This window comes from Arachis stenosperma, chromosome 10, assembly GCF_014773155.1.
Source record: "Arachis stenosperma cultivar V10309 chromosome 10, arast.V10309.gnm1.PFL2, whole genome shotgun sequence".
Taxonomy (NCBI): domain Eukaryota; kingdom Viridiplantae; phylum Streptophyta; class Magnoliopsida; order Fabales; family Fabaceae; genus Arachis; species Arachis stenosperma.
In genome coordinates this window covers 91,014,205-91,158,383 of record NC_080386.1, presented here as the reverse complement: position 1 = coordinate 91,158,383, position 144,179 = coordinate 91,014,205, and the positions used below count along the sequence as shown (strand labels likewise).

At 39.8% G+C, this 144,179-nt stretch overlaps 1 protein-coding gene and 3 non-coding genes across 4 annotated transcripts; 2 read left to right on the top strand and 2 right to left on the bottom strand.

Moving 5' to 3' along the window:
* Positions 1 to 9,616: 9,616 nt before the first annotated feature.
* LOC130959780 (small nucleolar RNA R71) lies at positions 9,617 to 9,724 on the bottom strand. Its single transcript, XR_009078846.1, has one exon. It is a non-coding gene; the product is annotated as a small nucleolar RNA R71 (small nucleolar RNA).
* A 39,430-nt stretch (positions 9,725 to 49,154) lies between these two features.
* On the top strand, positions 49,155 to 49,262 carry LOC130959014 (small nucleolar RNA R71). The gene has a single exon (XR_009078112.1). It is a non-coding gene; the product is annotated as a small nucleolar RNA R71 (small nucleolar RNA).
* Positions 49,263 to 70,983: 21,721 nt separating this feature from the next.
* LOC130957332 (uncharacterized) lies at positions 70,984 to 108,136 on the top strand. The gene is made up of 4 exons (XM_057884201.1): positions 70,984 to 71,487; positions 71,581 to 72,033; positions 72,218 to 72,742; positions 107,798 to 108,136. The coding sequence occupies exons 1-4, from the start codon at positions 70,984 to 70,986 to the stop codon at positions 108,134 to 108,136; spliced, it is 1,821 nt and encodes a 606-aa protein (XP_057740184.1).
* Positions 108,137 to 140,228: 32,092 nt separating this feature from the next.
* On the bottom strand, positions 140,229 to 140,336 carry LOC130958489 (small nucleolar RNA R71). Its single transcript, XR_009077608.1, has one exon. It is a non-coding gene; the product is annotated as a small nucleolar RNA R71 (small nucleolar RNA).
* Between the last annotated feature and the right edge of the window lie 3,843 nt (positions 140,337 to 144,179).

The following is a 144,179-nucleotide window of genomic DNA, read 5'->3' as shown; positions in this document are numbered from 1 at the left end:
GTGCTCGTTTGATTGTGACCCAAGAGGCATTTCCAGTAAGAAGGATAGATCTCCTCACTATTTCATACCATCCCTTGGCCACAGGAGTAAGATTTATCCTCCTCAAGTGACTTGGAACTCCCTTTGAATCTCTTTCCCAATCTGTATTCTCCACACATAACCCTTGCAAGATCTCATCAGGATTGTTTTCCATCTGCAATCTGGTTTCATAACTGGGCTCTGCATAAGTTATGGTTCTCAACTTTAGAGCCTTTGTGATGGCAGCTGGGCTAAAACTCACTTTAACTCCTCTGACATAACTTGTGTAAGGGGCACTATCTTTGTTTTCTTTTACAGTATTTGCATAGAACTCCCTGATCATGACTGCACTGATGTCAACAAGAGGAGCACATAAAAGTTCCCACCTTCTTTCTTTAGTGATTTACCTCATGATGGGGTATTCCCCGTCTCTCAACTCAAGGCCTTTCTCATAGATTACATTCTTTGTCTCCATGAACCTATGATATCTCCCTTCATGGAATTGGGATCTAAATTTGTTTGCATCAAATGATGGAGGTTCGGCTACCATAGGTTCCTTTCCTGGCCTTCTTTTTGAACTTGAGGATGCCATTGGATTTGAGGTGAGAAAAAGGGAAAAGTGAGAATAGAAGAAGTATGTGTTGTGTTTGGGATGATTCTCGGTTCTGTTGTGTGAGATAAGAGAATTATTTTGGTTTTGGGAGTAGAGGGGATTATGGTTTTCATGTGAAGGTAGCTTGAATGAGTGTGTGAACCGTTTAGTGCTACGGCTATTAATAGGCAGATTCTTCAAGCTTTCCAACAAAACCACAATGAATGAAGAAGGAGCTCGTTGGTGCTCATGAAGGGTTGAGATTGAGTTGTTCATCTAAGGGGTTCATGGAATGGACGGTCTACATGCATTGTTGAGGCTTTGACGAGGATCCTCTTCCCATTGGCTGCATGCATTTAGGTGTTCGATGATGCATGCATGCAAATTCTGCTTCCCCATGAGCGCATTCTTCTAGGCACATGTGACCATCCTCTCATAGCTTATCCTAGCCGTGACCCCTCCTTGCTTTTGTCTCAATCTTTTTCTCCTGCATGAACCAAAACAGCTAGCCTTAGAACATTAATATAGTCGTTGGCAATTAATTTGCAATAAAAAAATTGTTTTGTTTTGTTTAATTGTTATTTATTATATTTTTTTTTCGTGGTCAATTGTGTCCCTTAATTAAAGATGCTAAAAGTTGGTGAACACCAAACTTATCTTTTATTGAGGGGATGACTTAACAATGCAAACCATTCTTCACAATTGATGTATTTTATATTAAAAAAAAAATTTGATGCATGATCCCTTTCTGTATGGTTTTGAGTCCATGATTGGGAAATGATCTTCTGAATATTGTTACACATGCAGACACCAAACTTAGTGTTTGGTCATATGCTTCATCAAAAGAATTATGCATATGTTCTAAGAATAATCCCCTTTTTTGAAAAATGAACTTGGGTGTGCCTTAAGGTACACCAAACTTAGAAGTTTGACATGTGCTTCAAAACAATGTATGCATTTTTTTTATGGACGTTCAAAAATCATGCTCAGGTAATCATGGCTTATTGAATAAAAAAGAAGACAGAAATCTTAAATCATGGGTTGCCTCCCATGAAGCGCTCTTTTATTGTCACTAGCTTGACATTGAACTCCCTTTAGGGTGGTTGATGTTGGTGATGTCTCAACTTGTCACCTCTCACTGTAAGCTTTCTCTGTGTGCCTTGATGCTCAATTTCCATATGCTCAAGAGAAAGTACTTGGTTGACAGTGTAATAATCTTCTGTTCCCAGCTGTTGATATACTAATTGTACTTTGTCACCTTTGGAAAATCCCTCAGTTGGAGTTTTCTTGTTCTTCCACCCTTTGTAAGCCTTCTTCCTGTTTTTCTTCTTTTTCTTCCTTGTTGATCTGTCTCCTTTGACAGTGACTTGAGTTATGATTCCCCCCTTTTTGTTTATCATCCCGGCCTCCTTTTGAATTCCTTCCCCTCCTTGTACAAGCTCACTCTTCTGTTCTATTGTTTTGTCGATTGCTTGCCCTGGAAGATAGTCACTTATCTTGCTTGTTTCTTCCTTACTTTGTGATTCTTGAAAGACTTTCAAGGTGATGCTCTCCTCATGCATCCTGAGGGTTAGCTCTCCCTGCTCTATATCCACAATGGCTCTAGCAGTGGCCAAAAATGGTCGACCAAGTATTATGGAGTCATTTCCATTTTCTGAAGAATCCAGGATCACAAAATCTGCCGGATAGATGAACTTGTCAACCTTAACTAAAAGGTTCTCAATCAGCCTTTTAGGATATACTACTGATTGGTCCACCAACTTCAAGGACATCTGTATTGGTTTCACCTCCTCTATGCCAGGCTTTTTCACTAAAGAAGATGGGATTAGATTTATGCTTGCTCCTAAGTCACACATCCCCTTGTTGATGAATAGGCTTCCAATAGTGCAGGGTAGGAAGAAACCTCCAGGATCTTCAAGCTTGGGAGGGAGTCCCTTTTTGATGAGTGCACTGCATTCTTCACTAAGCATTACAGTCTCCTTCTTATTCCAACTTCTCTTCTTGTTGATGAGCTCCTTTAAGAACTTGGCATACAGAGGCATTTGCTCCAATGCCTCAGCCAAAGGTATGTTGATTTCCAGCTTCTTGAAAGTCTCAAGAAATTTGTGGAAATGCTGATCCTTTGTCTCTTTGTGGAATCTCTGTGGATAAGGTATTGGGGGTGTCAAGCTTTTCTCCCCTTGAAGTTGTCTTGGAATTGGTTTTTCCATGATCTGCTTTCCCTTCTTCAGATTCTGTGGTTAGTTATTTTCCTCTGTGAGTTTTTCTGGGACATTGTTGCTTATCATGTTCTTGTTGATGGCTTCATCATTCTTTGTTGGCTCATTGTCATTATTCTTGGTTGCTCCTTGGTTACCATCCACTAACATCTTTCCACTTCTTAGTTGCACGACCTTGCATTCTTCCTTTGGGTTAGGAATGGTGTCACTTGGTAGTGAGCTTGATGGTTTTTCAACAGAAATCTGTTTGGAGATTTGCCCAATCTGCCTCTCTAGGTTCTTCATGGAAGCTTCTTGGTTCTTTGTTGTCAATTATTGGTTCTTCATCATTTTCTCCATGAGCAGCTCTAGATTAGTGATCCTCTGAGATTCTTGTGAGATGGGTTGGTTTTGGGGTGTTGTTGGATGATGGTAAGTGCTTTGGTTAGTTGGGTGGTTATTGGGTAGGTGATGGTTAGAGTTGGGGTAATTATTTTGTGGTTTTCTGTATGTATTTTGGTTAGTGTTTGGCTGGGGGTTGTGGTTTGTGCTTTTCCAATTGTTCTGACTTGAGTTTCTTTGCCATGGTTGTTGGCTTTGATTGTGGTTTTCTCCCCATCTGAGGTTAGGATGATTCTTCCAAGATGGATTGTAAGTGTCACCATAGACTTCATTTGTTCCAGGATTTTGGTTGTGCATATACTGGACTTGCTCTTGCTGTTGCTCCTCTTGGGTTTCTTCACTTTGCACCCATGTGGTTGATGGTTGGCTTGTGGTGCTCACTGCTGCTACTTGCAGGCCATCAATTCTTTTGGCCATTTGCTCAAACTGTTGTTGAATCTGCTGCTGCATCATCTTGTTCTGAGCTAGAATTGAATCCACTCCTTCTAACTCCATTACTCCTCTTTTCTGTGATGGTTGGCGTTGTCTTTGATGAGCAAAGAAATATTGGTTGTTGGCCACCATATCAATGAGGTTTTGAGCTTCCTTTGTAGTTTTCATGAGTTGTAATGAGCCTCCAGCTGAGTGATCAAGTGCTTCTTGGGCTTTCAGAGTAAGTCCTTCATAGAAGTTTTGCAACTTATCCCATTCAGTAAACATCTCTGGTGGACACTTCCTCAATAATACCTTATATCTTTCCCATGCTTCATATAAATTCTCAGCCTCTATTTGAGTGAATGTCTGCACCTCAGTCTTCAATCTTATGATTCTTTGAGGGGGATAAAATTTTGCTAGAAACTTGCTCACCAAGTCATCCCAAGTGTTGATGCTTTCCTTTGGAAATGTTTCTAGCCATTGAGTGGCTTTGTCTCTGAGAGAGAATGGAAAGAGCAACAACTTGTAACTGTCAGGAGGCACACCATTGGTTTTGACAGTGTCACAAATCCTCAAGAAGGTAGATAAATGTTGATTCGGATCCTCCAATGGCCCTCCTCCAAAAGAACAGTTGTTTTGGACCAGTGTGATGAGCTGTGGCTTTAGTTCGAAGTTGTTTGCATTGACATTGGGGGGGAAGAATGCTACTCCCACAATGTCTAGCGTTTGCAAATGTGTAGGAAGCCAGTACTCTTCTTTGTTGTTGGTTATTATTGGCTCCTCCTTCTGGTTGATTGGGATTTGATGGATCTCCTTCCATTTCTTGGAATTCCTCCTCAGATTCTTCCTCTCCAATAACGTTCTTTCCTCTTTCAGCTCTTCTTATTCTTCGAAGAGTTCTTTGGTCAATTTCAGAGAGGATAGGGGAAGACCTTCCTGTACCTGACATACAAACACACAACAATAAACACACAGATCCAGAAAACCAATGAGACTTCAATCTATAGCTAGAATGAAGTTTTAGTTAGTTTAAGCAAAAATTCAAACAGTTAGTGTGTTAGCCAAAATTAAAACAACAAAAAAGAAAAAGTGCTTGATCTAGACCTCCACTTCACTTAATCATTGTCAATCCATTTCAATCCCCGGCAACGGCGCCAAAAACTTGATGTGCGGAAAACGATCTGACACAAAACTCACCGGCAAGTGTACCGGGTCGCATCAAGTAATAATAACTCACATGAGTGAGATCGATCCCACAGGGATTGAAGGATTGAGCAATTTTAGTTTAGTGGTTGATTTAGTCAAGCGAATTAAGTTTTGGTTGAGTGGTTTGTATTTAACAGAAGCTAAATTGCTTGGAATGTAAAGTGAGAGGGGAGAATTGCAGTAAATTAAAGAGCAGGAAAGTAAACTTGCTGAATCTTAAAGAACAAGAAAGTAAATGACTGAAACTTAAAGTGTAAGAAATGTAAATTGCAGTAACTTAAAATGCAAGGAATATAAATTGCTTGAATGTAAAAGGGATTTGAGGACTGGGATTTCAGAATCTAAGCAAAGAGAAATTGAATTGCAACAATTAATAGAGCAGAAATTGAATTAGAAGCAATTAGAACTCAAACAGTAAGGAAATTAAGTGCAGCAAAGGTTCACAGAAGAACCAAAAGGAAATTGGGATCTCAGGACTCCAGAGACTAGGTAGCAAAGCCTAGATCTCAATTGCCTTCCCAGATCCAAGTTCTCAAAGCAATTGACAAGAAATTGAAGAAGAAGCAGTAAAGGAAATGTGTTTGAATTCAATTATGCAGAAATGAAATCAAAGAGATCTTGAGTGGAGATTGAGACAGAATTTCCCCAATTCTTAACACCCAAGACTCAAACAAGAAAAGTAGAAATGCCCAAGCAAGAACCAGGAAGAAGAGAGATCAATTCTCCTCCCCAATTCTCAGAAATCTCGGTGAAGTCTCTCAAAGAAAAATTGCAAAATTCAAAGCTCTAAGCCAAAAGTGCAAAATTCAAAAGTCAAGTAAAAGGTTTTTTTTTTTTAATTACATCAAACTAGCTCCTATTTATACACTTTCTATTCTTGGATCTTGGGGTTTGGATGGGATTTTGAGTTGGTGAAGAAATGAATTAAATTGGATTTTTAATCCAATTTTCAGCCCAAGAACAATTGCTTCCAGGAGGCTGCCCTGCCCTTGTGGGGGGCAGGGCAGAAAATGGTGCGTGCGGCCTTGGTGCGTGCGATGCGTGCTTGCAGGATGCTGCCCTGCCCTTGCGGAGGGCAGGGCAGAAATTTCTGGTGCACCAATTTGGTGCCTGTGCGTGCTGCTGGTGCTGCCGAACTGTCCCTTGGTGCGCCAGTTTGGTGCGTCTATGCGTGTCACAACAAAATGCTGCTGATGAGCGGATAATTTATACGCTTTTTGGCATTGTTTTTAGTATGTTTTTAGTATGATTTAGTTAGTTTTTAGTATATTTTTATTAGTTTTTAGTTAAAATTCACTTTTCTGGACTTTACTATGAGTTTGTGTGTTTTTCTGTGATTTCAGGTATTTTCTGGCTGAAATTGAGGGACCTGAGCAAAAATCTGATTCAGAGACTGAAAAGGACTGCAGATGCTGTTGGATTCTGACCTCCCTGCACTTGAAGTGGATTTTCTGGAGCTACAGAAGCCCAATTGGCGCGCTCTCAACGGCGTTGGAAAGTAGACATCCTGGGCTTTCCAGCAATATATGATAGTCCATACTTTACCCAAGATTTGATGGCCCAAACCGGCGTTCAAAGTCACCTTCAGCTTTCCCAGCGTTAAACGCCGGAACTGGCACCAAAATGGGAGTTAAACGCCCAAACTGGCACAAAAGCTGGCGTTTAACTCCAAGAAGAGTCTCTACACAAAAATGCTTCATTGCTCAGCCCAAGCACACACCAAGTGGGCCCAGAAGTGGATTTTTATGTCTTTTACTCATCTTTGTAATTCTTAAGCTACTAGTTCCCTATAAGTAGGACCTTTCACTATTGTATTTTTCATCTTTTGATCACTTTAGATCTCTAGATCATCTTGGTAGCTATCTTTGTTCTTATGCTATCTTAGATCATTGGGAGGCTGGCCTCACGGCCATGCCTAGACCTTGTTCTTATGTATTTTCAACGGTGGAGTTTCTACACAACATAGATTAAGGTGTGGAGCTCTGCTGTACCTCGAGTATTAATGCAATTACTATTGTTCTTCTATTCAATTCAGCTTGTTCTTATTCCAAGATATTCATTCGTACCCAAGAACATGATGAATGTGATGATTATGTGACGCTCATCATCATTCTCACTTATGAACAAGTGACTGACAACCACTTCTGTTCTACAAGCAAACAAGGCTCCAATGTTTATCTCTTGGGTTCCTGATACACGATGCATGGTTGATCGCCTGACAACCGAGCGCTCGCCTGACAACCGAGCCAGCCATTCCGTGAGATCAGAGTCTTCGTGGTATAGGCAAGAACTGATGGCGGCATTCAAGAGAATCCGGAAGGTCTAACCTTGTCTGTGGTATTCTGAGTAGGATTCAATGATTGAATGACTGTGACGTGCTTCAAACTCCTGAGGGCGGGGCGTTAGTGACAGACGCAAAAGAATCACTGGATTCTATTCCGGCCTGATTGAGAACCGACAGATGGATAGCCGTGCCGTGACAGGGTGCGTTGAACATTTCCAATGAGAGGATGGGAGGTAGCCACTGACAACGGTGAAACCCTTGCATAAGATTGCCATGGAAAGGAGTAAGAAGGATTGGATGAAGACAGTAGGAAAGCAGAGAGACGGAAGGGACCAAGCATCTTCATACGCTTATCTGAAGCTCTCACCAATGATATACATAAGTATCTCTATCTTTATCTTTATGTTTTATTCATCATCTATACCCATTTGAGTCTGCCTGACTAAGATTTACAAGGTGACCATAGCTTGCTTCATACCAACAATCTCCGTGGGATCGACCCTTACTCGCGTAAGGTTTATTACTTGGAAGACCCAGTGCACTTGCTGGTTAGTTGTGCGAAGTTTTAGTGATCACAATTTCGCGCACCAAGTTTTTGGCGCCGTTGCCGGGGATTGTTTCGAGTATGGACAACTGACGGTTCATCTTGTTGCTTAGATTAGGTATTTTTTTTTTCAGAGTTCTTAAGAATGAATTCTAGAGTTTCATGATGATCTATTGAAGTCTGGCTGGCTGAGAAGCCATGTCTAATCTTATTGGACCGAGGTTTCAACTTATCATCACAAGAGCTTGTTGATTTCTATCAATCTTGCTGTTGGAGCAATGATCTGCTGAGGCTTGGCTGGCAATTGGCCATGTCTAGCATTGCAATGATTCCTGGAATTCAAATTAAGAATTCTGAAACCTTTATTTTCTATTTTCATATAATTTTCGAAAAAGCACAAAAAAATTACAAAATCATAAAAACCAAAAAAAAAGATTTTATGTTTCTTGTTGAGTCTAGTGTCTGATTTTAAGTTTGGTGTCTTGCATGCATTGTTTATTTGATCTTGGTTCTATTTTCAAGTCAATAGTACAGGGAACTGAAGATTCAGAACATGCAGTAGAGGAATTACACAGAAAAAGCTGGGCGTTCAAAACGCCCAGTGAAGAAGGACAGACTGGCGTTTAAACACCAGCCAGGGTGCCTGGTTGGGCGTTTAACGCCCAAAAAGGTAGTGCATTGGGCGTTAAACGCCAGAATGTGCACCATTCTGGGCGTTTAACGCCAGGATGGCACAAGGGGGAGGATTTTGTTTTCAAAATCAATTTTTTTCAAGTTTTCAAAGTTTTTCAAAATCAAATCATATCTTTTCAATCAAATGTTTTCAAAATCAATTTCTTTCCTTTTTCAAAGATACTTGCTATCAATTAATGATTTGATTCAACATTTCAAGTATGTTGCCTTTTCTGTTGAGAAAGGTTTAATGTCTGAATCATATCTTTTCTTGTTAGCCAAGTCATTAACTTTTAAAATCAAATCTTTTTTTTTTAAAAAATTGTTTTCAAATCATATCTTTTCAATCATATCTTTTTAAAACCATAACTTCTCAATCAAATCTTTTTAATCACATCTTTTTCAAAATAGTTTTCAAATCATATCTTTTTGATTTCTAATTTCAAAATCTTTTTCAAAAATTACTTGATTTCTTTCCCACTCCTGATTTTCGAAAATTAATTAAAGTTTTTCAAAATGTTTTTAAAATCTTTTTAATTTAATTTTTGAAAATTTCTTCCCCTCTTCCCACATCCTTCTATTTATGGAGTACCACTCCTTCTCAATGCATAATTCGAACTCTATCTAATTAAGTTCGAATTCTTCTACCTCTTCCTTCTATTTTTCTTTTCCTCTGACACCTCAAGGAATCTCTATACTGTGACATAGAGGATTCCATATTTTCTTGTTCTCTTCTCTTTCATATGAGCAGGAACAAAGACAAAGGCATTCTTGTTGAAGCTGACCCTGAACCTGAAAGGACCTTGAAGCGAAAGCTAAGAGAAGCTAAGGCACAACTCTCTGTAGAGGACCTAACAGAAATCTTCAAGGAAGAAGAAACCATGGCAGCCGAAAACAACAACAATGCCAACAATGCAAGGAAGGTGCTGGGTGACTTTACTGCACCTACTCCCGACTTCTATGGGAGAAGCATCTCTATCCCTGCCATTGGAGCAAACAACTTTAAGCTTAAGCCTCAATTAGTTTCTCTAATGCAACAGAATTGCAAGTTCCATGGACTTCCATTTGAAGATCCTCATCAGTTCTTAGCTGAATTCTTGCAAATCTGTGACACTGTCAAGACTAATGGGGTTGACCCTGAGGTCTACAGACTTATGCTATTCCCTTTTGCTGTAAGAGACAGAGCTAGAATATGGTTGGACTTACAACCTAAAGACAGCCTAAACTCTTGGGAAAAGCTAGTCAATGCCTTCTTGGCAAAGTTCTTTCCACCTCAAAAATTGAGTAAGCTTAGAGTGGAAGTCCAAACCTTCAGACAGAAGGATGGAGAATCCCTCTATGAAGCTTGGGAAAGATACAAACAATTGATCAGAAAATGTCCATTTGACATGCTTTCTGAATGGAGCATCATAAGTATTTTCTATGATGGTCTCTCTGAACTATCCAAGATGTCTTTGGATAGCTCTGCTGGAGGATCTCTTCATCTGAAGAAGACGCCTGCAGAAGCTCAAGAACTAATTGAAATGGTTGCAAATAACCAATTCATGTACACTTCTGAAAGGAATCCTGTGAACAATGGGACAAATCAGAAGAAAGGAGTTCTTGAGATTGATACTCTGAATGCCATATTGGCTCAGAATAAAATATTGACTCAGCACGTCAATTTGATTTCTCAAAGTCTGTCTGGAATGCAAAATGCACCAAACAGTACTAAGGATGCTTCATCTGAAGAAGAAGCTTATGATCCTGAGAACCCTTCAATGGAAGAGGTGAATTACCTAGGAAAACCCTATGGAAACACCTATAATTCTTCATGGAGAAATCACCCAAATTTCTCAAGGAAGGATCAACAGAGACCTCAACAAGGTTTCAACAACAATAATGGTGGAAGAAACAGGTTTAGCAATGGCAAGCCTTTTCCATCATCTTCTCAGCAACAGACAGAGAATTCTAAGCAGAACCAATCTGACTTAGCAACCATGGTCTCTGATCTAATCAAAACCACTCAAAGTTTCATGACTGAAACAAGGTCCTCCATTAGGAATTTGGAGGCACAAGTGGGACAGCTGAGCAAGAAAGTTACTGAACTCCCTCCTAGTACTCTTCCAAGCAATACAGAAGAAAATCCAAAAGGAGAGTGCAAGGCCATCAACATGGCCGAATTGGGAGAGGAAGGAGAGGAAGTGAACGCCACTGAGGAAGACCTCAATGGGCGTGCACTAACCTCCACTGAGTTCCCCAATGAGGAACCATGGGAATCTGAGGCTCAAAATGAGACCATAGAGATCCCATTGGACTTACTTCTGCCTTTCATGAGCTCTGATAAGTATTCTTCCTCTGAAGAGGATGAGTATGTCACTGAAGAGCAAGTTTCTAAATACCTTGGAGCAATCATGAAGCTAAATGACAAGTTATTTGGTAATGAGACTTGGGAGAATGAACCTCCTTTGCTCACCAAAGAACTGGATGACTTGTCTAGGCAGAAATTACCTCAAAAGAGACAAGATCCTGGGAAGTTTTCCATACCTTGTACCATAGGCACCATGACCTTCAAGAAGGCTCTGTGTGACTTAGGGTCAAGTGTAAACCTCATGCCTCTCTCTGTAATGGAGAAGCTAGGGATCTTTGAGGTACAAGCTGCAAGAATCTCACTAGAGATGGTAGACAATTCAAGAAAACAAGCTTATGGACTTGTACAGGATGTTTTGGTGAAGATTGAAGACCATTACATCCCTGCTGATTTCATAGTCCTAGAGACTGGGAAGTGCATGGATGAATCCATCATCCTTGGCAGACCCTTCCTAGCCACAGCAAAGGCTGTGATTGATGTTGATGGAGGTGAACTGATCATTCAAGTGAATGAAGAATCCTTTGTGTTTAAGGCTCAAGGATATCCCTCTGTCACCATGGAGAGGAAGCATGAAGAGCTTCTCTCAAATCAGAGCCAAACAGAGCCCCCACAGTCAAACTCTAAGTTTGGTGTTGGGAGGCCACAACCAAACTCTAAGTTTGGTGTTGAACCCCCACATTCAAACTCTAAGTTTGGTGTTGGGAGGTTCCAACATTGCTCTGAGCATTTGTGAGGCTCCATGAGAGCCCTCTGTCAAGCTACTGACATTAAAGAAGCGCTTGTTAGGAGGCAACCCAATGTTATATTTATCTATTTTCCTTTGTCATTTTATGTTTTCTGTAGGTTGATGATCATGAGAAGTCACAAAATCAATTGAAAAAGCAAAAACAGAATGAAAAACAGGAAGAAAAACAGCACACCCTGGAGGAAGGCCTTGCTGGCGTTTAAACGCCAGTAAGAGTAGCAGTTAGGCGTTTAACGCCCAGTCTGGCACCATTCTGGGCGTTTAACGCCAGAAAGGGGCACCAGACTGGCATTAAACGCCAGGAAAGGGCAAGAACCTGGCGTTAAACGCCAGAAATGGGCACCAGCCCGGCGTTTAACGCCAGAATTGGCTCAAAACGCATTTTTGCATGCCATTTGGTGCAGGGATGACTTTTCCTTGACACCTCAGGATCTGTGGACCCCACAGGATCCCCACCAACCCCACCTACCTTACCATTCAAATTCAAACCACTTTCCCTCCCAAACCCATCTTCACTCCTTCATTTTCACACACCCTAAACACTACTTCTTCCCCCTTTTGGCCGAACCACACAACCTCCTCCATCTCCTCCATTTTCTTCTTCTTCTCCTCTATTCTTTCTTCTTTTGCTCGAGGACGAGCAAACCTTTTAAGTTTGGTGTGGTAAAAGCGTTGCTTTTCGTTTTTCCATAACCATTTATGGCATCCAAGGCCGGAGAAACCTCTAGAAAGAGGAAAGGGAAGGCAAAAGCTTCCACCTCCGAGTCATGGGAGATGGAGAGATTCATCTCAAGGGTGCATCAAGACCACTTCTATGGAGTTGTGGCCTTGAAGAGGGTGATCCCCAAGGTCCCTTTCAAACTCAAAAAGGGTCAACTTTGATCAAAGGTTGGACCAAGTCCTCACAGACATTTGTGAAGAGGGCGTTCAATGACAGAGAGATTCAAGAGGGAAGCCGGTTCAACTAAGAAGGCATGACCTCAAGCCCATCACCAAGAAAAGGATGGAGCAAACAAGAGACCCCTCTCATCATGAAATCCCTGAGATACCTCAAGCGATGCACTTTCCTCCACAAAACTATTGGGAGCAATTTAACACCTCCCTAGGAGAATTGAGTTCCAACATGGGACAACTAAGGGTGGAGCACCAAGAACACTCCATTCTCCTCCATGAAATTAGAGAAGATCAAAGAATCATGAGAGAGGAGCAACAAAGACAAGGAAGAGACATTGAGGAGCTCAAGCACTCCATGGGGTCTTCAAGAGGAAGAACAAGCCGCCATCACTAAGGTGGACACGTTCTTTAATCTCCTTGTTCTTTATTTTCCTGTTTTTTTTCGAATTTTAGTGCTTATGTTTATCTATGTTTGTGTCTTGTGATCATTAGTGTCTATGCCTAAAAGTTATGAATGTCCTATGAATCCATCACCTCTCTTAAATGAAAAATATTCTTAATTGAAAAAGATAAGAATTGCATGAATTTTGAATTTTATAACAGTTTAATTATTTTGATGTGGTGGCAACACTTTTGTTTTCTGAATGTATGCTTAAACAGTGCATATGTCTTTTGAATTTGTGGTTCATGAATGTTGGCTCTTGAAAGAATGATGAAAAAGGAGACATGTTACTGAGGATCTGAAAAATCATTAGAATGATTCTTGAAGCAAGAAAAAGCAGTGAATACAAAAAAAAAAAGAGAGAAAAAGCGAAAAAAAAGGGGAAGGAGAAAAACGAAAAAAAAAAAAGAAAGAAAAAAAAAAGAAAGAAATAAAGTTATGATCCAAGGCAAAAAGAGTGTGCTTAAGAACCCTGGACACCTCTAATTGGGGACTTTAGCAAAGCTGAGTCACAATCTGAAAAGGTTCACCCAATTATGTGTCTGTGGCATGTATGTATCCGGTGGTAATACTGGAAGACAGAGTGCTTTGGGCCACAGCCAAGACTCAATAAGTAGCTGTGTTCAAGAATCATCATACTTAACTAGGAGAATCAATAATACTATCTGGATTCTGAGTTCCTAAAGAAGCCAATCATTCTGAATTTCAAAGGATAAAGTGAGATGCCAAAACTATTCAGAGGCAAAAAGCTAAAGGCCCCGCTCATCTAATTAATACTGATCTTCATAGATGTTTTTGGAATTCATTGCATATTCTCTTCTTTTTATCTTATTTGATTTTCAGTTGCTTGGGGACAAGCAACAATTTAAGTTTGGTGTTGTGATGAGCGGATAATTTATACGCTTTTTGGCATTGTTTTTAGTATGTTTTTAGTATGATTTAGTTAGTTTTTAGTTAAAATTCACTTTTCTGGACTTTACTATGAGTTTGTGTGTTTTTCTGTGATTTCAGGTATTTTCTGGCTGAAATTGAGAGACCTGAGCAAAAATCTGATTCAGAGACTGAAAAGGACTGCAGATGCTGTTGGATTCTGACCTCCCTGCACTCGAAGTGGATTTTCTGGAGCTACAGAAGCCCAATGGTGCGCTCTCAACGGCGTTGGAAAGTAGACATCCTGGGCTTTCCAGCAATATATGATAGTCCATACTTTACCCAAGATTTGATGGCCCAAACCGGCGTTCAAAGTCACCTTCAGCTTTCCCAGCGTTAAACGCCGGAACTGGCACCAAAATGGGAGTTAAACGCCCAAACTGGCACAAAAGCTGGCGTTTAACTCCAAGAAGAGTCTCTACACGAAAATGCTTCATTGCTCAGCCCAAGCACACACCAAGTGGGCCCAGAAGTGGATTTTTATGTCTTTTACTCATCTTTGTAATTCTTAAGCTACTAGTTCCCTATAAGTAGGACCTTTCACTATTGTATTTTTCATCTTTTGATCACTTTAGATCTCTAGATCATCTTGGTAGCTATCTTTGTCTTTATGCTATCTTAGATCATTGGGAGGCTGGCCTCACGGCCATGCTTAGACCTTGTTCTTATGTATTTTCAACGGTGGAGTTTCTACACACCATAGATTAAGGTGTGGAGCTCTGCTGTACCTCAAGTATTAATGCAATTACTATTGTTCTTCTATTCAATTCAGCTTGTTCTTATTCCAAGATATTCATTCGTACCCAAGAACATGATGAATGTGATGATTATGTGACGCTCATCATCATTCTCACTTATGAACAAGTGACTGACAACCACTTCTGTTCTACAAGCAAACAAGGCTCCAATGTTTATCTCTTGGGTTCCTGATACACGATGCATGGTTGATCGCCTGACAACCGAGCGCTCGCCTGACAACCGAGCCAGCCATTCCGTGAGATCAGAGTCTTCGTGGTATAGGCAAGAACTGATGGCGGCATTCAAGAGAATCCGGAAGGTCTAACCTTGTCTGTGGTATTCTGAGTAGGATTCAATGATTGAATGACTGTGACGTGCTTCAAACTCCTGAGGGCGGGGCGTTAGTGACAGACGCAAAAGAATCACTGGATTCTATTCCGGCCTGATTGAGAACCGACAGATGGATAGCCGTGCCGTGACAGGGTGCGTTGAACATTTCCAATGAGAGGATGCGAGGTAGCCACTGACAACGGTGAAACCCTTGCATAAGCTTGCCATGGAAAGGAGTAAGAAGGATTGGATGAAGACAGTAGGAAAGCAGAGAGACGGAAGGGACCAAGCATCTTCATACGCTTATCTGAAGCTCTCACCAATGATATACATAAGTATCTCTATCTTTATCTTTATGTTTTATTCATCATCTATACCCATTTGAGTCTGCCTGACTAAGATTTACAAGGTGACCATAGCTTGCTTCATACCAACAATCTCCGTGGGATCGACCCTTACTCGGGTAAGGTTTATTACTTGGACGACCCAGTGCACTTGCTGGTTAGTTGTGCGAAGTTGTAGTGATCACAATTTCGCGCACCAGCTGCCCTGCCCTCGCGGAGGGCAGGGCAGTGTTTTCAAATTGAAGCCCCGTGTTCGAAACTTGGATGACACACACGCTACCTATTTTCCTTGGTTCTCTTGGTACCAAAGTGAGGCTTAAATCCTTGCTTCCTCATGGTGCCGTGTTCGATTCTTGTGGCAAGCATTGGTAGGCTTTTTCTTTGATTTATTTTCCATGAAGGCCCGATACTGCCCTTGTGGAGGGCAGGGCAAGGTTTTTCTCTTCTTTGATCCAAGGCACAATTTTGTGCTCTGCCCTTGTCGTGGGCAGGGCAGAGTTGCCTTTCAAGCCTTGTTTCCTTATGTTGCCCTCCTAGAGGGCAGTCTGCCCTTGTGGAGGGCAATGCTTGCTTCCTCCCTTCCATGCGGCACACTTCTCCTTCCTTTGACCATGTTTTCTTCTCCTTGGGCCACGCTTTCTTAGGCCACGTTTTTCCTTTTTTTTTTCTTTCTTCACCTACAATAAACCACAACAACCACTCCAAGTATCACTAAATTCACAAGGCTTATAAATCAATTAAAAATCAATTAAATTTAGCTTAAACCTCATGAGTTAACATTAATTTCATGGTGATTGTTTGATTTAAAGAAGTTATGCATTTTCACTCCAAACCACTTACTTAGGATGCAAGAAAGTGCATAAAGACTAACAAAACAAGTGAAATTAGCTTGAAAAATGGGTATATGATGACCAGTCATCAATGAGCGGATAATTTATACGCTTTTTGGCATTGTTTTTAGATAGATTTTAGTATAATCTAGCTACTTTTAGGGATGTTTTCATTTGTTTTTATGCTAAATTCACATTTCTGGACTTTACTATGAGTTTGTTTGTTTTTCTATGATTTCAGGTATTCTCTGGCTGAAATTAAGGGACCTGAGCAAAACTCCGATAAGGAGGCTGACAAAGGACTGCTGATGCTATTGGAATCTGACCTCCCTGCACTCGAAATAGATTTTCTGGATCTACAGAACTCCAAATGGCGCGCTCTCAACGGCGTTGAAAAGTAGACACCCAGAGCTTTCCAGAAATATATAATAGTCCAGACTTTGTTCGTGATTAGACGACGTAAACTGGCGCTCAACGCCAGTTCTATGCTGCATTCTGGCGTCAAACGCTAGAAACACGTCACGAACCAGAGTTGAACGCCAAAAACACATTACAACTTGGCGTTCAACTCCAAAAGAAGCCTCAGCTCATGTAAAGTTCAAGATCAGCCCAACCACACACCAAAGTGGGCCCCGGAAGTGGATTTATGCACTTAGACTTATTTCTATAAACTCTAGTAACTAGTTTAGTATAAATAGAACTTTTTACTAGTGTATTAGTCGTCTTTTGACCACGTTACATCTTTGGTCTCGGTTTTATTCTATTATTCATCTTAGGAGACTATTGATCACGTTTGGGAGCTGGCCATTTGGCCATGCCTGGACCTTCATCACTTATGTATTTTCAACAATGGAGTTTCTGCACACCATAGATTAAGGGTGTGGAGCTCTGCTGTACCTCGAGTTTCAATACAATTACTACTATTTTCTATTCAATTTGACTTATTCTTATTCTAAGATATTCTTTGCACTTCAACATGATGAATGTGATGATCCGTGACACTCATCATCATTCTCACCTATGAACGCGTGACTGACAACCACTTCCATTCTACCTTAGATCGGGCGCATATCTCTTGGATTCCTTAAGCAGAATGTTCATGGTATAAGCTAGAATTGATGGCAGCATTCATGGGAATCCGGAAAGTCTAACCTTGTGTGTGGTATTCAGAGTAGGATTCCGGGATTGAATGACTGTGACGAGCTTCAAACTCGCGATTGCTGGGCATGATGACAAACGCAAAAGAATCAAGGGATTCTATTCCAACATGATCGAGAACCGACAGATGATTAGCCGTGCTGTGACAGAGCATTTGGACCATTTTCACTGAGAGGATGGGATGTAGCCATTGACAACGGTGATGCCCTACATACAGCTTGCCATGGAAAGGAGTAAGAAGGATTGGATGAAAGCAGTAGGAAAGCAGAGATTCAGAAGGAACACAACACCTCTATGCACTTATCTGAAATTCCCACCATTGAATTACATGAGTAACTCTATCTTTATTTTCTGTTTATTATTTATTATTATTCGAAAGCCCAATAATCAATTATTATCCTCCTGACTGAGATTTACAAGGTGACCATAGCGTGCTTCATACCAACAATCTCTGTGGGATCGACCTTACTCACGTAAGGTTTATTACTTGGACGACCCAGTACACTTGCTAGTTAGTTGTGCGGAGTTGTGACTAAGTGTGATTCACGTTTGAGAGCACCAAGTCTTTGGAGCCATTATTGATGATCACAATTCCGTGCACTAGGCACTATTGCTGTGTGAAATTTTGGCATAGATTAGTGATTTCGTTATGTTTGATTTTGTACTTGTTATGATAATCCGAATTGTTAATACAGTAGTAGTATTACTAGTGCTGCATCATTTTCCCCCTTATTTATTGGAAGTTATGCAAAAATTTATGCTGGTGTACTTGGTGGTTTTAACTATGTTTTCCATTTTCAACCAAATGCTTTTGGTTGTAATAGTTCATGTAGAATTGGCTATGACATTATCCTTTTATAGATTTGAGATAGCATAGCATTAGCATCTTGGCATAGTTGTAAGACATACTAAGGGACTTATTCTTGGTGCGGAAATAGTTGCCATTGGCCAAAGTGGTACAATTTGCTTGCAGTTGTTATGATATAACTTATTCCTTGACTTATGAATAAATTAATAATACAAAGCATGATTTAGAAGTTGTTACAGCAGGAGTAATATAAAAGAAGCTTCTTTTAAGAGGAGTTGAGTGTTACTAGTAGGTGAAAGGCATTACTATTGGCAATGGACTAAAATGTCCTTATTTAGGAATCTTCGAGAAATGAATGTTTCTATAATAATTACTGAGTTCATCCATGTGCTTTTATTAAACCTTCAATAGAAGAAGAGCTGACCAATTTGTAAACTTTTAGTCTTTAAACTAAAATTAAGTTAGAGCAACTTAATGGTGTTGTTTTAGTGAAATATGAGATTTTTATTTTATTGTAAAGACTCTTTTGTTTGCTCGTTTCCCATTCACAATATGGTTTAGCTTTGATTTGACAGAAAGCCTGCCGAGAGTGATCCTTTTGTTTCTGATGCTGCGACTAAAGCTGAAAATTTTGCTCAAAGGTGATCTATTTATGCTATTTTATCGTAACTATAGAAATTTTGAAGGCTTGTGTTCGATTTCCGCAGTTTAGGCAATATGTAGAGATGTGTGATATGTTGTGGCTTTCAATCCTATAACTTGTTTAGCTGCCTTGATCATATATTTAGATTTTCATCCTTAAGGAAAATGAAATTTGTTAGTATTGTATATTCTAAATGCAATTCATACATTTGATTTAGTTTGCAGTGATCTCTGTAGCTGGAAATAATGAAAGGGTCTGCTCTACTACGAATTTGATTTCTTCGTTTTAACAGTTAAAACTATCTTTAGTTTTCTGTTATGCCAAACATGTCAGGTATGCTATCCTGTCTCTGCTGCTGTCTAATTTTTTATGATTGTAAAGTGTCAAGTCATGATATCTAATTTCTAATTAGTCACTCTTGCTTTTAAGTTCTTTTGTGAAAGTCATGATGAAATCAGAGAGAGAAGATCAGATGTTGAGTACTTTGAAGATAAAAGGCAGTGGTTTAAAAGTGGGGATCTTTACCTCCCAGACATGATGATTACCATACATTGTTTAGGTATTTCCTCACTTCATTATCCTTATGGAGTCAAATACTTAATCTTCTTGTGTTTTATACTGTCATGTAAATGATGTTGTTGTGGCTGATGGTATGGAAAGCATGTCAAATGCGCCTAAGTACATTATAGAAGCAAGGTTTTCTTTTCATTCATGAATTGCCAAAATTATACACTTCTGCCATCTTCAAATGATTTTCTTATGATGTTTCAATAGATACTTTATCCCACCTAGTTTCACCTACTAAGTTGCTTGCATTTTTTGCTGGATTTTTCTTGTATATATTGCACTTGTAAAACAGGAAGGGATTTCGATATGGACATGATACGATCATTGATGGTATGATCAAAGATGGCCTTTGGAATGTCTATAATGACTTTGGCATGGGAGTTTGTGCAGATCAGCATGTCATAACAAGAGATGAGCAGGTTGTGTAATATATTTCATGCTATGGTTATATATTTTTTATTATATCGATTTGAGAAGGTTTACCTTGCCAAATGACATTACTCTATCCCTTGGAATATATTATTTCAACTCATTGAAAACCTTAGTTGAATCAAGTATTCATCTTGCTATTCTTTTTTTCTATGTATATCTGTTAGGACTCGTCTGCCATTCAAAGCTTTGAGAGAGGAATAGCTGCTCAAAATGTTGGTTATTTTTCTTGGGAGATAGTTCTAGTGTGATTTCTAACTGCACTGAACTGTTGATAGGTTTAACTGATATCACTGACTAGTGTTTCAGCATGTCTTAATGTTCTAAAATCTCACTAATTTTGTTTTGTTGTCAGATACTTAGTTTAGCATGCCTTAATGTTCTGACTAGTGATTCCTTGATGATTTCACATACTTCTGTTAATGATATATGGTTATTATTGCAGTAGAAGTAGCTATTCTGTTGAACCAAGATCTTGTCTTTGGCACCACACCAATAAAAGGCTTGGTCATGCAAATAGAGTACACATTTTGGCATTTTGGTGTAAATATGTTAGGACAAAGTCCACTTTGTTTTCTAAATATATAATGTAGATTTATTTTTAGACTTTTTTTTTTGTAGTATTTGTGTTGTTTAAATTTGTATTACGCTTTATTACTTTTCAAGAGAAATTTGTATATAAATATTTTGAATTTAATAAAATATTTTATTTTGTATTAATTAATTTTAGTATATTTATATTATGTACAATAATAATAATTGTTGGTAAAAATAATTTGAAATTTTAGAAAAATGATAGGTTGTCATTTCTAAAAGAGTGAGCATAATTAAAGTTTTAAGAATTTAGCGGCAATAGTAATGCCAATTAAAAGTGAATAATATTACAATTTTAAAATTATTTTTAGTGGCCATATAAATTGTCGGTAAAATGGGTTTTGGCGGCAATAGTAATGGCCACTAAAATTGAATAACATTGTAATATTAGAATACTTTTGGTGGCCATATGAATTGCCAAAAAAAATAGCTGCTAAAAGTTATATACTTTTTACGACCATTAAAAAGATCTTTACCGGCAAATGTTATAATCGTCGTTAAAACATTTTAGCGACAAAACATAAGACGACTAATGTCTAATTTTCGGTAAATGTATTAATGGCTATTTTTATTACCACTAAAAAAAAATAAATGACCACTAAAAATAATTATTTTTATAGTGAAAACAAATAGCTGAATATGTATGATTTTATTATCCAAGAATAATTATCTATAATAAATATTTATTATTTATTGAATTTTTAAATGTTATATGCTCTATATATCACAAATGAAATCTAGCAATGCTAATCTATTTTATGTCGTTATTAAAAATAACATATAATTTATTCATTTTAGTACTTATAAATTTATCAAAAATATTTATAACGTTCTTATTCATTTAAATTTAAATGTTATGTTGGAGAGGAGACTATTTCTTTAACGCTTATGATTTTTTCTATGTTGCAGAGGTGTGTATCACAAAACTATGTGAAGAGATATGTGATTTACTTTGTTATGAGTATAACAAATTAGTGCTTTTGATTTCTTTATATTTAGCTTTTTTAACAAATTATGTGATTTACTTTGTTATGAGTATAACAAATTAGTGCTTTTGATTTCTTTATATTTAGCTTTTTTAACAAATAATCACATATTGAACCGTTTAATTTATTTTAAAAATTTAAAATTTTTTAATATTAAAATCAGATTGTCTAATTTATATTTTTAAAATAAAAAATTACATTAAAATCAAAATTTTTAATTTTTGTTTTTAAAAATAAAAAAAATTTAAAAGTACAAATCGAATATTTTGATTTATAGTTTATTTTTTTTAAACAAATCGAAATTTCGATTTAATTAATATCAATTTAAAAAAAATACTATATAAAAAGATATCTAAATTTTCAATGACAACATATTACACGTATTTAATCGATATAAAAAAAAATGAGCCTATTTCCTTGAGCCTGTCGTGACTTATTTTTGGGCTGTGATAGGAAATTTATATTATTTAACATATTATGAGATAAGAAAGGCGGTTGTTGAATTTGTTTTCACTTATTATTATTTGGTGCAACGTGCAAGATAGATTTGAATTTTATAGACACGGAATGCACTTGTCGTTCTTTGCCGTTATCCGTCACGCACTACTTTGACTGGAACTCTGGAAGTGTCGAGCGTCTGACGTGTGTGGTCACGGCCCACGGTTCTGTCTTTTTCCATTGTCTGTGCAAGAAACCTGTCCCACTACAATTTTGGTCAGTATCCACCTTTTCATATCAGTTTGCTACAACTTTTTCCCCTGTTCACTGTCTTTTATTTGGATTTTTATTCCTTTACATATACGAACCATCAAATCTTGTTTTTTATTTTATTTTTATTTATTCAAAATTTATTTGTTATTATCATCAGAATAAAAGATAAATAGATCTTTAATTTTTTTATTTATAAATATTTATATTCTTAAAAATTTAAAAATATATTTAAATTTTTTATTTTTTTAAAATTTAGACATATCGATCTTTGGGTTTAATTTGTTCTATTTTAAAAGTTCTCCCACATGTGTATTTGTATATCGGGTATGTATAAAACGAGTACAACAATGATGTGCTTATTGGATGCGCCACATTTATATAGATCATTAAATTTGATTAGATAAAAATTAAAGGCTAATATAAAAGAAGAGCATTGATATCCTAGTACATAAATAAATTCTTTAAATGGCAATACTTTAATATACAATACTTTAAAAAGTAACAGAATTTTTTATTCTTAAATAATTAAATATAAAACATATAAATACAAAAATATGAGTATTCTTTATTCAATAAAATTAATTATTATGCAAGAAATTTTTATAATATTAAAAAATTGTATAAAAATAAAATTTTAAATTGTAACATAAAAATATAAAATAATTAAAATTTTATTTTATATTACTTGATAAATAATTAAATTATTTTATTCAAAATTTATTAACTAACTAATTTTATTAAAGATATTATTATATAATATAATTTTTCATCAAAATATTTTGAAAATATAATTTATTTAAAATATTATATATAATACATGAAAATATTAACCTTTTTTATTTTTTTATTTTTTTAAAAAATGAAATAAAAATAATATAATTCTAAATACATGCCTATCACATTATATATTTACTTATATTAGTAAGATCTAAACTAATCAAACTTACGTAATTAAAAATATAAAACATATAAATACAAAAAAATAAATTTGACAGTGTCAAAAACATTTCTTGTGGAATCATTTTCCTAATAAGGTTTATTACAACAACCTCAATCCAATAGACAAGGAATGTGCTGGATATGAGTGTAGAAGGGGAGGATAACCGAAAAAAATTTCAAGATGACTTTTGTTATCTTCATACAAAAGTGCTTCTTACTCCCCACAACGGTAAGTATGGCCTCCTCAATCCATAAGCTACCGATCTTTCATGTGGACAACATTCGGGAATGGGATTGGACAAAATATGTGTAACATCCCAATTTTTTGGATCAAGTCATTATTTAATAACTAATTAATTAATTAAAATGGTAATGATTTAAGATTTGAATTTAAAATTTAAACATATGAAAGAACTAGTGGTAGTAAATCTCTAACCGATAGTAAACAACCTTTTAAAACATAGTCATAACTAATTTTACATTTATCAAATTTGAATGATATTTTGTTATATGAAAAGATAAGAATACTAGCTCTATTCTTTAAGTTCAGTATAAAATCAAATTCAAATTAAATTAGGTAGATAAATCGATTACAAGTTCATAGTAGAAAATCGCGCTCTTATCAGCCAGCCTGATATACTAACATTATTTCGGGAATATCACAAGCTGTAGTTATTCGATTGACTTCGTTTAAGATTCTTTTTAAAGCTAATTCAATTCTCTATAAATTTGTCTCTAATAGATATTTCCAAATTCCAAACGTAGAAAAAGTTATAGGGCTCACAAAGTGACAATTCAGATTGAAGATTTCACCAATGCCTCCTAACATAATCTGCACATACTTGAGAGCTATTTGATCCTTCCTTTCTCATTCTATTCCTTTTTTCTATACAAAATATTCTAGTATACACAAAGTATAGCTATGGAACAAGTCACTCTACACTAACAAACCGCATCTATTTGCATCGGAATACCTATCGGAACTTTACTCGAGGTAGGGGGTTCTTGTGCTAATTTTTATATGTCATATCTTAAATGTTTTTGAATATATATGTTAGCATTGCACGTCATGATATAATGTCTCTTTTCTTCATACACGTTATGCATTATAATAACAATCTTATGTGCATTAAAGAACTGAGAGAATGATCTTTCGGTAAGGGAAGGTGACCCCAAAGACAAGATAATCGAGATGATCCTTCGATAAGGGAAGATGATCGGCAAACTTTTGGGAACCGTCGGTAAGGGAAGGGGACTCCCATCAATTTTATATAATAAGATATCTTTATTGATATAACTCTTTTCTTGTGTATGTCTAAATAACCTTGATTGTAAATTGAACTGAGGGAATGATCCTTCGGTAAGGAAAGGTGACTGATAAACCCCGATTTATGAGTCATCTTGTGCTTGAATTGAGTGTTTTTATCGAATTTTCACCCACTTATTCATGTAAATTGCATGATTTTACTATTCCTTTCTCATTTTATAATATATGTGAAAATATGTTTCCTATGCTTTAAAAAAATATTAAATTTAATTATCCCTTATTACCATTCGATGCCGTGATTTGTGGTTAAGTATTTTCAGGTTTCACAGGGCAGGAATGACTTAGAGGACAATAAGGAGACATACAAAACTGGAAGGAAAGCACAAAAATGGAGTTTTGAAGAAAAAGCAGCGACGCAAACGCGTGGACGACGCAGACGTGTGCTTAGCGCAAAACATAAACGACGCGCACGCGTGAACGACGCGAACGCGTGACTCGCGCAAAACACAACTGACGCGGACGCGTGACTGACGCAAATGCGCGGAAGAGCAGAACTCCAAATGACGCGAACGCGTGACAGACACCATGTGCAGAAATTGCAGAAAACACTCCTAGCGATTTCTGAACCCTCTTTTGGCCCAGATCCAAGTCCAGAAGCACAGATTAGAGGCTATAAAATGGGGAATCCATCCATTCATCAAGAGGAATTCACACAACTTTTATATTCATCATTTTAGGTTTTAGATGTAGTTTGTAGAGAGAGAGGTTCTCTCCTCTCTCTTAGGATTAAGATTTAGGATTTCTATTATGGTTAGGTTACTTCTTTTCAAATTACTGGTTCAATGTTTCTTTAATTTATTTTCTACTTTTATTTGTTCTATTAGTTTAATTGTTATTTATCTTTTCAATTTGGCTTATGAACCATTCATGTTAGGATTTTCTTAATTAATATAATTTGAGGTATTTCAGATTGATGATTGTCTTATTCTATTTATGATGCTTTTAATTTAATTTAAGATATTTTCCCCTTTTGGCTTTGGTTGAGTAATTAGAGACTCTTGAATTATCAAACTCTCTTGTTGATTGATAATTGGAACTTGCTAATTGACTTGAATTTTACTAACTCTAGTCTTTCTTTGGGAATTGACTAGGACTTGAGGATTCATATTGATTTATCCACTTGACCTACCTTCATAGTTAGAGGTTGACTAAGTGGGAGCAATGAGCAATTCTCATCACAATTGATAAGGATAACTAGGATAGGACTTCTAATTCTCATACCTTGCCAAGAGCTTTATTAGTTATTAATTTAATTTCTTGTAGTTTACTTTTCTTGTTCAACCTATTTAAAAACCCCAAAAAGATACTTTTTCCATAATCAATAATAAAACACACCTCCCTGCAATTTCTTGAGAAGACGACCCGAGGTTTGAATACTTCAGTTTATAAATTTATTGGGTTTTGTTACTTGTGACAACCAAACTTTTGTACGAAAGGATTCTCTGTTGGTTTAAAAACTATACTTACAACGCGATTATTTTTACAAAATTCTTTCCCGATAGAAAATCAGATCGTCAGTGACCCCCAAAGACAAGATATCGATATGATCTTTCGGTAAGGGAAGGTGATCGATCGAGATGATTCTTCGATAATGGAAGGTGATCGCCAAAACGTTTAGGATAAGAACCTTCGATAAGGGAAGGGGACTCCCACTTTTTATACCAGTTTGAGCTCAATACCTTCCATAAAAGCTACGAGAAAAAGTAATGAAAAGTACAATGAAAAGTGTGATCATGATTGTTCTTCTTTTATCCCTTTTTAATTTATGATTATGTTTATTATTGCATTTAAAGATCCTCCCTTTATCCAAAGTTCCTTTTAGTGTGATGTATGATGATATTGTTTAAGATCTATTTTATTCAGATCTATTCTGTTTGACTTATCTATTGCAATGTTATTATTCTTCTCTTATTTATTATTTATTTTGCCTTGCTTTATGGCCTATGAGAACATCATACCAAGGTTTATGAGTTTACATTTATATGTTTTAACGCTATAGGCATTTTGTATGCATTACACATGTCATAACATAAGTAAATGAGAAGCATCTAAAAGTCACACCACTCCGACTAACAAAAACTTTTGAAAATAATAATTGAACAACATTGCATCATCACTGTTTTTATTTTAAAACTCAGAGTGGCTGGGGATGGATACGATGACACCATATAGATAAACTACTGAGAAACTTTTGTTTCTCACCCCTCTCTCCGTATCATCTTCAGGAAGGATGCGGCACAAAGCAATACCCTGTTCAGTTGAGGTGAAAAGGCAAGTGCACTATTAGGAGCGAGCTATCAAGAACGTAGATACGAAACATTAAGCGTTTATCTTAAGAAGGAAGAATAGGCGATTGCTTCAGTCATATTTAAACAAATTAAAAGAATTAGGATTTCCTATGTGTCTTGGTTTATTTTTATTGAGTGCTTGTAATTGCAACTATGATGTTTCTTTTTGATTATTTGGTATGAGTAAAGCTTGTCATTGTTGTGCCTTCATAGTTTAGCACGACCATTTTTTTTGTAGTATTTTCAGATCCACTTATATTTTTCAACTAGTAAATATTCTAATAGAAACTAGTTATTTAATATTTTTATATATAAATTATTTTATATTTGTTTTAAATTAAAAATTTTGCAAGGTTTTAAATATCCGCTACTAAATATAATCTAGATAAAGCTTAACTCAGTTTAAAAGCATTAGGGTGTTACAACATGTGCTCAATGATGAGCGGATATTTTATACGCCTTTTGGGGGTAATTTCATGTAGATTTTAGTATGTTTTAATTAGTTTTTAGTTAAATTTTATTAGTTTTTAGGCAAAAATCATATTTCTAGACTTTACTATGAGTTTGTGTATTTTTCTGTGATTTCACGTATTTTCTGGCTGAAATTGAGGAAGCTGAGCAAAAATCTGAGTTAGGCTGAAAAAGGACTGCTGATGTTGTTGGATCCTGACCTCCTTGCACTCGAAATGAATTTTCTGGATCTGTAGGAGTCCAATTGGCGCGCTCTCAACGGCGTTGGAAAGTAGACATCCAGGGCTTTCCAGCAATATATAATAGTCTATACTTTGCGCGAAGAAAGACGACGTAACTTGGCGTTGAACGCCAAGTACATGCTGCTGTCTGGAGTTAAACGCCAGAAACACGTCATGATCTGGAGTTGAACGCCCAAAACACGTTATAACTTGGAGTTCAACTCCAAGAAAAGCCTCAACTCGTGGATAGCTTTAGTCTCAACCCCAGCACACACCAAGTGGGCCCCAGAAGTGGATTTCTGCACCAATTATCTTAGTCTACTCATATTCTATAAACCTAGGTTACTAGTTTACTATTTAAACAACTTTTAGAGACTTATCTTGTACCTCATGACATTTTCAGATCTGAATTACATACTTTTTGACGGCATGAGTCTCTAAACTCCATTGTTGGGGGTGAGGAGCTCTGCAGCGTCTCGATGAATTAATACAATTACTTTGTTTTCCATTCAAACACGCTTGTTCTTATCTAAGATGTTCATTCGCGCTTAATTATGGAGAAGGTGATGATCCGTGATACTCATCACCTTCCTCAATCCATGAACGTGTGCCTGACAACCACCTCCGTTCTACATCAGATTGAATGAGTATCTCTAAGATTCTTTAATCAGAATCTTCGTGGTATAAGCCGGATTGATGGCAGCATTCATGAGAATCCGGAAAGTCTAAACCTTGTCTGTGGATTTCAAGTAGGATTCTGGGATTGAATGACTGTGACGAGCTTCAAACTCCTGAAGGTTGGGCATTAGTGACAGATGCAAAAGAATCAATGGATTCTATTCCAACCTGATTGAGAACCGACAGATAATTAGCCGTGTTGTGACAGAGCATAGAAACGTTTTCACTGAGAGGATGAGAGGTAGCCATTGACAACGGTGACACCCTACATAGAGCTTGCCATGGAAGGGACCTTGCGTGTGGGAAGAGGACTTCAAGGAAAAGTAGAAATTCAAAGGACAAAGCATCTCCAAAACTCCAACATATTTCTCATTACTGCACACCAAGTAACGATTTGATTCTCTTTTATTTTTCTAATAATTCCAAACACTTTTACTTCTTACAATTAAATCAAAATAATCTTATTGGCTTCCTGACTAAGATTAATAAAATAAATATAGCTTGCTTCAAACCAATAATCTCCGTGGGATCGACCCTTACTCACGTAAGGTATTACTTGGACGACCCAGTGCACTTGCTGGTTAGTTGTGCGAATTGCCAAAGAGTTAGATTGCATTTCGTACACCAAGTTTTTGGCGCCGTTGCCGGGGATTATTCGAGTTTGAACAACTAAAGGTTTATTTTGTTGCTTAGATTAGGAAGAATTTATCCTCTCTTTTTACTAGAATTGCATCTTTTATTATCCCTTTTTTTTTTAAATTTTTTCAAAAAAAATATTATTTTTCTTTATCAATTTTTAAGTTTTTCGTGAGTTTAGTGTCTTGTTCTAAGTTTGGTGTCAATTACATATTTGATATTTTTCTTTAAAATTTTCGAACTTGTGTTCTTTGTTCTTCATTGATCTTCAAGTTGTTCTTGTTTATTTTTCTTGTTTGATCTTGAGTTTTTCTTGTTCTGTGTCTTTTCTTGTTTTTTTTGTACTAATCCAAAGCATTAGTCTTCCAAAAAGAAATATACCTGCCCAGAACAATTGTTACCTTTTCTCCCAATTGGCTAGAGTATTGGTTTATATTCTTGATGATTGGGCACCAGTTCTTTTGAAAATCTTTTTCAAAAATAATTTTTCTTGATTTAATCTTGTGCCAAACTTTAAGTTTGGTGTTTTCTTGTTAATTTTGATATAATTTTCGAAAATTTATTTGGGTTTTCTAAAAAAAATTTAAGTTTGGTGTTCTTTCTTTTGTTCTTGGTGTTCTTGTGAATCTTCAAGGTGTTCTTGAGTCTTTCTTGTGTTTTGATCTTAAAATTTTTAAGTTTGGTGTTCCTTGGTGTTTTCCCTCCAAAATTTTCGAAAACAAGGAGCATTAGATCTAAAAATTTTAAGTCTTGTGTCTTTTATGTGTTTTTCTCTTTCATCATAAAATTCAAAATTCAAAAAAATATCTTTTTTAACTAATTTTAAAACTACATTTTCGAATCTTTTTATATAAAAATTCAGATTTCAATTTCAAAATTTTTCAATTCTTATTTTTTTTAATATATATTTTATTATCTTTTTCAAAAATTTTATCCTAACCACTTTCTCCTTTTCCCCAAATTTTTCGAAAATCTTCAAAAAAAAAATATTTTTTTTATTTATTTTATTTCGTTTTTATTTGTTTTATTTTTACTTTATTTTATAAAATAAATTTTTATAAAATAAATAATATCAACATACATACCATCTCCCTTGCTCCATCATGGAACTAAGTGGAAATGCACAGTCCAAGAGGACTTTGGGGTCATATGCTAGCCCCACTACTGCTTCATATGGGAGTAGTATCTGTATACCCTTCATTGGAGTTAGTAGCTTTGAGTTGAATCCTCAACTCATTATCATGGTGCAGCAAAACTGCCAGTATTCCAGTCTTCCACAGGAAGAACCTACAGAGTTTCTGGCACAATTTTTGTAAATTGCTGACACAGTATATGATGAGGAAGTAGATCAGGATGTCTACAGATTATTACTGTTTCCATTTGCTGTAAAAGATCAAGCTAAGAGGTGGTTAAATAACCAACCTAAGAACAGCATAAAAACATGGAAGCAGCTGTCAGAAAAATTCCTGAATCACTATTTCCCTCCAAAATGAATGACACAGCTAAGGCTAAGCATCCAAGGCTTCAAACAAGGAGATAATGAATCCCTTTATGATGCCTGGGAAAGATACAGAAAGATGCTAAGAAAATGCCCCTCTGAAATGTTTCCAGAATGGGTGCAATTAGACATCTTCTACTATGGGCTTACAGAAAAAGCTCAGATTTCTCTAGACCACTCAGCTGGTGGATCTATACATATGAGAAAAATAATTGAAGAAGCTCAAGAGCTTATTGATACAGTTGCCAGAAATCAGCATCTGTACCTAAACAGTGAATCTTCCATAAAAGATGAAGCTAAAACAGTAACTGCTGAACTCAGTCCGGTGGATCAGGCTAATGAATTTAATCAGCAATTAGACTTTCTAACTCAGCAGCTAGCCGAATTCAAGGAAATATTACAGGAAACAAGAACGGCTAACAGGAATATGGAAGTACAATTAAAGCAGACAGAAAAGCAACTGTCAAAACAAATAGCAGAAGAATGCCAAGCAGTTCAATTAAGAAGTGGGAAAACATTAAATACCTCACTTCAAAGCAGCAGGAAGCCAAGAAATGAACAAATGGCTACTCAAAATCCCTCTGAGGACAATCAGAGCCCAGAGAGGAATAATGCTGGCGTTGAACGCCCAGCCCATGCTCATTCCTGGCGTTCAACGCCAGAAACAAGCATGAATCCGGCGTTGAACGCCCAAAGGGAGCATGGTTCTGGCGTTCAGACGCTAGTAACAAATAAGGAGGTGGTGTCTAACGCCACTCCAGCTTCCACCCCTGGCATTCAAATGCCAGTGGGGGATCAGTCACATACAAGTGCTGATAACAGCCCTTCTAAAAAGGCTTCCCAACCCACTTCTGTAGGTAATAAACCTGCAGCAACTAAGGTTGAGGAATACAAAGCCAAAATGCCTTATCCTCAAAAACTCCGCCATGCGGAACAGGATAAGCAATTTGCCCGCTTTGCAGACTATCTCAGGACTCTTGAAATAAAGATTCCGTTTGCAGAAGCACTTGAGCAAATACCCTCTTATGCTAAGTTCATGAAAGAGATCTTAAGTCATAAGAAGGATTGGAGGGAAACTGAAAAAGTTTACCTCACTGAAGAATGCAGTGCAGTCATTCTGAAAAGCTTACCTGAGAAGCTTAAAGATCCTGGGAGCTTTATGATACCATGTACATTAGAGGGTACGTGTACCAAGCAAGCTTTATGTGATCTTGGGGCAAGTATCAACCTAATACCTGCATCTACTATCAGAAAGCTTGGTTTAACTGAAGAAATCAAACCAACCAGGATATGTCTTCAACTTGCTGATGGTTCCATTAAATACCCATCAGGCGTGATTGAAGACATGATTGTCAAGGTTGGGCCATTCGCCTTTCCTACTGACTTTATGGTGCTGGAAATGGAGGAGCACAAGAGTGCAACTCTCATTCTAGGAAGACCCTTCCTAGCAACTGGCCGAACCCTCATTGACGTCCAAAAAGGGGAAGTAACTCTGAGAGTCAATGAGGAGGAGTTCAAGTTGAATGTTGTTAAAGCCATGCAACATCCAGACACCCCAAATGACTGCATGAGTGTTGATATTATTGACTCCGTAGTAAGAGAGGTCAATATGGCTGAGAGTCTCGAATCAGAGCTAGAGGACATCTTTAAAGATGTTCAGCCTGATCTGGAGGAATCAGAGAGAATAATAGAACCTCTGAAAATCCCTCAGGAAGAGGAGAAACCTCCAAAACCCGAGCTCAAACCATTACCACCATCCCTGAAATATGCATTTCTGGGAGAAGGTGATACCTTTCCTGTAATCATACCACAGGAAGAGGAAGCACTAATTCAAGTGCTAAGGACACACAAGACAGCTCTTGGGTGGTCCATCAGTGATCTTAAGGGCATTAGCCCAGCCAGATGCATGCACAAGATACTATTGGAGGGTGACGCCAAGCCAGTGGTCCAACCACAAAGGCGGCTGAACCCAGCCATGAAGGAAGTGGTGCAGAAGGAAGTCACTAAATTACTAGAGGCTGGGATTATTTATCCTATTTCTGACAGCCCCTGGGTAAGCCCTGTCCAAGTCGTCCCTAAGAAGGGAGGCATGACAGTGGTTCACAATGAAAAAAATGAACTGGTTCCTACAAGAACAGTTACAGGGTGGCGTATGTGTATTGATTATAGAAGGCTCAATACAGCCACCAGAAAGGATCATTTTCCTTTACCATTCATAGACCAAATGCTAGAAAGACTAGCAGGTCATGAATACTACTGCTTCCTGGATGGATATTCAGGTTATAATCAAATTGCAGTAGATCCCCAGGATCAGGAGAAAACGGCATTCACATGTCCATCTGGAGTATTTGCATACAGAAGGATGCCATTTGGCCTGTGCAATGCACCTGTAACCTTTCAGAGGTGCATGCTCTCAATTTTCTCTGATATGGTGGAAAAATTCCTGGAAGTCTTCATGGATGAATTTTCAGTGTTTGGAGACTCATTCAGCTCCTGCCTTAACCATTTAGCACTTGTTCTAAAGAGATGCCAAGAGACTAACCTGGTTTTAAACTGGGAGAAGTGTCACTTTATGGTGACTGAAGGAATTGTCCTTGGGCACAAAATCTCGAACAAGGGGATAGAGGTGGATCAAGCTAAGGTAGAGGTAATTGAAAAATTACCACCACCTGCCAATGTTAAGGCGATCAGAAGCTTTCTGGGGCATGCAGGATTCTATAGGAGGTTTATAAAGGATTTTTCAAAAATCGCCAAACCTCTGAGCAACCTGCTAGCTGCTGACACGCCATTTATCTTTGATAAAGAGTGTCTGCAGGCATTTGAGACTCTGAAAGCTAAATTGGTTACAGCACCAATCATCTCTGCACCAGACTGGACATTACCATTTGAATTGATGTGTGATGCCAGTGACCATGCCATTGGTGCAGTGTTGGGACAAAGGCATGACAAGCTTCTGCACGTCATTTACTATGCCAGCCGTGTTTTAAATGACGCACAGAAGAATTACCCAACCACAGAAAAAGAGCTACTTGCAGTGGTTTACGCCATTGACAAATTCAGATCCTATTTAGTAGGATCAAAAGTGATTGTGTATACTGATCATGCTGCTCTTAAATATCTACTCACAAAGCAGGATTCAAAACCCAGACTTATAAGATGGGTGTTGCTTCTGCAAGAGTTTGATATAGAAATAAGAGACAGAAAAGGGACAGAGAATCAAGTAGCAGATCACCTGTCCCGAATAGAACCAGTAGAAGGGGCGTCCCTCCCTCTCACTGAGATCTCTGAAACCTTTCCGGATGAACAACTCTTTGCCATCCAGGAAGTGCCATGGTTTGCAGATATCGCAAACTACACGGCAGTAAGATTCATACCCAAAGAGTACAGTAGGCTGCAATCAAAGAAATTGATCACAGATGCAAAGTACTATCTTTGGGATGAACCATATCTCTTCAAGAGATGTGCAGACAGAGTAATCCGTAGATGTGTGCCTAAGAAAGAAGCACAGAAGATTCTATGGCACTGCCATGGATCACAGTATGGAGGACATTTTGGAGGTGAGCGAACAGCCACAAGAGTCCTCCAATGTGGCTTCTACTGGCCTACTCTCTATAAAGATTCCCGAGCATTTGTACTTAATTGTGATAGTTGCCAAAGATCTGGCAATCTGCCTCACAGTTATGCCATGCCTCAGCAAAGGATCTTGGAGATTGAGTTGTTTGATGTATGGGGTATTGACTTTATGGGACCCTTTCCACCATCATACTCAAACACTTATATTCTGGTGGCAGTGGATTATGTATCCAAATGGGTGGAAGCTATTGCAACACCCACCAATGACACTAAAACAGTGTTAAAATTCCTCCAGAAACACATCTTCAGCAGATTTGGTACCCCTAGAGTATTAATCAGTGATGGGGGCACTCATTTCTGCAATAAACAGCTTTACTCTGCTTTGGTTCGCTATGGAGTTAGCCACAGGGTGGCCACTCCATATCATCCACAGACTAATGGGCAAGCTGAAGTCTTAAATAGAGAACTCAAAAGAATCCTGGAACGGACTGTAATTAACCGTAGAAGGGATTGGGCAAGAAGCTTGGATGATGCTCTGTGGGCATACAGAACAGCATTCAAGACCCCTATAGGGACCTCTCCATACCAGCTTGTGTATGGAAAGGCATGTCACTTGCCAGTGGAACTGGAACATAAGGCCTACTGGGCAACCAGATTCCTAAACCTTGATGCCAAGTTAGCTGGAGAAAAACGATTGCTTCAGTTAAATGAGCTAGAGGAATTTAGACTCAATGCTTTCGAGAATGCAAAAATTTACAAGGAGAAAGCGAAAAGATGGCATGATAAGAAATTGTCATCCAGAGTCTTTGAGCCGGGGCAAAAAGTTCTGCTATTTAATTCTAGGCTCAAATTATTCCCCGGGAAATTAAAATCTCGGTGGAGAGGTCCATATGTAATTACAAGTGTATCACCATATGGATACGTAGAGCTTCAGGATAATGACTCTAACAAAAAATTCATTGTTAATGGACAGAGAATTAAACATTATCTTGAAAGCAACTTCGAGAAAGAATGCTCAAAACTGAGACTTGATTAGAGCTCAGTGGTAGTCCAGCTAAAGACAATAAAGAAGCGCTTGCTGGGAGGCAACCCAGCCATTTACAAAGTTTATTTACTAATTAAATAAATTTTCTTTTTTTACAGGTATGTGTCCAAGTATCTTCAAAGGGTAAAAATAGCAATTGATTGAATTCACAGAGTTACAGGGAAATTTGGAAGATCACTGGCGTGAAAAAGCCAGTAAGAAACATTTTGGGCGTTGAACGCCCAAAAGAAGCACCCACTGGGCGTTCAACGCCAGTAAGGGTAGCCATCTGGGCGTTAAACGCCAGAAAGGAGCATCTTCTGGGCGTTGAACGCCAGAAAGAAGCACCTTCTGGGCGTTTAACGCCAGATTGTTAGCATCCTGGGCATTCAGAAAAACGCCCAGTGACAAAGGACTTCCTGGCATTCAATGCCAGAAAGAAGCATCAGCTGGGCGTTGAACGCCCAGGAGAAGCAGCATTTGGGCGTTAAACGCCCAAAATATGCAGCGTTTGGGCGTTTAACGCCAGGATGGTGGGAGGAGGTAAAATTCATTTTTCTTCACAAATTTTCTAATTTTTATGTCTCAATTCATGATTTCTTGCATAAACATGTTTCAATTCCAAAAATTTTAATCCTAATTTCTAAAAACCCTAATTTCTAAAATCCTTTTTTTCAAAAATATCAAATGTATCTTAATTCATAAACACAAATCTTTTTCCAATCCAATTCTTTTTCAAATCTTTTTAATTTCTTCTCATATCTTTTTCAACTCATCTTATCTTTTTTTTTCGAAACTGCCTCTCCTTCTACTCATCTCCTTTCCTTTCTTTTGCTTGAGGACAAGCAAACCTCTAAGTTTGGTGTGATTTGCCATGATCACTGAGCTAAAACTCATTAAGATCATGGCACCTAAGGGAACAGGAAGAGCAAGGATGTGAACTTAAGGGAGCTGAAGCGTCAGAAATTAATTCTTAAAGGCACCCCACAGACTAGAGGAACATCCACTTCCCAAAATACAGGTTGTTAAGTTCTAATTCTAGCTTTAACTCAGTGATAGTATTATTATAGGATTTTACCTTAGAAGTTATATAGGAGTAGTAGTAATTAGCATATCTACTTTGGCTTTATTTCCAATTAAGTTATAACTTATTTTTCTCATCATCATCAAACATGAATAAAATAGTAGATTTGTAGAATAAAGAGGCAATTTAATTTTTTCGAGTTCTTAATAAGGAAAATTCTAATTATTTATATGTGGTGGCAATACTTTTTGTCTTCTGAATGAATGCTTGAACAGTGCATATTTTTTATATTGAATTTTATGAATGTTAAAATTGTTGGCTCCTGAAAGAATGATGAACAAGAAAAATGTTATTGATGATCTGAAAAATCATGAAATTGATTCTTGAAGCAAGAAAAAGCAGTGAAAAAAAAAATTTCTTGCGAAAAAAAAATGCCAAAAAGAGAGAAAGAAAAGGCAAGCAGAAAAAGCCAATAGCCCTTAAAACCAAAAGGCAAGGGTAAAAAGGATCCAAGGCTTTGAGCATTAATGGATAGGAGGGCCCAATGAAATAAATCCAGGCCTAAGCGGCTAAATCAAGCTGTCCCTAACCATGTGCTTGTGGCATGCAGGTCCAAGTGAAAAGCTTGAGACTGAGTGGTTAAAGTCGTGATCCAAAGCAAAAGAGTGTGCTTAAGAACTCTGGACACCTCTAATTGGGGACTCTAGCAAAGCTGAGTCACAATCTGAAAAGGTTCACCCAATTATGTGTCTGCGGCATTTATGTATCCGGTGGTAATACTGGAAAACAAAGTGCTTAGGGCCACGGCCAAGACTCATAAAGTAGCTGTGTTCAAGAATCAACATACTAAACTAGGAGAATCAATAATACTATCTGAATTCTGAGTTCCTATGGATGCCAACCATTCTGAATTTCAAAGGATAAAGTGAGATGCCAAAACTATTCTGAAGCAAAAAGCTACTAGCCCCGCTCATCTAATTAGAATCTGAGCTTCACTTGAAACTCTGAGATATTATTGTTTTTTAATTTCTTTTCATCCTATTTTATTTATCTAGTTGCTTGAGGACAAGCAACAGTTTAAGTTTGGTGTTGTGATGAGCGGATATTTTATACGCTTTTTGGGGGTAATTTCATGTAGATTTTAGTATGTTTTAATTAGTTTTTAGTTAAATTTTATTAGTTTTTAGGCAAAAATCATATTTCTAGACTTTACTATGAGTTTGTGTATTTTTCTGTGATTTCAGGTATTTTCTGGCTGAAATTGAGGGAGCTGAGCAAAAATCTGAGTTAGGCTGAAAAAGGACTGCTGATGCTATTGGATCCTGACCTTCTTGCACTCGAAATGGATTTTCTGGAGCTACAGGAGTCCAATTGGCGTGCTCTCAACGGCGTTGGAAAGTAGACATCCAGCCCTTTCCAGCAATATATAATAATCCATACTTTGCGCGAAGAAAGATGACGTAACTTGGCGTTGAACGCCAAGTACATGCTGCTGTCTGGAGTTAAACGCCAGAAACACGTCATGATCTGGAGTTGAACGCCCAAAACACGTTATAACTTGGAGTTAAACTCCAAGAAAAGCCTCAACTCGTGGATAGTTTTAGTCTCAACCCCAGCACATACCAAGTGGGCCCCAGAAGTGGATTTCTGCACTAATTATCTTAGTCTACTCATATTCTGTAAACCTAGGTTACTAGTTTACTATTTAAACAACTTTTAGAGACTTATCTTGTACCTCATGACATTTTCAGATCTGAATTACATACTTTTTGATGGCATGAGTCTCTAAACTCCATTGTTGGGGGTGAGGAGCTCTGTAGCGTCTCGATGAATTAATACAATTACTTTGTTTTCCATTCAAACACGCTTGTTCTTATCTAAGATGTTCATTCGCGCTTAATTATGGAGAAGGTGATGATCCATGACACTCATCACCTTCCTCAATCCATGAACGTGTGCCTGACAACCACCTCCGTTCTACATCAGATTGAATGAGTATCTCTAAGATTCTTTAATCAGAATCTTCGTGGTATAAGCCGGATTGATGGCGGCATTCATGAGAATCCGGAAAGTCTAAACCTTGTCTGTGGTATTCCAAGTAGGATTCTGGGATTGAATGACTGTGACGAGCTTCAAACTCCTGAAGGCTGGGCGTTAGTGACAGACGCAAAAGAATCAATGGATTCTATTCCAACCTGATTGAGAACCGACAGATGATTAGCCGTGTTGTGACAGAGCATAGGAACGTTTTCACTGAGAGGATAGGAGGTAGCCATTGACAACGGTGACACCCTACATAGAGCTTGCCATGGAAGGGACCTTGCGTGTGGGAAGAGGACTTCAAGGAAAAGTAGAAATTCAAAGGACAAAGCATCTCCAAAACTCCAACATATTTCTCATTACTGCACACCAAGTAACGATTTGATTCTCTTTTATTTTTCTAATAATGCCAAACACTTTTACTTCTTACAATTAAATCCAAATAATCTTATTGGCTTCCTGACTAAGATTAATAAAATAAATATAGCTTGCTTCAAACCAATAATCTCCGTGGGATCGACCCTTACTCACGTAAGGTATTACTTGGACGACCCAGTGCACTTGCTGGTTAGTTGTGCGAATTGCCAAAGAGTTAGATTGCATTTCGTACACCACTCAACTTCTTGATGAAAGGAGTTGAAAACAAGAGAAAAAGGGAAGAAACAGCCTATTCATGGCTGTGTTTTTGTATTAATGTTGATATACTTCCACAAAACCAAGTTTTCCTGCCCATTTGCACCTAATGCTCCCCCTGCACCGTGGGTGGCCCATTGAACAAGGGAAATGATGCTTGAACGGATTTCATCCAAAGAAACAGAATCATTGGTAAATACTCTACTCAAATTCCCCCAAAAATTTGCTTTCAAATGCTTTTAAAATACTCTACTAACAAAATAAACTTCTGTTTTAGGTTATAATTAATTTATTTGTCCTACTTGCAATTGTTAGTTTGTTCATTTGAATGTTTCTGCATAAAGAAACATTTTACTTGATGATTAAATAGTTGTCATGTACTATTCACCATATGAATATTTTTCGGTTCGGTGGGATTGCTTTATTTGGTTCACCGAATTGTTAATGTGTTTTCTTGATGATTAAATAATTAAGTCCTTGTTTCTGTTGTAAGGACTTCTATACAGAAAGGAAAAAAAGAAAGAAAAAACAAAAACATATAACTTGGACAAGAAAGAAAAAGGAAAGAAAATAAAAAAGAAAATTGTTGAAATGGATTCTTCTTCGGAAAAGGAAAGATTTTCCGAATCTGAATCCGAAAGCCAGTAAGTTTAATTTTCATATTGATTTCATTTAATTTGTATTTGCTTAAATTTTTTCTTATGCACTTGTTCTTATGTATTGTAGAGAAGAAGAAATAAAAAAACTGGAACAAAGAAAAGAAAAGAACTATCGAAGGTGGTTAAAAAACAAACAAAAAAAACAAAGACTGTGCCGATAGATTCAGAGAGCACAAGTGAATCTGAAAGCCAGTAAGTATTGTATAATTTCTGTGACACGTTTTGTTGATTTCATATGTATCAATTTTTGTTCAGCAAATGAATTAATTTCGGTTCGGTGAGCTTCTAATTTTCGTTTTAGCACTTTAATTTAGTTCAGTTCGGTGGTGTCTATTAGTTTGGTTGACTTCATTATTAGTGTCTTATCTCTGGTATCAATTCGATGTGTTTGTCTATATTCTAGAGAAAATAAAATTGAGAAAACACCCGTAAAAAAAGAAAACAACCGCAAAGGGTGGCAAAAACACAAGCCCAATCTGATAAGGAGTAAGTTTCCTGAATCATATTTTCTTTTATTGATACTTACGTATTAGGTTCCTTGATACTTATTTTATGAACTTTCAGAACTAAGCAAGTGGTATGCGAAATTGTGATTCACACTTTTCACAACTCCGCATAGCTGACCAGCAAGTGCACTGGGTCGTCCAAGTAATACCTTACGTGAGTAAGGGTCGATCCCACGGAGATTGTCGGCTTGAAGTAAGCTATTGTTATCTTGTAAATCTCAGTCAGGCGGATTCAAATGGTTATAAGGTTTGATAATAAAAAAGAAGAACAAAACATAAAATAGAATAAAGTTACTTATGTAGTTCCTTGGTGGGAATTTCAGATAAGCGTTTGGAGATGCTTTATTTCCTCTGAACCTCTGCTTTCCTATTGTCCTCATCCAATCATGCATACCATCCGTCCTCTCAGTGAAAACATGTCCTCTATAGTTTCCCACATGGCTAATCAGCTATCGGTTCTCGCTTGTGTCGGAATAGAATACATTTATTCTTTTGCACACTGTCACTGCGCCCAACAGTCACGAGTTTGAAGCTCGTCACAGTCATCACATCCCAGATCCTACTCAGAATACCACAGACAAGGTTTAGACTTTTCGGATCTCAAGAATGCTACCAATTGATTCTAGCTTATACCAAGAAGGTTCTAACTTCACAGATTCAAATGCTCCATTTTTATGAGAGGTGATTCAGATCCTTGGGTCAGAGACCAAAGAGAGTATACTCCAGCTGTCATCCAATGACTACATTGAACATCATGTAGACCGCTTTGTGGTTGTCAGGCATGCGGATCTTGGTTAAGCGAGTAACGAAGATTGGGTGATTGTCACGAGTCACCCCTTCATTCTGACTTAACTAAATTAAGTACGAGAGTATATCTTGGAGGAGAAGTAGGCGTGAATTGAATAGAGAAATAATAATACTTGCATTAATACTCGAGAAACAGCAGAGCTCCTCACCTTAATCTGTGAGGTGTAGAAACTCCACCGTTAGAAAATACATAAGAACAAGGTCTAGCCATGGCCGAATGGCCAGCCTCGCCAAATAGCATAATACATTCAAAATAGGGTTCCAAGACCTGATCTAAGGATTGAAGAATGGTCCAAAGATGTGAATACAACGGAAAAAAGTGCTATTTATACTAAACTAGTGAACTAGGTTTACAGAAAATGAGTAAATAGTGAAGAAATCCACTTCCGAGGCCCACTTGGTGTGTGTTTGGGCTGAGCATTGAAGCTTTCACGTGCATAGGCTCTTCTTGGAGTTTAAATGCCAGTTTTGGTGCCAGTTTGGGCGTTTAACTCCAGCTTTGGTGCAAGTTCTGGCGTTTTACGCCAGAAAAAGGTCTCTGGTGGGCTTTTGGACGCCAGTTTGGGCCATCAAATCTCGGGCAAAGTATGGACTATTATACATTGATGGAAAGCCCATGATGTCTACTTTCCAACGCAATTAAAAGCGCGTCAATTGGGTTTCTGTAGCTCCAGAAAATCCCTTTTAAAGGCAGGGATGTCAGAATCCAACAGCATCTGCAGTCCTTTCTTAGCCTCTGAATCAGATTTTTGCTCAGGTCCCTCAATTTCAGCCAGAAAATACCTGAAATCACAGAAAAATACACAAACTCGTAGTAAAGTCTAGAAATGTGATTTTTGCATAAAAACTAATAAAAATATACTAACAAGTAACTAAAACATACTAGAAACTACCTAAAAATAATGCCAAAAACGTATAAATTATCCGCTCATCACAACACCAAACTTAAATTGTTGCTTGTCCCCAAGCAACTGAAAACAAATTAGGATAAAAAGAAGAGCATATACAATAAATTCCAAAATATCCATGAAGCTTAGTTCCAATTAGATGAGCGAGACTAGTAGCTTTTTGCTTCTGAACAATTTTGGCTTTTCACTTTATCCTTTGAAGTTCAAAATGATTGGTGATGCACGAAATTTTCATCCCAATATCAAAATCAAGATTTCTTATGATCTCGTACCACTAACCAGCAAGTGCACTGGGTCGTCCAAGTAATACCTTACGTGAGTAAGGGTCGATTCCACGGAGATTATTGGTTTGAAGCAAGCTATGTTTATTTTATTATTCTTAGTCAGGATATCAATTAAAATTATCAGTTTGAATTATTAGAAAAATAAAAGAGCGTGAAATAATTACTTTTTGTGCATTAATAGAGAATATGTTGGGGTTTTGGAGATGCTTTGTCTTCTGAATTCCTGTAACGTAATATTCAACTCAATACCATAATGCAAGGTTCCTTCCATGGCAAGCTCTATGTAGGGTGTCACCATTGTCAATGGCTACTTCCCATCCTCTCAGTGAAAATGGTCCAAATGCTCTGTCACAGCACGACTAATCATCTGTCGGTTCTCAATCGGGTTGGAATAGAATCCAATGATTCTTTTGCGTCTGTTACTAATGCCCAGTCTTCAGGAGTTTGAAGCTCGTCACAGTCATTCAATCCCGAAATCCTACTCGGAATACCACAGACAAGGTTAGACTTTCCAGATTCTCATAAATGCCGCCATCAATCTGGCTTACACCATGAAGATTCTAATTAAGGAATCTAAGAGATATTCATTCAATCTGATGTAGAACGGAGGTGGTTGTCAGACACACGTTCATGGGTTGAGGAAGGTGATGAGTGTCACGGATCATCACCTTCTCCATAATTAAGCGCGAATGAACATCTTAGATAAGAACACGCATATTTGAATGGAAAAATATAAGTGATTGCATTAATTCATCGAGACGCTGCAGAGCTCCTCACCCCCAACAATGGAGTTTAGAGACTCATGCCGTCAAAGAGTATAAATTTCAGATCTAAAAATGTCATGAGGTACAAAATAAGCCTCTAAAAGTTGTTTAAATACTAAACTGGTAACCTAGGTTTACAGAAAATGAGTAGACTAAGATAATTGGTGCAGAAATCCACTACTGGGGCCCACTTGGTGTGTGCTGGGGCTGAGACTTAAGCCTCTCACGTGCTTGGGCTGTTTCTGGAGTTGAACACCAGGTTGTAACGTGTTTTGGGCGTTGAAATCTAACTTGTAACCTGTTTCTGACGCTGGACGCCAGACTGCAACATGGAACTGGCGTTGAACGCCAGTTTACGTCGTCTATCTTCGTGCAAAGTATGGACCATTATATATTGCTGAAAAGCCCTGGATGTCTAGTTTCCAACCCAATTGAGAGCGCACCAATTGGACTCCTGTAGCTCCAAAAAATCCATTCCGAGTGCAAGGAGGTCAGGATCCAACAACATCAGCAGTCCTTTTTCAGCCTAACTCAGATTTTTGCTCAGCTCCCTCAATTTCAGCCAGAAAGTACCTGAAATCACAGAAAAACACACAAAGTCATAGTAAAGTCCAGAAATATGATTTTTGCCTAAAAAACTAATTAAATTATATTAAAAACTAATTAAAACATGCTAAAATCTACATGAAAATACCCCCCAAAAAGCGTATAAAATATCCGCTCATCACAACACCAAACTTAAACTGTTGCTTGTCCTCAAGCAACTAGATAAATAAAATAGGATGAAAAGAAATTAAGAAGCAATAATATCTCAGAGTTTCAAGTGAAGCTCAGATTTTAGTTAGATGAGCGGGGCTGGTAGCTTTTTGCTTCTGAACAGTTTTGGCATCTCACTTTATCCTCTGAAATTCAGAATGATTGGCATCTATAGGAACTTAGAATTCAGATAGTATTATTGATTCTTCTAGTGTAGTATGTTGATTCTTGAACACAGTTACTTTATGAGTCTTGGCCGTGGCCCTAAGCACTTTGTTTTCCAGTATTAGCACCAGACACATAAATGCCACAGACACATAACTGGGTGAACCTTTTCAGATTGTGACTTAGCTTTGCTAAAGTCCCCAATTAGAGATGTCCAGAGTTCTTAAGCACACTCTTTTTGCTTTGGATCACAACTTTAACCACTCAGTCTCAAGCTTTTCACCTGGACCTGCATGCCACAAGCACATGGTTAGGGACAGCTTGGTTTAGCCGCTTAGGCCTGGATTTACTTCCTTGGGCCCTCCTATCCACTGATGCTCAAAGCCTTGGATCCTTTTTACCCTTGCCTTTTGGTTTTAAGGGCTATTGGCTTTTTTCTTTTTCTTGATCTAATGAAATATTGTAATTTTTAAAATATTTTTTTTCACTGCTTTTTCTTGCTTCAAGAATCAAATTCATGATTTTTCAGATCATCAATAATATTTTTCGTGTTCCTCATTCTTTCAAGAGCCAATATTCATAAAATTCAAGATAAAAAATATGCACTGTTCAAGCATTCATTCAGAGAACAAAAAGTATTGCCACCACATATAATTAATTATAATTTTTCTTATTAAGAACTTAAAAAATATAAATTACTTCTTTATTCTAAAAATCTACTATTTTATTCATGTTTGATGATGATGAGAAAAATAAATTATAACTTAATTGGAAATAAAACCAAAATAGATATGCTAATTACTACTACTCCTATTTAACTTCTAAGGTAAATTTCTATAATAACACTATCACAGAGTTAAAGATAAAATTAGAACTCAACAACCTGTATTTTGGAAAGTGGATGTTCCTCTAATCTGTGGGGTGCTTGGTCCTTCAAGAATTAATTTCTGACACTTCAGCTCCCTCAAGTCACGCCCTTGCTCCTCTTGTTCCCTAAGCAATTTGCAAAGCATGCTACTTTGATTATTCTGTTCTTCCTTTATTTGGTTCATAGCTTCTTGCAACTTGGAAATAGATGCCTCAAGATGCTCCCAATATTCGAATTGAGGGAGTTCTGGGAGGAATTCTTGTGCTCTCCTCTTGATTGGGTCATCCTGCAACTGTTGTCTTTCCATTGATATTTTAGTGATTGGCCGCTCAACTGAGATATACTCAGTTATTGGCATCCTCACTCCAGCATCTCTGCAGAGCATAGAAATTAAGCTTGGATAGGCCAATTTGGCATCTTTGGAGTTCTTGTTTGCTATTTTGTAGAGTTCACACGAGATTAGTTGATGAACTTCTACTTCTCTTCCCAACATGATGCAGTGAATCATCATTGCTCTTTTAACAGTGACTTCAGAACGGTTGCTGGTGGGCAATATAGAACGCCCAATGAAGTCCGGCCAGCCTCTAGCAACTGGTTTGAGATCTTCTCTCTTGAGTTGATTTGGGATGCCAGTGGTGCTGGTGGTCTACCTGGCTCCAAGGATGCATATATCCTCTAAAATCTTGTCCAGGCCTTTGTTTACCCTCATCATTCTCCTATTAAAGGAGTCTGGGTCATCTTTCAGTTGAGGAAGCTTAAAGATCTCCCTGATTTTGTCAGGGTGGATGTGAACAATCTTTCCTCTGACCAAGGTTCGATAGTCATAGAGGGCAGTTTCAGTTATTCTTTGCCTGTCTGTCTGCCACAGATTAGCATAGAACTCCTGAACCATATTCTTTCCCACTTTTGTTTCAGGATTAGCTAGGATTTCCCAGTTCCTGTTTCGAATTTGCTCTTGGATCTCTGGATATTCATCTTCTTTTAGATCGAACTTGACTTCTGGGATCACTGATCTTAGACCCATTATTTTGTAGTAATGGTCTGAATGTTCTTTGTTTAAGAAATTCCCTTGATTCCAAAGTGGTTTTGGAATACTCTCTTTCTTGCCTCTTGGTGTGGGTTATTTTCCTTTAGGAGCCATGATCTTAGTGAGTATGTTTTTGTGATCACGGATAAACACACCAAACTTAGAGGTTTGCTTGTCTTCAAGCAAAAGAAAAGAAAGAATAGGGATAGGAGGAGAGCAAGTGTTGAATGGTGGATGATGGGAGGGGCGCCGAATGTGGATATAAAGGGGGGGGGGAAGGGTGGGTTTCGAAAATAAGAAAAAAAAGATAAGATAGAAGATATGATTTATAAAAGATAAATATGATAAGAAAAAGATATAATTTAAAAATAAAAGATGTTAATTATATTTAGAAAAGATAAATTTGAATTTTTATTTTCAAAGAAGATTTTAAAAGATAATTGAGTTTTGAAAAACTTAAAAAAAAGAGTTAGATTAGATTGGAAAAAGATTTATCTTTATGGATTAAGATACATTTGATATTTTTGAAAAAAAGGGATTTTAGAAATTAGGGTTTTTAGAAATTAGGATTAAAATTTTTGGAATTGAAGGATGATATTTTGAAACATGTTTATGCAAGAAATCATGAATTGAAAAACGAATTTTACCTCCTCCCCACCATTCTGGCATTAAACGCCCAAACGCTGCATGTTTTGGGCATTTAACGCCCAATTGCTGCTTCTCCTGGGCATTCAACGCCGAGCTATTGCTTCTTTCTGGCATTGAACACCAGGAAGTCCTTTGTCACTGGGCGTTTTTCTGAACGCCCAGGATGCTGTAATTCTGGCGTAATTACATAGGTGACAGATGAGATGAGGAAAGGCTAACCTTGCCAAAGTGGAGGGCTTGTTAGCCACCTTGTATAGTTCTAGAGGTATGATCTCATGAACTTTCACTTCCTCTCCAATCATGATGTTATGGATCATGATAGCCCGATCCACAATTACTTTGGATCGGTTGCTAGTAGGAATGATAGAGCATTGGATGAACTCTAACCATCCTCTAGCCATGGGTTTGAGGTCAAGCCTTCTCAATTGAACCGACTTGCCTTTGGAGTCTCTCTTCTATTGGGCTCCTTCTACACAAATGTCCATGAGGACTTGGTCTAACTTTTTATCAAAGTTGACCCTTCTTGTGAAAGGATGAAAATCTCCCCGCATCATTGGCAAGTTGAATGCCAACCTCACATTTTCTGGACTGAAATATAAGTATTTCCCCCGAACCATTGTGAGCGAATTCTTTGGGTTTGGGTTCATACTTTGATCATGGTTCTTAGTGATCCATACATTAGGATAGAACTCTTGAACCATTATGATTCTGACTTGTTGGATGGGTTTGGTGAGAGCTTTCCAACCTCTTCCCTGAATCTCTTGTCGGATCTCCGGATATTCACTCTTTTTGAGCTTGAAGGGGACCTCGGGGATCACCTTCTTCTTGGCCACAACTTCATAAAAGTGGTCTTGATGGACCTTTGAGATGAATCTCTCAATCTCCCATGACTCAGAGGTGGAAGTAATTGCCTTCCCTTTCCTCTTTCTAGAGGTTTTTCCGGCCTTAGGTGCCATTAATGGTTATCGAAAAAAATAAAAAGCAACGCTTTTTCCACACCAAACTTAAAAGGTTTGCTCGTTCTAGAGCAAAAGAAGAAAGAAAGGAGTAGAAGAAGAAGAAATGGAGGAGATGGAGGTGGAGGAGTGGTTCGGCCAAGGGGGGTTTGGACTGTTTCTGATGTGTAAAAATGTAGGAGTAAGGAGGGGTATATATAGGGTAAGGGGGAGAGGGAATCCGTGTGATAGGGGTTGGGTTTGGGAGAGAAATGGTTTGAATTTGAGTGGGTGGGGGTAGGTGGGTTGTATGATGGGAAATAGTGGATGGATGTAAGTGGTGAATAGGTTATGGGGAAGAGGGTAGGATTTGATAGGTGAATGGTGTTTGGGGAAGGGTGTTATGGAAAGGTGTGAAGAGGAGTGAGAATGAGTTGGGGTAGGTAGGGATCCTGTGGGGTCCACAAATCCTGAGGTGTCAAGGATTTCTCATCTCTGCACCTTTATGGCGTTTAAACGCCCTCTATGTAGCATTTTTGGCATTGAACGCTAGGCTGCTGCCCATTTCTGGAGTTAAACGCCAGTCTGGCTGCCAGTTCTGGCGTTTAACATCCAGAATGCTGCCAGACTGGGCGTTAAACGCCCATTCTGCTACCCTTACTAGCGTTTAACGCCAGCCAGACACCAGACACCAAACACTGTGTTAAACGCCAGTCTGTGTGCCATTTCTGGCGTTTAATGCCCAGAATGGTGCCAGCCTGGGCGTTAAACGCCCACTTTGCTAGCCTTACTGGCGTTTGAACGCCAGTAAGCTCATCCTCCAAGGTGTTCTATTTTTTATGCTATTTTTGATTCTTGCCTTAATTCTATAGCTGTTTTGTGACTTCACATGATCATCAACCTAAAGAAGACATAGATTAACACTAGAAAATAGAATGAAAAAGTAATTAATATAGATAAATAAAATTGGGTTGCCTTCCGATAAGTGCTTCTTTAATGTCAATAACTTGACAGGAAGCTCTTACAGAGCTTCACAGATGCTCAGAGCATGGTTGTGGCCTTACAACACCAAACTTAGAAGTTGAGTGTGGGGCTTTGTCTGACTCTGTATTGAGAAAAGATTTTCATACTTCTTCTCCCTATTTATTGAAGAAGATCCTTGAGTCTTGAACACAAGGTAGTCCTCATTCAATTGAAGGACTAACTCTCCTCTGTCCACATCAATCACAGCCCTTGCTGTGGCTAGGAAGGGTCTTCCAAGGATGATGGATTCATCCTCATCCTTCCAGTGTCTACGATTATGAAGTTAGCAGGGACGTAAAGGCCTTTAACCTTCACTAAGACATCCTCTACAAGTCCATAAGCCTGTTTCATTGATTTGTCTGCCATCTCTAGTGAGATTCTTGCAGCTTGTACTTCAAAGATCCCTAGTTTCTCCATTACAGAGAGTGGCATGAGGTTGATACCTGACCCCAGGTCACACAGAGCCTTTTCAAAGGTCATGGTGCCTATGGTGCAAGGTATTAAGAACTTTTCGGAATCCAGTTTCATTTGAGGTAATGTCTGCTGAATCCAGGTATTCAGTTCATTGATGAGCAATGGAGGTGCATCCTCCCAATTCTCATTACCAAATAACTTGGCATTCAGCTTCATGATTGCTTCTAGATACTGAGAAACTTGCTCTTCAACAGTGTCTTCGTCCTCTTCAGAGGAAGAATACTTATCAGAGCTCATGAATGGCAAAAGTAAGTTCAGCGGAATCTCTATGGTCTCTGTATGAGCCTCAGATTCCTTTGGTTCCTCAATCTGGAACTCCTTATTGGTCAGTGGATGTCCCTTGAGGTCTTCCTCACTGGGAATCACTACCTTTTCAATCTCTCCATGTTCGGCCAATGTGGTTATAGTTATGGCCTTGCACTCTCTTTTGGGATTCTCTTCTGTATTGCTTAGGAGAGTACTAGGAGGAGTTTCAGTAACTCTTTTACTCAGCTGACCCACTTGTGCCTCCAAATTTCTGATGGATGACCTTATTCCATTCATGAAACTGAGAGTGGTTTTAGATAGATCAGAGACTATGTTTGCTAACCCAGAGAGGCTCTGCTCAGAATTCTCTGTCTGTTGCTGAGAATATGATGGAAAAGGCTTGCTATTGCCAAACCTATTTCTCCCACCATTATTGTTGTTGAAGCCTTGTTGAGGCTTCTGTTGATCCTTCCATGAGAAATTTGGATGATTCCTCCATGAAGGATTATAGGTGTTTCCATAGGATTCTCCCATGTAATTCACCTCTTCCATTGTAGGATACTCAGTATCATAAGCTTCTCCTTCAGAGGAGGCCTCTTTAGTACTATCAGATGCAGCTTGCAATCCAGTCAGATTCTGAGAAATCTGAGTCAATATCTTGTTCTGAGCTAATATGGCATTCAGAGTATTAATCCTAAGAACTCCTTTCTTCTGAGTCATCCCATCATTCACAGGATTTCTTTCAGAAGTGTACATGAACTGGTTATTTGCAACCATCTCAATGAGTTTCTGGGCTTCTGTAGGGGTTTTCAGATGAAGAGATCCACCAGCAGAATGGTCCAATGACATCTTAGATAGTTCAGACAGACCATCATAGAATATGCATATGATGCTCCATTCTGGAAGCATGTCAGAAGGACACCTTTTGGTTAATTGCTTGTATCTTTCCCAAGCTTCATAGAGGGATTCACCTTTCTTCTGTTTGAAAGTTTGGACTTCCACTCTAAGCTTGCTCATCTTTTGAGGTGGAAAGAATTTGGTCAAGAAAGCATTGACCAACTTGTCCCAAGAGTTCAGGCTTTCTCTAGGTTGTGAGTCCAACCATGTTATAGCTCTGTCTCTTACAACAACGGGGAAAAGCATAAATCTGTAGACCTCGAGATCAATCCCATTGGTCTTAACAGTATCACAGATTTGCAAGAATTCAGCTAAGAACTGATGAGGATCTTCCAATGGAAATCCATGAAACTTGCAATTCTGCTGCATTAGAGAAACTAATTGAGGCTTAAGCTCAAAGTTGTTTGTTCCAATGGCAGGAATTGATATGCTTCTTCCATAGAAGTTGGAAGTTGGTACAGTATAGTCACCAAGCATCTTCCTTGCATCTCTTGCATTGTTGTTGGGTTCGGCTAACATGTTTACTTCTTTTTCGAAATTTTCTGAAAGGTCCTCTCTGGAGTGCTGTGCTTTAGCTTCTTGATGAGCGGATAATTTGTACGCTTTTTGGCATTGTTTTTAGTATGTTTTTAGTATGTTTTAGTTAGTTTTTATTATATTTTTATTAGTTTTTAGTTAAAATTCACTTTTCTGGACTTTACTATGAGTTTGTGTGTTTTTCTATGATTTCAGGTATTTTCTGGCTGAAATTGAGGGACCTGAGCAAAAATCTGATTCAGAGGCTGAAAAGGACTGTAGATGCTGTTGGATTTTGACCTCCCTGCACTCGAAGTGGATTTTCTAGAGCTACAGAAGCCCAATTGGCCCGCTCTCAATGGCGTTGGAAAGTCGACATCCTGGGCTTTCCAGCAATATATAATAGTCCATACTTTGCCCGAGATTTGACAGCCTAAACCGGTGTTCCAAATCAGCTCAAGAATGCCCGGCGTTAAACGCCGGAACTGGCAAAGAATGGGAGTTAAACGCCCAAACTGGCACAAAAGCTGGCATTTAACTCCAAGAAAAGTCTCTACACATGAAAGCTTCAATGCTCAGCCCAAGCACACACCAAGTGGGCCCGGAAGTGGATTTTTATGTCATTTACTCATTTTTGTAAACCCTAGACTACTAGTTCTCTACAAATAGGACCTTTTGCTATTGTATTTTCATCTTTAGATCTTTGGATCTTTGATCATCTTTAGATCTTTGAATCTTTTGATCACGTTTTGGGGGGCTGGCCTCACGGCCATGCCTAGACCTTGTTCTTATGTATTTTCAACGGTGGAGTTTCTACACACCATAGATTAAGGTGTGGAGCTCTGCTGTACCTCGAGTATTAATGCAATTACTATTGTTCTTCTATTCAATTCATCCTATTCTTGTTCTAAGATATTCATTTGCACCCAAGAACATGATGAATGTGATGATTATGTGACGCTCATCATCATTCTCACTTATGAACGAGTGCCTGACAACCACCTCCGTTCTACAAGCAAACAAGGCTTGAATGTTTATCTCTTGGATCCCTTAATCGGAATCTTCGTGGTATAAGCTAGAATTGATGGCGGCATTCAAGAGAATCCGGAAGGTCTAAACCTTGTCTGTGGTATTCTGAGTAGGATTCAATGATTGAATGACTGTGACGAGCTTCAAACTCCTGAAGGCTGGGCGTTAGTGACAGACGCAAAAGAATCAATGGATTCTATTCCAACCTGATTGAGAACCGACAGATGATTAGCCGTGCCGTGACAGGGTGCGTTGAACATTTTCACTGAGAGGACGGGATTGTAGCCACTGACAACGGTGATGCCCAACATACAGCTTGCCATGGAAAGGAGTAAGAAGGATTGGATGAAGATAGTAGGAAAGCAGAGAGACGGAAGGGACAAAGCATCTCCATTCGCTTATCTGAAATTCTCACCAATGAATTACATAAGTATCTCTATCTTTATGCTTTATTCATATATCATTCATAACCATTTGAATCTGCCTGACTAAGATTTACAAGGTGACCATAGCTTGCTTCATAGCAATAATCTCCGTGGGATCGACCCTTACTCGCGTAAGGTTTATTACTTGGACGACCCAGTGCACTTGCTGGTTAGTTGTACGAAGTTGTGATAAAGAGTTGAGATTGCAATTGAGCGTACCATGTTGATGGCGCCATTGATGATCACAATTTCGTGCACCAAGTTTTTGGCGCCGTTGCCGGGGATTGTTCGAGTTTGAACAACTGACGGTTCATCTTGTTGCTTAGATTAGGTATTTTTCTTCAGAGTTCTTAAGAATGAATTCTAGTGTTTCAAGGTGATGTTCTTATCATCACCAAAGCTGATTGATCCTCATCAATTTAGCTCTTGAATGCAATGTCCTGCTGAAGCTTGGCTAGCCATGTCTAATTCCTTTAGACTGAAGCTTTAGACTAACATTGCATGATTCCTGGAATTCTCATTAAGAATTTTGATATCTTTATTTTCTTTTCCACTTAATTTTTGAAAAATCCAAAAAAATTTACAAAATCATAAAAACCAAAAATATTTTATGTTTCTTGTTGAGTCTAGTGTCTCATGTTAAGTTTGGTGTCAATTGCATGTTTCTGTTCTTCTTGCATTCATTCATGTGTCTTAAGAGATCTTCAAGATGTTCTTGATTATTTCCTTGCTTTGATCTTTAAATTCTCTTGACTTGAGTGTTTTGTTATATGCATTCTCATTTTGTTAGTGTCAGTAGTATACAAACTGCTAAGTTTGGTGTCTTGCATGCATTGTTATTTGATTTTAGTTGTATTTTGATTATTCCTTATTATTAAAAATCCAAAAAATATTTTTAATTTGTGTCTTTTCAAGTCAATAATACAGAGAATTGAAGATTCAGAACATACAGCAGAGGAATTACACAGAAAAAGCTGGGCGTTCAAAACGCCCAGTGAGGAAGGCAAACTGGGGTTTAAACGCCAACCAGGGTGCCTGGCTGGGCGTTTAACGCCCAAAAGGGTAGTGCTTTGGGCGTTAAACGCCAGAATGTGCACCATTCTGGGCGTTTAACGCCAGGATGGCACAAGAGGGAAGATTCTGTTTTCAATTCAAATTTTTTTTCAAGTTTTCAAAATCTTTTCAAAATCAAATCTTTTTCAAATCAAATCTTTTCAATCAAATCTTTTTCAAAATCAATTTCTTTCCAATTTCAAAGATACTTGCTAACAATTAATGATTTGATTCAACATTTCAAGTATGTTGCCTTTTCTGTTGAGAAAGGTTTAATGTCTGAATCATATCTTTTCCTGTTAGCCAAGTCATTAATTTTTAAAAATCAAATCTTTTTAAATTGTTTTTCAAATCATATCTTTTCAATCACATCTTTTTAAAACCATAACTTTTCAATCATATCTTTTTAATCACATCTTTTTCAAAATAGTTTTCAATCATATCTTTTTGATTTCTAATTTCAAAATCTTTTTCAAAAATCACTTGATTTCTTTCCCACTTTTAGTTTTCGAAAATCATCAATCAATTTTTCAAAATGTTTTTAAAATTTTTTTAATTTATTTTCAAAAATTTCTTCCCCTCTTCTCACATCCTTCTATTTATGGACTAACACTACTCCTCAATGCACAATTCGAACTCCATATTTCCTTGATAAGTTCGAATTTTCTACCTCTTCCTTCTATTTTTCTTTTCCTCTGACACCTCAAGGAATCTCTATACTGTGACATAGAGGATTCCATATTTTCTTGTTCTCTTCTCTTTTATATGAGCAGGAGCAAAGACAAAAGCATTCTTGTTGAGGCTGATCCTGAACCTGAAAGGACCTTGAAGCGAAAGCTAAGAGAAGCTAAGGCACAACTCTCTGTAGAGGATCTAACAGAAATCCTCAAAGAAGAAGAACCCATGGCAGCCGAAAACAACAACAATGCCAACAATGCAAGGAAGGTGCTGGGTGACTTTACTGCACCTACTCCCGACTTCTTTGGGAGAAGCATCTCTATCCCTGCCATTGGAGCAAACAACTTTGAGCTTAAGCCTCAATTAGTTTCTCTAATGCAATAGAATTGCAAGTTCCATGGACTTCCATTGGAAGATCCTTATCAGTTTTTGGCTGAGTTCTTGCAAATCTGTGACACTGTCAAGACTAATGGGGTTGACCCTGAAGTCTACAGACTTATGCTATTCCCTTTTGCTGTAAGAGACAGAGCTAGGATATGGTTGGACTCACAACCTAAAGAAAGCCTGAACTCTTGGGAAAAGCTAGTCAATGCCTTCTTGGCAAAGTTCTTTCCACCTCAAAAATTGAGTAAGCTTAGAGTGAAAGTCCAAACCTTCAGACAGAAGGAAGGAGAATCCCTTTATGAAGCTTGGGAAAGATACAAACAATTGATCAGAAAGTGTCCCTCTGACATGCTTTCTGAATGGAGCATCATAGATATTTTCTATGATGGTCTGTCTGAACTGTCCAAGATGTCTTTGGATAGCTCTGCTGGAGGATCTCTTCATCTGAAGAAGACGCCTACAGAAGCTCAAGAACTAATTGAAATGGTTGCAAATAACCAATTCATGTACACTTCTGAAAGGAATCCTATGAACAATGGGACGAATAAGAAGAAAGGAGTTCTTGAGATTGATACTCTGAATGCCATATTGGCTCAGAACAAAATATTGACTCAGCAAGTCAATATGATTTTTCAAAGTCTATCTGGAATGCAAGTTGCACCAGGCAGTACTAAGGACGCTTCATCTGAAGAAGAAGCTTATGATCCTGAGAACCCTTCAATGGAAGAGGTGAATTACATGGGAGAACCCTATGGAAACACCTATAATTCTTCATGGAGAAATCATCCAAATCTCTCATGGAAGGATCAACAGAGACCTCAATAAAGTTTCAACAACAATAATGGTGGAAGAAACAGGTTTAGCAATGGCAAGCCTTTTCCATCATCTTCTCAGCAACAGACAGAGAATTCTAAGCAGAACCACTCTGACTTAGCAACCATGGTCTCTGATCTAATCAAAACCACTCAAAGTTTCATGACTGAAACAAGGTCCTCCATTAGGAATTTGGAGGCACAAGTGGGTCAGCTGAGCAAGAAAATTACTGAACTCCCTCCTAGTACTCTTCCAAGCAATACAGAAGAGAATCCAAAAGGAGAATGCAAGGCCATTAACGTGACCGAATTTGGAGAGGAGAAAGAGGCAGTGAACACCACTGAGGAAGACCTCAATGGACGCCCACTGACCTCCAATGAGTTCCCTAATGAGGAACCATGAGAATCTGAGGCTCAGAATGAGACCATAGAGATTCCATTGGATTTATTTCTGCCATTCATGAGCTCTGATGAGTATTCTTCCTCTGAAGAGGATGAGTATGTCACTGAAGAGCAAGTTGCTAAATACCTTGGAGCAATCATGAAGCTAAATGACAAGTTATTTGGTAATGAGACTTGGGAGGATGAACCCCCTTTGCTCACCAAAGAACTGGATGACTTGTCTAGGTAGAGATTACCTCAAAAGAGACAGGATCCTGGGAAGTTTTCAATACCTTGTACCATAGGCACCATGACCTTTAAGAAGGCTCTGTGTGACCTAGGGTCAAGCATAAACCTCATGCCTCTCTCTGTAATGGAGAAGCTAGGGATCTTTGAGGTATAAGCTGCAAGAATCTCTCTAGAGATGGCAGACAATTCAAGAAAACAAGCTTATGGGCTTGTAGAGGATGTTCTGGTAAAGATTGAAGACCATTACATCCCTGCTGATTTTATAGTCCTAGAGACTGGGAAGTGCATGGATGAATCTATCATCCTTGGCAGACCCTTCCTAGCCACAGCAAAGGCTGTGATTGATGTGGACAGAGGAGAATTGATCATTCAAGTGAATGAAGAATCCTTTGTGTTTAAGGCTCAAGGATATCCCTCTGTCACCATGGAGAGGAAGCATGAAGAGCTTCTCTCAAAACAGAGTCAAACAGAGCCCCCACGGCCAAACTCTAAGTTTGGCGTTGGGAGGCTACAACCAACTTCTAAGTTTGGTGTTGAACCCCCACATTCAAACTCTAAGTTTGGTGTTGGGAGGTTCCAACATTGCTTTGAGTATCTGTGAGGCTCAATGAGAGCCCTCTGTCAAGCTACTGACATTAAAGAAGCGCTTGTTGGGAGGCAACCCAATGTTATATTTAATCCATTTTCCTTTGTTATTTCATGTTTTCTGTAGGTTGATGATCATGGGAAGGCACAAAATCAATTGAAAAAGCAAAAACAGAATGAAAAACAGAAAGAAAAATAGCACACCCTGGAGGAAGATCTTGCTGGCGTTTAAACGCCAGTAAGGGCAGCAAATGGGCGTTTAACGCCCAGTCTGGCACCATTCTGGGCGTTTAACGCCAGAAAGGGGCACTAGACTGGCGTTAAACGCCAGAAAAGGGTAAGAAGCTGGCGTTAAATGCTAGAAATGGGCACCAGCCCGGCGTTTAACGCCAGAATTGGCACAGAGAGCATTTTTTGCTCACCACTTAGTGCAGGGATGACTTTTCCTTGACACCTCAGGATCTGTGGACCCCACAGGATCCCCACCTACCCTACCACCCTCTCTCTTCTTCACCCATTCACCAATCACCTCAACCACTCTTCCCCAAAAACCCCTCACCTATCAAATCCCATCTTTCTCTTCACCACTCACATACATCCTTCATAAAACCCCACCTACCTCACCATTCAAATTCAAACCACTTTCCCTCCCAAACCCACCCTCCCATAGCCGAACCCTACCCTCTCTCCACCCCTATATAAACCCATCTTCACTCCTTCATTTTCACACACCCTAAACACTACTTCTCCCCCTTTGGCCGAACCACAAAGCCATCTCCATCTCCTCTATTTCTTCTTCTTCTACTCTCTTCTTTCTTCTTTTGCTCGAGGACGAGCAAACCTTCTAAGTTTGGTGTGGTAAAAGCATTGCTTTTTGTTTTTCCATAACCATTTATGGCATCCAAGGCCGGAGAAACCTCTAGAAAGAGGAAAGGGGAGGCAAAAGCTTCCACCTCTGAGTCATGGGAGATGGAGAGATTCATCTCAAGGGTGCATCAAGACCACTTCTATGAAGTTGTCGCCAAGAAGAAGGTGATCCTCAAGGTCCCTTTTCAAACTCAAAAAGGTCAACTTTAATCAAAGGTTGGACCAAGTCCTCATGGATATCTGTGTGGAAGGAGCTCAATGCAAACAAGAGATCCCACTCTTCATGAAATCCCTGAGATACCTTAAGGGATGCACTTTCCTCCACAAAACTATTGGGAGCAAATCAACACCTCCCTAGGAGAATTGAGTTCCAACATGGGACAACTAAGGGTGGAGCACCAAGAACATTCCATCCTCCTCCATGAAATCAGAGAAGATCAAAGAATCATGAGAGATGAGCAACAAAGGCAAGGAAGAGACATTGAGGAGCTCAAGCACTCCATAAGATCTTCAAGAGGAAGAACAAGCCGCCATCACTAAGGTGGACCCATTCTTTAATCTCCTTGTTCTTTATTTTTCTGTTTTTCGAAAATTATGCTTATGTTTACCTATGTTTGTGTCTTATGGTCATTAGTGTCTTAGTGTCTATGCCTTAAAGTTATGAATGTCCTATGAATCCATCACCTTTCTTGAATGAAAAATGTTCTTAATTGAAAAAGAGAAGAATTGCATGAATTTTGAATTTTATAACAGACTAATTATTTTGATGTGGTGGCAATACTTTTGTTTTCTGAATGTATGCTTAAATAGTGCATATGTCTTTTGAATTTGTTGTTCATGAATGGTTGGCTCTTGAAAGAATGATGAAAAAGGAGACATGTTACTGAGGATCTGAAAAATCATAAAAATGATTCTTGAAGCAAGAAAAAGCAGTGAATATTCAAAAAAAAAAGAAAAAAAAAACGAAAAAAAGAGAGAAAAAGAAAAAGAAAGAAATAAAGTTGTGATCGAAGGCAAAAAGAGTGTGCTTAAGAACCATGGACACCTCTAATTGGGGACTCTAGCAAAGCTGAGTCACAATCTGAAAAGGTTCACCCAATTATGTGTCTGTGGCATGTATGTATCCGGTGGTAATACTAGAAGACAGAGTGCTTTGGGCCACGGCCAAGACTCATAAAGTAGCTGTGTTTAAGAATCATCATACTTAACTAGGAGAAGCAATAACACTATCTGGATTCTGAGTTCCTATAGAAGCCAATCATTCTGAATTTCAAAGGATAGAGTGAGATGCCAAAACTGTTCAGAGACAAAAAGCTAAAAGCCCCGCTCATCTAATTAATACTGATCTTCATAGATGTTTTTGGAATTCATTGCATATTCTCTCCTCTTTATCTTATTTGATTTTTAGTTGCTTGGGGACAAGCAACAATTTAAGTTGGTGTTGTGATGAGCGGATAATTTGTACGCTTTTTGGCATTGTTTTTAGTATGTTTTAGTTAGTTTTTATTATATTTTTATTAGTTTTTAGTTAAAATTCACTTTTCTGGACTTTACTATGAGTTTGTGTGTTTTTCTGTGATTTCAGGTATTTTCTGGCTGAAATTGAGGGACCTGAGCAAAAATCTGATTCAGAGGCTGAAAAGGACTGTAGATGCTGTTGGATTCTGACCTTCCTGCACTCAAAGTGGATTTTCTGGAGCTACAGAAGCCCATACTTTGGAAAGTAGACATCCTGGGCTTTCCAGCAATGTATAATAGTCCATACTTTGCCCGAGATTTGATGGCTCAAACCGGCATTCAAAATCAGCTCAAGAATGCCCGGCGTTAAACGCCGGAACTAGCACAAGAATGGGAGTTAAACGCCCGAACTGGCACAAAAGCTGGCATTTAACTCCAAGAAAAGTCTCTACACATGAAAGCTTCAATGCTCAGCCCAAGCACACACCAAGTGGGCCCGGAAGTGGATTTTTATGTCATTTACTCATTTCTGTAAACCCTAGACTACTAGTTCTCTACAAATAGGACCTTTTCCTATTGTATTTTCATCTTTAGATCTTTGGATCATTGATCATCTTTAGATCTTTGAATCTTTTGATCACGTTTTGGGGGGCTGGCCTCACGGCCATGCCTAGACCTTGTTCTTATGTATTTTCAACGGTGGAGTTTCTACACACCATAGATTAAGGTGTGGAGCTCTGCTGTACCTCGAGTATTAATGCAATTACTATTGTTCTTCTATTCAATTCATCCTATTCTTGTTCTAAGATATTCATTTGCACCCAAGAACATGATGAATGTGATGATTATGTGACGCTCATCATCATTCTCACTTATGAACGAGTGCCTGACAACCACCTCCGTTCTACAAGCAAACAAGGCTTGAATGTTTATCTCTTGGATCCCTTAATCGGAATCTTCGTGGTATAAGCTCGAATTGATGGTGGAATTCAAGAGAATCCGGAAGGTCTAAACCTTGTATGTGGTATTTTGAGTAGGATTCAATGATTGAATGACTGTGACGAGCTTCAAACTCCTGAAGCCTGGGCGTTAGTGACAGACGCAAAAGAATCAATGGATTCTATTCCAACCTGATTGAGAACCGATAGATGATTAGCCGTGCCATGACAGGGTGCGTTAAACATTTTCACTGAGAGGACGGGATTGTAGCCACTGACAACGGTGATGCCCAACATACAGCTTGCCATGGAAAGGAGTAAGAAGGATTAGATGAAGATAGTAGGAAAGCAGAGAGACGGAAGGGACAAAGCATCTCCATTCGCTTATCTGAAATTCTCACCAATGAATTACATAAATATCTCTATCTTTATGCTTTATTCATATATCATTCATAACCATTTGAATCTGCCTGACTAAGATTTACAAGGTGACCATAGCTTGCTTCATACCAACAATCTCTGTGGGATCGACCCTTACTCGCGTAAGGTTTATTACTTGGACGACCCAGTGCACTTGCTGGTTAGTTGTGCGAAGTTGTGATAAAGAGTTGAGATTGCAATTGAGCGTACCATGTTGATGGCGCCATTGATGATCACAATTTCATGCACCACTTCTCTTAGTCTCTTCTTCAAAGTCCTTTCAGGTTCAGGATCAGCTTTAACAAGAATGTTTTTATCCCTGTTTCTGCTCATATGAAAAAGAAGAGAACAAAGGGAGTAGCGAAATCCTCTATGTCATAGTATAGAGATTCCTTGAGGTGTCAAAAGAAAAGAAGAATAGAGGAATGAGGTAGAGAGAGAATGAGAAGAATTCGAACACAGAGGGAGAGAGAGGGTTCGAATTATAAGTAGAAGAGAAGTGTTAGCAAATAAATAGAAAGAGATGAGAGAGAGAGAGAGTATTCGAAAATTAAAACTAAAAAGATTTAAAAAAAAGATTTTAAAACTAAAAAGATTTTTAATTAACTAATTGTTTTAGTTTTAATTAAAAAGATTTTTGAAAAAGTGGTTAGTGATTTTTGAATATTGGAAGTGGAAAAGTGGTTAGGTGGTTTGAAAAAGATAAGAAATAGTAATTAGTTGAAAAAGGTTTGAAAATAATTTTGAAAAGATAAGAAGTTTGAAAAAGATTTTGAAATCAAATTTAAAAAGATATGATTGAAAAAGATTTGACTGAAAAAGATACGATTTTAAAAAGATATGATTGAAAAAGATTTGATTTTTAAAATTGATGACATGACTAACAATAAACTAAAAAAATATGATTCTAGAATTTAAAGATTGATCCTTTCTAAACAATAAAAAAACAAACTTGAAATGTTTGAATCAAAACATTAATTGTTAGCAAGGATTTTTGAAAATGTGGAAAGATAAGCTTTTTAAAATTCTGAATTAAAACATGAAAATTTGAAAAAAAATTGAATTGGAAATGAAATTACCTTCCTTGTGTCATCCTGGCATTAAACGCCCAGAATGATATCCATTCTAGCGTTTAACGCCCATGTGGCTGCCTTTCTGGGCGTTTAACGCCGAGCCAGATACCTTGGCTGGCGTTAAACACTTGGAATCCTTCTTTACTGGTCGTTTTTCTAAACGCCCAGAATGCTGCCATTTCTGGCGTTAAATGCCCAGAATGCTGCCCATTCTGGCGTTTAACGCCCAGAATGATAGCTTTACTGGCGTTAAACGCCCATAATGATAGCCATTCTGGCGTTTAACGCCCAAAGTGCCTCTTTACTGGCATTTTATTGCCAGTGAGCTCTTTTTCTCTGTGATTGTTCTGCTTTATGTTCTGAATCTTCATTTCTCTGTATTATTTACTTGAAAAGATATATATTTTTGACTTTTTTGAGTTTTTAATGAGGAGAGAGAAAAACACAGAATGACTCAAAACATAAGAATTTAAGATCAAACCAATAATGCATGCAAGAACACTTTGAATGTCAAGATGAACACCAAGAACACTTTGAAGATCATGATGATCATCAAGAACAGATTTTTGAAAATTTTTGAGAAAAGAAAGACATGCAAGACACCAAACTTAGAAATTTGAATGTTCAAACACTATGATTTTGAAAATACATATGAAAAACAACATAAAACACAAAACAGGAAAATCATGAGATCAGGCAAAGGAAATCATAAAGAACAACTCGAAGATCACATAAGAACATAATGCATGAATTTTTTTTCTTTCGAAAAATTGAGAAAATTTAAAAACATGCAATTGACACCAAACTTAGAAATTGACACTAGACTCAAACAAGAAACACTAAATTTTTTCTAGTTTTTATGATTTTATTAAATTTTTTTGTATTTTTCGAAAATATAAATAAAAAGCTTAAACATAAAATAAAATTACTCAATCTCAGCAACAAGATAAACCATCAGTTGTCCAAACTCGAACAATCCCCTACAATGGCGCCAAAAACTTGGTGCATGAAATTGTGGTAACACTTTTCACAACTTTGCACAACTAACCAGCAAGTGCACTGGGTCGTCCAAGTAATACCTTACGTGAGTAAGGGTTGATCCCACGGAGATTGATGGCTTGAAGCAAGCTATGGTCATCTTGTAAATCTTAGTCGGGCAGATTCAAATGGTTTTGAGGTATTGATAATTAAAAGATAGATAAGACGGAAAATAACATAGAGATACTTATGTAATTCATTGGTGGGAATTTCAGACAAGCGTTTGGAGATGCTTTGTTGCTTCTGAACCTCTGCTTTCCTATTATCTTCATCCAATCATGCGTCCTTCCTTCCATGGCAAGTTGTATGATCCTCTCCGTGAAAATAGTCCGGCTACGGTCTCTATACGTCTAATCAACTGTCAGATTTCTCGTCTCGGATGAAAAATACCAGGTACAGCTACCGCAAGGTTAATCATCTGTCGGTTCTCACTTGTGTCGGAATAAGATCCATTGATCCATTTGCACACTGTCACTGCGCCCAACATTCGCGAGTTTGAAGCTCCTAACAGTCATCCCTTCCAAGATCCTACTCGGAATATCACAGACAAGGTTTAGACTTTTCGGATCTCAAGAATGCTGTCTATTAATTTTAGCCTATACCACGAAGATCCTAATCACGGGATTGGATGCTCTGTTGTCAGGAGAGACGATGCAAATCGGTGGATTAGAGACCCAAGAGAGTATACACCGGCTGGCGTTCAATGACTACGTTGAACATCATGTAGACCGCTTTGTGGTTGTCAGGCACGCGGATCTTGGCTAAGCGAGTACTGAAGATAGTGGGTGATTGTCACCGGTCACCCCTTCAGTCTGACTTAACTAAATTAAGAACAAGAGTATATCTTGGAGAAGAAGTAGGCGTGAATTGAAGGAAAAACAATAGTACTTGCTTTAATTCATGAGGAATAGCAGAGCTCCTCACGTTAATCTATGAGGTGTAGAAACTCTACCATTGAAAATACATAAGAGAAAAAGGTCTTGGCATGACCGAATGGCCAGCCTCTCCAAAGATGATCATAAAGCTCAAGGGTTCCAAAGAAGACTCTCATACAATAGTAAAAAGTGCTATTTACACTAAACTAGAAACTAGGTTTACAAAAAATGAGTAGATAGTGCCAAAATCCACTTCCGGGGCCCACTTGGTGTGTGCTTAGGCTGAGCTTTGAAGTTTTCACGTGCATAGGCCATCCTTGGTGTTAACCGCCAGCTTGGGTGCCAGCTTGAGCATTTAACTCCAGTTCTGGTGCCAGTTCTGGCATTTTACGCCAGAAAAGAGTCTCTGGTGGGCGTTTGGACGCCAGTTTGGGCCATCAAATCTCAGGAAAAGTATGGATTATTAACATTTCTGGAAAGCTCAAGATGTCTACTTTCCAACGCAATTGAGAGCACGCCAATTGGGCTTTTGTAGCTCAAGAAAAGCCACTTGAAGTGCAGGAGGGTTAGAATCCAACAACATCTGCAGTCCTTTCTTAGCCTCTGAATCAGATTTTTGCTCAAGTCCCTCAATTTCAGCCAGAAAATACTTGAAATCACAAAAAAAACACACAAACTCATAGTAAAGTCCAGAAATGTATTTTTGCATAAAAACTAATAAAAATATACTAAAAAGTAACTAGAACATACTAAAAACTACCTAAAAACAATGCAAAAAAGCGTATAAATTATCCGTTCATCACTTACACGATCAAAGCACTCCCATTGTGGAATGTGGAGAAGCAATCAAGGAGCATAGTGAGGGAGTGAGTTTAGAGCTTGAAGGTGTAGAAGAGGAGTGGAAGCAAGAATTGTCACAAGGGGAGGAAGTTGATGAAATTGGGACGGAAGAAGTGGTTGAAGACCTAGGGGATGTTGGAAGTCCATGGGAATTTGGAATCATAGAGCCCTCTTCCAAGAAGCTTGACATTGATGTTGAGGAGGGTGCACAACCTCTAAGCCATATCATGGTTAAAGACTTTGAAGAGGTTATGGATTCAATTATTGATGAGTTTCTATCTGTTCATACCCTGGGTTGAGCTGTCCGACCTGGGATGTTCTATAGACAAAGCGACCGACCTCTTTAGGTCAAGCGGACCGACTTCTTCGCAAAGAACTCGGTCCAAATTGACAGGAAAGCCCAAAGAAGGGCCCAACTCAAGGAATACGATCCCGATCCAAGGGCAGCCCAAGCCTATAGAGATAAGGGCGGTTCCATGGAAGATAAGCTGACCTCGACAAAAGATAAGATAAGATAAGAAAACCAACTTATCTTATCTAAAGAAGGTCACATCTCACCATTATAAATACACTGGAGCACCCAGGTATAACTCATACTTTGATTATACTCAATACCTGTTTAAGACCCTTGCTAACTTAAGCATCGGAGTCCCTTGCAGGTACCCCCCACCCTTCGGTGACAAGGGATCAGCAGCATTCTCAGTTCCACAAGTCAGACACACCAGCTCCGGCTGCTACACACCTGCCAGACACGTCGGCTCCGACCAGCACAGAAGATCTCGTCCGACATCGACCTACAGTTTCAGGTAAAACCCTCGGAACATTGGCGCCGTTGCCGGGGATCCTGGAAGTCATCCCATCACCATGGCGGACGACCATGACAACGACCACGATTTAGGTTTGGAAGATAGAACGCCGCACAAGAAAGCGGATGTTACACTCAAAGATACTCCGGAACCCAACGGGGACAAAAATTCATCAAATCCAGAAGTGATAGAGGCGCTTTAAGATCAATTAAAGCAACTCGAGAAAGAAGCCCAACATCAACGCGAAAAAGAAGAGGATCTGCATCGGGAGATAAGGAAACGCCGAGAATTAAACTTCTAAAACTCGAAGCCGATCTCAAAACTAAAGCTACTCGATCCACTCCAGAGGATAGCTCTCGCAAGGATCAAGATCCATTCACCAGGGAAATTATGATGACCAAAATCCCAAAGGACTTCAAACTTCCGGATATGACTCTGTATGACGGCACTTCAGACCCCAACCATCATCTCAGCAATTTCAGAAGTAGAATGTACCTCACTGACGCCTCGGATGCAGTTCGCTGCAAGGCCTTTCCAACAACTCTTACGAAGATAGCCATTAGATGGTTCGACAGCCTACCTCCAAAGTCCATCTCAAGCTTCGACGATCTGGCCAAAAAGTTCCTGGCCAGATTTTCCATACAAAAAGATAAGGCTAAACACGCACCCAGCCTACTAGGACTCAAGCAAGGAGATCAGTAGAGTCTTTGTAACTACACGGAAAGATTCAACAAAATATGCATGGGCATACAAAGTCTACCAACAGAAGCTGCCATTATGGGCCTTATAAATGGCCTACGAGAAGGACCGTTTAGCCAATCTATATTAAAGAAGTACCCTGCATCCCTGGACAAAGTACAAGAACGGGCACAGAAGTACATCAACATGGAGGAGAATTCTCGACTTAGGGAAGCCTCGAGGTTCGGTTCCGCCTACCAAGATAAAGATAAAGAATCCAAGAAAAAGGAAGATCGCTTCGGGGAGAAAATAAAAAATATCATAACTACACCCCTCTTAGGGTATCCTTGGTAGATGTTTACAAAGAAGTCTGCCATACGGAAAAAATACCCCCATCTCGGCCACTCAAAGGCAAAAGAGGAGGAGGAAATCAGAACGAATACTGTGAGTATCATCGAGTCCGAGGACATTCCACCAACGAATGCTTCGACTTGAAAAATGTCATAGAAAAATTAGTAAGAGAAGGAAAACTAGATCGGTTTTTGGCCAACCGGGGCGAAGAGCCAACTCTCAACTTCAAAGAGAAGAGCTTGACCTACTTCTGGAAATCCAAGAAAGAGCTCGGATCAGAGAAGAAGCACTAAAGCGGCGAATGGCTTCCAGGTAAAATAAAAAGGTAGTGCCAAGAGGTTTTGCTGAGAATGATCTCATCTTAATCCGAAATGATATTGGAACAACTCGACCCGGAGAAGGAAAGCTGGCAGCCAACTGGAAAGGACCCTACCGAGTCATAGAAGTACTTGGGAAGGGCTACTACAGACTGTCTGAACTCGAGGGATGAGAACTCCCCAGATCATGGCACGCCTGTAACCTAAGAAGGTACTATAGCTAGGACAGGTAAAAGATCTCATCACAAGATGCACTCTTTTTCCTGAAAAGTTTTTTTTTAATGAGGCGTCAAGATTGAGATTTAATTCGACTTAAGGGTACGAAAAACTCCCCCATGTATATATTTGCACTTTCTTTGAATAAAATACATTTCAGATATTCTACAAATTCCCAAGACGCATTAATCTGAAGCATTCATCCTCCGATTATAAAGCAATGGATCGACAGAAAGTGAAGAACAGATTCACTGTACGATCTTGATAGGAATGATCGACCGACAAAGGTGAAAACGCGATTCACCTAAAGGATGATCAAACTGGGACAAAAACCACCATCTACAAATCGGCAAAGATGAACACAGAATAATGCAAGAAGTTATCGAAAGTGATCCCAAAAAGAACCTGACGAGGTCTTATGGATTGCTATATAATAACTTAAAAAGACTGGCCGACACTAAAAAGTCGGACCAAGTCAACCCAAGTTATCAGCAAATCCCTGGAAAGAGGTCTGGCCAACACCATTAAAGAGGAATTGCTATAACTTAGAAGAGATCAACCTAACAAAGTCGGTCTCCTACAAGACAAGTTATAAAAGTAATCCCTGAAAGAGACCTGACAAAGGTCCAAGAAAGAGGATTACAAAAATAACTTAGAAGATATCGACCTAACGAAGTCGGTCTCCTACAAGACAAGTTATAAAAGTAATCCCTGAAAGAGACCGAAGAGACCTGACAAAGGTCCAAGAAAGGGGATTACAAAAATAACTTAGAAGAGATCGACCTAACGAAGTCGGTCTTCTACAAGATAAGTTATAAAAGTAATCCTTGAAAGAGACCTGACATAGGTCCAAGAAAGAGGATTACAAAAATAACTTAGAAGGGGACCAACATAAAGAAATCCAAGTTACAAACAATAAGTGCAAAAGCAATCCAAAGAGGTCAAGCAGCAAGATTCCAACACTCTCAGAAACCAGAAGAGATACCATGTTAAAGCGCAATGGAAGCATAGTATAATAAAGCTTCAAGAGGCTAGCAAAATCTACCTCAGAAAGCTACTTTTGTTTTTCAAAGTAAAAGTTGCCAGGTAGGCAACTAAAAAGCGTCAGCAGTTAAACAAAACAATAAAGTTCAAAAGCCCACAAACCGGGCTATTTACACAAATACTTAAAAAGAAGATCAACAAAGATCAGGAGCCTTCCCGGCAGCATCAGTACGGGGAGAAGGAGGGCGAGTCTGAATAGGCACAGCATCTACAGTTCCATCATCCCGGTTCAGAATCTGACAATCCGGATCAGACATAACTAGAGGAACCAAGGAGGTTGACACCTTGATAGAAGGCACTGGGGGAGGTTCAACATCATCATCGGGATCATCTAGGACAATCTTGCCATCCTTTACTACGTTATCAAGACTAACGAGAGTCAAATCGGCATCAGGAGCAACAATCCGGAACTGCTCCATCAGGTTCTCAGAGGCGGCAGTCACGCTGCTTACAAGGTGACCCTGAAGCTCGGCATAATTAACCCGAGCAGTTTCCAAATCATCCCGGAGATGCATCAACTCCCTATAAGCTGAGACATAGCTATTCTTATGCTTCAGTGCCATGTCCTCAGCCAACTTCAAAGAAGCAGCCAAGGCAATAGAGCTGGCCTTCTCACCCTCCAGTTCCTTCTCTACCTTTGCCAACTTCACCTCCAACTCATCCTTCAGACCCTTGATCCGATCAAATTCTGATTTGGCCTTCTCCATGAAGGATTTTGTGGCATGAATCGGGATCCCCTGAACAGTTCGGAAAATAGCCGCACCCATATGTGCCATTTTCACACTACTTTTGGTGATAAAATCCAGATGCTGAAGAAGAGACACATCGTCCATGGAGAGCCCACCATAGGGGGCAATTTGCTGGTCAACAAACTCAACAGCATCAAAATCCGGGGCATCCAGGTTAAAGGGCTCGGATGTTTTTGCTTTTTTAAGGGAGGAGCACCAGAAGCAATGGCAGAAGTCTGTGGAGGATCGACCTGACGAAACCGAGGAATAGGAATTGCTTTCCTCGGCCTGGGAGAACTCGGCACAGAAGGCTTCACTGGGACCTGAGAAGATCCCTCTCCGGCCACCGTGGCCGAGATGTTTAGAGCAGCAGTTGCCTTCTTTGCTTTTTTAAAGGCCTTCATGGAGTCGTTGTTCTTTGACATCTCTGCAAATACAGAGTCAGCCATAGCAAAGAGTTACAATCACAATAAGAGGAAGAAAAAATTAAGAAACAAGTGTAGAAACAAGTCAGACAAGTACCCAAAACAGTCCGAACCAAGGATGGGTCATTCAAAATCCTTTTTGTATCAAGATGGGGTGGTTCCCCCCATAGATCCTCAAGAACAACAACAAAGGCACGCTCAACATCATCAAGCATCTCCCAGGTATAGCGAGACACTCTCACATCCCTCTGCCACTCTAGAGGGAAAGAAGGCTCATCATTTTCATCAAGAAAAAAGGGGCGGGCCCCCTCGACAGCACGAACCCTAAAGAAGCAATTCTTGAAGTCCTTAAAGGACTCATCATACATAGCAAAAACTTTATGGCCCTGGGCGGACCTGAAAGAAACCCAGGAAGCTTTCTTTTTTGAAGAATCGCCAGGCTTGGCGGAAACAAACAAATAAAGGAAAAGAGTCTGAGAGGGTGTTACATCTAATTCTCGGCAGAGAAGCTGAAAAATTTTAATAAAACCCCAGGAATTTGGGTGACGCTGGGATGGGGCAATATTGCACGACCACAACAGGTCGGTCTCGAAAGCAATAAAAGGAAAAGTAACGTTCAACTGACTGAAGAAGTATTCATAGGCATAGAAGAAGGGACGCTCCCTCTCGATGGAAGTCGGAAAACAAACTCTCTCATCAGAATCAGGAGCAACAAGCTCATAATCCTCCTCACAAGCACTGTTACCACAAATCCTATGGCGCTTCCTCAGCTCTGTACAAAATTCAACATCCACAACAGAAACACACAACAAAACAAGGGAGTCTAGCCAATCAGACATCCCCTCGGGAACTCTGGAAGACATCTCTACAATGTTATTTCGAGAAGATATGAGGCCAACTAATCCTACAAGTAAGAAAAGAAGATGGGGTAACTAAAAACATCTCGGACAAAGGAGAAAACAACTCAATACGATACAGGCGAACACACAGAAAAGGAAAACCCCAAGACTTAAACCAAAGTCCTGGGGCATCCTTTGGAGGCAATAATAAAGCAAGGTTTCTAGGAAAAATCTACTTCTCGCATCCCAGCACATCTCAAAACAAGAAAAGAAGGCTTCAAACAACATGCATTTTTCCATCAAAGCAAAACATAAAAAGTCAGAAAAAATATTGCCTTACAGTCTAAACCAGCAAAAACCATCCCTAAAACATCAAACACGCCAAGCAGAGACCATTAAAGATGCAACCTTTTTCAGAATCAGACAAAAGCAACCTTCAAATAAAACGAGGAACAGATGCGGACAGCGGTATCAGAACAGAAACAACAAAGAACATGCAAAGCCCTAAAAGCATCAAGCAAAAGCAAAAAGGATCATGCAGAAGATGGAGAAACTCCCAGAATGCACATTTCAACAAATCTAGAGCACAATGGAAATAGAAAGATCCAAACTTTCTCTAAAAGGAGGATCAAAATCAAAACCTCATCACAAAAACAAAAACAAAGAGAAAGCACGAAATGGGACTAACCTGGAGACGAAAGAAGCTTCGAGAAAGAAAAATGGAGGCGCAGAAATGAAAGCTGCCCAGAAAATCGCCAAACGAAAGCCGCAACACAAGAAAACAGAAGCGCAAAAGAAAAACAGAGAGCAAAGAGAGCGGAGAAAAGAAGTTACGAAAAGGGCGAAGGAGAGAAACCGTTTCTGGGTTTTCAAAATCAATATAAAGAGCCTAAGGGAAACGGGGCAATTAATGTTAAAATTAATGAAGGCATTAAACCCTCGCACGTTCCCAAAGCGCCGATACAAAAGCGCGTGCTTTTAGAGGAAAAATGTTCTACATTCAAAAGCTTCTACAAAGGAATCGACAAAATGCTTGAGTTCGGCTTCACTAGAAAAGGACCGAAGTCCAGGACTCGACCTCAACAAAAAGACCGAGCTCAAGCAGGGGCACTGTTCATACCCTGGGTCGAGCTATCCGACCCGGGATGTTCTACAGACAAAGCGACCGACCTCTTTAGGTCAAGCAGACCGACTTCTTCGCAAAGAACTCGGTCCAAATCGACAGGAAAACCCAAAGAAGGGCCAAACTCAAGGAATACGATCCCGATCCAAGAGCAGCCCAAGCCTATAGAGATAAGGGCGGTTCCATGGAAGATAAGCTGACCTCGACAAAAGATAAGATAAGATAAGATAACCAACTTATCTTATCTAAAGAAGGTCACATCTCACCATTATAAATACACTAGAGCACCTAGGTATAACTCATACTCTGATTCTACTCAATACCTGTTTAATACCCTTGCTAACTTAAGCATCAGAGTCCCTTGCAGGTACCCTCCACCCTTTGGTGACAAGGGATCAGCAGCATTCTCAGTTCCACAAGTCGGACACACCAGCTCCGGCTGCTACACACCTGCCGGACACGTCGGCTCCGACCAGCACAGAAGATCTCGTCCGAGATCGACCTACAGTTTCAGGTAAAACCCTCGGAACACTATCCATAATTGAATCCTCTCCCATTGGGCTTGATATAGAGATTAAAGAAGCATATACCTCACCTCCCATACCTTGGTAAGCAATAAAGAAGATATTAAATTGGAAGGAAGCTAGCAAGAGGAAGAGGTTGAAGTCGAAGGAAGTTGTCAAGAGGTGGAGATATTCAAGGAAGAGTACAAGGGAGTGGAAGTTACAAGACTATTGGAGACGTCCCTTCCTAAGTCACCATCCAACATAACATTCAAGTGGATAAAATTCTTATCTCTAATCTTTTCTTTCTCACTTGAATATGGTTTGAATGAGACGGATGGGCAACTTAGAGCTCTTTGTGGAGTTAAGAGTAGGAGAGAATTGTGTAGTGGTTGGAAAAACAATGTTAGGCTCATTAAGGTTGAACCCTCAAGGCATAGATACTATGGTTGGAGGAATGTTAAATTGTATGGGTCTAGGAAGATGCTTTGGTGTTCACTTGAGAATTTGAATCTCTTGCCACCCAAATGGAATTGTCTTGATCAACTTGAAGATGGGTGTAGAAATAAGATTTAGGATCCGGGTATATATGAGCATCAATTTTGGGAACCCTTAGCTTGTGAAGGACTCCATCAAGACTTGGTGAAACTTATTGGAAATCTTGGAGCATAATGGAGAACCAAGCATTGGTGGGAGTTCCAAGATGAGTTCAAGAATAAGCCACCATGACAAGGAGCTTCCCAAATGTCCAACTTAAGGACTTAAACTAAAAGTTCTAGGTGGGAGACACCCCACCATGGTAAACTCTTTCCATTCTCTTGTAGATATAATAAATGAATGAATTGAGTTGCCATTGTAGGTAATTTTTCTTATTTTCTATACTCTTATACATTTTTCTTTTATTGATAGGTTGTTTGTTAAATTCATGTTTTGATTAGAGCAGTTGTTGTTAAGTTGTATTTTTCTTGAGGTGTAAATTTTGCTTGTTTTGTATTTGAAAATTTTTCAAAAACAAAAAAAGATTTGTTGTTAAACTTGATTTTTGATTGTTTTAGATTGATTGTAGATTAGGAGAGTGCCCGGTATTCGGAGATTCCTTTACTAGTTGCTTGAATCACCTAACCTTGGTATTGAAAAGATGCCAAGAGACCAATTTGGTCTTGAACTGGGAGAAATGTCACTTTATGGTGACAGGAGGAATAGTTCTTGGCCATAAGATTTCTAACCAAGGAATCGAAGTGGACAGGGCTAAAGTGGAACTTATTGAAAAGCTTCCTCTACCCAGTGATGTCAAGGCAATTAGAAGCTTTTTAGGGCATGCTGGCTTTTACAGAAGATTTATTAAAGATTTTTCAAAAATAGCTAAGCCCTTGAGTAATCTCCTTGTATCAGATACACCATTCATCTTCGATGAAACCTGCATGTTGGCATTCGAGCATTTGAAAGAAAGATTGTCCTCTGCCCCTATCACACCTGATTGGAACTTACCCTTTGAATTGATGTGTGATGCATCTGACTTTGCAGTAGGGGCAGTGTTAGGGCAGAGGAAAAATAACTTAGTCCATGTAATATACTATGCTAGCAAGGTCCTCAATGATGCTCAAAGAAATTATACCACTACTGAAAAGGAATTGCTAGCCATAGTTTTTGCATTTGACAAGTTTAGATCATACCTCATTGGTGCTAAAGTAATTGTTTTTACAGATCACACAGCACTTAAATATTTATTTGCCAAGCAAGAATCAAAACCAAGACTAATAAGATGGATCTTATTATTGCAGGAGTTTGATATTGAAATCAGAGACAAGAAGGGAGTGGAGAACAAGGTGGCAGATCACCTATCCAGGATTCCTCATGAGGAAGGGGAAACACATGATATGAGTGTGAACGAGCTCTTCCCTGATGAGCAGTTAATGACAGTGCACAAAGCCCCATGGTTTGCAGACATCGCCAATTTCAAGGCAACTAGGGCTCTACCTCCAGGGATTAATAAACATCAAAAGAGGAAGCTCACGAATGATGCAAAATACTTTGTCTGGGACGAGCCTTATCTCTTCAAGAAGTGTTCAGATGGAATCCTTAGAAGATGTGTCTCAGAAGAGGAAGGACGAGAAGTACTATGGAATTGCCACGGCTCATACTACGGAAGCCACTTTGGAGGGGATAGGACTGTAGCAAAGGTGTTACAAAGTGGATTCTTTTGGCCCACTCTTTTCAAGGATGCCAAGGAACTGGTAAGGAGCTGCAATGAATGCCAAAGATCTGGGTACTTGCCCAAAAGAAATGCCATGCCATAGAATTTCATTTTGGAACTGGAAGTATTTGATGTGTGGGGAATAGATTTCATGGGACCATTCCTAACCTCATATGCAAACAAGTACATCTTGGTAGCAGTGGATTATGTGTCCAAATGGGTAGAATATCTTCAGTCGGTTCGGAGTCCCAAGAGCCCTCATCAGTGATGGAGGGAGCCATTTTTGTAAAAAACCACTAGAGGCTCTTCTCCTACAATATGGGGTGAAACACAAGGTAGCCACACCTTACCATCCCCAAACAAGTGGACAAACGGAGATATCCAACAGAGAGCTAAAGAGGATTCTGGAAAAGACTGTGGGTGCATCAAGAAAGGATTGGGCGAAGAAGCTGGATAATGCTCTCTGGGCATACAGGACAGCGTTCAAAACACCACTGGGAATGTCCCCATATCAACTGGTTTATGGGAAAGCTTGCCATCTACCACTAGAGTTGGAACACAAAGCCCTCTGGGCCATTAAGATACTAAACTTTGACAGCATTGCTGCTGGTGCAAAGAGGATCTTGCAGCTGCAAGAGATGGAGGAATTCAGGTCACAAGCCTATGAAAATACTAAGATATATAAAGAGAAGGCAAAGAGGAGACATGACCTGCATCTTGCACCCAGGGATTTTGAAAAAGGGCAGCAAGTACTCCTCTAGAATTCCAAATTGAGACTGTTCCCAGGAAAACTCAAATCGAGGTGGTCAGGGCCTTTCATTGTCAAAAAAGTCTCACCATATGGACACATCGAAATCATGGATGAAAAGTCAGAGAGGACTTTTACAATGAACGGACAAAGACTCAAGCATTATCTGGGCAACATGGGGGAAAACCCAGAGTAAACTATCATCTCAAGTAAATGAGAAATCGTCAAGCTAGTGACGATAAAGAAGCGCTTTGTTGGAAGGCAACCCAACCTCAAGTATTTTCCTTTTCACCTCTATTTCAATAAAGATCACAAGTTGTTTTCCCTGTATTGTAAGGAGCTAAGTTTGGTGTTCCACACCAGAACAATCCAAGAGTGATAGTGTAATTCTAAGTTTGGTGTTCCACCAAAGGACAGTAGTTAGAATTACACTTCACTCCCAAAACACATTGCTAGCTCCAACCAACCAAGGGAAACCACTTAGATGTAGTTAGACTTTAGTTAATAAGTGTTTTGTTAACAACAAGATATGAGGTTCTCAGCATATATGCAAAGTTTGGCACTAGGCACGGAACTAAATTTGGTGTTCACACACCAAAAATAAGTTCAGAGATCATAAGCATACGTGCGAGCTGACTATTCCTCAAGTGCTTGGGAAACAAGCAACTTCCAATAACCTTACAGGAAGCTTATGAGGAGATGGTGCACCTTCAACTAAGAAAGTGAGGCATCAAGAACTATGACAATGACAACAAGAGGGCAACTGGATTGTTATAGCAAACCATCTCCCAAAGGTTGTATTGCTACTTAATTCCATCTACTCATCGTGTTGAACATTGGAAGTCTGAATGCACTGTTAATTAATAGTCATGTGTTGATTAGAACCTTTTCAATTCTGCATTTTAAGCTTTATTGCTTAGGTCTATGATTTCTGGTTTAAGTGTCACTGCATCATATCTTTACTTATTGTATGCTTGTCTTTAAAATCAAATGAAGAAGAGAATGTTTATGTTTCAAAAGACCAGAGTGGAGTTCATAATATGAGTAATTTTCTGAATCTTTGGTGTGATCATAAGTTAGCTAAGTTGGTTCAACCATGAGGTGGGAAGATAACTATCTGTCCTGAATACTTTGCTTTGAATACACCCATGAGACTAAGTAAATAGCAAGATCCTAATAAGAGAAAGGGAAAGAACACTTAAAGTGAAAAACAAAAGAAAAAGAGTAAGCAATAAGGCTAGGCACCAATGGTTTTAATCTTGAGGCATGTGTCTGTGGTGTTCCTGTGTGAGGGATCTACTTGGATGAATAAGCTCTTAGGGGTGCCTTATCTCCTGGTAACTTGGGTTAACTAACTCGGGATTATCAGCTGAAAGTCCACTATCAAGAGTAACCCTTGATGTGTGGAAAACGATCCAACACAAAACTCACCGGCAAGTGTACCGGGTCGCATCAAGTAATAAAACTCACGGGAGTGAGGTCGATCCCACAGGGATTGAAGGATTGAGCAATTTTAGTTCAGTGGTTGATTTAGTCAAGTGAATCAAGTATTGGTTGAGTGGTTTTGTATCCAACAGTAAGTAAATAGCAGGAAATGTAAAGGGAGAGGGATGAATTGCAAAAATTAAAGAGAATTGGAAGTAAAGGTGCTGAATCTTAAAGAACAAGAAATTAAATGACTGAAACTTAAAGTGCAAGAAATGTAAATTGCAGTAACTTAAAGTGCAAGAAATATAAATTGCTTGAATGGAAAAGGGATTTGAGGACTGGGAATTCAGAATTTAAGCAAGGGAAATTAAATTGCAGCAATTAATAAAGCAGAAGATGAATTGGAAGTGTTCATACCCTGACCGAGCTCTCCAAACTCGGGAAGTTCGCAGAAGGTCCGACCTCGTCCCAAAGGCCCACGCCTGAGGTCGGACCTCGGACAAATAAAGAAGAAGGCCCATCAAAAGGAACGAAGCCCAAAACCTTAAGGCCGAAAAAGGCCTAGGAAAGGCGGTTCCACAAAAGATAGAGATAAGACTCCCAAAGATAAGATAAGATAAGAATATCTTATCCAGGGAAGATCACGGCCAACTACTATAAATACACTGGAGCACCCAGGTATAACATACATTCTACATTCTACACATATCTGCTTGGACCCATGCTAACTTAAGCATCGGAGTGTCATTGCAGGTACAACCACCCGCCGCTCAGCGCATCAAGCTCGGGTCACGGAACCCTCACCTCGGGTCTCACCAAGACGACCGAGCTCCACGTTTCAGGTAACCCTCGGAACATTGGCGCCGTTGCCGGGGACCCTGGAAGTCATCCCTTTACCATGGCGGACGATCCTCTCAACAATGACCACGCTGCTTCGGAACAAGAGGAGGAAATTGACACCGGAGAACGACCGGACAGCCCTCTATCACCACGCACTCCAGGAGGAAACAAACAGAATCGCCCAAGTACATCACTCCCAAACAAAGATCCACAAAATCCCGAAAGAGAAAAGAGCTCGGAAATTCTAGAAGCAGTCCGGGCACAACAAAACCGACTGAAACAACTCGAAGAGGACATAAAGAAGCAAAAAGAAACCGAACAAGATCTGAGAAGGGAGGCTCGCAAAGCGCAGAGAATTAGAAGAAAAACTACGGAAAATAGAGGCCAACCTGAAAGATCGAACAGAACGCGACACCACCCCCGAAGGCAATCATGATCCCTTCACAAAAGAGATCATGAAGGAGAAGGTACCGCGAAACTTCAAACCACCCGATATGGATCTCTACGACGGCACCACCGATCCAAGTCACCACCTCAGCAACTTCAGAAGCAGAATGTACCTAGTCGACGCCTCCGACGCGATTCGGTGCAAAGCCTTCCCCACCACTCTCACCAAGACAGCCATGAGGTGGTTCGACAACCTGCCTCCGAGATCAATCACCAGCTTCGAAGACCTAACTAAGAAATTCCTAACAAGGTTCTCCATTCAAAAGGACAAGGCAAAACATGCCCCCAGTCTACTCGGGATCAAACAAGGTAACCAAGAAACTCTCCGAGAATACATGGAGCGATTCAACAAAGCCTGCCTGGACATACAACACTTGCCCACTGAAGCAGCTATCATGGGATTGGCAAACGGCCTAAAGGAAGGACCGTTTAGCCAATCCCTCTCCAAACGATACCCGACCTCCCTATACGAGGTGCAGGAGCGGGCAGAAAAATATCAATATGGAGGAAACCTCCCAGCTAAGAGACTCTTCTAGGAAGGAATCAACCTACCCACTCCGAGATCGAGATCGAGAACAGAAGAAAGAAGAACCCAACTCGGACAAGCCACGGAAATACCACAACTATACCCCCTCCGAGTCTCCCTGGTAGACATCTACAGAAAAGTATGCCACACCGAAAAGATCCCACCACCCCGACCTCTAAAACACAAAAGAGCGGGGAGAGATCGGTCCGAATACTGCGAATATCACAAGCTCTACGGTCATTCTACCAACGACTGCCACGACCTAAAGAATGTTATAGAAAAGCTAGCCAGAGAAGGAAAGCTCGACAGATACATAGCAGAGAAAGGAGAAGAGACCAGGAAGAGAAGACGAGGAGACAATGAAGGTCGGGCCGAACAAGTCCCGCGAACCCCTGAAAGACACGTTCACATGATAAATGGAGGTTTCGCAGGCGGAGGAGCATCCAGATCCTCGCGAAAAAGACACCTCAAAGAAATCTATCATGTCCGAGAAGACAGTCCCCTGCCCGAGTTACCCACTATCTCATTTACCCGAGAGGATGCTCAAGGGATAATACCCGGGCACGACGATCCAATGGTGATCACCATTATCCTAGCAAACGCCAACTTACATCGAACCCTGATTGACCAGGGAAGCTCAGCAGATATCCTGTTCAAAGCGGCCTTCGACAAGCTCGGACTTGAGGAAAAAGAGCTAAAAGCCTATCCCACCGACCTATTTGGGCTAGGGGACACCCCGATCCACCCCTTAGGATACATCTCGCTACACACTACCTTCGGAAGAGGCGAGCAATCTAAAACGTTAAGCATCGACTACATTATAGTCGACGTTACCTCAGCATACAATGCCCTCATTGGGCGACCAACCCTAAACAGACTGGTAGCTGTGGTATCAACCCCACACCTCTGTATGAAGTTCCCTACCGCAAAGGGAATCGCTACCCTAAAGGGCGACCAAAAGCTAGCACGGCGATGCTACAACGAAAGCCTAAGCCTAAAAGGGAAAGAGATCAACACGATAGAACTCGGACGAGTTCAAGCCCGAGAAGATCTTCAGCCACAACCAGAGGGAGAAACCGAAAAAGTCCAGATTGGGAGCACACCTGAAAAAATAACAAACATAGGGGCAAATCTCGAGGCAGGCCTAAAAGAGGAACTCCTAAACCTCTTAAGGGAGAATTCCGACCTCTTCGCCTGGAAAGCCTCCGACATGCCAGGCATAAACCCCGATCTGATATGCCACAAGCTATCAGTGTACCCGGGATCCCGACCTATCCAACAAAGACGCAGGAAGCTCGGGCCCGAACGCATGCAAGCAATAGAAGAACAAGTACAAGCACTACTAGATGCAGGGTTCATTAGGGAAGTAAAATACCCCCTATGGCTCGCAAACGTGGTCCTAGTAAAAAGCCAAATGGAAAATGGAGGATGTGCGTCGACTACACGGATCTCAACAAAGCCTGCCCCAAAGATCCATATCCGCTACCAAACATCGACGCCTTAGTAGACGCAGCCTCAGGCTACAGATATCTCTCCTTCATGGATGCATACTCGGGATACAATCAAATCCCGATGTACGGACCCGACCAAGAAAAGACCTCGTTCATAACCCCAAGGGCAAACTACTGCTACGTAGTAATACCCTTCGGGCTGAAGAACGCCGGGGCAACCTACCAGAGACTAATGAACAAAGTATTCTCAGAGCACATCGGGCTACAGCTAGAAGTGTACGTCGACGATATGCTGGTAAAGACACAAGAAGACAGAAACTTGGTTCCCAACCTCACAAGTGTCTTCGGCACCCTCAGGAAACACAACATGAGACTTAACCCGACCAAGTGCACCTTCGCCGCAGAAGCCGGAAAGTTCTTAGGCTTCATGCTGACTCAAAGAGGCATCGAAGCAAACCCGGACAAATGCCAAGCGATACTCAAAATGAAGAGCCCGACGTGTGTCAAAGAAGTACAACAACTAAATGGAAGGCTAGCCGCCCTATCAAGATTCTTGGCAGGATCAGCGATAAAATCACTACCTCTCTACTCACTCCTAAAGAAAGGGAAACCCTTCTCATGGACCCCGGAGTGCGAAAAAGCCTTCCAAGAATTCAAGGAATTCCTCGGGCAGCCACCAATCCTAACCCGACCTTTAAAAGGGGAAGAGCTCGTATTATACCTCTCGGTCGGACATCGGGCAGTTGCTTCAGCATTAATACGAGAAAATGACCAAGGACAACACCCCATATACTTCGTAAGCAAGGCACTACAAGGGGCCGAATTAAACTATCAGAAAATAGAGAAATTCGCCTACGCCCTAGTATTCACGGCTCGGAGGCTCCGTCCCTACTTTCAAGCCCACACCATCAAAGTCCGGACGAACCAACCCATGAGACACATCCTACAAAAACAGACATGGCAGGACGAATCCTACAATGGGCGGCGGAACTGTCCGAGTTCGACCTCCTCTATGAAGCCCGGACTGCCATAAAATCTCAATATCTAGCCGACTTCATCGCAGAATATACTGAGACCCCGGGAACCCCACTCTCGTGGAATCTGTATGTCGACGGGTCCTCAAACAAAACAGGAAGCGGAGCCGGTGTTATACTCGAAAGCGACCAAGGAACACGGATAGAGCTATCCTTAAAATTCGAGTTCCATGCTTCAAACAACCAAGCCGAATACGAGGCCCTACTAGCAGGACTAAAGCTAGCCGAAGAGGTCGGAGCCCAGAGAATCACGATCTTCAGCGACTCCCAGGTCGTCACATCATAAGTAAATGGAAGTTACCAGGCCAAAGACCCTACTATGAAAAAATACCTGGACCAAACACAGGCACAATTACGACACTTCCCGGAAATACAAATCCAGCACATACCTCGGGAACAAAATGCCCGGGCAGACGCCCTCTCGAAGCTCGCTAGCACCAAGCCCGGAGGCAACAACAGAAGTCTTCTCCAAGAAACCCTACAATCTCCCTCCGTGCTAAGAGAGGAAGAAACGTTAAATATATCCAACCAACAGCAAGGATGGATGACCCCCATACTCAACTACCTGAAGTCAGGAACTCTCCCCATAGAGAGAAAAGAAGCTAAAAGGCTTACAAAGGACGCCCAGAATTATACGCTAATTCACGACGTATTATACAGAAGAGGATTCTCAAACCCCCTCCTTAGGTGCGTTCCGACCTCAGAAACAAAGGGCGTCCTCGAAGAAGTCCACGAAGGCATGTGTGGGAACCATCTCGGAGCTCGGGCACTATCCAAGAAAGTAGTCAGAGCCGGATTCTACTGGCCGACCTTACAAAGAGACGCGACAGAGTTTGTGAAAATATGCCCCCCTGCCAAAACACGCCAATTTTCACAAAGCACCGCCCGAAGACCTTATCAGCATCACTGCGCCATGGCCCTTCGCAAAATGGGGACTCGACCTACTCGGCCCGTTTCCACAAGGACCGGGGCAAGTCAAATACCTCATAGTAGGGGTCGACTACTTCACAAAGTGGATCGAAGCCGAACCCTTAGCCACTATTACGGCTCAGAAAAGCCGTAAATTCCTATACAAAAACATCGTCACGAGGTTCGGAGTCCCCTACTCCATCACAACAGACAATGGAACACAGTTCACGGACACAAGTTTTCAGAACTTGGTGGCCGAACTAAAAATCAAACAGCAATTCACATCGGTCGAGCACCCACAAGCCAATGGACAAGCAGAGGCTGCAAATAAAGTCATCTTGGCCGGGTTAAAGCGAAGGCTCCAAGAGGCCAAAGGGGCGTGGGCCGACGAACTCCCCCAGGTACTATGGGCATATCGGACAACCCCGCACTCTACAACGGGAGAATCCCCATTCCGGCTAGCTTACGGGATGGAGGCAATGATTCCTATCGAAATAGATGAAGGGTCGCCCAGAGTCATCTTCTACAACGAAAAAGATAACCCGCAGGCACAAAGGGAAGAACTCGACCTCCTCCCCGAGGTCCGAGAAAGAGCTCGGATTCGAGAAGAAGCCTTAAAACGGCGAACGGCCCTCAGATACAATCAAAAGGTAATAAAGCGAAGCTTCTCCATTCACGACCTGATTCTAATCCGAAATGACATCGGAACACAAAAGTCGGGAGAAGGAAAGCTAGCCGCAAATTGGAAAGGGCCCTACAAGGTAACAGAAGTCTTAGGGACAGGCTACTACAAAATATCCGACCTAGAAGGTAATGAGCTGCCCAGGACCTGGCACGCCTGTAATCTAAGACGGTACTACAGCTAGAAAAACTTAACCCGAGGTGTACTCTTTTTCCCTACAAGGGTTTTTTAATGAGACACCCGGTTAAGCAGGATACCCGACCTAAAGGGTAAACACTTTGTAAATATTCTTTCTTTTTTAATACTAATCAAATTTCTCTATTTTCTCTTCCTCATGATGAAGCAAATCCTAGAAAGTACCCCACCAAGGCGCATTAATTTATGCTCGGCAAAACGCAAAAAATCATTTGCCAAAAGACCATACAAGGTCGGCAAAGATAAAGCGACGAGGTTCAAATTAATGTGAGAAGTTATAAAGTAACCCTGAAAATGGCTCGAAAAGCCAAATAAAAAGAGGTTACAAAAATAACTTAAAAAGGCCGACCAAACGACGAAGTCGGACCCAACAAAGGGAAAAGTTATAAAGTAACTCTAAAATGGCTCAAAAAGCCAAATAAAAAGAGATTACAGAAATAACTCAGAAGAACCGACCAACGACAAAGTCGGACCTAACAAAAAGGAGGTACTCGAGCACCCGATGTCCGAGAAAAAGCTCGGCCCAAGAAAGAAGCCTTAAAACGGCAAGAACCAAGATTTCGAAAAACGCTTACTAAAAAGTTGCTTTACAAAAAGCAACTAAAAAGTACAAGCGAAAAGAACGAAATCGAAAGAAGTTTCAAAACGCTAGCTAAAAAGTTGTTAATCGAAAACAACTAAAAAGCACAAAAGCGAAAGTAAGAAGTCAAAACGCTAGCTAAAAAGTTGTTAATCGAAAACAACTAAAAAGCACAAAAGCGAAAGTAAGAAGTCAAAACGCTAGCTAAAAAGTTGTTAATCGAAAACAACTAAAAAGCACAAAAGCGAAAGTAAGAAGTCAAAACGCTAGCTAAAAAGTTGTTAATCGAAAACAACTAAAAAGCACAAAAGCGAAAGTAAGAAGTCAAAACGCTAGCTAAAAGTTGTTAATCGAAAACAACTAAAAAGCACAAAAGCGAAAGTAAGAAGTCAAAACGCTAGCTAAAAAGTTGTTAATCGAAAACAACTAAAAAGCACAAAAGCGAAAACAAGAAGTCAAAACGCTAGCTAAAAAGTTGTTATCCGAAAACGACTAAAAAGCACAAAAGTGGAAACAAAAAGTCAAGCGCGAACAAAAAACACCGCATAATAAAGTTACTACAAGTAGCTAAATAAAACAAAAGGTGTCCAAAGTGTTCAACAGAAACCATCCAAAAACAAAAGAGCCCACAGATCGGGCAAAACACCAAGAAGTACAAGACTACAGAGGATCGAGGCCCTTTCCGGACTCCACATCGACAGCAGGCTGAAACATAGATATCGGGACTGCATCGACGGCAACGTCATCCCGGTTTGAAACCTCCACACCAGATCTATCCTCAGCCAAAGGTGAAGTCGGGTTCACAACCGGAACCTCGGGGTCGGACACCGGAACCTCATCCTCGGCAGGAGCAGGAACAATCTTTCCCTCCACAACAATGTTTTCCGTACTGAATAAGCTCAGATCCAGGTCGGGAGCAAGAACCCGGACCTGATCCCTCAAATTCACAAACATAGCATCCATACCCTTGGCCACATTATCTTCCAGCTCGTAAAAATCATCCCGAGCATACTGCAACTTCTCCTTCGTCTCCACAAGCTCGGCATACAGCTTAGTATAGTTCTCCGTCGCCACCCTCGCAATCTCCTCAGATGTCTTCGCCGCCGCCACAGCCGCGGTGGCCCTAGTTTTCTCTTCCTCCAAAGAGGCCTCCAGCTCAGTAATCCTGGCAGCCTTCAGTTGACTAATCTTATCAAGCTCAGACCGTTCCTTCTCAAGTCGGGAGCTGGTCGCCCCAAGGGGAGCTTTCTTGAACTCCCGAGCAATAGCGGCATGAAGACTAGCCATCCGAACACAGCTCCGCGCCATATACTGAAAGTGATGCTCCATAGACGCATCATCAGTAGAAATAAAGGTCTGGGGGAGAATGTGCTGCTCAATCCAACCAAGAGCGTCAAAAACCTTATCATTGAAACCAGCAAGCTCTTGAGAGGTCTTCTGTTTCTTGGGGGGAGGACCCAAGGTCGAAGACGGGGAAAGGTGACCGGGTCCGGAGGTCGGAGGATCTTGAGTTATAGCTCGGAACTGAGGAGTCGGAATGGTCTTCGACCGAGTCTGAACACCCACGGTAGTCTTCTGCGGAGAAGATCGGGCAGAAACCTCAGCCTCGATATTCCGAGCAGCCGCAGACTTCTTCGACCGACGAAGAAACTTCATGGAATCCGCCTGAGAAGACATCTCTGCAGAAACAAAAAGAAAGGGATTATCACAAACAGGAATTCCACCAAAACAGGCAAAATACTAAAAGGATGAAGCTCGGAGAGGTCGGGAACTACCTAACTCGGAACGGAGAAGGCTTGGATCTCCCAACATTTTCTTCGTGTCCAAGTGAGGTGCCCGACCCCATAAACTGCTCAACACACCCGCAAAAGCCTGCTCTACCTCATCTAGACTCTCAAAAGTATACTTAACCGACACTACATTCTCCTGCCAACAAAGAGGAAAAGAAGGCTCCCCACTCTCATCTAGAAAGAAAGGTCGGACATCTCCAGCAGCCCGGACCTTGAAATAGTAGTTCTTGAAATCATGAAACGACTCATCATACAAGGTACAAAACTTCTTCCCCTGGTTAGCCCTAAAAGAGACCCAAGACACCTTCCCAGCACCCGACCCCGGCTTCGTCAACGCGAACAGATAGGAAAAAAGAGAAACAGAAGGGGAGACGCCCAAAAACTGACACAAAAGTTGAAACAGCTTTAAAAACGCCCAAGAATTTGGATGGAGTTGCGTAGGGGCAAGGTTACAAGACCAAAGGACCTCGGACTCCAAGTCGGTAAAAGGAAGTCGTACACCCAGCTTAGAGAAAAAACAATCGTAAGCATAAAAGAATAGCTTCTCGGAACTTTCTAAAGGCGGGAAGCACACTCTCTCCTCGGACTCTGGGGCTACTAGCTCATAATCCCGTTCAGACTCCCTGTTCTCACAAATACTACACTCCCTACGGAACCTAACTAGATACTCAGAATCTACAACAGAAGGGACCCTTAGAGGAACAGGATCTACCCAACCAAGACCACTCGGAATCTTGGTCGACATTGCTTGAAACACCTTTCGAGACATAAAAAATCTTGCCTACAAAGAAGAATACAACAGCAAGCCAAAAATCACATAAATAGGCAGACAGCAAAAAACCCATTCAGCAGAAGCAAGAAAACAAAAGTTCTTTTAGAAGAAAAATGCAGTAAACCCGAAAACAAAGTACCAAGAGAAAAGAGCCCCCCCCCACATACAACAACCAAAGCAATGGCGGCGCCTCTTTCCGGGGCAACCCCAGCATATGTGCACAGCAAAAGTAAAGACAAGAAACAAACCTGGGAGAAAGGAAGAAGACGACGAGCTCCGATGCAAGAAGAACGAAAACAGCGGCGCAGAAGAAACCCCGAAAAACAACGCACAGAAAGAATCGGAGAAGAAGAACAGAGAGAAAGAAGGAAGATGCTCGAAAGAGAGGCGGCGAAAAACCCAGGAAAAGGGAAAGGGAACAGAATAAACAAAGAAAATGAGGAAAGGGGCAAATAAATAATGCCTTCACAGAGCCCGAACGGAAATCAAGGAGAAACGGTAAAAAGCAATAAAATGCTGAAACGGCCATTTTCAAATTTTGAAAAGAACGACTATGCCCGAGCTCGACCTCTCAAAAGGACGAACTCGGACAGGGGCACTGTTCATACCCTGACCGAGCTCTCCAAACTCGGGAAGTTCGCAGAAGGTCCGACCTCGTCCCAAAGGCCCACGCCTGAGGTCGGACCTCGGACAAATAAAGAAGAAGGCCCATCAAAAGGAACGAAGCCCAAAACCTTAAGGCCGAAAAAGGCCTAGGAAAGGCGGTTCCACAAAAGATAGAGATAAGACTCCCAAAGATAAGATAAGATAAGAATATCTTATCCAGGGAAGATCACGGCCAACTACTATAAATACACTGGAGCACCCAGGTATAACATACATTCTACATTCTACACATATCTGCTTGGACCCATGCTAACTTAAGCATCGGAGTGTCATTGCAGGTACAACCACCCGCCGCTCAGCGCATCAAGCTCGGGTCACGGAACCCTCACCTCGGGTCTCACCAAGACGACCGAGCTCCACGTTTCAGGTAACCCTCGGAACAGGAAGTAACTAGAATTCAAACAGGAATGGAAATTTAATTGCAGCAGGGGTTCAACAGAAGAACCAAAAAGAGAATTAGATCTCAGGGCTCCAGAGACTAGATAGCAGAGTCTAGATCTCAATTGCCTTCCCAAATCCAAGTTCACAAAGCAATTAACAAGAAATTAAAGATTGAAGCAGTAAAGGAGATTGGATTCAACTCAATTATGCAGAAGGGAAATTAAAGAGATCTTGAATGGAGATTGAGACAGAAATTCCTCAATTCTTCACACCCAAGACTCAAACAAGAAAAATAAAAAGTGCTCAAGCAAGAACGAGGAAGAAGAGAGATCAATTCTCCTTCCCAATTCTCTAAAATCTCAGTTCCAAGCTCTCAAAATCAAGTCTAAAGATGTGAAAATTCAAAAATCAAAAGGGAGGTCCTAATTACATCAAACTATCTCCTATTTATACACTTTCTATTCTTGGATTTTTGGAATTTGGATGGGCTTTTGATTTGGTGAAGAAATGAATTAAATTGGATTTTTATTCCAATTTTCAGCCCATGAGAAAGTAGCTTCCAGGAGGTTGCCTTGCCCTTGTGGAGGGCAGAGCAGGAAATGGTGCATGCGGCCTCATTGCGTGCATGCTTGGTGCGTGTGATGCGTCAGGATGCTGCCCTGCCCTTGTGGAGGGCAGGGCAGTGTTGCCATGGTGCGCCTTCCGTGCCTCCAAGCTGCGCGTGATGCTCCTGGCCGTGCGTGCTTGGTGCGCGCTTTGTGTGCTGCCTGTGCCAATTTGTACGCTGGCCATGCACCAAAAAAATGCTGCCCTGCCCTTGTGGATGGCAGGGCAATGTTGCCACTTGGTGAAGTCCCAAGTTCGAAACTTGGTGGAGGCACACGCTGCTCCTTTTTCCTTGGTTTTCTTGGCACCAAAATAACGCCTAGTTCCTTGCTTCCTCATGGTGCTGTGTTCGATTCTTGGAGATTGAAAACAAGCCATGTTTTGCTTGTTTTCCTTGTATTTGAGCGCTACTCCTTTCCTCCTTGTTCTTGGGTTCGAAACCCATAGGAAACACTAGGAAACAATTTTCTTTGAATTATTTTTCATGAAAGCCCGATATTGCTCTTGAGGAGGGCAGGGCAAAGTTTTGCTTCCTTTGGTCCTTGGCATAGAATTGTGCTCTGCTCTTGTTGTGGGCAGGGCAGTGATACTTTTAAAGGCTTGGTTCATTATGCTGCTCTCCTGGAGGGCAGTGTGCTCTCGTGGAGGGCAGTGTTTGCTTTCTTCTTCTATGTTGCACCACACTTCTCTTCTCTTGGCCACACTTCTTAAGCCACGTTTTTCTTCTTTTCTTCCTTTCTTCACCTACAAGAAACCAAAACAACTAATCAAAGTATCTCTAAACTCATAAGGTTTATAATTCATTAAAAATCAATAAATTTTAGCTCAAACCTCATGATTTAGCATCAATTTAATGGTGGTTGTTTGATTTAAAGAAGTTATGCATTTTCATTCCAAATCACTTACTTAGGATGCAAGAAAGTGCATAAAGACTAATGAAACAAGTGAATTTAGCTTGAAAAATGGGTATATGATGACTTGTCATCACAACACCAAACTTAAACCTTGCTTGTACCCAAGCAAGCATCAAAACTAAGAGAAAATGAAATGAACAAGAAGAGCAAACATATCCTTATTAGGCATATAGCAGAACTTGATTCATGGAGTTTTTATGCAGACAATGATAACTCAGTTATTGTTTGCTGTTACATAATATACACTTTTACTCAAAGGCTTACTAAACTTGCTGTTATAAGGTTTACTCTTTACTTGCTCCCTTGCTAACTTTTCTTTTCTCATTTTGCTTAACAAGCTTATTATTCTTTGAAGGCTTGGTGTCAAATGCTGTAGTAGCCTTTGGCTTTATTTTTACTCAACATTTCTCCACCACAGACACATGGCTCACTATTTCCTCCTAGGATCATTGATGCCCAGCATCTCTTTGGATAACTAAATGTTCTGTATCTAGGTTGCTCTTTATTGTGGACTTTCAATTGGCCATCCCAAATCAGTTGATCTAAGTGACCGGGTTTTGAAATACCCCTCAGAATTTACTTGTCCAAGCATATCCTAGTACAAGAACACCACAGGCATGTGTCCTAGGGTCCAAGCTATTGGTGTCCCGCCTTTATTCTTTGTTTTTCTTGCCACATTGGCTTTTTCTTCTTCCTTTTCTTTCTGTTTTATTTTTGTTCTCATGGGCTTTTTCTTTACTGATAAGAACCTTTATAACAACAAGCTAGCTCACACTTCAATGAAAATGACACTATGCAGCAATTATTTCATGAGTTATACATTTAATCAAACACATACACCACCATTAACTTCCATTCTAACTTATGCAACATTGGATATTTACTTTCTAATTCAGACAATTGTCTTTTATTCAAGCATATGGGAAACAAAACAAAATTCAGCTAGGTGATGAATGACAAGCATTATGCAGATCAGCATTCTTATCAAACAACTTCACTTGCAACTAGATGAACACTTTAGCAAGACATACAATGGTTCCCAGATTTAAAACATTTCACAACAACAAAGATTAAGTTTAGATACAACCTTTGAAGTTGCAGCCCTTTGATTCTTCCTTCTATTGTGTTCTCTTTGAGTGAAAATGCACAATATCTTCAATTGTTGACTCATGTCCTGCATAATTCTCAAAGTCGCTTGCTTCTCAAGCCCTTAAATGAATGGTTAGTATGCATAAATTGAGTATGGCTCTTGGATTTATTTTGGTGTGAGAACACCAAACTTAATTGCTTGCCACTGCCTCTGATGCAACAAGTTAACCATATGTAAACCCTTGTGTCCTTGCTAAAGCTTATGGAATTAAAACAAAAAAGAAACAGTTAAATAGTTGAATAGTTTGTCTGATTGCTTGGAGCTAGCATTGTGCAAGAAGTGAGAACGTTCTTTTAAATGAGATTTTGGTGGAACACCAAACTTAGAATCCTTCATTCTCCCTTAAATTGATTTGGTGTGCAACACCAAACTTAGCTCCTTGTAATGCATACCAATTATTCAACATTTTTATTGAAAAAGCTATGAAAAGAAAACTACCTCAGGTTGGGTTGCCTCCCAACAAGCGCTTCTTTATTGTCACTAGCTTGACATCTTTCATTTTTACTTCATGGAGGCTGAAAATCATAGTGCCTCAGTGGTGCACAAAATTAATATCTCAATATCAAAATCAAGATTTCTAATGATTTCGCACAACTAACCAGCAAGTGCACTGGGTCGTCCAAGTAATACCTTACGTGAGTAAGGGTCGATCCCACGGAGATTATTGGTTTGAAGCAAGCTATGTTTATTTTATTATTCTTAGTCAGGATATCAATCAAAATTATCAATGGGAGTTATTAGATTGGAAAAATAAAAGAGAATAAAATCGTTACTTGTTGTGCAGTAATGGGGAATATGTTGGAGTTTTGGAGATGCTTTGTCCTCTGAATTTCTGCAATGTAATATTCAACTCAATTATTTGTAAAGCCCGTCTACGGCAAGCTGTATGTAGGGTGTCACCATTATCAGTGGCTACCTCCCATCCTCTCAGTGAAAACGGTCCAGATGCTCTGTTACAGCACGGCTAATCAGCTGTTGGTTCTCGATCATGTTGGAATAGGATCCATTGATCCTTTTGCGTTTGTCATCACGCCCAGCAATCGCGAGTTTGAAGCTTGTCACAGCCATTCGATCCTTGAATCCTACTCGGAATACCACAGACAAGGTTTAGACCTTCCGGATTCTCAAGAGTGGCCGCCATCAATTCTAGCTTATACCGCAGAGATTCTGATTAAGGAATCTAAGAGAAGCTTATTCAGTCTGATGTAGAACGGAGGTGTTTGTTAGGCACACGTTCATAGATTGAGGGAGGTGATGAGTGTCACGGATCATCACCTCCTTCATAATTAAGCGCGAATAAACATCTTAGATCGGAACACACACACGTTTGAGTGAAATAGAAACAATTGCATTAATTCATCGAGACGCTGCAGAGCTCCTCACCCCCAACAATGGAGTTTAGAGACTCATGCCGTCAAAGTGTATAAAATTCAGATCTGAAAATGTCATGTGGTGCAAAGTAAATCTCTAAAAGTTGTTTAAATAGTAAACTAGTAACCTAGGTTTACAGAAAATGAGTAAACTATGATAGATAGTGCAGAAATCCACTTCTGGGGCCCACTTGGTGTGTGCTGGGCTGAGACTTAAGCTTCTCACGTGCCTGGGGCTGTTTTGGGCGTTCAACGCCAGGTTGTAACCTGTTTCTGGCGTTGAACTCCAGCTTGTAACCTGTTTCTGGCGCTGGACGCCAGACAGCAGCATGATACTGGCGTTGAACGCCAGTTTACGTCGTCTATCTTCGCGCAAAGTATGGCCTATTATATATTTCTGGAAAGCCCTGGATGTCTACCTTCCAACGCCGTTAAGAGCGCGCCATTTGGAGTCTTGTAGCTCCAGAAAATCCATTTCGAGTGCAGGGAGGTCAGAATCCAACAGCATCAGCAGTCCTTTTTCAGCCTAACTCAGATTTTTGCTCAGCTCCCTCAATTTCAGCCAGAAAATACCTGAAATCACAGAAAAACACACAAACTCATAGTAAAGTCCAGAAATATGATTTTTGCCTAAAAACTAATAATATTTTACTAAAAACTAATTAAAACATACTAAAATCTACATGAAATTACCCCAAAAAAGCGTATAAAATATCCGCTCATCACAACACCAAACTTAAACTGTTGCTTGTCCCCAAGCAACTAGATGAATAAAAGAGAATAAAAAGAAATCAAGAAGCAATAATATCTCAGAGTTTTAAGTGAAGCTCAGATTCTAATTAGATGAGCGGGACTAGTAGCTTTTTGCTTCCAAACGGTTTTGGCATCTCACTTTATCCTTTGAAATTCAGAATGATTGGCATCCATAGGAACTCAGAATTCAGATAGTATTATTGATTTTCCTAGTTAAGTATGTTGATTCTTGAACACAGCTACTTTTATGAGTCTTGGCCGTGGCCCTAAGCACTTTGTTTTCCAGTATTACCACCGGATACACAAATGCCACAGACACATGACTGGGTGAACCCTTTTCAGATTGTGACTCAGCTTTGCTAGAGTCCCCAGTTAGAGGTGTCCAGAGCTCTTAAGCACACTCTTTTTGCTTTGGATCACGACTTTAACCACTCAGTCTCAAGCTTTTCACTTGGACCTTCATGACACAAGCACATGGTTAGGGACAGCTTGATTTAGCCGCTTAGGCCTGGATTTTATTTCCTTGGGCCCTCCTATCCATTAATGCTCAAAGCCTTGGATCCTTTTTACCCTTGCCTTTTGGTTTTAAGGGCTATTGGCTTTTTCTGCTTGCTTTTTCTTTCTCTCTCTCTTTTTTTTTTCGCAAAAATTTTTTTTTTCACTGCTTTTTCTTGCTTCAAGAATCAATTTCATGATTTTTCAGATCATCAATAACATTTCTCTTGTTCATCATTCTTTCAAGAGCCAACAATTTTATCATTCATAAAATTCAATATCAAAAATATGCACTGTTCAAGCATTCATTCAGAAGACAAAAAGTATTGCCACCACATATAAATAATTAGAATTTTCCTTATTAAGAACTCGAAAAAATTAAATTGCCTCTTTATTCTACAAATCTACTATTTTATTCATGTTTGATGATGATGAGAAAAATAAATTATAACTTAATTGGAAATAAAACCAAAATAGATATGCTAATTACTACTACTCCTATATAACTTCTAAGGTAAAATCCTATAATAATACTATCACAAGTTAAAGCTAGAATTAGAACTTAACAACCTGTATTTTGGGAAGTGGATATTCCTCTAGTCTGTGGGGTGCCTTCAAGAATTAATTTCTGACGCTTCAGCTCCCTTAAGTTCACATCCTTGCTCTTCCTGTTCCCTTAGGTGCCATGATCTTAATGAGTTTTAGCTCAGTGATCATGGCAAATCACACCAAACTTAGAGGTTTGCTTGTCCTCAAGCAAAAGAAAGGAAAGGAGAGGAATAGAAAGAGAGGCAGTTTCGAAAAAAAGATAAGATGAGTTGAAAAAGATATGAGAAGAAATTAAAAAGATTTGAAAAAAAATTGGATTGGAAAAAGATTTGTGTTTATGAATTAAGATACATTTGATATTTTTGAAAAAGGGATTTTAGAAATTAGGGTTTTTAGAAATTAGGATTAAAATTTTTGGAATTGAAGGATGATATTTTGAAACATGTTTATGCAAGAAATCATGAATTGAAATATAAAAATTAGAAAATTTGTGAAGAAAAACGAATTTTACCTCCTCCCCACCATTTTGGCGTTAAACGCCCAAATGCTGCTTGTTTTGGGCGTTTAACGCCCAATTGCTGCTTCTCCTGGGCGTTCAACGCCCAGCTGTTGCTTCTTTCTGGCGTTGAACGCCCAGATGGCTACCCTTACTGGCGTTGAACGCCCAGTGGGTGCTTCTTTTGGGCGTTCAACGCCCAAAATGTTCCTTACTGGCTTTTTCACGCCAGTGAGCTTCCAAATTCCCTTGTAACTCTGTGAATCCAATCAATAGCTATTTTACCTTTTGAAGATACTTTGACATATACCTGTAAAAATTAATTAGCAAAAACAAATAAAATTAAATTTTGTGAATGGCTGGGTTGCCTCCCAGCAAGCGCTTCTTTATTGTCCTTAGCTGGACAGTGAGCTCTCATGGAGTCTCACAGATGATCAGAGCAAGGTTGGGACCTCCCAACATCAAACTTAGAGTTTGAATGTGGGGGTTCAACACCAAACTTAGAGTTTGGTTGTGGCCTCCCAACACCAAACTTAGAGTTGGACTGTGGGGGCTTTGGTTGACTCTGCAGTGAGAGAAGCTTTTCATGCTTCCTCTCCATGGTTACAAAAGGAGAACCTTGTGTCTTATAGTTTGCAATGTCTGCAAACCACAGAGCTTCCTGAACAGCAAACAATTGCTCATCCAGAAAGGTTTCAGAGATCTCAGTAGGAGGGAGGGATGCTCCTGCTACTGGTTCTATTCGGGACAGGTGATCAGCTACTTGATTCTCTGTTCCTTTTCTGTCTCTTATTTCTATATCAAACTCTTGTAGAAGCAACACCCATCTTATGAGCCTGGGCTTTGAATCCTGCTTTGTGAGTAGATATTTAAGAGCAGCATGGTCAGTGTACACAATCACTTTTGATCCTACTAAGTAGGATCTAAACTTGTCAATGGCATAAACCACTGCAAGTAATTCTTTTTCTGTGGTTGTGTAATTTTTCTGGGCATCATTTAAAACACTGCTAGCATAATAAATAACATGCAGAAGCTTGTTATGCCTCTGTCCTAATACTGCACCAATGGTATGGTCACTGGCATCACACATTAGTTCAAAGGGTAATGTCCAGTCTGGTGCAGAAATAACTGGTGCTGTGACCAGCTTAGCTTTCAGGGTCTCAAACGCCTGCAGACACTTTGTGTCAAACACGAATTGCGTGTCAGCGGCTAGCAGATTGCTCAGAGGTTTTGCAATTTTTGAAAAATCCTTTATAAACCTCCTATAGAATCCTGCATGCCCCAGAAAGCTTCTGATTGCCTTAACATTGGCAGGTGGTGGTAATTTTTCAATTACTTCAACTTTAGCTTAATCCACCTCTATTCCCTTGTTTGAAATTTTATGCCCAAGGACAATCCCTTCAGTCACCATAAAGTGACATTTTTCCCAGTTTAAAACTAGGTTGGTCTCTTGGCATCTTTTCAGAACAAGTGCTAAATGGTTAAGGCAGGAACTGAATGAGTCTCCAAATACTGAAAAGTCATCCATGAAGACTTCCAGAAACTTCTCTACCATATCAGAGAAGATAGAGAGCATGCACCTTTGAAAGGTTGCAGGTACATTGCACAAGCCAAATGGCATCCTTCTGTATGCAAATACTCCAGATGGTCATATGAATGCCGTTTTCTCTTGATCCTGGGGATCTGCTGCAATTTGATTATAACCTGAATATCCATCCAGGAAGCAGTAGTATTCATGACCTGCTAGTCTTTCTAGCATCTGGTCTATGAATGGTAAAGGAAAATGATCCTTTCTGGTGGCTGTATTGAGCCTTCTATAATCAATACACATACGCCACCCTGTAACTGTTCTTGTAGAAACCAGTTCATTTTTTTCATTATGAACCACTGTCATGCCTCCCTTCTTAGGGACGACTTGGACAGGGCTTACCCAGGGGCTGTCAGAAATAGGATAAATAATCCCAGCCTCTAGTAATTTAGTGACCTCCTTCTGCACAACTTCTTTCATGGCTGGATTCAGCCGCCTTTGTGGTTGGACCACTGGCTTGGCGTCACCCTCCAATAGGATCTTGTGCATGCATCTGGCTGGGCTAATGCCCTTAAGATCACTGATGGACCACCCAAGAGCTGTCTTGTGTGTCCTTAGCACTTGAATTAGTGCTTCCTCTTCCTGAGCTTATGATTACAGGAAAGGTATCACCTTCTCCCAGAAATGCATATTTCAGGGATGGTGGTAATGGTTTGAGCTCAGGTTTGGGAGGTTTCTCCTCTTCCTGAGGGATTTTCAGAGGTTCTATTATTCTCTCTGATTCCTCCAAATCAGGCTGAACATCTTTAAAGATGTCCTCTAACTCTGATTCGAGACTCTCAGCCATATTGACCTCTCTTACCAGAGAGTCAATGATATCAACACTCATGCAGTCATCTGGGGTGTCTGGATGTTGCATGGCTTTGGCAACATTCAACTTGAACTCCTCCTGATTGACTCTCAAGGTTACTTCCCCTTTTTGGACGTCAATGAGGGTTTGGCCAGTTGCTAGGAAAGGTCTTCCTAGAATGAGAGTTGCACTCTTGTGCTCCTCCATTTCCAGCACCACAAAGTCAGTAGGAAAGGCAAATGGCCCAACCTTAACAATCATGTCTTCAATCAAACCTGATGGGTATTTAATGGAGCCATCAGCAAGTTGAAGACATATCCGGGTTGGTTTGACTTCTTCAGTCAAACTGAGCTTTGTGATAATAGATGCAGGTATTAGGTTGATACTTGCCCCAAGATCACATAGAGCTTGCTTGGTACAATTACCCTCTAATGTGCATGGTATCATAAAGCTCCCGGGGTCTTTAAGCTTCTCAGGTAAGCTTTTCAGAATGACTGCACTGCATTCTTCAGTGAGGTAAACTTTTTCAGTTTCTCTCCAATCCTTCTTATGACTTAAGATCTCTTTCATGAACTTAGCATAAGAGGGTATTTGCGCAAGTGCTTCTGCAAACGGAATCTTTATTTCAAGAGTCCTGAGATAGTCTGCAAAGCGGGCAAATTGCTTATCCTGTTCCGCTTGGCGGAGTTTTTGAGGATAAGGCATTTTGGCTTTATATTCCTCAACCTTAGTTGCTGCAGGTTTATTACTTACAGAAGTGGGTTGGGAAGCCTTTTTAGAAGGGTTGTTATCAGCACTTGTATGTGACTGATCCCCCACTGGCATTTGAATGCCAGGGGTGGAAGTTGGAGTGGCGTTAGACGCCAGCTCCTTGCCTATTTCTGGTGTCTGAATGCCAGAACTGTGCTCCCTTTGGGCGTTCAACGCCGGATTCATGCTTGTTTCTGGCGTTGAACGCCAGGAATGAGCATGGTCTGGGCGTTCAGCGCCAGCATTATTCCTCTCTGGGCTCTGATTGTCCTCAGAGGGATTTTGAGTAAACATTTGTTCATTTCTTAGCTTCCTGCTGCTTTGAAGTGAGGTATTTAATGTTTTCCCACTTCTTAATTGAACTGCTTGGCATTCTTCTGCTATTTGTTTTGACATTTGCTTTTCTGTTTGCTTTAACTGTACTTCCATATTCTTGTTAGCCATTCTTGTTTCCTGTAGTATTTCCTTGAATTCGGCTAGCTGCTGAGTTAGAAAGTCTAATTGCTGATTGAATTCATTAGCCTGATCTACAGGACTGAGTTTAGCAGTTACTGTTTTAGCTTCTTCTTTCATGGAAGATTCACTGCTTAGGTACAGATGCTGATTTCTGGCAACTGTATCAATAAGCTCTTGAGCTTCTTCAATTGTTTTTCTCATATGTATAGATCCACCAGCTGAGTGATCTAGAGAAATCTGAGCTTTTTCTGTAAGCCCATAGTAGAAGATGTCTAATTGCACCCACTCTGAAAACATCTCAGAGGGGCATTTTCTTAGCATCTCTTTGTATCTCTCCCAGGCATCATAAAGGGATTTATTATCTCCTTGTTTGAAGCCTTGGATGCTTAGCCTTAGCTGTGTCATCCGTTTTGGAAGGAAATAGTGATTCAGAAATTTTTCTGACAGTTGTTTCCATGTTTTTATGCTGTTCTTAGGCTGGTTATTTAACCACCTCTTAGCTTGATCTTTTACAGCAAATGGAAACAGTAATAATCTGTAGACATCCTGATCTACTTCCTTATCATGTACTGTGTCAGCAATTTGCAAAAATTGTGCCAGAAACTCTGTAGGTTCTTTCTGTGGAAGACCGGAATACTGGAAGTTTTGCTGCACCATGATAATGAGCTGAGGATTCAACTCAAAGCTACTAACTCCAATGGAGGGTATACAGATACTACTCCCATATGAAGCAGTAGTGGGGTTAGCATATGACCCCAGAGTCCTCCTGGACTGTTCATTTCCACTTAGTTCCATGATGGAATAAAAGAGATGGTATGGATGTTGATATTATTTATTTTATAAAAATTTATTTTATAAAATAAAGTAAAAAATAGAACAAGTAAAAATGAAATAAAATAAGAAAATGAAAATATATTTTTTTTTTGAAGATTTTCGAAAAATTTGAGGAAAAGGAGAAAGTGGTTAGGATAAAATTTTTGAAAAAGATAATAAAATATATATTAAAAAATAAGAATTGAAAAATTTTGAAATTGAAATCTGAATTTTTATATAAAATTTTCGAAAATGTAGTTTAAAATTAGTTAGAAAATAATTTTTTTTTTAAATTTTGAATTTTATGATGAAAGAGAAAAACACACAGAAGACACAAGACATAAAATTTTTAGAACTAATGCTCCTTGTTTTCGAAAATTTTGGAGGGAAAACACCAAGGAACACCAAACTTAAAAATTTTAGGATCAAAACACAAGAAAGACTCAAGAACACCTTGAAGATTCACAAGAACACCAAGAACAAAAGAAAGAACACCAAACTTAAAATTTTTAGAAAACTTTACTAAATTTTCGAAAATTGAAGAAAAATTAACAATAAAACACCAAACTTAAAGTTTGGCACAAGATTAAATCAAGAAAAATTATTTTTTTAAAAGAAGTTTTGAAATAAAGATAACCAATTACCAAGAACATAGACCAATGCTCTAGCCAATTGGGCAGAAAAGGTAACAATTGTTCTGAGCAGGTATATTTCTTTTTGGAAGACTAATGCTTTGGATTAGTATAAGAAAAACAAGAAAAGACACAGAACAAGAAAAACTCAAGATCAAACAAGAAAAATAAACAAGAACAACTTGAAGATCAATGAAGAATAAAGAACACAAGTTCGAAAATTTTTTAAAGAAAAATATCAAATATGTAATTGACACCAAACTTAGAACAAGACACTAAACTCACGAAAAACTTAAAAATTGATAAAGAAAAATAATATTTTTGAAATTTTTTTTTTTAAAAAAAGGGATAATAAAAGATGCAATTCTAGTAAAAAAAAGAGGATAAATTCTTCCTAATCTAAGCAACAAAATAAACCTTTAGTTGTTCAAACTCGAATAATCCCCGGAAACGGCGCCAAAAACTTGGTGCACGAAATTAATATCTCAATATCAAAATCAAGATTTCTTATGATTTCGCACAACTAACCAGCAAGTGCACTGGGTCGTCCAAGTAATACCTTACGTGAGTAAGGGTCGATCCCACGGAGATTATTGGTTTGAAGCAAGCTATGTTTATTTTATTATACTTAGTCAGGATATCAATCAAAATTATCAATGGGAGTTATTAGATTGGAAAAATAAAAGAGAATAAAATCGTTACTTGTTGTGCAGTAATGGGGAATATGTTGGAGTTTTGGAGATGCTTTGTCCTCTGAATTTCTGCAATGTAATATTCAACTCAATTGTTTGTAAAGCCCGTCTACGGCAAGCTGTATGTAGGGTGTCACCATTGTCAGTGGCTACCTCCCATCCTCTTAGTGAAAACGGTCCAGATGCTCTGTCACAGCACGGCTAATCAGCTGTTGGTTCTCGATCATGTTGGAATAGGATCCATTGATCCTTTTGCGTTTGTCATCACGCCCAGCAATCGCGAGTTTGAAGCTTGTCACAGCCATTCGATCCTTGAATCCTACTCGGAATACCACAGACAAGGTTTAGACCTTCCAGATTCTCAAGAGTGGCCGCCATCAATTCTAGCTTATACCGCGGAGATTCTGATTAAGGAATCTAAGAGAAGCTTATTCAGTCTAATGTAGAACGGGGGTGTTTGTCAGGCACACGTTCATAGATTGAGGGAGGTGATGAGTGTCACAGATCATCACCTCCTTCATAATTAAGCGCGAATAAACATCTTAGATCAGAACACACACACGTTTGAGTGAAATAGAAATAATTGCATTAATTCATCGAGACGATGCAGAGCTCCTCACCCCCAACAATGGAGTTTAGAGACTCATGCCGTCAAAGTGTATAAAATTCAGATCTGAAAATGTCATGAGGTGCAAAGTAAATCTCTAAAAGTTGTTTAAATAGTAAACTAGTAACCTAGGTTTACAGAAAATGAGTAAACTATGATAGATAGTGCAGAAATCCACTTCTAGGGCCCACTTGGTGTGTGTTGGGGCTGAGACTTTAGCTTCTCACGTGCCTGGGGCTGTTTTGGGCGTTCAACGCCAGGTTGTAACCTGTTTCTGGCGTTGAACTCCAGCTTGTAACCTGTTTCTGGCGCTGGACGCCAGACAGCAGCATGATACTGGCGTTGAACGCCAGTTTACATCATCTATCTTCGCGCAAAGTATGGACTATTATATATTTTTGGAAAGCCCTGGATGTCTACTTTCCAACGCCGTTGAGAGAGCGCCATTTGGAGTCCTGTAGTTCCAGAAAATCCATTTCGAGTGCAGGGAGGTCAGAATCCAACAACATCAGCAGTCCTTTTTCAACCTAACTTAGATTTTTGCTCAGCTCCCTCAATTTCAGGCAGAAAATACCTGAAATCACAGAAAAACACACAAACTCATAGTAAAGTCCAGAAATATGATTTTTGCCTAAAAACTAATAATATTTTACTAAAAACTAATTAAAACATACTAAAATCTACATGAAATTACCCCCAAAAAGCGTATAAAATATCCGCTCATCACTCAGCTTTTCTCCTCTTACTGTGAACTTCCTTCCAGTCTACTCTTTGATGATCTCTAGGTGTTCAAGTGAAAGGACCCGGTTCACAGTGTAGTATTCAGATGATTGTGGAGACACCTTCATTGGTTGGGTGTTTAACACCACTTTATCCCCTGGTGAAAAGCCTTCAGTAGGGATCTTCTTATTTCTCCATCCTCTTGGCCTCTTCTTCTTTTCTTTCTCAAGAGATACTCCCTGCCTTGGTGGTTCTTTATCTAGGATGTTGAATTTCTCGTCTGGGGGTTTTGGATCTAGTTCCTCCTTGACTTCTTTGGTTTGTTGCACCATCTCTACTGCTTTCAAGCATTGATTTAGAAATCTTGGAGTTAACTCATTGACTGCCTCCTTCAAACTTTTATCTCTGGCCTTATCCTTCATAAAATCTTCTTCTTGAATGGGTTCATGCAAGGTTTTAAAAACATGGAATGCTAGATGTTCATTATGCACTCTCAGCAACAATTCCCCTTTTTCCACATCTATCAATGCTCTGCCCGTAGCTAGGAAAGGCCTTCCCAGGATGATGGGAGTGTTAGGGTCCTCTTCTATATCTGAGATAATAAAGTCAGCAGGGAGAAAGAATTTTCTCACTTTTACCAACACATTCTCCACAACTCCCAGTGCTTGCTTAGTGGATTTGTCAGTCATTTGGAGAACTATTTATGTGGACTTCAGCTCAGAAATTTGAAGTTTCCTCATTAGAGACAAAGGCATCAAGTTTATGCTTTCACCGAGGTCACAGAATGACTTCTCAATTGTTATGTTTCCTATGGTGCAAGGAATGTAAAAAGTCCCAGGATCATCTTTCTTCTCTGGCAACTCTCTTTAGAGGATAGCACTACATTCCTTTGTCATCTCAACAATCTGTCCTTCCTTCAGGGATCTTTTCTTTGTCAGCACTTCCTTCATGAATTTGGCATATAGTGGCATCTGTTCAAGTGCTTCCAAGAAAGGAATATTGATGCTGAGTGTTTTGAATATGTCCAGGAATTTTGAGTATTGCTTATTCTCATTTTCTTTTTTAAACCTCTGAGGGTATGGAAGTTTGGGGACACAAGGATTCACTCCTTCCCTCTTCTCTTGTAGTTATGATTCAAGGGTGTTCTTGTATCCCTTTGAAATTTGTGCATTTTTGGTTTCTTGATCCTCTTTACTTTTCCCCTTTGTCTCTTCTTGTGGAACTTCTCCGTTGTAATTGTCCTGATTGATGGCTTCCTTCTTCATAGTCTTCTCACTTCCCACTGTGATTGCTTTGCACTCCTCCCATTTTGTGGCTTTTCCTTTGTCTCTTGGGTGTTCCTCAGTGACATTGGGGAAGGCATTTGCTCTCTTCTCATCCATTTCTGAAATTTGCTTAGCCATTTGCCCCATGTGTCTCTCAAGGTTTCTGATTGAGGCCTCTTGGTTTTTGAATGCCAGGGCCTGATCTTTCCTTGCAGCTTCCTGATCATGTCTTGCCATGTCTTGATTTTTCATGAGTTTCTCCATCATTTTCTCTAGACTTGAGATTCTTTGAGAGTCTGGATTTGGTTGTGGTTGTGTGAAATGAGATGGTTGTTATTAGAAGTTGTTTGAATTAATTGTGGGAGTACTTTGTGGGTAGGATGTGGATGTGGAATAGTTATTATGGTGGTTTTGTGAGTTATTATGGGGTTGTTGATATGTGTTTTGTGAATTTTTTAATTGGTTAGTATTATTGGATGAATGGTTATGGTTGCTTGTGTTGCTGAGGCTGCCAGAGTTGAAGTCCCTTCGTCCTTGATTCTGATGCTCACCCCACCTTGAATTAGAATGAGTCTTCCAGGGTGTCTTGTGTGCATCACCATGAAAATTATGTTGAAATGAACTTGAAGTGTTGTTCATGCATTGCACCTGCTCAGGGCTTTGTTGCTCAAAATTGAATGTCCCAAAACTTTCTTCAGATTGATTCCACTCATGTGAGGTTTGAGATTGGCGTTGTGTGTTTACTGCAACACCTTGCAGTCCATCAATTTTCTTGGCCATCATTTCTATTTGTTGCTGAAGTTGTTGATGCATCTATTTATTTTGTGCCAAGAGAACGTCAATACCTTCAAGCTCTAGCACATCCCTTCTCTGGGCTGGTTGGCGTTGTCTTTGATGAGCAAAGAAATATTGATTGTTTGCCACCATCTCTATGAGGTTTTGGGCTTCCTTTGCTGTCTTCATTAGCTGCAATGAGCCTCCTGCTGAATGATCTAATGCTTCTTGAGCTTTCTGGGTCAACCCTTCATAGAAGTTTTGGAGTCTATCCCACTCACTAAACATTTCTGGGGGACATTTCCTGATTAAGGCCTTGTATCTCTCCCAGGCATCATACAACGACTCTCCATCCATTTGAATGAATGTTTGCACCTCTGTTTTCAGCTTGATAATCCTTTGGGGAGGATACAACTTGGCTAGGAATTTGCTCACTAAGTCTTCCCAATTATTGATGCTTTCTTTGGGAAATGTCTCTAACCATTGAGTGGCCTTATCCTTCAGAGAGAATGGAAACAGCAGTAGCTTGTAGATGTCTGGATGCACACCACTTGTTTTGACAGTTTCACAAATCCTGAGGAAGATGGATAAGTGTTGGTTTGGATCTTCAAGTGGACTTCCTCCATAGGAGCAATTGTTCTGCACCAGAGTGATAAGTTGAGGCTTCAACTCAAAATTATTTGCATGAACGTTGGGAGTGAGTATGCTACTCCTGCAGTTTCTTGCATTGGGGATAGTGTAAGAGGCCAACACCCTTCTTGCAGGCTGGGTATTGTTGCTCACTCCCTCTTCACGCACCTCAGCCTCCATGACTTGTAAGAATCACAAACAAACCAAATGAAACATGAACATTCTAATGCTAGAATGTGGTTAGAGGGTTAGGTGACACAATGTGTCAAATAGTTAATATGCTTAGTTAAAAAGAAAAAAAAATGCTTAATCTAGACCACCACCTTACTTAATCATTGTCAATCTAATTCAATCCCCGGCAACGGCATCAAAAACTTGGTGTGTGGAAAACGATCCAACACAAAACTCACCGGCAAGTGTACCGGGTCACATCAAGTAATAAAACTCACAGGAGTGAGGTCGATCCCACAGGGATTGAAGGATTGAGCAATTTTAGTTCAGTGGTTGATTTAGTCAAGCGAATCAAGTATTGGTTGAGTGATTTTGTATCCAACAGTAAGTAAATAGCAGGAAATGTAAAGGGAGAGGGATGAATTGCAGAAATTAAAGAGAATTGGAAGTAAAGGTGCTGAATCTTAAAGAACAAGAAATTAAATGACTGAAACTTAAAGTGCAAAAAATATAAATTGCAGTAACTTAAAGTGCAAGAAATATAAATTGCTTGAATGGAAAAGGGATTTGAGGACTGGGAATTCAGAATTTAAGCAAGGGTAATTAAATTGCAGCAATTAATAAAGCAGAAGATGAATTGGAAGTAACTAGAATTCAAACAGGAATGGAAATTTAATTGCAGCAGGGGTTCAACAGAAGAACCAAAAAGAGAATTAGATCTCAGGGCTCCAAAGACTAGATAGCAGAGTCTAGATCTCAATTGCCTTCCCAGATCCAAGTTCACAAAGCAATTAACAAGAAATTAAAGATTGAAGCAGTAAAGGAGATTGGATTCAACTCAATTATGCAGAAGGGAAATTAAAGAGATCTTGAATAGAGATTGAGACAGAAATTTCTCAATTCTTCACGCCCAAGACTCAAACAAGAAAAATAAAAAGTGCTCAAGCAAGAACGAGGAAGAAGAGAGATCAATTCTCCTTCCCAATTCTCTAAAATCTCAGTTTTAAGCTCTCAAAATCAAGTCTAAAGATGTGAAAATTCAAAAATCAAAAGGGAGGTCCTAATTACATCAAACTATCTCCTATTTATACACTTTCTATTCTTGGATTTTTGGAATTTGGATGGGCTTTTGATTTGGTGAAGAAATGAATTAAATTGGATTTTTAATCCAATTTTCAGCCCATGAGAAAGTAGCTTCCAGGAGGCTGCCCTGCCCTTGTGGAGGGCAGAGCAGGAAATGGTGCATGCGGCCTCATTGCGTGCATGCTTGGTGCGTGTGATGCGTCAGGATGCTGCCCTGCCCTTGTGGAGGGCAGGGCAGTGTTGCCATGGTGCGCCTTCCGTGCCTCCTAGCTGCGCGTGATGCTCCTGGCCGTGCGTGCTTGGTGCGCGCTTTGTGTGCTGCCCGTGCCAATTTGTGCGCTGGTCATGCACCAAAAAAATGCTGCCCTGCCCTTGTGGATGGCAGGGCAATGTTGCCACTTGGTGAAGTCCCAAGTTCGAAACTTGGTGGAGGCACACGCTGCTCCTTTTTCCTTGGTTTTCTTGGCACCAAAGTAACGCCTAGTTCCTTGCTTCCTCATGGTGCTGTGTTCGATTCTTGGAGATTGAAAACAAGCCAAGTTTTGCTTGTTTCCTTATATTTGAGCGCTACTCCTTTCCTCCTTGTTCTTGGGTTCGAAACCCATAGGAAACACTAGGAAGCAATTTCCTTTGAATTATTTTTCATCAAAGCCCGATATTGCTCTTGAGGAGGGCAGGGCAGAGTTTTTGCTTCCTTTGGTCCTTGGCATAGAATTGTGCTCTGCTCTTGTTGTGGGCAGGGCAGTGATGCTTTTAAAGGCTTGGTTCATTATGCTGCTCTCTTGGAGGGCAGTGTGCTCTCGTGGAGGGCAGTGTTTGCTTCCTTCTTCTATGTTGCACCACACTTCTCTTCTCTTGGCCACACTTCTTAAGCCACGTTTTTCTTCTTTTCTTCATTTCTTCACCTACAAGAAACCAAAACAACCAATCAAAGTATCTCTAAACTCATAAGCTTTATAATTCATTAAAAATCAATAAATTTTAGCTCAAACCTCATGATTTAGCATCAATTTAATGGTGGTTGTTTGATTTAAAGAAGTTATGCATTTTCATTCCAAATCACTTACTTAGGATGCAAGAAAGTGCATAAAGACTAATGAAACAAGTGAATTTAGCTTGAAAAATGGGTATATGATGACTTGTCATCAACCCTCACTATAGAGCATTTAGTAACCCAAAGAGGTGCTGGACACCAAGGTCTCAAGAAGGAAAATAAATGAACCAGATGCCTGTGGTGTGTATGTATGGGGGAGAGACTTGAGGGAGTAAGTCCTTAGGGGTGTCTCAACACCTAGCACCTTGAACCAACTGGTTCGGGAGTGTTGGCTGAAAGCTTATTTTAAAGAGTTGCCCCCTTACAGAGCACCTAGCCTGAAGAACACAAATAAGCCCTGAAATGACAATAAAAGGATCAATAAAAGTCTCATGGTATGTAAGCAAAACCAGTGTTTTAGAACATGATAAAGGTCTGAAAGCCAGTAATGGAATGAACCTAAGTTGCTATGCATGAAACCACCATAAAATCAGTAACATGACCTCCACAAGAATGACTCATTTCTCTTGGCATTCCATTCATCATTCTCTTGTTCCAGTACTTGCTTAGGGACAAGCAAGCTTTAAGTTTGGTGTTGTGATGCAAGGGCATCTTGGCCAGTTTCACTGACCTTTTTTTTACTGTTTTTAGGGTAGTTTCATGCATTTCCTTAGGAAATAAGCTAGTTTTGGGTAGATATTCACTTACACCTTGATTCAAGCATACATTGTGTATTTTACATGATTTCATGAGGATTTTGCATGAATTTAGTGACAAATTGTATGTTGCATTACCCATGACTTGGACTAGAACTTTGATGCACTCTATTGCTTGATTTCAAGACCAAAGGAAGCAAGGAAGAACCACTTAGCAGTCACGTTAATCTAATTAACGTGGCCACTAACGTGGAATGGGAGGTAACTTGCAAAGTTAATGAGAAAAGTGATTGCCAATAACGCTCTCGAAGCCATCATTGCCCACGTTAAGAGTCACGTTAACTAAGTTAACGTGAGCTCTAACGTGAAGAAAGGACTTTGAGGCAACGTTAGTGACACTTAACATTATCACTAACGTTGGCCAATGATCATAAGTGGCCACGTTAGAGTCCACGTTAACTTGGTTAACGTGGCCTCTAACATTAACAAGGGGAAGGAAGCCAACGTTGGTGACATTCAACATTGTCACTAACGTTGGCCTAAGGTGTAATGTACCACGTTAACTTCCACGTTAACTTGGTTAACGTGGGAGCTAACGTGAGAGGCAAGAATGGTCGACAACGTTAGTGACACCCAACATTGTCACTAACGTTGGAAGCAACCACAAAACCCCAAGGAGCCACGTTAACTTCTACGTTAACGTAGTTAACGTGGAAGCTAACGCCAATGAGTGAAAGATGAGCCAACGTTAGTGACACTCAACATTGTCACTAACGTTGGAAATGGTTTGCAAAGCCACGTTAGAAGCCACGTTAACCTAGTTAACGTAGACTCTAACGTGAGATAGGGGCATATTGGAACGTTAGTGACAATGTTGAGTGTCACTAACGTTCTCGAAGATTGGCACGCCTACGTTAAAAGAGCCACGTTAACTAAGTTAACGTGGACTCTAACGTGGGAAAGGGGGAGGCTCTCAATGTTATTGGGAATGTTGAGTCCCAATAACGTGTGCGAAGGACAAAGAGGCAACGTTAGTGGCAACGTTTGTGCCACAAACGTTGAGGTTAACGTGGCCTTTACTTGGGTAAGAAACGTTAGTGAAAAAGTTGAATGACACTAACGTTTTCGAACCCATTTTCTCACTGAATGTTAACACCTCTAACGTCCTGAGCTAAAGTCTCTGCCCACTTCACACTTTCTCTTTGCAAGTAAAACCAAGCCCAAGTGAAGAAGATATATGCTCCAAACTGAAGATCCAAATGCCCAAGACTTGAAGAATCAACTAGAAGAATAGAAGATTAGTATATATAAGAGTAGCTTTGAATTATTTGGAGGAGTTGGAAAGAGTTCTGAAAGGAAAAAGCATTACTCTCTATTTTACTTTCTCTGCTCTTCTAGTTCAGAATGTATTCTCCATCTTTGTTTTCATTTTTTAGAGCTATGAACAACTAAACCCATTTCATTGGGTAGGGAGCTCTGTTGTATTTTGATAGATCAATACTAGTTTTCTTCATTCTTCTTCTATCTTTTCTTTTGATTTTACTTGAAAGCTTTCGATCTTCATCCCATTGGGTAGTTATCTTGGAAAAGAAACTATTCAAACTTGGATCCCTTCTGAACCTTGAAAGAGGAATGAAGAGATCAAGCTAGAAATGCTTTCTCATGTTGGACCAAATTGGGTTTGGATGGATATGTGACTATAATCCTCTCAAAACATGATTTGGGAAATGCATGTGGTATAATCAGTGACCACACTTCATCTCTTCTCATGAGCAATTGACCAAGGAATTGGCTATTGATTAAGATTTGAGAGATTGAATTGCAAGAAATTGTAATTCAATCAATTAAGATTGCCAAGGAGATCAATGAGTGCATTGATTGAGGAAGAGATGAAAATGAACTTGATCCGGAGAATTGCAACATCTCCTATGCCCAATGAACTCCCCAATTCTGATCTCACCCATTCTCTTTAATTTCTGCGTTTATTTTCATGAGCAAACACCCCATTCCCATTTACAATTCAGCAATTTAATTTCAGTTATTTACTTCCAGTTCTTTAATTCTAGCATTTACTTTTCCGTCATTTACATTCCCGCATTTTAATTTTCTGCAACTCTCAACCCAAATTCTGAATTAGCTCAACTAGAACATTCTTCTAATTAAAGTTGCTTGATCAATCAATCCCTGTGGGATTCGACCTCACTCTATTGTGAGTTTTTACTTGACAACAAATTCGGTACACTTGCCGAAGGAAATTTGTTGAGAAACAATTTCCACCTGCATCAGAAGTTAAGTACCCACTGATGACAAGTCATCTTAGCCTAGTTTCACTAGTCTTTTTCCTTTGTTTTCAATATATTTTATGCACTTTCTTGAGCCATAAGCAAGCCTTTTGGGTAGAATTTCATGTTTCCTTTGATTCAATCAACCATGGATGGATTGGTGCATTTTCATGAGTTTTTATGCCATAATTTTTTAAATTTCAAGAAGAAGAAAAACTCTCATGATTATAGCATAGCTTTGATGTTTTTGGTTGATTGATGATAGGTGAAAAGAGCTTTGAAGAACGATGAAGAAAGAAGGAATGGCAAAGAGCAAGAGAGGACAAAAAGCTTGAGCTAAAGCTTGCCTCAAGCTTTAGCTTAAACGTGAGGAAGAGCTTGCAACATTTCACCCACGGAGGACAAAAAGCTTGAGCTAAAGCTTGCCTCAAGCTTTAGCTCAAACGTTGGCTTGCAAAAAGTTCATCCTGGAGGCCAAAAGCTTGCGCCAACGTTTGCCTCAAGCTTTAGGTCAAACGTTGGCCACAAGCAGCAAGTAGAATTTCATCCTGGAGCAAGCAAAAGCTTGCGCCAACGTTTGACCTCAAGCTTTAGGTCAAACGTTGGCGCCATATTAGCAAGGAAGAGCACTTTGTTTGAAGCCTTGGAGAAGCCAACGTTTGCGCCAACGTTTGCCTCAAACGTTAGGCCAAACGTTGGCCAAGAGAGATGCAATGAAGGAGCCACGTTTGAGCTCACGTTTGACCTCAAATGTTGAGCCAAACGTGGATGGCAGCAAAGAAAGGCAATCTGCTAAAAAAGCTTGAGCCAAAGCTTGCCCTCAAGCTTTGACTCAAGCTTAAATGGTTCATGGCCCGGTTCACAAGTGGATTTCTTTCCAACACCAAGAGCAATCAACGGAGGCTACTATTAACCCAATTCCATCAAGGCCAAGGCCCAAATTCAAGGCTTGAAGATCATTTGAAGAAAGTGTATAAATAGCTTAGAATTTAAGTTTTCCGAGAGCTTTCTTTTAGAGTTTTTCTTTTAGTTTTTTTGAGTAGTTTTGGAAAGCTTTTGGGTTTTGAGTTGTTTGGAGATTCTGAGTCTTGAGGAAGGAGAATCGAATTCTCTTCCTCTTAGTTTTCTTGTTTTCAATTTCATTTACACTTGTCTTGAGTCTTGGGTGTTGAGAATTGAAGGAATTCTGTTTCATTCTCACCTTGAGATCTCCCTCTATTTTGATTTACTGCAACTTTTGGAAATTGAACCTTGAATTTACCTTTCTACACTGCTCTCTTCTTTAAATTTTACAATTGCTCTCTGAATTTGGATCTAGGAAGGCATTGAGATCTAGACTTAGCTATCTAGTCTCTTGGGTCCTGAGATCTACTGTTTTCCATTTTAATTTCCTTGTTTAATTGCTACACCAAGCTTATTTTCATTTTTATTTAAGATCCAGTTTAATTGAATCCATCTTTTACATTTCTGTTTGTTGAATTTTACTGTTCTTTGTTTAATTTCTGCAAATTACACTCCCAATTCCCTTTATAATTCAAGCCATTTATTTTCCTTGCACTTTAAGTTTCTGCAATTTACATTTCTTGCACTTTAAGTTTCTGCCATTTAATTTCTTGTTCTTTAAGATTCAGCACTTTATTTTCTGTTCTCTTTAATTTTCTGCAAATTACCCATTCCCTTTTACATTCTATGCAATTTAATTCTTGTCGAACACAAATTCACCCAAATCAACTTCTGTTTGCTTGACTAAATCAACCACTAAACTAAAATTGCTCAATCCTTCAATCCCTATGGGATCGACCTCACTCCCGTGAGTTTTATTACTTGATGCGACCCGGTGCACTTGCCGGTGAGTTTTGTGTCGGATCGTTTTCCGCACATCAAGTTTTTGGCACCGTTGCCGAGGATTGATTAGATTGACAATGATTAAGTGAGGTGATAGTTTAGATCAAGCAATTTTTTCTTTTTTCTCATTAATTTTGATTAACCCACTAACTGTTTGAGATTTTGTCTCAATTAACTGCACTCAAATTTCAAGAGTGTTGCTGTTTGTTCTTTGTGGATTGTGTGTATGACATAGGTAAGAGGAGAGATTCCTCACTTCTCTGAGCAAGACCAACGAACTCTCAGGAGGTTGAGAAGAGAAGCTAGAGGAAAAGGTGTTGTTGGAGAAGAAGAAGTCTCTGAGGAAGAAGAGTATCACGAAATGGAAGGGAATCACTCAAACTTGAATGCAACAAGGGGATTAGCTAACAATAACCCCCCTCAAAGAAGAGTCCTAGCCTCTTACACTTTTGCAAATCCAAGACACTGTGGGAGCAGTATTCTCACTCCCAATGTCAATGCGAACAACTTTGAGTTGAAGCCACAACTTATTACACTTGTCCAGAACAATTGTTCCTATGGAGAAGTCCACTAGAGGATCCAAACCAGCACCTATCTACCTTTTTGAGGATTTGCGACACTGTTACATCCAATGGTGTGAATCCTGAAACTTACAAACTTCTGCTGTTCCCATTCTCACTACGGGACAAGGCTGCACAATGGCTTGAGACTTTCCCCCAAGGAAGTATTACTAGTTGGGATGATTTGGTGGCTAAATTTCTAGCCAAATTCTATCCACCCCAAAGGATCATCAGGCTAAAAACTGAAGTGCAGACATTCACTCAATTAGATGCTGAATCCTTGTATGAAGCATGGGAGAGGTACAAAGCTCTAATCAGAAAGTGTCCCCCAGAAATGTTCAATGAATGGGACGTGTTACAGAATTTCTATGAAGGCTTAACACTGAAATCTCAAGAGGCATTAGATCACTCTGCTGGAGGTTCATTGCAACTAATGAAAATCGCTGAAGAAGCCCAGAATCTTGTGGACATGGTGGCTAACAACCAATACTTCTTTGCTCGTTAAAGAACCCGTCAACCATCACAGAGAAAGGGGGTACTGGAATTTGAAGGAGTGGACTCCATTTTGGCTCAAAACAAGATGATGCAACAACAAATTCAACAACAGTTTGAGCAGATGGCCAAGAGAATTGACAGCCTTCAAGTGGCAGCTGTGAACACAAGCCAACCATCAACTATATGGGTCCAAAATGAAGAAAATCAAGAAGAACAACAACAGGAGCAAGTGTAATACATGCATAACCAAAACTCTGGACAGAATGAAGTTTATGGTGATACCTACAATCCTTCCTGGAAAAACCACCCCAACCTTAGATAGGGAGACAATGACGTCAGGATTTTTGCCAGTAAAGAATTTCATAAAAATAGTCGCGTTGTAGATATAGTCTCTAAACCGACAGAAATCCCTTCGTACAAACGTTTTGGTTGTCACAAGTAACAAACCCCTAAATAAATTGTTAACCGAGTATTTAAACCTCGGGTCATCTTCTCAAGGAATTGCAGGGAGGTATGTTCTTATTATTGGTTATGAAAAAGGTAAAATTGGGGTTTTGGAAGTAAGGTGGGAATATATTATATGACAAGTAAAATAAAATAATAATAGCTGTAAAATAAACCTTTGGCAAGGTATAAGAACTGGAGGTCCTTTCCTAGTTATCCTTATCAATTGTAATGAGAATTAGATTTTTCTCCCACTTTGTTAACCTCTAACTATGAAGGTAAGTTAAGTGGATGAATTCCAATTTTCAATCAACAATGAGTTTGATAACTCTAGAGTCACCAATTATTTAACCAAAGCCAAAAGGAAAGAAAATTGAAACTGCTGGAATAAAAATGCCTTCAGATGGGAAGCAATAATTATGTAAATAAAAGAAAGTAATATTAAACTGAAATACCTCAAATTATAATAAATAGAACATTCAAATCTTAACATGAAAAGTTCATAAGCCAATTGGGCAACATAAATCAAATACAAATAAAAGTATTAGAGTAAATAAAAATAAAAGAGAAACATAAATAGGAACATTGAACCTGGATCGAGAGTGACTCTTAAAAACTAAGAGAAGTCCTAAATCATAATCCTAAGAGAGAGGAGAGAACCTCTCTCTCTAAAAACTACATCTAAAACATGAAAAGTGAATTATGAGTAGGCATTCCTATGAATGGATGCATTCCTCCACTTTATAGCCTCTAATATGTGCCTTCTGGACTTGGATTTGGGCCAAAAAGGGCCTCAGAACTCGTTATGAGCGTTTTCTGCAATTTCTGGTGCGTGGCCTCTGTCACGCGTCCGCGTGGGTCACGCGGTCGCGTCATTCGGAGCTTTTCCTTGCCACGCGGTTGCGTCAGTCATGCGGCCGCGTTGCTGCTGATTCGTGCTTGGCACGCGATCACGTCGTCCATGCGATCGCGTGGATACCAGTTTCCTTAAAGCTCCGTTTTGCTTTCTCCTTTCCTTTTAGTATGTTTCCTTTTTCATCCTTTAAGTCATTCTGCCTTAGAAAATCTGAAACTACTCAACACACTAATCACGGCATCGAATGGAAATAAGAGAGGATTAATAATAAGCAAATATAAGTCCAAAGAAACATGTTTTCAATCAAAGCACATAATTAGGAAGGCAAATGTAAAACATGCAAATAGTATGAATAAGTGGGTAAAGAGTTGATAAAATCCACTCAATTGAGCATAAGATAAACCATAAAATAGTGGTTTATCAACCTTCCCACACTTAAACAAAAGCATGTCCTCATGCTAAGCTCAAGAGAAACTATAAAGATGAAGAGGAATGGTAGAATGTATGAAATGCAACCTATCTATATGAATGCAACTACATGCAAAAAAATGTTTCTACCTACTTGGTTAAAAGTAAATAAGCTCTTCAAGACAAACATAAACCAGATTTCACTAATTCAAATCATACAATAAAAAGCAAGTAAACTTGTAAGAAGACAGCTCATGAAAGCAGGGAACATAGAATCAAGCATTGAACCCTCACTGGTAGTGTGTATCACTCTAATCTCTCAAGTGTATAGGGTTATTCACTCTACTCTTCTCTAGTCATGCTTTCTAAACCTTGTTCTTCATCTAACCAATCAACAATATTTAATATAGCAATGCAAACGTCATGAGGTCTTTTTCAAGGTTGTAATGGGGCTAAGGTAAGGGTAAAGGTATGTATATGGCTAAGTGAGCTTTATAAATTGAATCTTTAATTAACCTAAACTCTCACCTAATATACATATACTCTATATACTTTTAAATTCATGCCTAGCTACCCATAATTCCCACTTTTGTATAATTCCCATACTCATGTATCAACTTTTTCTTTTTAATTTATTACATGTGCATTGATTTTTTCATTAACTTAACATTGGGGTAATTTTGTCCCCTTTATATTATATATATATATATTTTTTGTAGAGAAATAAACATAACTTATCAATGCACATGGATTTTCTATTATTTTTCTATTTTGGTTTTTCATGAGTAGGTTCCCAAATTCCTAATATTTAAATAAATTAGAAACATGTTACATTCCCTTATCAACCCATGTTCCCAAAAATTTCCCACACTTATTTGCTACACAATCTCTATCTTAAGCTAACCAAAGATTCAATTGGGATAATTAATTTGTTTTCCGCTTAAGGCTAGTGATGTGGTTATAGAATAGAAGGGGATTAAAAGCTCAAGGGGCTAACAAAGGTGATGTAAAAGGTAGGCTTATTTGGGGTAAGTGAGTTGATAATCAAATATAGCCTCAATCATACGCAAGCATGTAAATATACTAAACAAAGGACATATAGACTGGAACAAAATACAGATTACAATCATGGAGAAGGAAACACGCAGGAATAAAATATTTATGGTTAAATAATATAACCATGTAAATAAGCTCAAAGTCTCACAGGTTGTGTATTCTTTAGCTCAAAAACCATGTTCAAAAATACAACTTCAAACAAATTTAACAAAAAAATTTTCAATTTAAATTAGTAAAATTTTTCAAAAAATAGGATCTTAAGAAGAAACTTATTATTTTAACCAAGCAGTAGCTAAATGCAAAAATCAAATAAACATGAAATTAAATATGCAAATGCAACAATGAACAAAGAAAATAAAATATTAGTGTTTGAGACAGGAAAGTACTAACCCATGGAGATCGGTATCGACCTCCCCACACTTAAAGATTGCACCGTCCTCGGTGCATGCTGAGATGTGCAGGTGGACGGGTTGCTCCAACTGATGCTTTTCTCATCAAGGAATGTGCGTAGGAACTTGTTTGTCTCTCCCATGTAAACGTCTTCCGGTCTCTTCCTGGTGGCCATCTTGAAAGAAAAAGGGAAGGAAAGTAACCCAAAGCAAAGATAGAAAACAAATAAAACAGGGGTTGGTTAATGCCAAAAAATAAGGGTCTCAATTACATGGTAGCTACAACATGCAAGTGAGAAAATAATAGAAGGTCATGGCAAATCAAGAGTGCAAAAAGTTGCAACACTAGGGAAGAGAGTGTGGGTAAGGAGAGATAATATAAATTCATGTCAATGCAAAAGTAATATAGGTATAAAAGATTGGCATTGATTTAAATAATATTATTCAATCAGAATTAAACAAGTCATGAAGCACCAAGAAAATACCAGAAAAGATGTAACAGTTGAATAAGAATATTTGAACACCAATAATAACTTTTAGAAAAATAAAATATGCAATGAATGAAAGTATGCAAATAAATTAAATAAAATAAAATGAAAGTGAAAAAGAATGAGAAGTAGAAAAAGAAAGTGAGAAAGGAGAGAGAAGGAAGAAATTAGGATTAGAAGAGAAAAGATAAGAAAATTGGCACTAATCTGGATAGGTTGTGCGACGTTGGCGACGCGGTCGCGTGGGTGACGCGGTCGCGTGGTGCGCGATAAGGTTGGGCAACGCGGACGCGTAGGGCACGCGATCGCGTGACTCGATTTGTGCTAGTGGCGCGAGTGCAGCCTCGCGGCCGCACAACTCTCTGTTCAAAACGTCAGTATTGCCAAATCCAGGGTGACGCGGTCGCGTGGTCGACGCCATCGCGCGGATGGCTGGTGCACGAAATTGCAATAACACTTTTGCAATCCCGCACAACTAACCAGCAAGTGCACTGGGTCGTCCAAGTAATACCTTGCGTGAGCAAGGGTCGATCCCACGGAGATTGTCGGCTTGAAGCAAGCTATGGTTATCTTGTAAATCTTAGTCAGGATATCAGAAATTATCAGGATTGATTGTAAAAAGCAAAAGAACATGAAAAAGGTACTTGTTTTGCAGTAATGGAGAATAGGCTGAGGCTTTGGAGATGCTCCATCTTTCGAATCTCTGCTTTCCTACTGTCATCTTCATCAAACACGCAAGGCTCCTTCCATGGCAAGCTGTATGTAGGGTTTCACCGTTGTCAATGGCTACCTCCCATCCTCTCATTGGAAATACGTCCCTGATGCTCTGTCACAGCATCGGCTATCCATCTGTCGGTTCTCAATCAGGCCGGAATAGAATCCAGTGATTCTTTTGCGTCTGTCACTAACGCCCCGCCTTCAGGAGTTTGAAGCACGTCACAGTCATTCAATCATTGAGTCCTACTCAGAATACCACAGACAAGGTTTAGACCTTCCGGACTCTCTTGAATGCCGCCATCAGTTCTAGCTTATACCACGAAGATTCCGATTAAAGAATCCAAGAGATATCTACTTAATCTAAGGTAGAACAGAGGTGGTTGTCAGGCACATGTTCATAGTTGAGAATGATGATGATTGTCACAGATCATCACATTCATCCGGGTTAAGAACAAGTGATATCTTAGAATGGAAGCAAGCATGATTGAATAAGAAACAGTAGTAATTGCATTAATCCATCAAGACACAGCAGAGCTCCTCACCCCCAACCATGGGGTTTAGAGACTCATGCCGTGGAAGGTACAAGAAACGTGTAAAAAGTGTTATGAGGTCATAAGGTACGGATACAATGTCCAAAGGTCCTATAAATAGTAAACTAGTATCCTAAGGTTTACAAAAATGAGTAAATGACAGAAAAATCCACTTCCGGACCCACTTGGTGTGTGCTTGAGCTGAGCAATGAAGTAATTTCGTGTAGAGACCTTTTCTGGAGTTAAACGCCAGCTTTCATGCCAGTTTGGGCGTTTAACTCCAAGTTTTATGCCAGTTCCGGCGTTTAACGCTGGAATTTCTGATGCTGATTTGCTACGCCGGTTTGGGCCATCAAATCTTGGGCAAAGTATGGACTATCATATATTGTTGGAAAGCCCAGGATGTCTACTTTCCAATGCCGTTGAGAGCGCGCCAATTGGGCTTCTGTAGCTCCAGAAAATCCATTTCGAGTGCAGGGAGGTCAGAATCCAACAGCATCTGCAGTCCTTTTCAGTCTCTGGATCAGATTTTTGCTCAGAACCTTCAATTTCAGTCAGAAAATACCTGAAATCACAGAAAAATACACAAACTCATAGTAAAGTCCAGAAAAGTGAATTTTAACTAAAAACTAATAAAAATATAATAAAAACTAACTAAAAGATACTAAAAACATACTAAAAACAATGCCAAAAAGCGTATAAATTATCCGCTCATCACAACACCAAACTTAAATTGTTGCTTGTCCCCAAGCAACTGAAAATCAAAATAGGATAAAAAGAAGAGAATATACTATAGACTCCAAAATATCAAAGAAACATAGTTCCAATTAGATGAGCGGGACTAGTAGCTTTTTGCCTCCGAACAGTTTTGGCATCTCACTCTATCCTTTGAAGTCCAGAATGATTGGCATCTATGAGAACTCAGAACTCAGATAGTGTTATTGATTCTCCTAGTTAAGTATAATGATTCTTAAACATAGCTAGTGTATGAGTCTTGGCTGTGGCCCAAAGCACTCTGTCTTCCAGTATTACCACCGGATACATACATGCCACAGACACATAATTGGGTGAACCTTTTTAGATTGTGACTCAGCTTTGCTAAAGTCCCCAATTAGAGGTGTCCAAGGTTCTTAAGCACACTCTTTTTGCCTTGGTTCACAACTTTATTTCTTTTTTTTTCTTTTTCTCTTTTCTCTTTTTTTTTTCCGAAATTTTTTTTTTTTGCTTTTTCTTGCTTCAAGAATCAATTTGATGATTTTTTAGATCCTCAATAACAGTTCTCTTTCTCCTCATTCTTTCAAGAGCCAACAATTTTTAACATTCTTAAAACAACAGATTCAAAAGACATATGCACTGTTCAAGCATACATTCAGAAGACAAAAAGTATTGTCACCACATCAAACTAATTCAACTAGCTTCAGAGATAAATTTCGAAACCCTGTACTTCTTGTTCTTTTGTGATTAAAGCATTTTTTCTTTTAAGAGAGGTGATGGATTCATAGGACATTCATAGCTTTTAAGGCATAAACTTTAAATTTTATTAATTATGAATTAGAATAAGACTCAAATATAGATATAAGATGAGACTAATAAAAATAGAAAACAAAAGAAAAACGCAAAAATGGGCTCCTAATGATAGAGGTTTTCACAGAGTTAGGACTCAACAACCTTGATTTTGAAAAGTGGATGCTCCCTCAGCTTGAGAGGAGAGCTTTTGGCGTTTCAATTCTTGGATTTCACGCCCCTGCTTCTCTTGTTCCTTCAGCAATTTGCAGATCATGCAGTTCTGATTCTGCTGTTCTTCCTTCAGTTGCTCCATAGTCTCTTGCAACTTGTTAATGGATGCTTTTAGGCTGGCCCAGTAGCCAATTTCAGGGAATTCAGGGAGGAACTCATGCGCCCTCCTCTTGATGGAGTTGTCTTGCACTTGTCCTTCCATTGACTTCTTGGTGATTGGATGTTCAATGGGTATGAACTCATCTACTCCCATCTTTACCCCAGCCTCTTTACAGAGCAAGGAGATCAAGCTTGGGTAGGCCAATTTGGCTTCAGTGGAATTCTTATTTGCAATTGTGTAGATCTCACAAGCAATCACATGATGCACCTCCACTGCTTTTCCAAGCATAATGCAATGAATCATCACTGCTCTCTTGATAGTAACCTCAGAACGGTGCTAGTGGGCAATATGGAACGCCCAATAAAGTCTAGCCAACCTCTTGCAATTGGTTTGAGGTCTCCCCTCTTGAGTTGGTTAGGGACACCTTTAGAATTGGTTATCCACTTAGTTCCAGGAAGGCATATGTCCTCTAGAACTTGATCCAACCCTTTATCTACTCTCACCATCCTCCTATTAAAGGAGTCAGGATCATCTTGCAGTTGAGGCAACTTGAAGATTTCTCTTATTTTGTCCAGATGGAAGTATATAACTTTCCCTCTGACCATGGTTCTATAGGTATGGTAAGCGGTTCCAGTCATTCTCTGCTTATCTGTCAGCCACAGATTTGAGTAGAATTCCTGAACCATGTTCCTTCCAACCTTTGTCTCAGGATTGGTTAGAACTTCCCAACCTCTGTTTTGAATTTGCTCTTGGATCCCCGGATATTCATCTTCTTTCAGATCAAATTTTACTTCCGGGATCACTGACCTCAGACCCATTATTTTGTGATAATGGTCTTCATGTTCTTTGGTTAAGAACTTCTCTTGATTCCAAAGATTCTTTGGATTAGTCTCTTTCTTTCCTCTTAAATTGGTTTGTTTTCCCTTAGGAGCCATGATCTTGATGAATCTTGGCTTAGTGATCACGGAAAAGCACACCAAACTTAGAGGTTTGGTTGTCCTCAAGCAAAAGAAAAGAGAGAAGAGAGGGGGAGGAAGAGGAAATTCGAATGGTGTGATGGAATGAGGGAACCAAACGTGCATTTATAAGGTGGGGAGGGGAGTTTTCGAAAAGAGGAGAGAAATTTGAAAGGAGATTAGAGAAGATATGGAAAGAAAATTGAGAAAAGGGTGAAATTTTGAACAATGTTTGTAATTGATTTGAAATAAATTTGAAGAGTGGTTTTGATTTTTGAAGATTGAAAGTGAATGATGAATGATTGAAGTGTGATTTTGTAGAAAAGTATGGGTGAGAAAAGGAAAGTTTGAAAAAAATTGAATTGAAAACAAAATTGTGGTCCCCCCACCAAGCTGGCGTTAAACGCCCAGAATGGCACACATTCTGGCGTTTAACGCCCATTTGCCACCCCTTTTGGGCGTTTAACGCCCAGCCAGGTGCCCTGGCTGGCGTTAAACGCCAGAAATCCTTTATCACTGGGCGTTTTTCAGAACGCCCAGGATGCTGCACACCTGGCGTTAAACGCCCAGAATGGTGCCCATTCTGGCGTTTAACGCCTAAAATGGCACCATTCCTGGCGTTAAACGCCCAGAATGGTACCCATTCTGGCGTTTAACGCCCAAAATGCCCCTTACTGGCGTTTTTTCGCCAGTAAGCTTATTTTCTCTGCTTTTTGAGCTGAATCTTTCTGTAACTCTGTGAATTCCTTCATTTTTGATATTTGCCTCTGTAAGAACTAATCATATACCCTCCTAATTACTGGGTTGCCTCCCAGCAAGCGCTTCTTTACTGTCTTTAGCTGGACTTCTGCTAAGAATCACTCAAGTCTCAGTTTTGAGCATTCCTGCTCAAAATTTCCTTCAAGATAGTGCTTGATTCTCTGTCCATTAACAATGAACTTCTTGCCAGAATCAATATCCTGAAGCTCAACATATCCATATGGTGACACTCCTGTAATCACATACGGACCCCTCCACCGGGATTTGAGTTTTCCTGGAAACAATTTGAGCCTGGAGTTGAAGAGCAGAACTTTTTGTCCTGGCTCAAAGACTCTGGTTGACAATTTCTTGTCATGCCACTTCTTTGCCTTTTCCTTATAAATTTTTGCATTTTCAAAGGCATTGAGTCTGAACTCCTCTAGCTCATTTAGCTGGAGCAATCTTTTCTCACCAGCTAACTGAGCATCCATGTTTAGGAATCTGGTTGCCCAATAGGCTTTATGTTCCAGTTCCACAGGCAAATGACAGGCCTTCCCATACACCAGTTGGTATGGAGAGGTTCCTATAGGAGTCTTGAATGCTGTTCTGTATGCCCACAGAGCATCATCCAAGCTCTTTGCCCAATCCTTTCTTCGGGCCATCACAGTCCGTTCTAGGATTCTTTTTAGCTCTCTGTTAGAGACTTCTGCTTGCCCATTTGTCTGTGGATGATACGGAGTTGCCACTTTATGGCTGATTCCATATCTAACCATAGCAGAGTATAGCTGTTTGTTGCAGAAATGAGAGCCCCCATCACTGATTAGTATTCTGGGAACACCAAATCTGCTGAAGATGTTTTTCTGGAGGAACTTTAGCACAGTCTTGGTATCATTAGTGGGTGTAGCAATTGCTTCTACCCACTTAGATACATAGTCTACTGCCACCAGAATGTAAGTGTTTGAGTATGATGGTGGGAATGGCCCATGAAGTCAATTCCCCATACATCAAACAATTCTATCTCTAATATCCCTTGTTGAGGCATAGCATATCCGTGAGGCAGGTTACCAGCTCTTTGGCAACTATCACAGTTACGCACAAACTCTCGGGAATCTTTATAGAGAGTAGGCCAGTAGAAGCCACACTGGAGGACTTTAGTGGCTGTTCGCTCACTTCCAAAATGTCCTCCATAATGTGATCCATGGCAGTGCCATAGGATCCTTTGTGCTTCTTCTCTGGGTACACATCTGCGGATCACTCCGTCAGCACATCTCTTAAAGAGATATGGTTCATCCCAGAGGTAGTACTTGGCATCTGAAATTAATTTCTTTCTTTGCACTCTGCTGTACTCCTTGGGTATGAACCTCCCAGCTTTATAGTTTGCCATATCTGCAAACCATGGAGCTTCCTGAATGGCAAAGAGTTGCTCATCTGGGAAAGTCTCAGAGATCTCAGTAGAAGGGAGGGACGCCCCAGCTACTGGTTCTATTCGGGACAGATGATCAGCCACTTGGTTTTCTGTCCCTTTTCTGTCTCTTATTTCTATATCAAACTCTTGCAGAAGCAACACCCATCTGATAAGCCTGGGTTTTGAATCCTGCTTTGTGAGTAAGTATTTAAGAGCAGCATGGTCAGTGTACACAATCACCTTTGATCCCACTAGGTAGGATCTAAACTTGTCAATGGCATAAACCACTGCAAGTAACTCTTTCTCTGTGGTTGTGTAATTCTTCTGTGCATCATTTAGAACACGGCTAGCATAGTAAAGACATGCAGAAGTTTGTTATGCCTCTGTCCCAACATGCACCAATGGCATGATCACTGGCATCACACATTAATTCAAATGGCAATGCCCAATCTGGTGCAGAGATGACTGGTGCTGTGACCAGCTTAGCTTTTAGGGTCTCAAATGCCTGTAGACACTGTGTGTCAAACACAAATGGTGTGTCAGCAGCTAGCAGGTTACTCAAAGGTTTTGCAATTTTCGAAAAATCCTTTATAAACCTTCTGTAAAATCCTGCATGCCCCAGAAAGCTTCTGATTGCCTTAACATTGGCAGGTGGTGGTAATTTTTCAATTACCTCTACCTTTGCCTTATCCACCTCTATTCCCCTGCTTGAAATTTTGTGCCCAAGGACAATTCCTTCAGTCACCATAAAGTGACATTTCTCCCAGTTTAAAACCAGGTTAGTCTCTTGGCATCTTTTCAGGACAAGTGATAGGTGGTTAAGACAGGAGCTGAATGAGTCTCCATATACTGAAAAGTCATCCATGAAGACTTCCAGAAATTTCTCTACCATGTCTGAGAAGATAGAGAGCATGCACCTCTGAAAGGTTGCAGGTGCATTGCACAGACCAAAAGGCATTCTCCTATAGGCAAACACGCCAGAAGGGCAGGTAAATGCTGTTTTCTCTTGGTCCTGGGGATCTACTGCAATTTGGTTGTAGCCTGAATAGCCATCCAAAAAGCAGTAATAGTCATGGCCAGCTAGTCTTTCTAGCATTTGGTCTATGAATGGTAAAGGAAAATGATCCTTTCTGGTGGCTGTATTGAGCCTTCTGTAGTCAATACACATACGCCACCCTGTGACTGTCCTTGTAGGAACCAGTTCATTTTTTCATTATGAATCACTGTCATGCCTCCCTTTTTGGGGACAACTTGGACAGGGCTCACCCAGGGGCTATCAGAAATAGGATAAATAATCCCAGCCTCTAGTAATTTAGTGACCTCTTTCTGCACCACCTCCTTCATGGCTGGATTTAGCCTCCTCTGTGGTTGGACCACTGGTTTGGCATTATCCTCCAATAGGATCTTGTGCATGCATCTAGCTGGGCTAATGCCCTTAAGATCACTTATGGACCACCCAAGAGCTGTCTTGTGCGTCCTTAGCACTTGAATCAGTGCTTCCTCTTCCTGTGGATTTAAAGATGAGCTTATAATCACTGGAAAAGTGTCACCCTCTCCTAGAAATACATATTTCAGAGATGGTGGTAGAGGTTTGAGTTCAGGTTTGGGGGGTTTATCCTCCTCCTGAGGAATTTTCGAAAATTCCTTTACTTCCTCTAGTTCTTCTTGATCAGGTTGAGCATCTTTGAAGATGTCCTCAAGCTCTGATTCTAGGCTTTCAGTCATATTGATCTCTTCTACCAGAGAGTCAATAATGTCAGCGCCCATGCAGTCATCTGGTGTGTCTGGATGCTGCATTGCTTTCACAGTATTCAACTTGAACTCATCCTCATTGACTCTCAGGGTTACTTCCCCTTTTTGTACATCAATGAGAGTTCGTCCAGTTGCTAGGAATGATCTTCCTAGAATGAGAGTTGCACTTTTGTGCTCCTCCATTTCCAGCACCACAAAGTCAGTGGGAAAGGCAAATGGCCCAACCTTGACAATCATGTCCTCTATTATGCCTGATGGGTGTTTAATGGAGCCATCAGCAAGTTGGAGGCATATCCTGGTTGGTTTGACTTCTCCAGCCAACCCAAGCTTTCTGATAGTGGATGCAGGTATTAGATTGATGCTTGCTCCAAGATCACATAGGGCTGTCTTGGTGCAAGCACCTTCTAATGTGCATGGTATCATAAAGCTTCCAGGATCTTGAAGCTTTTCTGGTAAGCTCTTCAGAATGACTGCACTACATTCTTCAGTGAGAAACACTTTTTCAGTTTCTCTCCAATCCTTCTTATGACTTAAGATCTCTTTCATGAACTTAGCATAAGAAGGTATTTGCTCAAGTGCCTCTGCAAACGGAATCTTTATTTCAAGAGTCCTTAGATAGTCTGCAAAGCGGGCAAATTGCTTATCCTGTTCCGCTTTGCGGAGTTTCTGAGGATAAGGCATCTTGGCTTGATATTCCTCAACCTTAGATGCTGCAGGTTTATTCCTTACAGAAGTGGTTGAAGAGGCCTTGTTAGAAGGATTATTATCAGTACTCTCAGGTGTCTGATTCTCCCTTGGCGTTTGAACGCCAGGATTGGGAGGAAAATGGGCGTTTAACGCCAACTTTTCCCCCTTTTCTGGCGTTTGAACGCCAGAACTGGGCAGGGAATGGGCGTTAAACGCCAGCTTTTCCCCCTTTTCTGGCGTTTGAACGCCATAACTGGGCAAGGAATGGGCGTTTAACGCCAGCTTTCCTTCCCTTTCTGGCGTTTGAACGCCAATAACATTCCTCTCTGGGCTCTTACTGTCCTCAGAGGGATTTTAAACAGTGGGTTGGTTATCCTCTGTCAATTGTTCTTTGTTTGCCTTCTTGCTCCTTTGAGCAGTGGTGTTCAGTGTTTTCCCACTCCTTAGTTGAACTGCTTGACATCCTTCTGTTATCTGTTTAGTTATTTGCTGTTTTGCTTGATTCAACTGCAGTTCTATGTTCTTGTTAGCAACTTTAGTATCATGGAACATTTCTTTAAATTCTGCTAACTGTTCTGTCATCAGGAGCAATTGTTGATTAAGCTCATTCATCTGTTCTTGAGGATTAGGATCAGTGACTAATGCCATGACCTCCTCTTGTGGAACGAACTCACTGCTAGAATATAAGTATTGGTTTCTAGCAACAGTGTCTATAAGCTCTTGAGCTTCTTCAATTGTCTTCCTCATGTGTATAGATCCACCAGCTGAGTGGTCTAAAGACATCTGAGCTTTTTCTGTGAGCCCATAGTAGAAGATGTCTAACTGTACCCACTCTGAAAACATTTCAGAGGGGCATTTTCTAAGCATACCTCTATACCTCTCCCAGGCATTATAAAGGGATTCATTATCCTCTTGTTTAAAGCCTTGGATGTCCAGCCTTAGCTGTGTCATCCTCTTTGGAGGGTAGAAATGATTCAGGAATTTGTCTGATAACTGTTTCCATGTCTTTATGCTTGCTGTAGGTTGGTTGTTCAACCACCTTTTAGCTTGATCTTTTACAGCAAATGGAAACAGTAATAGTCTGTAGACATCCTGATCTACCCCTTTATCATGTACTGTGTCAGCAATTTGTAAGAACTGTGCCAGAAACTCAGTAGGTTCTTCCTGTGGAAGACCGGAATACTGGCAATTTTGCTGCACTATGATAATGAGTTGAGGATTTAGCTCAAAGCTGCTTGCTTTGATGGGAGGTATACAGATGCTACTCCCATATGCAGCTGTAATGGGGTTAGCATATGACCACAGAGTCCTTTTGGACTGATTAATCCCACTTAAGTCCATAATGGACAAAAGGGAAATGATAATGATTGCAAATAGATTAATTTTGTTTTTTTTTTTTAATTAACCGAAAAAAAATAAAAATAAAATAAAACAAAAGGAAAATATAACAAAAAATTCGAAAATCAAAAAGACAAATAAGATCAAAGCAAATTTAGAACTGAATCAATTAGTTAATTAAAAAGATTTTGAAAACAGCAATTAAAAAGATATGATTGAAAAGTTTTTATGAAAAAGATTTGATTTTTTAAAAAAAAGGAAAGAGAAAAACAACAAAAAGACACCAAACTTAAAATTTTTAGAAAATCAAACACTACTTTTCGAAAATTTTAAAGGAAAAACACAAAGAGGACACCAAACTTAGAATTTTTATGAATCAAAAAGGGACTAAGAACATGCAATTTCGAAAAACTAGAAGAAAAATAAAAGCATGCAATGGACACCAAACTTAAAATATGAAACTAGACTCAACTAAAAGACTCTAAACCAACAAAAATAAAACAGTCCTAATCTAAGCAACAAGATAAGCCGTCAGTTGTCCAAACTCGAACAATCCCCGGCAACGGTGCCAAAAACTTGGTGCACGAAATTGCAATAACACTTTTGCAATCCCGCACAACTAACCAGCAAGTGCACTGGGTCGTCCAAGTAATACCTTGCGTGAGCAAGGGTCGATCCCACGGAGATTGTCGGCTTGAAGCAAGCTATGGTTATCTTGTAAATCTTAGTCAGGATATCAGAAATTATCAGGATTGATTGTAAAAAGCAAAAGAACATGAAAAAGGTACTTGTTTTGCAGTAATGGAGAATAGGCTGAGGCTTTGGAGATGCTCCATCTTCCGAATCTCTGCTTTCCTACTGTCATCTTCATCAAACACGCAAGGCTCCTTCCATGGCAAGCTGTATGTAGGGTTTCACCGTTGTCAATGGCTACCTCCCATCCTCTCATTGGAAATACGTCCCTGATGCTCTGTCACAGCATCGGCTATCCATCTGTCGGTTCTCAATCAGGCCGGAATAGAATCCAGTGATTCTTTTGCGTCTGTCACTAACGCCCCGCCTTCAGGAGTTTGAAGCACGTCACAGTCATTCAATCATTGAGTCCTACTCAGAATACCACAGACAAGGTTTAGACCTTCCAGACTCTCTTGAATGCCACCATCAGTTCTAGCTTATACCACGAAGATTCCGATTAAAGAATCCAAGAGATATCTACTTAATCTAAGGTAGAACAGAGGTGGTTGTCAGGCACATGTTCATAGTTGAGAATGATGATGATTGTCACAGATCATCACATTCATCCGGGTTAAGAACAAGTGATATCTTAGAATGGAAGCAAGCATGATTGAATAAGAAATAGTAGTAATTGCATTAATCCATCAAGACACAGCAGAGCTCCTCACCCCCAACCATGGGGTTTAGAGACTCATGCCGTGGAAGGTACAAGAAACGTGTAAAAAGTGTTATGAGGTCATAAGGTACGGATACAATGTCCAAAGGTCCTATAAATAGTAAACTAGTATCCTAAGGTTTACAGAAATGAGTAAATGACAGAAAAATCCACTTCCGGGCCCACTTGGTGTGTGCTTGGGCTGAGCAATGAAGTAATTTCGTGTAGAGACCTTTTCTGGAGTTAAACGCCAGCTTTCATGCCAGTTTGGGCGTTTAACTCCAAGTTTTATGCCAGTTCCGACGTTTAACGCTGGAATTTCTGATGCTGATTTGCTACGCCGGTTTGGGCCATCAAATCTTGGGCAAAGTATGGACTATCATATATTGCTGGAAAGCCCAGGATGTCTACTTTCCAATGCCGTTGAGAGCGCGCCAATTGGGCTTCTGTAGCTCCAGAAAATCCATTTCGAGTGCAGGGAGGTCAGAATCCAACAGCATCTGCAGTCCTTTTCAGTCTCTGGATCAGATTTTTGCTCAGAACCTTCAATTTCAGTCAGAAAATACCTGAAATCACAAAAAAACACACAAACTCATAGTAAAGTCCAGAAAAGTGAATTTTAACTAAAAACTAATAAAAATATAATAAAAACTAACTAAAAGATACTAAAAACATACTAAAAACAATGCCAAAAAGCGTATAAATTATCCGCTCATCAATGGCCTTATTTCCAATATGACGCGGACGCGTGGGTGACGCGTTCGCGTGGCAGGGCTTGTGCTACTAGCACGGGTCCAGCCCAATTCCAGCTCAACTTTTGGCCATACACCCTTTTTTTACGCCGATTTCAAGTCATGCGGCCGCGTGGGTGACGCGGTCGCGTGGGAGGCTGTTTTTCCAAATGACGCGGACGCGTCATCGACACGTTCGCGTGGAGTCAACTTGTGCTAATAGCGCGCCTCCAGCCTTGCTCCTGCGTAACTCTCTGTTCAATTTATTATTCTCTCATCTCCTTGCGACGCGGACGCGTCGCTGATGCGGTCGCGTCGCGTACTCGCTTTTTTTTAATCTGAAAAGATACAGAATGCAGTGTTAATATGAATGTGATGCAAAACTCCAGGTTTAATAAAATAAAATAAAATAAAATAAAAACAAACTAAACAAAATAAAATTGAAAAAGAAACGATCATACCATGGTGGGTTGTCTCCCACCTAGCACTTTTAGTTAAAGTCCTTAAGTTGGACATTTGGTGAGCTCCTTGTTATGGTGGCTTGTGCTTGAACTCATCCAGGAATCTCCACCAATGTTTGTATCTCCAGTAACCTCCGGGGTCCCAAACTAGGCACAGAAAGCCTTCAAGTAAGTTAAAGCAAGTTACAAGGCCCCAAGAGTGTTGATTGTTGGAATGAATTCCGAGGTCCCAAACCTTGCTTTTGTACCCATCTTCAAGTTGATTATCATGATTCCATCTGGGTGGTTCAGTTTTAGAATTCTCACTGAAGTGTCCAAACAACTTCCTAGACCCATTCAGTTGAGCCTTACACCAACCTTTGCATTTAAACTTTGAGCACACAACCATGTTGAACCTTGCTTGACAATTCTTATCACTGGCCATCTTCCTCTTACTCTTAATGCCGCAAAGAGCTCTAAGTTGACCATCCGTCTCCAGTAGCCTATATTCAAGTGGGATTAGAAAGCTATGGGATATGAATTTTACCCACTTGAATGTTGTAAAGGATGATGGCAACTTAGGGGGAGGGGTTTCCAACACCTTTTGCAAGGTAATTTCAAGCTCCACTCCCTTGTGCTCTTCTTTGACATCTTCTACCTCTTGATCAACCTCTACAAAATCTTCAACCATGATATGCCTTGGAGGTTGTACGCTCTTCTCAACATCAACATCAAACACTTCTTCCTTAAGTCTGCAACCACTTCTTAAGTCTACAATGGAGGTACAACATCTCTTAAGTCTACAATGGACTTTCCAATGGAGGTACAACATCTCTTAAGTCTGCAACCACTTCTTCCTTTTTAATAATTGCTGCTTTGTCCAGTTGTTTAAGTATAAAATCGTACTCATCCTTGATGTTTTTCTTTTTATGACAACTACTTTCAACTATTCTTTCATCTTCAAGGGTCTCTCCTACCCTTACCCGTAGGGCCATTTTGACGTCAGGATTTTTGCCAGTAAAGAATTTCATAAAAACAGTCGCGTTGTAGATATAATCTCTAAACCGACAGAAATCCCTTCGTACAAACATTTTGGTTGTCACAAGTAACAAACCCCTAAATAAATTGTTAACTGAGTATTTAAACCTCGGGTCGTCTTCTCAAGGAATTGCAGGTGATGTGTGGAAAACGATATAACACAAAACTCACCGGCAAGTGTACCGGGTCGCATCAAGTAATAAAACTCACGGGAGTGAGGTCGATCCCACAGGGATTGAAGGATTGAGCAATTTTAGTTTAGTGGTTGATTTAGTCAAGCGAATCAAGTATTGGTTGAGTGATTTTGTATCCAACAGTAAGTAAATGACAGAAAATGTAAAGGGGGAGGGGTGAATTGTAGAAATTAAAGAGAACTGAAAGTAAAAGAGCTGAATCTTAAAGAACAAGAAATTAAATGACTGAAACTTAAAGTGCAAGAAATTTAAATTGCAGTAACTTAAAGAGTAAGAAATATAAATTTCTTGAATGGACAAAGGATTTGAGGACTGGGATTTCAGGATTCAAGCAAGGGAAATTAAATTGCAACAATTATCAAAGCAAGAGATGATTTGAATTCTGTTAGATCTCAAACAGAAAGGGAAATTAAATTGCAGCAGGGGTTCACAGAAGAACCAAAAGGAAAATGGGATCTCAGGACTCCAGAGACTAGATAGCAAAGTCTAGATCTCAATTGCCTTCCCAGATCCAAATTCACAAAGCAATTAACAAGAAATAAAAGAAGAAGCAACAAAGGAATTGAGATTCAACTCAATTATGCAGTAGAGAAATCACAGAGATCTTAAATGGAGATTGAGACAGAAATTCCTCAATTCTTCATGCCCAAGACTCAAACAAGAAAAGTAAAAAATGCTCAAGCAAGAACAAGAAAGAAGAGAGATCAATTTTCCTTCCTAATTCTCTCAAAACTTAGTTCAAAGCTCTCAGAGAAGATGAAGTTTCAAAATGTCAAAATTCAAAAATCAAAAGAAGGATCCTAATTACATCAAACTATCTCCTATTTATACACTTTCTATTCTTGGATTTTGGAATTTGGATAGGCTTTTGATTTGGTGAAGAAATGAATTAAATTGGATTTTTAATCCAATTTTCAGCCCATGAGAAAGTAGCTTCCAGGAGGCTGCCCTGCCCTTGTGGAGGGCAGAACAGGAAATGGTGCATGCGGCTTCATTGCATGCGCTTGGTGCGTGTGATGCGTCAGGATGCTGTCCTGCCCTTGTAGAGGGCAGGGTAGAGTTGCCATGGTGCGCCAAGTGCTGCCCGTGCGCGCTTGTTGCTGGCCGAAACTCCCTTGGTGCGCGTCAATTGTGCATGCTGGCCACGCCAATTTTTGTGCCATGCACCAAGAAATGCTGCCCCGCCCTTGCGGATGGCAGGGCAATGTTGCCAAAAGGTGAGGTTCCAAGTTCGAAACTTGGTGGAGGCACACGCTGCTTCTTTTTCCTTGGTTTTCTTAGCACCAAAGTAATGCCTAGTTCCTTGCTTCCTGATGAGCGGATAATTTGTACGCTTTTTGGCATTGTTTTTAGTATGTTTTTGGTAGTTTTAGTTGAGTTCTTAGTATATTTTTATTAGTTTTTAGTTAAAATTCACTTTTCTGGACTTTACTATGAGTTTGTGTGTTTTTCTGTGATTTCAGGTATTTTCTGGCTGAAATTGAGGGACCTGAGCAAAAATCTGATTCAGAGACGAAAAAGGACTGCAGATGCTGTTGGATTCTGACCTCCCTGCACTCGAAGTGGATTTTCTGGAGCTACAAAAGCCCAATTGGCGCGCTCTTAACGGCGTTGGAAAGTAGACATCCTGGGCTTTCCAGCAATATATGATAGTCCATACTTTGCCCAAGATTTGATGGCCCAAACCGGCGTTCAAAGTCACCCTCAGGAATTCCAGCGTTAAACGCCGGAACTGGCACCAAAATGGGAGTTAAACGCCCAAACTGGCATAAAAGCTGGCGTTTAACTCCAAGAAGAGTCTCTACACGAAAATGCTTCATTGCTCAGCCCAAGCACACACCAAGTGGGCCCGGAAGTGGATTTTTATGTCATTTACTCATCTTTGTACACCTTAGGCTACTAGTTTTCTATAAGTAGGACCTTTTACTATTGTATTAGACATCTTGGTAGCTATCTTTGAGTTTCATGCGATCTTAGATCATTTGGGAGGCTGGCCATTCGGCCATGCCTAGACCTTGTTCTTATGTATTTCAACGGTGGAGTTTCTACACACCATAGATTAAGGTGTGGAGCTCTGCTGTACCTCGAGTATTAATGCAATTACTATTGTTCTTCTATTCAATTCCGCTTGTTCTTTGTCCAAGATATCACTTGTTCTTCAACTTGATGAATGTGATGATCCGTGACACTCATCATCATTCTCACTTATGAACAAAGTGACTGACAACCACTCTGTTCTACAAGCAACAAGGCTCTAGTGTTATCTCTTGGATTCCTGATACACGATGCATGGTTGATCGCCTGACAACCGAGTGCTCGCCTGACAAACGAGCCAGCCATTCCGTGAGATCAGAGTCTTCGTGGTATAGGCGAGAACTGATGGCGGCATTCAAGAGAATCCGGAAGGTCTAACCTTGTCTGTGGTATTCTGAGTAGGATTCAATGATTGAATGACTGTGACGTGCTTCAAACTCCTAGCAGGCGGGGCGTTAGTGACAGACGCAAAAGAATCACTGGATTCTATTCCGGCCTGACCGAGAACCGATAGCTGATTAGCCATATGCTGTGACAGAGCATAGGAACATTTTCACTGAGAGGATGGGAGGTAGCCACTGACAACGGTGAAACCCTTGCATAAGCTTGCCATGGAAAGGAGTAAGAAGGATTGGATGAAGACAGTAGGAAAGCAGAGAGACGGAAGGGAAAGCATCTTCATACGCTTATCTGAAGCTCTCACCAATGATATACATAAGTATCTCTATCTTTATCTTTATGTTTTATTCATCATCTATACCCATTTGAGTCTGCCTGACTAAGATTTACAAGGTGACCATAGCTTGCTTCATACCAACAATCTCCGTGGGATCGACCCTTACTCGCGTAAGGTTTATTACTTGGACGACCCAGTGCACTTGCTGGTTAGTTGTGCGAAGTTGTGTTTATGCCATGGTATTGAGCACCAAGTCTTTGGAGCCATTACTAGGGATTATTTGAGTTGTAGTGATCACAATTTCGTGCACCACTTCCTCATGGTGCCGTGTTCGATTCTGGGAGATTGAAAGCAAGCCAATTTTTGCTTGTTTTCCTTGTGCTTGAGCGCTACTCCTTTCCTTTTTGTTCTTGAGTTCGAAACCCATAGGAAACACTAGGAAGCAATTTCTTTTGAATTATTCTTGGATGAAGCCCGATATTGCTTTTGGGGAGGGCAGGGCTGAGTTTTTGCTTCCTTTGGCCCTTGGCATCAAATTGTGCTCCGCCCTTATTGTGGGCAGGGCAGTGATGCTTTTCAAGGCTTGGTTCATTATGCTGCTCTCCTGGAAGGCAGTGTGCTCTTGTGGAGGGCAGTGTTTGCTTCCTCCTTCTATGTTGCACCAAACTTCTCATCTCTTGGCCACACTTCTTAAGCCACATTTTTCTTCTTTTCTTCCTTTCTTCACCTACAAGAAACCAAAACAACCAATCAAAGTATCTCTAAACTCATAAGGTTTATAATTCATTAAAAATCAATTAATTTTAGCTCAAACCTCATAATTTAGCATCAATTTAATGGTGGTTGTTTGATTTAAAGAAGTTATGCATTTTCATTCCAAATTACTTACTTAGGATGCAGGAAAGTGCATAAAGACTAGTAAAACAAGTGAAATTAGCTTGAAAAATGGGTATATGATGACCTGTCATCACAACACCAAACTTAATTCTTGCTTGTCCCCAAGCAAGCATCAAAACTAAGAGAAAATGAAATGAACAAGAAGAGCAAACATATCCTTATTAGGCATATAGCAGAACTTGATTCATGGAGTTTTTATGCAGACAATGATAACTCAGTTATTGTTACTGTTACATAATATACATTTTTCCTCAAAGGTTTACTAAGCTAGCTGTTATAAGGTTTACTCTTTACTTGCTCCCTTGTTAACTTTTCTTTTCTCATTCTGCTTAACAAGCTTATTATTCTTTGAAGGCTTGGTGTCTAACGTTGCAGTAGTAGCCTTTGGCTTTATTTTTACTCAACATCTTTCCACCACAGACACATGGCTCACTATTTCTTCCTAGGATCATTGATGCCCAGCATCTCTTTGGATAACTAAATGTTCTGTATCTAGGTTGCTCTTTATTGTGGACTTTCAATTGGCCATCCCAAATCAGTTGATCTAAGTGACCGGGTTTTGAAATACCCCTCAGAATTTACTTATCCAAGCATATCCTAGTACAAGAACACCACAGGCATGTGTCCTAGGGTCCAAGCTATTGGTGTCCAGCCTTTATTCTTTGTATTTCTTGCCACATTGGCTTTTTCTACTTCCTTTTCTTTCTGTTTTATTTTTGCTCTAAAGGGATTTTTCTTCACTGATAGGAACCTTTATAACAGCAATCTAGCTCACACTTCAATAAAAATGACATTATGCAGCAATTATTTCATGAGTTATGCATTTAATCAAACACATACACCACCATTAACTTCCATTCTAACTTATGCAACATTGGATATTTACTTTCCAATTCAAATAATTCTCTTTTATTCAAGCATATGGGAAACAAAACAAAATTCAGCTAGGTGATGGATGACAAGCATTATGCAGATTAGCATACTTAATCAAACAACTTCACTTGCAACTAGATAAACACTTTAGCAGGATATATAATGGTTCCCATGTTCAAAACAATTCACAGCAGCAAGGATTAAGTTTAGATACAACCTTTGAAGTTGCAACCCTTTGATTCTTCCTTCTGTTGTGTTTTCTTTGAGTTAAGATGCACAATATCTTCAATTGTTGACTCATGTCCTGCATAATTCTCAAAGTTGCTTGCTTCTCAAGCCCTTAATTGCATGGTTAGTATGCATAAATTGAGTGTGGCTCTTGGATTTATTTTGGTGTTGGAGACACCAAACTTAATTGCTTGCCACTGCCTCTGATGCAACAAGTTAACCATATGTGAAACCTTGTGTCCTTGCTAAAGGTTATGGAATTAAAGCTAGAATGCAGTTAAATAGTTGGATAATTTGTTTGATTGATTGGAGTAGCATTATGCAAGAGGTGAGAATGTGCTTTTAGATGAGATTTTTTTGGTGGAACACCAAACTTAGAATCTTTCATTCTCCCTTAAATTGTTTTGGTGTGCAACACCAAACTTAGCTCCTTGCAATGCATACCAATTATTCAACATTTTTATTGAAAAAGCTATGAAAAGAAACTACCTCAGGTTGGGTTGCCTCCCAACAAGCGCTTCTTTATTGTCACTAGCTTGACATCTTCTATTTTTACTTCAAGAAGGATTTAGGTTCTGAACCTCTTTTTCCTTGTCCAATTGTCCTCCTAGGTATAGCTTTGCTCTGTGACCATTTGCTATGAATCGACTCTTTGTTGCTTCGTCTAGCAATTCAATACTCCCATAAGGAAAGACCTTAGTTACCAAATATGGACCAGTCCACTTAGATTTAAGCTTGCCAGGGAATATCTTGAGTCTTGAGTTGTACAATAGTACTTGTTGCCCAGGTTTGAATTCTTTCTTCAAGATCTTCCTGTCATGCCACCTCTTGGCTTTTTCTTTGTATATCTTGGTATTTTCATAGGCTTCTAGCCTAAATTCATCCAGCTCATTTAGCTGCAACAACCTTTTCTCCCCTGCTGTTTTAGAGTCAAGGTTTAGGAGTTTAGTAGCCCAAAAAGCTTTGTGTTCAAGCTCTACAGGGAGGTGACAAGATTTGCCATATAATAGCTGAAAGGGGGACTTCCCAATGGGAATTTTGAAAGTTGTCCTGTACGCCCAGAGTGCATCTTCCAACTTCCTAGCCCAATCCTTTCTTGTGCTTCCTACTGTTTTCTCTAGGATTTTCTTCAATTCTCTGTTTGCTAACTCAGCCTGCCCATTAGTCTGAGGGTGATATGGTGTGGCTACTTTATGAATAACTCCATATTTATGAAGAAGTTTCTCCATTTGTTTGTTACAAAAATGACCACCACCATCACTAATAAGACCCTTGGGTACCCCATATCTAGTGAAAATGTGCTTCTTGAGGAATTGAAGGACAATTTGTGCATCACAGGTAGTTGTGGCTATGGCTTCCACCCACTTTGAAACATACTCCACTGCTACCAAGATATATCTGAAAGAATAGGAAGGGGGAAAGGGTCCCATGAAATCAATGCCCCATAGATCAAATAATTCTAATTCCAAAATGAAATTCTTCGGCATCTCATTCCTTCTTGTCAATCCTCCTGCTCTCTGGCATTCATTACATTGGTGGACAAACTCTCTGGCATCTTTGAAGATAGTTGGCCAATAGAAACCACTTTGCAATATCTTTGCAGCTGTTCTTTCTGGACCAAAATGTCCACCATAAGCTGAGCCATGGCAATGCCACAATATATCTTTTATTTCACTCTCAGGGACACATCTCCTAATTACTCCATCAGAACATCTCTTGAACAGAAAAAGTTCATCCTACAAGAACTTCCTTGCTTCATTGATTAGCTTCTTCACTTGTTGCTTAGTGAATTCTTGAGGTATCTTCCTCCCCACTTTGTAGTTTGCTATGTCAGCAAACCACGGTGTTTGTTGAACCTGCAATAGGTGTTCATCTGGGAAGCTTTCATTCACAGGTTGTGAGGCTTCTTGAATTGTTTCTTGTGGAAGCCTTGACAAATGATCAGCAACTCGGTTTTCAGTGCCTTTCCTGTCCCTTACCTCAATGTCAAACTCCTGTAGGAGTAGTATCCACCTAATAAGTCTTGGTTTAGCATCCTGCTTTGACATCAAATACTTGAGGGCAGCATGGTCAGTATAAACTACAATTTTAGATCCTATCAAGTATGATCTAAACTTATCAAATGCATAAACTACAACTAACAATTCCTTCTCTGTTGTGGTATAATTTTTTTGAGCCTCATTCAACACCTTACTTGCATAATATATGACATGATGCAAGTTTCCCTTCTTTTGTCCAAGTACAGCACCAATTGCAATATCACTTGCATCACACATGAGTTCAAAGGGTAGTTCCCAGTCCGGGGGTGTGATAATTGGTGCTGTTGTGAGTTTGTGTTTTAAAGTTTCAAAGGCGTGCTGGCAGTTTTCATCAAAAACAAAAGGATTATCAATCATTAACAGATTACTCAAAGGTTTGGCTATTTTAGAGAAATCCTTGATAAACCTTCTATAAAATCCTGCATGCCCCAGGAAACTTCTAACAGATTTCACATTAGTTGGTGGAGGGAGCTTCTCTATAATCTCCACCTTTGCCTTGTCAACCTCTATCCTTTTTCTTGAAACTTTATGACCAAGAACAATCCCCTCAGGAACCATGAAATGGCACTTCTCCCAGTTCAAAACCAAATTAGTTTCTTGGCACCGTTTCAAGACAAGAGTTAGATGTTTCAGGCAAGTATTGAAATTGTCACCAAAAACAAAAAAGTCGTCCATGAAAACCTCTAAAAACTTTTCGACCATATCTGAAAAAATGGAGAGCATACAGTTTGAAAAGAGACTGGGGCATTGCATAGCCCAAATGGCATTCTTCTATAAGCAAAAACTCCAAATGGACATGTTAATGAAGTATTTTCTTGGTCCTTTGGATCTACCACTATCTGATTATACCCAGAATAGCCATCCAGGAAGCAATAGTAAGCATGGCCGGCCAATCTTTCAAGCATCTAGTCAATGAAAGGAAGTGGGAAATGATCTTTGCATGTGGCATCATTCAGCCTCCTATAGTCAATACACATCCTCCATCCTGTCACAGTTCTTGTGGGAATGAGTTCATTTTTCTCATTAACAATGACTGTCATTCCACCCTTCTTTGGTACCACTTGGACTGGGCTTATCCATGAGCTATCAGAGATAGGATATATTATCCCTGCATTCCACAATTTTATTACTTCCTTCTGGATAACTTCCTTCATTGCAGGATTTAACCTTCTCTGAGGTTGAACCACTGCTTTGGAATTATCCTCCAAGAGGATTTTATGCATACATACTGCAGGGCTAATGCCTTTCAAATCATCAATGGTCCATCCTAAAGCATCCTTGTGAGCTCTGAGTACATCAAGAAGCTCTCCTTCTTCTTTCTTTGTCAAGGATGAATTGATGATCACTGGAAAACTCTCTGATGTACCAAGGAATGCATATTTGAGATGGGTGGGTAATGGCTTCAGTTCTTGTTTTTGCACTGCTTCCTTCTTGCTTGGTTTCACCTCCTTGTCAATAGAGATCTCAGCTGCGTGTTCTTCTACTGTCTTTTGATTAATTTCTTCTTCTTGCTCATGCTGATTAGTGTCTAACATTTCTTCCACCAGACTCTCTATCATATCCACCCTCAGATAATCTTCTTGCTCAGGAGGGTGTTGCATTGACTTGAAAACATTTATGATCATTTGCTCATTATGTACTCTGAAGATCATTTCTCCTTTTTCCACATCTATAATGGCTCTTGCAGTTACTAGAAATGGTTTTCCCAAGATGATTGAATTGTTTCCTTCCTCGTCGGTGTCCAAGATCACAAAATCCGCAGGGAAGATAAACTCCCCAACCTTCACTAACAGATTTTCCACAATTCTATTAGGTGTCTTGATTGATCTGTCGGCCATGACTAGTGACATCCTAGTGGGTTTGAGTTCTTCTATAGCAAGCTTCCTCATCATGGACAGGGGCATTAAGTTGATACTAGCTTCAAGATCACAGAGAGCTTTGTCCAAGGTTAGTTTGCCTATGGTGCATGATACTACAAAACCCCCTGGATCTTTAAGCTCTGGTGGAATTCCTTTTTGGAGCACAGCGTTACATTCCTCACTGAGCATTACAGTCTCCTTCTCATTCCAGTCTCTTTTCTTGTTGATGAGCTCCTTTAAGAACTTGGCATATAGAGGCATTTGCTCCAATGCCTCAGCCAAAGGTATGTTGATTTCCAGCTTCTTGAAAGTCTCAAGGAATTTGTGGAAATGTTGATCCTTTGCTTTTTTTTGGAATCTCTGTGGATAGGGTAGTGAAGGTGTAAGACTCTTTTCCACTTGCTGCTGTTTTGGATTTGGTTCTTCCATGATCTGCTTTCCCTTCTTTAAATTCTGTGGTTGGTTGTTCTCTTCTGTGAGCTTTTCTGGGACATTCTTGCTTGTTATGTCCTTGTTGTTAGCTCCATCTTTCTCTGTTGGCTCTTTGTCATTCTCCATAAGTTTCTTGGTTGCTCCTTGGTTGCCATCCACCAATGTCTTTCCACTTCTTAATTGCACGGCTTTGCATTCTTCTTTTGGATTAGGAATGGTATCACTTGGTAGTGAGCTTGAAGGTCTCTCTATAGAAATCTGCTTGGAGATTTGTCCAATCTGCCGTTCTAGGCTCTTCATGGAAGCTTCTTGGTTCTTTGTTGTCAATTCTTGGTTCTTCATCATCTTCTCCATGAGCAGCTCTAAATTAGTAATTCTCTGAGAGTCTTGTGAGATTGGTTGGTTTTGGGGTGTTGATGGATGATGGTAAGTGTTTTGGTTAGTTGGTTGGTTATTGGGTGGATAATGGTTAGAGTTGGGGTAATTATTTTGGGGTTTTCTGTAAAAGTTTTGGTTAGTTGGCTGCTGGTTGTGATTTTGGTTGTTTCTTGGAATGTTTTGAGCTGAGTTTCTTTGCCATGGTTGTTGGTTTTGGTTGTGGTTGTCTCCCCACCTAAGGTTTGGGTGGTTCTTCCAAGATGGATTGTAGGTGTCACCATACACTTCATTTGATCCAGAATTTTGGTTGTTCATATAGTGCACTTGCTCTTGTTGCTGTTCTTCTTGGTTCTCTTCATTCTGCCCCCAAGGAGTTGACGGTTGGTGATGAGCGGATAATTTGTACGCTTTTTGGCATTGTTTTTAGTATGTTTTTAGTATATTTGGTTGAGTTTTTAGTATATTTTTATTAGTTTTTAGTTAAAATTCACTTTTCTGGACTTTACTATGAGTTTGTGTGTTTTTCTATGATTTCAGGTATTTTCTGGCTGAAATTGAGGGACCTGAGCAAAAATCTGATTCAGAGACTGAAAAGGACTGCAGATGCTGTTGGATTCTGACCTCCCTGCACTCGAAGTGGATTTTCTGGAGCTACAGAAGCCCAATTGGCGCGCTCTCAACGGCGTTAGAAAGTAGACATCCTGGGCTTTCCAGCAATATATGATAGTCCATACTTTGCCCAAGATTTGATGGCCCAAACCGGCGTTCAAAGTCACCTTCACATTTCCCAGCGTTAAACGCCGGAACTGGCACCAAAATGGGAGTTAAACGCCAAAACTGGCACAAAAGCTGGCGTTTAACTCCAAGAAGAGTCTCTACATGAAAAATGCTTCATTTCTCAGCCCAAGCACACACCAAGTGGGCCCTGATGAGCGGATAATTTGTACACTTTTTGGCATTGTTTTTAGTATGTTTTTAGTAGTTTTAGTTTAGTTCTTAGTATATTTTTATTAGTTTTTAGTTAAAATTCACTTTTCTGGACTTTACTATGAGTTTGTGTGTTTTTCTGTGATTTCAGGTATTTTCTGGCTGAAATTGAGGGACCTGAGCAAAAATTTGATTCAGAGACTGAAAAGGACTGCAGATGCTGTTGGATTCTGACCTCCCTGCACTCGAAGTGGATTTTCTGGAGCTACAGAAGCCCAATTGGCGCGCTCTCAATGGCGTTGGAAAGTAGACATCCTGGGCTTTCCAGCAATATATGATAGTCCATACTTTGCCCAAGATTTGATGGCCCAAACCGGCGTTCAAAGTCACCTCAAGAAATTCCAGCGTTAAACGCCGGAACTGGCACCTAATTGGGAGTTAAACGCCCAAACTGGCATAAAAGCTGGCGTTTAACTCCAAGAGAAGTCTCTACACGAAAATTCTTCATTGCTCAGCCCAAGCACACACCAAGTGGGCCCGGAAGTGGATTTTTATGTCATTTACTCATCTTTGTACACCCTAGGCTACTAGTTTTCTATATATAAGACCTTTTACTATTGTATGGGGAGTCTTTGGATCATGTTTTGATGATTGAACTCACTTTGGGAGGCTGGCCATTCGGCCATGCCTAGACCTTGTTCTTATGTATTTTCAACGGTGGAGTTTCTACACACCATAGATTAAGGTGTGGAGCTCTGCTGTACCTCGAGTATTAATGCAATTACTGTTGTTCTTCTATTCAATTCCGCTTGTTCTTTGTCCAAGATATCACTTGTTCTTCAACTTGATGAAGGTGATGATTGACACTCATCATCATTCTCACTCATGAACAAGGTGACTGACAACCATTCTTGTTCTACAAGCATACGAGGCTTAGTGAATATCTCTTGGATTCTTTAACCGGAATCTTCGTGGTATAGGCAAGAACTGATGGCGGCATTCAAGAGAATCCGGAAGGTCTAACCTTGTCTGTGGTATTCTGAGTAGGATTCAATGATTGAATGACTGTGACGTGCTTCAAACTTGTAACCTGCTGGGCGTTAGTGACAGACGCAAAAGAGGGATTCTATTCCAGTAGGGGAGGGAACCAACCGGTGATTAGCCGTACTGTGACAGAGTGCGTGAGCATTAGTTTTCACTGAGAGGATGGGAGGTAGCCATTGACAACGGTGAAACCCTACACAAGCTTGCCATGGAAAGGAGTAAGAAGGATTGGATGAAGACATTAGGAAAGCAGAGAGACGGAAGGGAAGGCATCTTCATACGCTTGTCTGAAGCTCTCACCAATGATATACATAAGTATCTCTATCTTTATCTTATTACTTTATTCATCATCTATACCCATTTGAGTCTGCCTGACTGAGATTTACAAGATGACCATAGCTTGTTTCATACCACCAATCTCCGTGGGATCGACCCTTACTCGCGTAAGGTTTATTACTTGGACGACCCAGTGCACTTGCTGGTTAGTTGTGCGAAGTTGTGTTTATGCCATGGTATTGAGCACCAAGTCTTTGGAGCCATTACCGGGGATTGTTCTGTGTAAAAGTTGTGATCACAATTTCGTGCACCAAGTTTTTGGCGCCGTTGCCGGGGAATTAAATGTCCTAACTGCGGTTTCGCATTTGTTCCCTGCAATAACAGTGCCATGTTTTGATCCTGATCCGGCAACGTGCACCAAGTTTTTGGCGCCGTTGCCGGGGATTGTTCTTGTGTATGGACAACTGACGGTTCATCTTGTTGCTTAGATTAGGCATTTATTTTTTTCGAAATTCTTGAAGATGAATTCTAGAGTTTCATGATGATTTGCTGAAATCTGGCTGGCTGTAAAGCCATGTCTAATTTCATTGGACCGAGGTTTCAACTTATCATCACAAGAGCTTGTTGATCTTGCTTTTGGAGCAGTGATCTGCTAAGGCTTGGCTGGCCTTTGGCCATGTCTAGTGTTTTGGACCGAAGCTTTCTTTGAAAGCTTGGCTGGCTGTGAAGCCATGTCTAATTCCTGGACCGGAGTCTTAGACTAGCATTGCACTGATTCCTGGAATTCTCATTAAGAATTTTGATGTTTTCACTTAATTTTCGAAAAACACAAAAAAATTAGAAAATCATAAAAACCAAAAATATTTCTTGCTTGAGTCTAGTGTCTCATTTTAAAGTTTGGTGTCAATTGCATGCATTCATTCATGTGTCTTAAGGATCTTCAAGTAATTCTTGATGATTTCTTACTCTGATCTTTGGATTCTCTTGACTTGAGTGTTTAGGTGTCTCATATAGTGTCAGTAGTATACAAACTGCTAAGTTTGGTGTCTTGCATGCATTGTTATTTGATTCTTGTTGCATTTTGATTATTAAAAATCCAAAAATATTTTTTATTTGTGTCTTTTCAAGTCAATAATACAGAGAATTGAAGATTCAGAACATACTGTAGAGGAATTATACAGAAAAAGCTGGGCATTCAAAAATGCCCAGTGAAGAAGGCAGACTGGCGTTTAAACGCCAGCCAGGGTACCTGGTTGGGCGTTTAACGCCCAAAAAGGGTGCATTTTGGGCGTTAAACGCCAGAATGGATACCATTCTGGGCGTTTAACGCCAGGATGGTGCTAGGGGAAAGATTTTGTTTTCAAATCAATTTTTTTCAAAGTTTTTCAAAATCAAATCTTTTTCAAATCATATCTTTTCAATCAAATGTTTTCAAAATCAATTTCTTTCCTTTTTCAAAGATACTTACTAACAATTAATGATTTGATTGAACATCTCATATTTGTTGTCTTTTCTGTTGAGAAAGGTTTAATGTTTGAATCATATCTTTTCTTGTTAGGCAAGTCATTAATTTTTAAAATCAAATCTTTTTAAAATTGTTTTCAAATCATATCTTCTCAATCACATCTTTTTAAAACCAATCATATCTTCTCAATCACATCTTTTTCAAAATAGTTTTCAATCAAATCTCTTTTAATTTCTAATTTCAAAATCTTTTTCAAAAATCACTTTACCTCTTTCCCACTTTTGTTTTCGAAAATCAATTAGTGTTTTTCAAAAATGTTTTTCAAAATATTTTAATTAATTTTCAAAAAAAATTACTCCCTCCTTCTCACATCCTTCTATTTATGGAGTACCACTCCTTCTTAATGCACAATTCGAACCTTATCTAAGTAAAGTTCGGATTCTTCTTCTCCTTCTTCTTTCTATTTCTCTTTTCCTCTGACATCTCAAGGAATCTCTATACTGTGACATAGAGGACTCCACATTTTCTTGTTCTCTTCTCTTTCATATGAGCAGGAGCAGAGACAAAGGCATTCTAGTTGAAGCTGGCCCTGAACCCGAAAGGACCTTGAAGAGAAAACTAAGAGAGGCCAAAGCACAACTCTCTTTAGAGGACCTGACCGAATTCTTCAAAGAAGAAGAAGACATGGCAGCCGAAAACAACAATAATGCAAACAATGCAAGGAAGGTGCTGGGTGACTTTACTGCACCTACTCCTGATTTTTATGGGAGAAGCATCTCTATCCCTGCCATTGGAGCAAACAACTTTGAGCTTAAACCTCAATTAGTTTCTCTAATGCAACAGAATTGCAAGTTCCATGGACTTCCAATGGAAGATCCTCATCAGTTTTTAGCTGAATTCTTGCAAATCTGTGACACAGTCAAGACTAATGGGGTTGACCCTGAGGTCTACAGACTGATGCTATTCCCTTTTGCTGTAAGAGACAAAGCTAGAATATGGTTAGACTCTCAACCTAAAGAAAGCCTGGACTCTTGGGAAAAGCTAGTCAATGCCTTCTTGGCAAAGTTCTTTCCACCACAAAGATGGAGTAAGCTTAGAGTGGAAGTCCAAACCTTCAGACAGAAGGATGGAGAATCCCTCTATGAAGCTTGGGAAAGATACAAACAGTTGATCAGAAGATGTCCTTCTGACATGCTTTCTGAATGGAGCATCATAGGTATTTTCTATGATGGTCTCTCTGAACTATCCAAGATGTCTTTGGATAGCTCTGGAGATCTCTTCATCTGAAGAAGACGCCTACAGAGGCTCAAGAGCTCATTGAAATGGTTGCAAATAACCAATTCATGTACACTTCTGAAAGGAATCCTGTGACAATAGGACAAGTCAGAAGAAGGGAGTTCTTGAGATTGATGCTCTGAATGCCATATTGGCTCAGAACAAGATATTGACTCACAAGTCAATTTGATTTCTCAAAGTCTGTCTGGAATGCAAAATGCACCAAGCAGTACTAAGGAGGCTTCATCTGAGGAAGAAGCTTATGATCCTGAGAACCCTTCAATGGAAGAGGTGAATTACCTAGGAGAACCCTATGGAAACACCTATAATTCTTCATGGAGAAATCACCCAAATCTCTCATGGAAGAATCAAGAGAGACCTCAACAAGGTTTCAATAATAATGGTGGAAGAAACAGGTTTAACAATGGCAAACCTTTTCCATCATCTTCTCAGCAACAGACAGAGAATTCTAAGCAGAACCCCTCTGACTTAGCAACCATGGTCTCTGATCTAATCAAAACCACTCAAAGTTTCATGACTGAAACGAGGTCTTCCATTAGGAATTTGGAAGGACAAGTGGGACAGCTGAGCAAGAAAGTTACTGAACTCCCTCCAAGTACTCTTCCAAGCAACACAGAAGAAAATCCAAAAGGAGAGTGCAAAGCCATCAATATGGCCGAATTTGGAGAGGAAGGGGAGGAAGTGAACGCCACTGAGGAAGACCTCAATGGGCGTGCACTAGCCTCCAATGAGTTCCCCAATGAGGAACCATGGGAATCTGAGACTCAACATGAGACCATAGAGATTCCATTGGACTTACTTCTGCCTTTCATGAGCTCTGATGAGTATTCTTCCTCTGAAGAGGATGAGTATGTCACTGAAGAGCAAGTTGCTAAATACCTTGGAGCAATCATGAAGTTAAATGACAAGTTATTTGGAAATGAGACTTGGGAGGATGAACCTCCCTTGCTCACCAAAGATCTGGATGACTTGTCTAGGCAGAAACTACCTCAAAAGAGACAAGACCCTGGGAAGTTTTCCATACCTTGTACCATAGGCACCATGACCTTCAAGAAAGCTCTGTGTGACTTAGGGTCAAGCGTAAACCTCATGCCTCTCTCAGTAATGGAGAAGCTAAGGATCTTTGAGGTACAAGCTGCAAAAATCTCACTAGAGATGGCAGACAACTCAAGAAAACAAGCTTATGGACTTGTAGAGAATGTTTTGGTTAAGATTGAAGACCATTACATCCCTACTGATTTCATAGTCCTAGAGACTGGGAAGTGCATGGATGAAACCATCATCCTTGGAAAACCCTTCCTAGCCACAGCAAAGGCTGTGATTGATGTTGATGGAGGTGAACTGATCATTCAAGTGAATGGAGAATCCTTTGTGTTTAAGGCTCAAGGATACCCCTCTGTCACCATAGAGATGAAGCATGAAGAGCTTCTCTCAAATCAGAGTCAAGAAGAACCCCCACAGTCAAACTCTAAGTTTGGTGTTGGGAGGCCACAACCAAACTCTAAGTTTGGTGTTGAACCCCCACATTCAAACTCTAAGTTTGGTGTTGGGAGGTTCCAACATTGCTCTGAACATCTGTGAGGCTCCATGAGAGCCCTCTGTCAAGCTACTGACATTAAAGAAGCGCTTGTTGGGAGGCAACCCAATGATTATATTTTATATAGTTTCTTTTGTTATTTTATGTTTTTTGTAGGTTGATGATCATAAGAAGTCACAAAATCCATTAAAAAAGCAAAAACAAAATGAAAAACAGAAAGGGGCACCAGACTGGCGTTAAACGCCAGAAAAGGGTAAGAACCTGGCGTTAAACGCCAGGAATGGGCATCAGCCCGGCGTTTAACGCCAGAAATGCCTCAAAACGTGATTTTGAGCAACATTTGGTGCAGGGATGACTTTTCCTTGACACCACAGGATCTGTGGACCCCACAGGACCCCACCACCACTCTCTCTCTTCTTCCCCCATTCACCAATCACCTCAACACCTCTTCCCCAAAAACCCTTCCCCTATCAAATCCCATCTTTCTCTTCACCACTCACATCCATCCTTCATAAAACCCCACCAACCTCACCCTTCAAATTCAAACCACTTTCCCTCCCAAACCCACCCATAATGGCCGAACCTCATCTCCCCTCTATCCTATATAAACCCTTCTTAACCCCTTCATTTTCACACAACTAAAACACCACTTCTCCCCCTCTTTGGCCGAATACACCATGGTGCGCGAAATTGTGAACAATACTTTTTCACAACTCAAATAATCCCCGGTAATGGCTCCAAGAACTTGGTGGCTCAATACCATGGCATTACACAACTTCGCACAACTAACCAGCAAGTGCACTGGGTCGTCCAAGTAATAAACCTTACGTGAGTAAGGGTCGATCCCACGGAGATTGTTAGTATTGAAGCAAGCTATGGTCATCTTGTAAATCTTAGTCAGGCAAACTCAAATGTATATGATGATGAACGAAAATAACATAGAAGATAAAGATAGAGATACTTATGTAATTCATTGGTGTAAGAGCTTCAGACAAGTGTATGAAGATGCCTTCCCTTCCGTCTCTCTGCTTTCCTAATGCCTTCATCCAATCCTTCTTACTCCTTTCCATGGCAAGCTCGTGTAAGGTTTCACTGTTGTCAGCAGCTACCTCCCATCCGCGCAGTGAAAGCTAATGCACACACTCTGTCACAGTGCTGCCAATCACCGGTTTGGTTCCCTCCCCTACCGGAATAGAATAACTCTTTGCGTCTGTCACTAATGCCCATAGGTTACAGGTTTGAAGCACGTCACAGTCATTCAATCATTGAATCCTACTCAGAATACCACAGACAAGGTTAGACCTTCCGGATTCTCTTGAATGCCGCCATCAGGTCCTGCCTATACCACGAAGATTCCAAAGAATCCAAGAGATATTCACTAAGCCTCAGATGCTTGTAGAACAAGAATGGTTGTCAGTCACCTTGTTCATGGGTGAGAATGGTGATGGGCGTCAATCATCACCTTCATCATGTTGAAGAACAAGTGATATCTTGGATAAAGAACAAGCGGAATTGAATGGAAGAACAATAGTAATTGCATTAATACTCGAGGTACAGCAGAGCTCCACACCTTAATCTATGGTGTGTAGAAACTCCACCGTTGAAAATACATAAGCATAAGGTCTAGGCATGGCCGAATGGCCAGCCTCCCAATGATCTAAGATAGCATAAAACTCAAAGATAGCTACCAAGATGTTTACCAAGATGTTCTTAATACAATAGTAAAAGGTCCTACTTATAGAAAACTAGTACATAGATGAGTAAATGACATAAAAATCCACTTCCGGGCCCACTTGGTGTGTGCTTGGGCTGAGCAATGAAGAAATTTCGTGTAGAGACTCTCCTTGGAGTTAAACGCCAGCTTTGGTGCCAGTTTGGGCGTTTAACTCCCATTTGGGTGCCAGTTCCAGCGTTTAACGCTGGGATTTCTTGAGGTGACTTTGAACGCCGGTTTGGGCCATCAAATCTTGGGCAAAGTATGGACTATTATATATTGCTGGAAAGCCCAGGATGTCTACTTTCCAACGCCGTTGAGAGCGCGCCAATTGGGCTTCTGTAGCTCCAGAAATTCCGCTTCGAGTGCAGGGAGGTCAGAATCCAACAGCATCTGCAGTCCTTTTGAGTCTCTGGATCAGATTTTTGCTCAGGTCCCTCAATTTCAGCCAGAAAATACCTGAAATCACAGAAAAACACACAAACTCATAGTA

Bases quoted from the DNA above. Each gene is read 5' to 3' on its own strand.
- LOC130957332 (XM_057884201.1), top strand. From the start codon at position 70,984: ATGGTGACAGGAGGAATAGTTCTTGGCCATAAGATTTCTAACCAAGGA. The intron at 71,488-71,580 runs GTAATTGTTTTT...TTATTATTGCAG, and splicing joins CATACCTCATTGGTGCTAAA to GAGTTTGATATTGAAATCAG. The intron at 72,034-72,217 runs GTAAGGAGCTGC...CCAAATGGGTAG, and splicing joins TCAAGGATGCCAAGGAACTG to AATATCTTCAGTCGGTTCGG.